The sequence below is a fragment of the Pistacia vera genome, unplaced genomic scaffold (assembly GCF_008641045.1).
Source record: "Pistacia vera cultivar Batoury unplaced genomic scaffold, PisVer_v2 Contig133, whole genome shotgun sequence".
Lineage (NCBI taxonomy): Eukaryota > Viridiplantae > Streptophyta > Magnoliopsida > Sapindales > Anacardiaceae > Pistacia > Pistacia vera.
Window position 1 is genome coordinate 29,327 of NW_022195391.1, and position 143,439 is coordinate 172,765.

The 143,439-nt window shown below is 34.4% G+C and overlaps 6 protein-coding genes, 1 non-coding gene and 2 pseudogenes across 7 annotated transcripts; 5 read left to right on the plus strand and 4 right to left on the minus strand.

Annotated features, from left to right (window-relative positions):
• Window positions 1-34,610: 34,610 nt before the first annotated feature.
• LOC116122274 (zinc finger BED domain-containing protein RICESLEEPER 2-like) lies at window positions 34,611-36,776 on the plus strand. Its single transcript, XM_031408148.1, has 3 exons — window positions 34,611-34,730; window positions 34,776-36,674; window positions 36,768-36,776. Exons 1-3 carry the CDS (start codon window positions 34,611-34,613, stop codon window positions 36,774-36,776), a joined length of 2,028 nt encoding a protein of 675 aa, XP_031264008.1.
• A 10,081-nt stretch (window positions 36,777-46,857) lies between these two features.
• LOC116122360 lies at window positions 46,858-48,361 on the minus strand. The gene is made up of 3 exons (XM_031408221.1): window positions 48,100-48,361; window positions 47,498-47,703; window positions 46,858-47,401 (listed from the first exon to the last, which is right to left on the minus strand). The coding sequence occupies exons 1-3, from the start codon at window positions 48,187-48,189 to the stop codon at window positions 47,143-47,145; spliced, it is 555 nt and encodes a 184-aa protein (XP_031264081.1). The 5' UTR covers window positions 48,190-48,361; the 3' UTR covers window positions 46,858-47,142.
• Window positions 48,362-51,021: 2,660 nt separating this feature from the next.
• Window positions 51,022-56,352, minus strand: LOC116122341 (COP1-interacting protein 7). The gene is made up of 9 exons (XM_031408205.1): window positions 55,966-56,352; window positions 55,674-55,850; window positions 55,335-55,447; window positions 55,124-55,167; window positions 54,976-55,028; window positions 54,714-54,866; window positions 54,415-54,620; window positions 52,622-54,279; window positions 51,022-52,530 (listed from the first exon to the last, which is right to left on the minus strand). Exons 1-9 carry the CDS (start codon window positions 56,022-56,024, stop codon window positions 51,493-51,495), a joined length of 3,501 nt encoding a protein of 1,166 aa, XP_031264065.1. The 5' UTR covers window positions 56,025-56,352; the 3' UTR covers window positions 51,022-51,492.
• Window positions 56,353-62,616: 6,264 nt separating this feature from the next.
• On the plus strand, window positions 62,617-63,378 carry LOC116122275 (TIR domain-containing protein-like). Its single transcript, XM_031408149.1, has 2 exons — window positions 62,617-63,113; window positions 63,261-63,378. The coding sequence occupies exons 1-2, from the start codon at window positions 62,617-62,619 to the stop codon at window positions 63,376-63,378; spliced, it is 615 nt and encodes a 204-aa protein (XP_031264009.1).
• Window positions 63,379-68,081: 4,703 nt separating this feature from the next.
• Window positions 68,082-71,907, minus strand: LOC116122332 (beta-glucosidase 18-like). The gene is made up of 12 exons (XM_031408194.1): window positions 71,441-71,907; window positions 71,289-71,355; window positions 71,152-71,210; window positions 70,992-71,067; window positions 70,830-70,904; window positions 70,635-70,722; window positions 70,130-70,382; window positions 69,879-69,994; window positions 69,403-69,655; window positions 69,149-69,251; window positions 68,894-69,002; window positions 68,082-68,569 (listed from the first exon to the last, which is right to left on the minus strand). Exons 1-12 carry the CDS (start codon window positions 71,612-71,614, stop codon window positions 68,323-68,325), a joined length of 1,620 nt encoding a protein of 539 aa, XP_031264054.1. The 5' UTR covers window positions 71,615-71,907; the 3' UTR covers window positions 68,082-68,322.
• Window positions 71,908-73,915: 2,008 nt separating this feature from the next.
• On the plus strand, window positions 73,916-98,304 carry LOC116122276 (annotated as a pseudogene).
• Window positions 98,305-110,149: 11,845 nt separating this feature from the next.
• On the minus strand, window positions 110,150-110,223 carry TRNAV-AAC. The gene has a single exon. It is a non-coding gene; the product is annotated as a tRNA-Val (tRNA).
• A 3,448-nt stretch (window positions 110,224-113,671) lies between these two features.
• Window positions 113,672-115,151, plus strand: LOC116122278 (annotated as a pseudogene).
• Window positions 115,152-131,713: 16,562 nt separating this feature from the next.
• On the plus strand, window positions 131,714-133,611 carry LOC116122327 (NAC transcription factor 56). The gene is made up of 3 exons (XM_031408184.1): window positions 131,714-132,008; window positions 132,102-132,409; window positions 132,496-133,611. The coding sequence occupies exons 1-3, from the start codon at window positions 131,825-131,827 to the stop codon at window positions 133,060-133,062; spliced, it is 1,059 nt and encodes a 352-aa protein (XP_031264044.1). The 5' UTR covers window positions 131,714-131,824; the 3' UTR covers window positions 133,063-133,611.
• Window positions 133,612-143,439: the final 9,828 nt, after the last annotated feature.

Here is a 143,439-nt window from a genome sequence, read left to right on the forward strand (position 1 = left end):
GTTTGACTGGTTATTGAAATTAATAACATTATATATATATATATATATATATATATTTGCAAGTGATTGAAAACTACAGTTTGGAATATGATTCTGGAAAAATAATTATTGTTGATTTTAGAACAAGAGTATGCAAGGAGAATGGAAAATTGAGAATGTTTATATGGAACAAAAAAAGGCCTAAATTTCCAAAGCCAATCAAAAAGTCAATCTCCAAAAAAGAAAAAAAGGTATTTAATATTAGAAGTTCATATAATTATTATCTAGAGAGTAAACAAGTTCAGTCTATATCTTTGTTATTTTAGTTATTTATCAACTATAAATTGGTGTTTTGACATATGAACTTCACAGCAAAATGATCCATAATAAACTTCCGAACAAAAATAACTAGCTTATTTGTTTTAGTATAGTCATACAATTATTTTGTATGTTACATGGTTGTCAATAATTTTTTGATAGGTATGAAATAATTGTTGAGTAAATTAATTTCTGTTTTCTTTAATGATATAATTTATTGTCTCAATCATATTATTATTATTTTGAATTCCAGGTGACACATCTGAAAAGCAAAAACAATGTGTGTCAATGACAAAGAAAGATCCAATAATTTCTTTAAATACTTCTATAAATATAAATGAGATATTTAATTACTGTTTTTGCCTTTTGGTTAAGCTTTTCTATTATATAATTTGTTGCATGGTATAGTATTAATTCTATTATTATTATTTTGAAATCTAGATGAGAGATCTAAAAAACAGAAACAATGTGTATCAAACACAGAGAAGGGTTCAACAAGTTCTTCAAATGCTTTTGTAAATGTAAATGAGATATGTGAGGAAAATAGAATAGAGAGAATGTCTAAATTCAAAGGGAAGAGAGGTAAAAAATATCAGCTTATGGTTACCTATGTTTTTTAGATTATGATAAGTTAAATTGGCTGACTAAATCTATGTTTTTCAGGTGCTTCTCCATGTGTAGATCATGATTCTAATATTCCAATTACTAATGTAGAACAATACAATCATGAGTTTTAAATCTGACAACATACATTTAAACATTCAGTTTGTTATATTTTAAAAACATAATGTTTTTTCATTGCATTGTAAAAATAAAGGTGTGGAACTTTGCCGACCATTTTTAACATAGCAAGTTTTGTTGAATATTGTGATGATCTTTTTATATTATTTTCATTTGCTGGTCAGACATTGAAAAAACAAAAGAAATCTTTATCAAAGACAAATAGAGGTAACATATGTCATATTATTAGTTAGACATATTTAAATGTTAACTCAAATATTAAAGTTACTTGGAAAAAAAAAATGTCATTGTGAGTTTCCAAATTAACATTACATATCTAAGTGTTAATTTTATTACTTTCTAAAAATATCACGTTATTTCTTTGCACATTGGAAAAAGAGTCTTGGAACTTTGATGAACCATCCTACAAGTGCATTTATTGTGGATCAGTCATGTGGTACAAAGAGCGAACTGTTAAGAACCAAGAGCCATCCATCCCTTTGTTTTCATTATGTTGTATGGATGGCAAAGTTCAGTTACCGTTATTGAAAGAATCGCCAAAACCATTAAAAGGTTTATTGGATGTGGGCAGTGGTAACAAGGGGATTAGTTTCAGAAGCAAAATAAGAATATACAATTCATTGTTCTCATTTACATCGATGGGAGGGCACGTTGACCATGAGATTAACCAAAGAGGTGTCCATACGTTTTCAAACTTTGCAGACAAAATTACCACCGAATAGGATCGTTACTTCCACCTGAAGGTAGGAAACCTTAGTTTGTGTAGCTGTATATTTATGACACAGAGTATGAAACCAGTCATAAATTAAATTCTATATGAGATAATACAACCGATGGTACTGTCGATAGGGAATTAGTGCAGGAATTGCAATTGATGTTTGATGCAAACAATGAATTGGTTAAAAGTTTTCATTTTGTCAGGAACCATATGCATTGGAATGATATTAGAAATATGCATTTGTGGTTAAAAATGAAAAGGGAAAAAGATGGAAGACAATACAATTTGCCAACTACATCTGAAATTGCGGGTTTAATTATTGGTGATATTGGAATTTCAGAAACTGGAAAAGATGTCATTTTTCATCATTAAAAAAAGGGTCTTCAAAGAATGTATGACTGGCATCCAAGCTTTATGGCATTAAGTTATCCAATATTATTCCCATATGGAGAAGATGGATACAGAATTGACATTAACCATAAAGAGTTTCTTGATAAAAAGTCTTCAAAGAGAAACAAGCTAAGCATGAGAGAATATTATGCATTTCGATTGCAGTATAGATTACATGAAGGGAATATTCTAATGAGATTAGGTAGATTATTGCAGCAATATATTGTGGATGCATATATAAGAGGAAAGATTTTGTTGGACTAGAAACAATCAGAAAAAATTGAGTTGTGATTTGTACAATGGGTTGATGGATGCCATTTCAAAAGATGATGTTAATGCACAACATCTAGGGAAATCTACGTTGCTCCCTTCATCTCACACTGGTAGTCCCCAATATCGTGTTCAGAATTATCAAGATGCAATGGCGATTTGTAGAAATTTTGGATATCCAGATTTTTTTTTTGACGTTCACCTGTAATCCCAAGTGGCCAGAGATACAATATCTACAGAATTGTATTGGACAATGCGATCAAGAAAGTAGAGTAACTGCAGTTTGTAAAGTTTTTGAGATCAAATTGCTTGAGCTAATGCGAGAGATAAAAAAAGATGAATATTTTGGTGAAACAGTGGCAAGTGAGTAATCCAATGAATAATATTTCTACTTTCTTTAAAATTGTGGTTCATTGATAATTTTTGATATGAAAGTATATTATACCAACTATTGCTAAACACGTTACAATTGTTGTTTTTTTTTTTTTTTTTTTCAGTTATCTACACCATCGAGTTCGAAAAGAGAGGCCTCCCACATGCTCATATATTGGTTTTTCTACATTTGGAAATAAGAATCCTTCTGCATCCAAAATGGATGAAATAGTTTCTATTGAAATACTAGATAAGGAAACTGCTCGTGTTGCCTTTGCAGCTATCGAGAATCACATGATCCATGGTCTGTGCGGTGATGTTAACAAATAATTCATCATGTATGGGGAGATGAAAATGTAAAAAAAAAAAAAAAAAAAAAACATTTTCCAAAGAAATTTGTCAATCAAATATGTGGATGACAATGGATACCCATTATAGAGAAGATGGAATAATGGAGCATTTGTTGAGAAAAAGGGTTTCAAACTGGATAACTGTTTTGTTGTTCCTTATAATAGGAATCTTTTGGTTAAGTTTGATGCTCACATAAATATTGAACTATGTAATCAACATAGATCAATCAAGTATCTATTCAAGTATGTCAACAAAGGGTCGGACAGAACGAGAGTTTCTATGGAGATTGAAAACAATAGTCAACAGAACAATCAATGCAAGATTTTACAGGACAAAGATGAAATAAAGGCATATATGGACTGCATGTATGTACAAAATACATCAAATATAATGTTTTTATATTGTTTGTTATAAATATAATATTAATTGATTCAATCAAAAACATTACAGATATATCTCTTCTATGGAAGCTTGATGGAGGATATTTTAGTTTGACATGTATTACAGAGAATCGGCTATTGAAAGATTGCCATTCCACTTAGAGAACAAACAAACAGTCATTTTCGATCCAAGTAAGTGTTTGGTTAAACTTTTGGAAAGCAAGGTTGTTACGCAAACGAAATTGACTGAATGGATGAAGTGTAATCAATGATACCATTCCACAAGATCATTGACTTATCCTGATTTTCCAAGCAAATGGGTTTGGAAGGATATAGAAAGACAATGGTCCCCACGAAAAAAATCAAGGTGTATTAGCAGGGTGTATTTTGCATTTCTAGGTAGTGGTGAGAAATATTATTTGCGAATGCTTTTGAACTTAGTAAGAGGAGCAACATCATTTGAAGATATTCAAACTGTCAACGGAGAAATATTCAGTACATTCAAAGATGCATGTTATGCATTAGGATTGCTGGATGATGATAAAGAGTGGAATGATTACTTGGATGAAGCATCAACGTGGGCTACTGGAAGACAGTTAAGACAACTCTTTGTAACTATTCTTGTATATAATGAAGTGGTGAGTCCAAGAGACTTGTGGAGAGCAAATGCAGAATGCCTATCTGAAGACATTCCCTACATTCTTAAACAAAAAATGTGAATGACAGAATTGAAATGCACTAAGGAGTAGATTCAAAATCATACATTGTTCGAGATTGAAGAGTTGATGAAAAAGGGAGGAAAATCCTTGGCTGATTTCCCTGGAATGCCAATTCTAAATTGTTCCATTTTTTAGAATTCACATAATAGATTAATTATTGAGGAATTAGATTATGATATCAACAACATCAAAACACTGCACAGTGATTTATACAAGGGTCTCAACAATGGCCAGAGACGCATATATGATTCAATCCTTGATTTTTCAACAATCAAAGTGGAACATCATTTTTTGTTTACGGACATGGTGGAACAGGAAACCTTCCTATGGTCAACAATCATGGCCAAATTAAGATCTAAGGATAAAATTGTACTGCCTGTAGCTACATCAGGAATTGTTGCATTGCTGCTATCCGATGGAAGATCAACACATTCACGTTTTCAAATTCCTTTAGATGTCATTGAGGAAAGTACATGTGATATAAAAAAGGGGACACAATTGGCAAAACTACTTGAGCGAACAACTTTAATCATTTGGGATGAAGCACCCATGGCAAATAGGTATTACTTTGAAGCTCTTGACAGAACTTTGAAAGATTGTCTAAAAAAGATCAATCAAATGCAGATAGAATATTTGGAGGCCTCACTGTTGCCCTGGATAGTGATTTCAAACATATTCTACCAATTATACCAAAAAGGAAAAAACATGACATAATATAGGCCTGATTATCATCATCTTCCCTTTGGAAACATGTAACAGTGTTGAGACTTACAAAGAATCTGAGGTTGAAGACAAACTTGGTAAACCCAACAGAATTGGATAACTTGAAGACTTTTGACAACTGGTTACTTGATATTGGAGAAGGAAGGGACATTGCAGAAGATGAGAGTTACATCCAAATACCTGAAGACTTGAAAATCGATCAACATACAGTCAAGAAGAAACAATTATGAATGCTGTTTTTCCAGATTTATCTACTCAAATAAATAATATTGACTATATAAGAGAGAGAGAGAGAGAGAGAGAGAGAGAGAGAGAGAGAGAGCAATATTGACACCCAAAAATGAGACAGTACATAGATGGAACGACTATATCACCTAGAGTCTGCCATCAAATGGAAAGACACATTTCAGCTCAGACAACACTTGCAAAGCAGCATGTATATGAAATGATGATGACATTCTCTATCCGACATAATTTCTTAATTCTCTGATGTGCTCTGGCATGCCCAAACATGAATTGCATATGGAAATAGGCATTCCAATTATGTTGCTGCGTAATTTGAATCAATATGATGGTCTTTGCAATGATGGAACCAGATTAATTATAACCCATTTAGGAAGGTGGTCCATACAAGCAGTGATTATTACTGAGTCAAATATTGGGGATATTGCTACAATTCCCATAATAATAATTTCGAATGCAAATATGAAGTGGCCTTTCAGGTTGAAGAGAAGACAATTACTTGTGACAGTTAGCTTCTATATGACAATAAACAAAAGCCAAGGTCAATCACTCAAAATAGTAGGATTGTATATGAAACATTAGGTGTTTACACATAGTCAATTATACATCGCACTATCAAGAGTAACTTCAAGACAAGGTATCAACATTCTGCTAACCCTACAGCAAGATGAACCGGCAGACACATTGACAAATATTGTTTACAAAGAAGTGTTTAACTGAAGGGATTGATATGTTGTATATAGTATAAATCATTGATTATAACATAAAGGATTGATACATTGTATATAATATAAGACATTGCTTATGAGAGATTAATGTGAAAAATTAAAGATATTTATATGAATATGAAAAGGTCACATAAAATGTTTAAATATATACAGAAACATAAATTCCTTGATACAAAGATATTTATACTTTTTATATTATTATTGTCAAATACAATGAATGCTACATTATATGTATTATGTGTTATAAATACAATTTTTTTACATACACAACTCAACCACAAACTATTGCGCAACAAACATCGTCAAGATATTTAACATCAATATTACAATTAAACAATTTAAATATTTATAGAAGTAACATTACATAGGTTGGAGACTTTTTTTCACATACACAGGAATTAGCATCAACTGAATACATCCATGTCCGTAATAATAACACAACTATAAACACTTGCGTGGCAAATATTGTCAAAATATTTAACAAATGGTTTAAATATTTACAGAAGTGGCATTAAGTGGACTAGAGAAAGGTACAACAACAATGCAGTCAATATAATCTCTATTAGGCGGCATCTTCTCATTTTTCAACACAATTGTCTCTAAAAAACTAGAATCTTCATTTGGGAATCTGTGCTTAAATTCTTTGACCAAGCTTTTCTGGTGGCCAAAAACATTTCTGACACTGAATCATAAGCCTTTTCTTTATCTTTCTACGCTTGTGTAATTAAAGATTTGATGTTATCATTTTCGTCAGACAATTCATTACTTCTCTTTTTAAAGACTTCCTTTTGCTGCCGCTCATTTGCAAAAGTCTGCTCAACATTTCCAAATGATTCTTGACAGTGTTTCAATTCGGTTTTGACCTTGTCAAACGTCTCCTTTGATATTTTCAACTATTCTTCCAATCTACGAACCTCAGAAATCACATCTTCATTTTGTTTTTTCAAATCTGAGATCACATATTCTAAAACAAGCCAACGTTCTCTGATTTCTAAGAAACCTTCATAAGCCTATTTCAAAAACAATGAAACCAAGTTAAAGTTGTCATGCCAAATAAAGTATATATTCACATGAAAACAATGAAACCAAGTTAAAGTCGTCATGCCAAATAAAGTATATATTCACATGATAAAGTGAAAAAACATGACCTCTTGCCCTAGGCTGAATGCTTTACTATCTAGCTCTTCTTCAGAAAGATTTTTCCATTTTCGTTCAGAATTCGTATTTGAACCCTCTTGCTAATAGGTTTTCTGACGTTTCACCAATTTACGTAATGGAATTTCTTCTGACTGATTATCTTCTTCTTCAATCAATTTAACATGGCAGGAACCAAAATCAGGTTTCATAGAATTGGAGACTGATGCAGGTAAAACAAGAGTCTGTAAAGGGGTTAACAATTCTAACTTGGAATCACTGTTTGATCCTCCTTTATACAGTACTTTAGAATCAAGTCTTCCAATAAATTTCATCAAGTTTTTGGGAGCCATTACTACAATGAAAAAAAATATCATCAAATAAAAAAAATAGAGAAAACAGACAATCAGTCAACTTAATAGAATTGTAAGACTTTGTTATTACTTGGGAGACATTTGTTCTTCGTGATACGTGATAGAGACACAATATTACAACTGGTGATTCTAATTCAAAAAAAGAATAACATGGAAGCACTATGTCAAACTGCTATTGATATACTCACCATATATGACTCCAACGGCTACAGTTCTCATTAAAAGAACATATCTCAGATGTACTACAAAGAACACCAAAACCTTGGCAAGTGTTCCGAAAAATAAATCGATAATTAAATGATAACAATGATGGAAACTTCTGAAGCATTTATACCAGTAGCATTTCATAACATCAATTCATAAAACAACGACAGTATTACAATGTACACTAAATACAACAAGATAATAAACAAAATCATAATGAGAAAAACACTAATTTCAGCAGTAGATTTACCGAGAAAATAATGCGCAACACGACTACCAGAACAACAAATAAACAACCTGAGTAGAACAAACAAAATCATAATAAGAAAGACACCAATTTCAAGAGTAAATTTACCGAGAAAATAATCTGCAACACGACTAGTAGAGAAATGAATAAAAAAACTTGAGCACAACAAATTATCAGCATAACCATCTAACAACAACTTTTTATAACAATAATAACAAATCTTAGAACTCCGTAAGAATAACATGCACTTTAATCAAAGTTAAAATCAATGACAAATTAATTAGACCAATGTAAAATAAAAAACGACATTGTCACTGTAACTAAAAAAATTTTACTTTACTTATCTCAACTTCAGTTAACGAGCAAAGAAGGATTTGGAAAACGCGACAAACAAACTGGGATAAATGGCCTTAATGCCGAAACTGATAGAAAAAACCCTAAATCCCCAAATTTACTTCAAGTAAAATACTGAACATTAAATCCGCATATTTACTTTAAATATCAACAACATTTTAAACGACAACGTTTTTCATCACTTACGAATTTTACAAAGCCAAAACAACAGTGCACTGTAAAACTTTAATATTACCATTTTAGCCGAACAATGCCACTATAACTTAACATAAAAGTATGAAAGAAGGGAAATAAAAGATTCCTTCAAAATCTCACTATCAAATACTAAACTCACAATAGAAATGAATTTGAGACTAACAATTACAAAATCAATAGAATTTCAAATTCAATAATATAAGCAATAATGATTCCATACATAAAATAACATGAATTGGAAACAGTATTTCCAATTCAAGGTGGAAAAAAATGTAAATATATAAGTATGACATATTGAAAATAGAGAAATCCTTATAACTTAATTGTAATGATGTAAATGACAGATAAAATACTCAATTGTGTATTACTTTGAAACCACTTCATTTTGAAATAACATTAATTGACATCAAAAGATCAACTTGAAGCAACAGAAAGTGAAATTTTATCATATGTACATAATCATGCAAACAGATAATACTTTTCCCTTGGGAGAAGATCATCATGCAAATATTACAATGTTAATGACCTAAAACGAAAGCATTAGGAGGATGACAACCTAAAACACAATGGACCGATTCTATATATGCTAATTCAACAACATATTATGCAGATATTATGTACAAGCAAAACAAAATGTAACAATTACAGTCTCTACATTGTTCTAATCAAAGAGCAAGAGACCTCACCTCATCCATTTTCCATAGGCCTTCTTCATACTTGTACCACCTCAGAAAGCCTTCATCACTTCGAGTACACTAGCACATGATGCACGAGTGCTCAGTACATGTTAATAACTCATGTAATAGAAAAGCTTTCTATAAGATAATTTTATCTAGCTTCTTAATAATTTTTTTGGGCAATAGTGGAGGAAGTAGTGGACCTTCTATAAGAAGGCAATGTGATATGTTGAGGGCTTCAAGGTTTGGTAGGTCATCCAATATAAGCATTAGGGCATCCTTAACTATCATTGAGCATCTCAAGCTCAAAATCTTCAAATTTGGAAGAAATTTGGCTATCTTAGAAGCAAAGAGAACGTCAAAAGGACCCATGACCTTGAGTTCACTAAAGTTCTTGCAATTTAGGGCTATTTCCTCTATAAGATAAGGCAGATTTGCTATACTAGGCATTGTCAGGGATTCGAGACATCTTCATGTATGAATGGCCTTGCAAATTACATTCTTCTTTATGTTGTTCCAAGTTGGCATAACGAGATGCCTCAGTTGGGGGCACTTGCAGACGACAATATATGGTAGGTTACTTCCCAATTCACTATACCAAAAAGAAAATTAAAGATGATGATCACTGGTACCAAAGACAATGCCAAAGACTCAATCAATAAATAGCGAGAATAAAAAAAATTACCTTTCAGCAATATAAGTAAATTGTTCATCCCTTACATACAAATTGAAGTGAAAAATCAAGGTTCTTATGTATTCTCGGCTAAGACTCAACAAAATCTTGAACAAACGAGTCAATTTCTTATCAGAGGACTTATCCACGTAAACATATGGCTGTAATGGGATTTTGATGACATTTGATCTCAACATTGACAAATCAAGAGTTTTCCAAAGCAGAGGATCATAGCAAGCTGAACGCCATGAATTACAAACATGAGTAATCCCTAAAGTCAACTGGAAGACATCAAAAGACAGTAAGATTTTTACCAATATGTCAGTGTCCAGGTCCTCCCATCTTCTTACAGTAGAGACACCTTCTTTCATTTGACCAGTTGCCCAATTATCTCATGGAAGTTTCACAGCATCAGCACACCTGCATAAGATATCCACATAATCCATGTACAATGCATAAAATACCATTCAATACATTAATTTATATGAATTTAAAAAGAGTCGTACTAATCGAATGTATCAAATACTTAATATACCTACGTAGAGATATACATGAATTCAAACCGTTTACATTTAAGATAAATTAATACTTAACATTAAATGATTAAGACTAAAAAAGTTTATATTCGTTGAATAGAATAATCAATTTTTCTTGGTAGAAACAACAATGAAACAACGATATCTAATATATATAACAAAATCAAAACAAAATAAAAATACCATCATTAATTTACAAAAATACTAAAAACGAGATTCAAATAACAACACTGACTCTCATTAATAATTAACACGATATTATCTACTAAATCCAAACACACATAAAACTGTTCACTATCTAGTATCCACACAAAAATTATATATACCACTAAGACCGTAATAACATTATAATTTCCATATACTTACACACACATACAAAAAAAAAAAAAAAAAAAAGCCACCAAAACATCATGGTTCCTTACAAAAGAACGAAAACACAACCCACGAATCTATTATAATTACCATAACAAATTGTGCAACAAATCATTGCAAAAGCAACTCAGAATAACAACACCACTCTTCAAGCAATATGGTTGACGTAAGTTTTAGTAATATCATCATATTTTGTTAACCTGTTGATTTCATTATTTTGTTAATCATACAAAAAACCGCATTTCGACTCCCAACAATTGAAACGGATTATGCCGAATCACTTGTGTCTTTAGCTCTTAACAGTTTTCTAATACATAAAAACCAAAATACGTGTTAGAATCGATATTTAACTTAACCATGTTTTTCACACTTTTTTATTGTTAATTTCTTGATCATACAAGTAATGATATTATAATTACCAACTATTGAAACCATTATTTACACTTTTTTTTGTTGTTGTGGACCTTGTGTTTGGAAAATACTTTTTATTATTATTATTATTATTATTATTGTGGATCTTGTGTTTGAAAACCATTATTTACCTTACAATTTACTAGTGCAAATCTCTAAAAGAACAAACAAACGTAAAGGAAGTCTTACATAGAAGAAACATCTTCAAACAATGACACAAACTACCAACAATAACAACGACAGGGCTTTCGATTATGAAGATCCTTGCAGAAGCGAAAAATAAGTATGCTTCACTACTGCGTGGAACACATTTGTTCTTCATGGAACATGATAGAAATAGAGGATTACAACTACTCATTGCAGCTTGCAAACAAAATGACCAACAAGCAATGTATCAAACCATCGTTGCTCTAATTACTATGCACGACAGTAGAGGTATAAAAATTCTAATGAAATTAGTGAAACTAATCAATCAATTCCACAAACTGAAAAATTGCAAGGAAGTATGCAAGTCCATGACTCCAACTGCGACAATTCTCATTAAAAGGAGAATAGTTCGGATTTGCGACAAAGAGAATCAAAATCGTATACATTGGGACAGATCAACGTCGCCAGAAAATATCACATGTCCAAGATCTAATGTAGATTACCAAATAGTATGTATGAAATATAATTTTTAGTAAGTTTCTTATATGATTTATTACACATGTAAAAATTTAAATGCTTTTTAATTTATTCTAAAAATAGAAGTTAAAACTCATTGGATTGTCTACACATGTTTGACAAACATCAATCTAAATATATTATAATATAAATTAACAAAATCTATAAATAAATATTCCTATTGTACATAAAAAAAAAAAACTTCCATTCTATTACCAACCAAATTAAATTACACGCCAAACAATAACATTCATTTGGAGCACGGTTGCCAAACCATTATTCACTATCCAACCAATATATTATAATATCATCATGATGTTTCTAACTTGAATATTTAACAAAATATTTATTACGTTTGCTACTGTTTCGTATCCTCTTATCCAAAAAGTTATTAACATTTTTTTCAATCAACGTGTTTACTTATTACTAGACATTTATTCGTTTTCCCAAAGCACCTTTTGTATTCTCAAAAAACAAACAAATAATTTTAAATTTTAAATAAATAATTTACATTATATTAAAGTGATACCAAGAAAAATTCAGAGAAGTCATTAACCAGATGTTAAGATAAATCATTCACGTTGAACGATAACATTCATTTGGAGCACGGTTGCCAAACCATTATTCACTATCCAACCAATATATTATAATATCATCATGACGTTTCTGACTTGAATATTTAACAAAATATTTATTACGTTTGCTACCGTTTCGTATTTAACATTTTTTTCAATCAACGTGTTTACTTATTACTAGATATTTATTTGTTTTCCCAAAGCACCTTTTGTATTCTCAAAAGACAAATAAATAATTTTAAATTTTAAATAAACAATTTGCATAATATTAAAGTGATACCAAGACAAATTTAGAGAAGTCATTGATCAGATGTTAAGATAAAATTAATAATTATACCTCTATAATTATTAATATCGATTGTAGACGATGTTATTAAATCACTCATGCAAGTTGAGAAGACTACCTGAATATTATATAGTCTAATTGTACAGTCGATATTGTGTTTGCAGACATGTCTTTGATATTCGATGACATTTTTTCATGCATATACATTTTTACCGCCTTTTCCAATTTATTCTTATTATCCTTCCTATTAAACTCGTGCCAATTATATTTTATTCTTCTTAAACAACCATGTTTATTTATTATAACATCTTTATTCGTATTCCATCTGTTTTTTTTTTTTTTTTTTTTTGTATTCATAATTAAACAAAACAAATCAAAATAAGTTCTTATGTGAATCAACAAAATCTTAATTAACAAAGTAAGATACTCAATAAAACATAAACAATTAAACAAGACCAATGCCGAACCGTATAGATATTTTATATTAATTAATATATTATCACATCATCACAACATCTCTGACTTGAATATTTAACAAAATATTTATTACTGTTTTCTTTAAAACTATGCCAATAAGATATCATTATTATTAGATCACCATATTTATTTATTGTTGATCGGTGCATTGTACTATTATGTGTTATTTTTAATGTGACATTACTATCAAAAATAAGGATATTAGAATTTGGTTTTAATTATGGGTTAATGTATTTACTTTTTTATTGATGTGATAGATATTTTGATGATATCTAGTATTGTAATATTTAATGTCGTTCTTAATTTACTTCTTTTGTTAAAGTGTTGATCAAATAAATGATATTGTTTATGTAGATATTTATACGATATTAATGGAATTCATAAAAGAAGACATTTACTTTGATGAAACACAATCCGTTTCCCATTGGTTTAAAAAAATTTGTACTAATCAAATGTCTCAAATGCTTAATATACCTATATAGAAATTTAGATGAATGCAGGCCGTTTACATTTAAATTTAAGTAATACTTAACATTAAATGATTAATACAACCATCATTAATTTACAAGACTATTAAAAACCAGATTCAGATAACAATATTGACTCTCATTAATAATTAATGGAACATTATCTAAGTAGTTGAAATACAAAAAAAAAAAAAAAAAAAAAAAAAAAAAAAAAACACTTTTCACTACCTATACGCGAACTATATGAACCACAGATACCATATCGACAACATAATTTCCATATACTTGCACCTAAAAAACAGCACCAAAACATCATGATTCCTTACAAAAGAACAAAAAAACAATTCACACGCTTGTTACAATTATCATAAAAAATTCTACAACGAATCATTGTAAAAGTAACTGACAAAGATGACATCGCTTTACAAGCAATACGGTTAACGTAAGTTTTACTAAAACCATCGTATTTCATTAATCTATTGATTTCATTATGTCATACATAAAATGATATTATACAAAATGGTTAAACATACAACTAATAACAATAGGATAGTGGTTTATTCCGCAATAGTCTTATAACAATAATGGTTAACCATACAATTGACTGTGCCAAACCATGTGCATCTTTAGTTGTTAATAGTTTTCTAATACACAAAAAACAAAATACGTTTTAGGATCCATATTTAACTGAGTCATATTTGACACACTTATTTATTCTTAATTGCTTAATCATAAGGTAATGGTATTGTGATTCCCAGCTATGGATTTTTTTTTTTAATTATTACGAATCTTGTGCTTCAAAACCATTATTTACCGTACAATTTACAAATGCAAATCTCTCAACAAACAAGAAAACATAAAACAAATATTACAAAGAAGGGACATTTCGAAACAACAACACAAACTGCCAACAATAACAACATCGGGACTTTCAATTTTGAAGACACTTGCAGAAGTAGAAAATAAACAAGCTTTGCTACTGCTAGGAACATATTTGTTCTTCATTGAACATGATACACATATGGGATTACAACTACTGATTGCAGTTTGCCAAAAATATAACATGCAAGCAATATATCACACTGTCGTTGCTTTGCTTACTGTATACGACAATAGAGGTATACAAATTCTAATGAAATTAGTAAAACTACCTAATCATTTCTACAAACTGAAATATTGGAGGGAAGAATTCAAGTCCCTGACTCCAACTGCCACAATTCTCATTAAAAGACGAATATTTGGGACTTGCAAGAAGGGGAATCAAAATTGTATACACTGGGACAAATCAACATCACCAGAAAATACCACATGTCATAGATGTAATGTGTATTACCAAATAGTCTCTATGAAATTTAATTTTTAGTAAGTTTCTTACATAATTTCTTGCACATATAAAAATTTAAATGTTTTTTTAGTTTAATTCGAAAATAGAAGTTAAAACTCACTCAATTATCTTCAATTGATCCAAATATTTAATCACTTATAAAGAAAAATTAATCACAAAATTACAATGATCAATAAAATGTAAACAATGTTTAATAAAAATATTAAACACCAATGATTATGAGAATTTCAAATAATTAAACACGTTTGACAAACAACAATCTAAATATTATTCCTGTAACATATCAAAATAAATTTCCATTCCATTATTCATTAGATTAAATTCCACGCCGAACCACAACATATTTTGAAAATCAGCCTGTCGAACCATTGTTAACGATTTATTACACTTTCCTTTAATGCTCTACAAATAGTTTTGCTACTGTTTCGTATCTCATCGCCCAATAAATTGTCAACACTTTTTCAATCAAAGTGTCTACTTGTTACTAAATGTCTGTTAATTTTCTCAGAGCAACTTTTATACTGTGTGATATAGTACCCCATAAATTGATTGGGTTGTCATGTTCTCAACTGCATCCCAAAAACTTTGAATAAACTGTATAGATAGACATGTGTTTTCAAAATCAATATGAGGATTATGGATGTGAAGGAACCTTCGAAATTTTATACAATGACAAAAATTCTCGCATAAAAGATGAGTTCAAATTTATTCCGTCTGCATGTTTCCTATTTCTATTTAGATAAAACAAGTCAAGATATATTCTAATGTGAAGTAACAAAATTTTAATTACAGGACTAAAATACTGGATAAAACATAAACAATATTTAATATTTTAATAGATATTTAATAACAATATTAGACAAAACTGTTTATAAAAATGTTAAAAAATTAAACATATTCAACAAACATCAATCTAAATATATTATAATCTTAAAAAAAAAAACTATAAATAACCATTTCTATTACAAATTTTAAAAACATTTGTAGCATTATTGATCAAACAAAATCGAAGCCGAACTATATGCATGTTTCATAACCATATTGCCAAGCCACAATTAAAAAATTAATAAATATATTATGACATCATCATATCATCTCTGACTTGGATACTTAACAAAATATTTATTGCCATTCCTTTAAAAATGTATCAATAAGATTTTATTATTAGTAAATCACAGTGTTTATTTATTATAATATCTTAACATCTTGTCGAACCATCGTTAACTACCTAACTAATATGTTGCACACTTAACAAAATATTTATTACGGTTTTCTTTAATATTGTATAGATAGTCTACTAACGTTTCGTATTACCTTATCCAAACAATTATTAACACTTTTTCGATCGACATGTTTATTTATTACCAGTTGTCTATTCAGATTCCACCTCTTCGTATCCTATTCTCCTATAAATATTGCTCTGACATCAATGACCCATTTAACTGTCTTCAGATACTATACACTTTAATTGTTCATTTATTCTTCACAACTTAATTCAAAAATGGCTGACAAAACATCACAACCAAAAGAATCTGCAACGAATATTAGCAACGACCTCAATAACAATAATTCTCCATCGAGGCAACCAGAAGGTATGAATATTCCACATCTTTTGTATCCTAAATTACAAAATGTCAAACAAAATGATGATACATATTTGCGGGAATATAAAAACTATTAAAAAAATTGTTGATATGTCAAGAGTTCACTCATAATTATATTTCCACATTCATGTTACCGTTTCCATATATTCATAAAATTTGATTGTATATTGTTTCTGCAATTGGTTTAGACATTTTTCAGGGAATGTCAGAATTGAGGGAGATTTTCAAAAAAGTTGACACCAATCTGGATGATCTACATTCTACTAGAGACAAATTCAGAGAAGTCATTGACCACATGTTAGAAATCATGCAATTTGCGATGGATATTATCTATAACATAAACAAAACAGAGTATGCATATTAGGGGTGTTCGGTTCCGGGTACCCTACACTTTTGGAAGGAACCGGAACCGATGGTTCCTTGACTTTTGGAACCGGAACCGGAACCCTGTAAAACTAATTATCCCCCCCCCCCCAAAGTTTTTAAAATGACAAAAAAACTCTTAAAAACTTACAAATACCCCCCACTTGGCACTTATTAACAAAATTAAAATTGTAAACTTCATATTTCAAACTCCAAAATTAAAATAATCTATTGAAAATCACAAATTCAAAATTAAAATATTACAATAATCCATTGAAAATCACAAATTCAAAATTATAGAACTCCAAACCTAAAACGATGAAATTACATAACATATAAAATAGTAACATAACAATTAACAACATCCAAATTAGAAAAACTAAAAATATCTCATGCTCCATGCTCTGAATTGCTCGCCTCAGTGCATTAATTTCTACAAAACAAGTACAAGAAATTAATTAGTAAGTTCAAAATATTGAACAAAATATTTGGGAATATAACTAAATATGAATATAAAAGATTGATATTATTTTGTTACCTGAGTTATAACTTTCTGCATCCATCAAGTAATCCTCAAAAGTATTTGGGGTATATGCATATCTCACCATCTTGTGCACAACCTAATGCTTCCACAATAGGTGTACTTAAAGAACTCCGAAGTGATCAAGTCCACGACCCGATGTACTGAAAGCTGACTCAAACAACTTAGATACCGGAATAGCAAACACATCTCTTGCCATATACGGAAACCTTATACGTTGCCCATTTGCTTTCCACCAATCTAGTATTTCAAGTTGGACTTCACGGGTAGACATTTCTCCTAGAGGTAAATGTCTAACTCTGATTGGTCATATCATGATCTCTACCCCTCTCTCCTCCATACTCATCTAAGGAGCGGTCATACGCAATCTCATCACAACTCACACCAGTAACTGAAGGCTGGCCAATTCCGATAATTTGGGAAGAACAAGAAGTTTGGCTTTCTTGGAAACCTGATACACCCCCACATAGAAATCATACAACCACTGTAACAAATCTCTCAACTTTCTCATCAACCCAACCTTTTGCAAATCATTGTCATAAACTTTTTTGTACCCCCACTCCACTATTTTATTTTAAACCGAGGATCTAAAACCGCTGCAATCAATACCATCATGTTCGATCTATCAACACTTCCATAATACTTATCAAACTTCTCTTTCATTTTCTTGGTTGTATGGATTTGTGTCTTTCTCCCAGTCATTCAAACAAAGCACAATACCAATTGTCCTTGAAAGTAAGTGTTAAAGTCACATAGTTCGACCCTGACATTTTTTTTTTGTGAGCTTCATAAATTTTTTTGAGGAATTTAGCAAATACATTTGCTTTTTCCCAATCTTCGTTAGAAGGTGTATCATGTGACAAATCCGTAATGGTTGGATCCTCATCTTCCAACCTCTGAAAAGTTTCTTGATTTTACCTGCAACATCTACATCAAATAGGTGGAATTCCATCTAGTACAACATCAAGACACACACACCTTTATAACATCATTCTTCTTTCACACATCTCTGAAACGTTTCGGCTCTAGCAGGGGAACTCCTCACATACTTAACCGAATTACGAATTCGGCTAATACAATCCCTTGTCTCACTAAGACCATCCTTCACGATCAATTCATAATATGAGCAGTACACTCATATGAAGACTCACCATCCAGAGTAGTGCTAATTTGCCCCTCAAGTAAGCGTTTGCCACATATTAGACTAGCATTATCCACGGTTATAGTAGACACTTTATCTTCAATCCCCCCATCAAAAATGCACTTCTCAACCACTTGTCCTATCCTTCCCTTGTGACTACTAATAGGCACAAAACTGAGAATTCTTTTATGTAAAACCCTTCTCATCAATGTAGTGACCAGTGAGACATAAGTAGCTAATATTCTGAATCGAAGTCCTATATCGTAGTCAAAGCATCCTAGACTTTAGAGAGTACAACTTACTTTTCAATAAAACCTTCTCATAATCAAAACGTTTCACAACATCCCTAGCCAATGTGATGCGAGAAATATTTGACCACAAAGTTTGCAATGAATTTAGAATCTCCTAAACGGTGGCTGCTCCACCATTCAAAAAGGTTCTTCCATAATAATAATCATTTCAGCAAGCAACTGTCTAGACACCTCTTGATTGAATGTCCATGGTTAATCGTACTACTGTCCTCTCCTTCTTCGTTTATGGTCTTGAAAGATGATAAAAGTGTTTGGCTTCTATCTACATTGCTTGGACATTTCTTACAATTGGATAAATGCTACCGCTAGGAAGTTCCATTCGTCGAATTATACACCATATCTTTCCACAATACGAACACTTCGTTCTTGTCGGCTATGCCGGTTTTCTCATTGAAAATTTTCTCAAAGTGTTGCCACAGGCATTGCTTATGTTGAGCACGCACACATTGAGATAGACTCTCTGACAATATTAGGCATATCCTCCCTAATGTCAATATTCTCTCTATTTATTGACATTGTTCCTACAAAATTTGCCAGTTCAACTTCAAAAGATTTAAAATACATATAATGTTTATAACATAGTGTTTATGTATATTATGCCAATAATAAAAATCTGATTCATTGTTTAGCATCTCATTTTCTTCGACTTCATTGAATTTTAAACCTATAGTCAATCTTTTATGGTGAGTTCCTTTCACAACTAATGTTAATGAGAGAAAGAAAGTGTTAATCCTGTGTGGAATTGCTTTTAATTTTGGTTCAGTAACAATGTTTGAAAATGTCCAAAACCCATTTCACTTTCAAATAATGTTGCTACTACTACTACTACTACACCCTTTTCTTTAATTTTGGCCTTTTTTTTCTTTTCTCTTCTGTCTGTTAGGTGGATACTAATATGCACTTGACATTCATTTTGGGTCTTGTCATTGTTAGTATAACTAATAAGCTTACTTGGGAGCTAGTTTAACTAGATCTGTAGTTACTCTACAGCGAAAATGAAGATTTAAAAATAAGATAAAAAGAAAGAAATGGAATTACCTTAAGAAATTGGAGTGCTTTAGTGTCTTCTTCTAGATTCCAAGGATCATGATTTCACAAAGCCAAGCAAATTAAAGGAAACAAATGCTGAAGTTTTTGCCTTAATCTGAAGTGAGTGGACAAGAGCAAGAGTATACAATTATGATCTAAATTTATGATTCTAGCAAAAAAAATAAAAGTACTCAAAGACAGCTCTCTGTCACATCTGATAAAAAAAACCCTCCATAAGGTTCCTAGCAAGAGAACTGACTTCCCTTAGACCCTCAAGCACAACACATTAACAATGTTTATGACATCACATGAGCAAACTAGGGCAAAAATAACCTTGACCTCCGGCAAATAACAGATCTGCTGAGTATCTCTCCTCAATGGACCATTCTCTTCATCAATACTCAAGATTTTCATATATCCAAACATCAGAAAAAGGCTCAACGTTTCTAAATTTATGATTCTAGCACAAAAAAAAAATAAGTGCTCAAAGACGACTCTCTGTCAGCATCTGATAAAAAACCCCCTACATAAAGGTTCCTAGCAAGAGAACTGACTTCCCTTACACCCTCAAGCACAACACATTAATCAATGTTTTAGCCATCACCTTGACAATTAATTTCAAACAGATTGAATCACCCTTCATCAATTGGGAAAAAAACTTCTATTTCCAGTCAATCCTTGGTTCTTAAGCAATTATGCATCAAAATCAATTTCAACAGACCCCAAAGGGCAGTTCTGAATGGTTACTTGATCTTTAAATATCACAGAAACATTTGATGGGAGGGACTTCAGGGGAATACTTCACTGAAATAAGAGGGATCTCTTCAAAATTAATAGGTTTTGAAGTAAAACTAAAAGGCAAACGTTTGCCACCACCAACGGCCAAAGTCAGTGACCTCCAATAATAGGTTGTAGAGTCCAGGGCTCAAATCATATCCTCCAAGCCAAAAACCCCTTACCACAATGTGCACGACACTCCCAATTAAGGAAGAACTGATTTACTATCTTTCTAGTCTTTTTCCATATTAAGCAATCAGAAGAGGCAGATAGACCTTTTCTCATGTAAATTATAACTGGTCCCCTTACAACTCCTATCAAGACAAGACTTAGAGGCACCATCTACCATATCACTTTGGTGGGGTGAAAACCAATCAAATGATCAGAACAGAAGAATGGTTAGCCTAGAAGATCCTACCATGGTCAAATATTTAAAACTTATATATCCCAACATAAAAATAGAGAGCTAAACATTGTGAAAAGAAGAAGAGGAATGGCTCTTCTATTTTCAATAATGGAAATAGTGAAGAAACTTAACAAATCTCTTAAAATCAAACACTAAGAGGCAAATGGAAATCCTATCTACAACAACTATTAAAGGTGAAATTTATTTTTTCAGACATCATATAATCGTGGGCACAAGAATCCAAATACAACAGGTTAATATTATAATTTACATGAAAAAAAAAAGCTGAAATTTTACCTTAATCTGTATTGAATCGACAGAAGCAGGAGGAGATGAAGAGCGTGAGAAGGAAGAAAGAAGATATTTGTTTTTTGCCCTAATCTAAAGTATTTATATGTGGCAGGTAATTACAAAACCCCCCACTCTTTAATAACATTTCATTTCAGTCCCGTTCTCGGTTTTGGTTCTGGTTCTTGATTCTAGGAACCGGAACTGGAACCGTACGTGCGGTTCCAGATTTTTGGAACTGGAACCTACCCGTTGACGATCTGTTCTGGGTAGGAACCAGAACCAAACACCGGTACCCAACGTTCTGGTTCCGAACGGTTCTTTTGACACCCCTAATGCATATCATTAAGGAACTAACAACTATAAGAAATAGAAAATAAACACTGTCACATCATCCAAACCCACTTCATAGTATGAAAAACCGATGTACTTATTTCTTTATAATAAAAGTATATTCTCTATATTCAACTTTATCTTGATTTTGATGTTACTAAATTGTCCCTTTAATTGATGCATCGCATTTACTATTTATAATCTACTAAAATTCTTCATCTTAACACGTTGGTTTTGATTTAATCTTCCATCTCACACATTGGATGAGTATTAAAATAATTATATAAGTACATTACTAGGCATTCAAAAAATCTAACCATTTTAAATAAAAACGTATAAAGATGGAAGTTAGTCTCTTCATATTTTGTTTTGTATTTCTACATATTAACACATAAATAATTGAGTTATCATGTTCTCAATTGTAAAACAAACAAAGCCTTTGATCGAACTATGTAAATAGAAGTTTGTTTTCAAACCTTGGCTGGAGAGAATCCTATATTGTGAGTAAAAAATTTACCAATCAATGTCAAACCTGAAAATGAACTTAATATAATTTTAAGTTTAAATAATTGATCTTGATAATATTAATTGATATTAATAATTATAAAAGTACAATTATTAATTTTATCTTAACACAACTCTATACTATATGAATTTATATTACCTAAAACTTGATAATTTAACAATTGTAATCTCTTAATCTAATTACTTTATTCTATTAGAATAAATTTGTTTAACACCTAATTCAAAACAAAATAAACATACTCGCACAACACGTAGGCCTTATGTCTAGTTTAACTATAGTACAAATTGATTCATTTGTTATAATTAATATGGAAGAGTAGTATAAAATGCTTATAAATATTGCTTTTAAATTAAGCAATGGCTTATTTAATTAAATAATTATTCTTATATTGTACAAAATATAATTATATGTTCACATTCTTATCACACAGAGTAATTAAAATGGAAGAGTAAAAGTCAAGAATAAACCATATACATGAAGAATATTGTTAAGAGATAATGCTTCAGATTTCATCTCTTTTTTGCTCCCTATTCATCTCTAACATTCTAGTAATTTGTTATTTGTCTACTCTAATAAAAGGTATGATTTGTTTTTACCTTGTATAGTTTTTTTTTTTTTTTTCCTCTCTCTATAAATACTTGACATTACTTGTACAAATCATTTTTCAATAGTATAAAATAATTTGGTATGATTAAGTTATCTATATGTATGAGTAGTTTGTATATCATTTGTTATATACAAACTACTACATATATATAACATTAATCATACCAAATTTTGGATGAAATTGTTGAATATTGGTGAAAAGATTTGTTTGGATGAAAAGAAAATGAAAATAAATTAAAAAATTTTGGGTGAATATGAAAAATAGTTGGGTTAAAATATATTTTTTATAAATTTTGTTTCATTTCTATAAAGTTAAATAGTTTAGGGTAATTCATTATATTTTGTTTAAGGTAAAAATCGTAATGATTACTGGTTTTCATAACAATTATTTAGGGTGTTCAAAGAACCTTCGGAACCGGAACCATTGGATACCCGATGTTTGGTTCTGGTTCCTACCCAGAACCGATAGTCAACAGGGTAGGTTTCGGTTCCAAAATCTGGAACCAACACTATACAGTTTGGTTCCTACAGTCAGAACCGGAACCAAACCGAACCGGGACTGAAATAAATGTTTATTAAGAGTGTTTGGGGGGGGGGGGGGGGGGGGGCGGGGGGCTCGTTATTATAATTAACCTGTCACATATAAAAACTCATATTAGGGCAAAAAAATTCATTTTCTTTCTCCTTCTCACGATCTTCATCTCTCTTGCTGCTCTCTGTCCACTCCTTCATATTAAGGTAAAACTTCAGTTTTTTTTTTCTTTCAAAAAATTTCATTTTCTTTCTTCCCTTCCACGATCTCGTATACTCCCTTACTCTCTTTCCACTCACTTCAGATTAAGGCAAAAACTTCAGCTTTTTTTTCCTTTAATTTGCTTGGTTTTGTGAAACGTGATCCTTGGAATCTAGAAGAAGACACTAAAGCACTCCAATTTCTTAAGGTAATTTCCATTTCTTTCTTTTAATTTTATTTTTGAATTTTAACTTGATCTACAGATCTAGAGTAACTTCATTTCTGCTGTAGAGTAACTACAGATCTAGGTTTGTTCTTTTGATGGAATATATGGTATGAAAACATTTAACAGTAATTAACTAACTTTATGGAATCTATCAACCAAAGAGATGAGTTCTTACAAAACGGTAGAGCTGTCCTCCTACACTAATATAAAATTTATTCTACTTATTTTGGATTTGGAATAGAAACAGAGAAATTTGTCTTATGAACTTTCACATGTTGCAGTGTATAACTTACGCACTAACTTTTATAGAGATTTTGAATGCTTATTTGGATTTTTTTGGTGTGTCTGCTAGCACATATTTGGATGGAGTTTGTTAATGGCTATGCAATTTGCGAGATGATAGTATTGGAATAAAGTAGTTTTTAAACATATATGATACAATAGGATTGTATACTCCGCTTGGATTTTGGAAGAAAGGTGCTTTTTTTTTTTTTTTTAAACATTCAGGCATTGAACAATACTAGGTAAACGTGTTTTTGAGACTTTGTAATTCCTCTTGAGAATAAACTTCTTCGTAAATTTTAGGTTCGTTGCTAGAAATTGGTTAAAGAGATGGGAACTTTTCAAGTCTATGAGAATAATATCAATGTCCATATGTATATAGTCGCGAAGAAAAGAAAGGAACAAACGAAAATGAGAACAGGGAAAGTTCCCTTGATGAATTTCTGATCTATATTATAGCTTTTATGTCATTACGTGTTACCTTCTAATTGCAAATTGTAATTTATTTTGCCATCTAACCAAAAATTCCTTATAATATAGACAAGTAGTTGGTTGTCTATCTCTTTTTGGTTGTTGTATATGTGTGTCCTGTACACTTTTTCTTTTAAGTGATTGTGATGATCTAGCATTTCATATGAAGGTTGCTAAGAATTTTCACTCTAACCTTTCAATCACTTCTGAGCATAGACATAGTTATCTGAGTAATTCATCTTTACCTTTCTAAATGTCTCTTTTGCCTCTTCAGAATCCACTATAATTAAGGTTTCATTTTTACAAGTTCAGGTTTTTGTATCTTGCTTTAATTTAACAACTTGAAAGTTTTTTATTTTAATTCAGTATTTTAAAACGTTGTTCAATTGATAATATTAAATGTTTGGTGCGTGCTTGGAAATCTGAAACTTCAAATTCAAATAACCAGACCTTGTCAAAGTTTTTCATGAGCTTTCTGCATTTTCTTAGTCTAATTTAAAGGCAACTAGTCATATTTTATAATGGTTTTGTGAAAAAAAATACTCGTATTTTGGTTTGTCAGGGATCTGGAGGTGTAACCATAAAGAAGACAGCTCAAGCTCTGGTTTTTGGGATCTATGAAGAACCTATGACTCCAGGGCAGTGCAACATGATTGTGGAAAGGTTGGGGGATTGCCTCATTGATCAGGGCCTGTAGACCTAGGTCTATCAATTATTCTAGCATTTCTTTTCAGATTACAATTTTTTTTTTCCATTTTGTGGACTTTGTGGTTCCAAGTTTGCATCTTCTCCTTGAATTGAGTGAGGATGATGCAGATAATAACCATGTGAGGACTAAATGGTTGATTGTTGTTTGGTTGTTGTATATGTGTGTCCTGTACACTTTTTCTTTTAAGTGATTGTGATGATCTAGCATTTCATATGATCGTGAGGGATGGTCTTAGTGAGACAAAAGATTGTATTAGCCGAATTCGTAATTCGGTTAAGTATGTGAGGAGTTTCCCTGCTAAAGCCGAAACGTTTCAGAGATGTGTGAAAGAAGAAATGATTGCTTATAAAGGTGGTGTGTGTCTTGATGTTGCTACTAGATGGAATTCCCCAACCACTTTTGAGGATTACTTGATGGATGCAGAAAGTTATGACTCAGGTAACAAAATAATATCAATCTTTTATATTCATATTTAGTTAATTTATTCCAAATTATTTTGTTTAATATTTTGAACTTACTAATGACACGACCTGACTGCGAAATGCGTGAATAGTTCCCTTTTATATTGTTGACTTCTGATTGAACTGGAGCCGTCGGATCATGTTTAATTGAATGGCTGAGATTAACTGGAGTTTAATGAACAAAACAACAGCGTTTTTGCTTGGCTCTAAACAACGTCGCAGACTTTGCCATTTTAACAATCTCCACCTTGAAGTCTGTGGCTGTCTCTTCTGGCAGTATATTCTTTATGCAGCAAGCAGTTTCCATATTCCTTCACAATTCAAATAGGTTATCCCACATGCAGTAAGTTCAAGCAGTGCTTGAACTTTGCAAGTGTTACAACCTTGGTTCCCATGTCTGCTGGGTTGTTTTCAGTTGGGATCTTCAGCAGGTTCACTTCTCTTTTGGAAATCATATCCCTCACAAAATGATACCTCACATGAACATGTTTGGTTCTCTCATGGTACACAGGGTTCTCTCCCAGATGAATGGCACTCTGACTATCTGAATAGACAGTCACAGTTCCATCCAGCAGCTTGGCCTCTTTCAGGAATCCTTGAAGCCATATGGCTTCTTTGAATGCATCGGTTACAGCCACATATTCAGCTTTAGTTATGGACAGTGCTACCAGTGGCTGCAATTGGGACTTCCAACTGATGCAATTACCTCCCAAAGTAAATTGGTATGCTGTGGTGGATTTCCGGGAGTCTCTATCACCTGCAAAATCATAATCTACATACCCAACCAGATCAAGTGAGGAGTTTCTTTTACAAAAATTTAGGCCAATATTTTCAGTACTTCTGATATACCTAATAAGCCATTTCAAAGCATTCCAATGATCACATCCAGGATTTGACATGAATCTACTTAGGAGTAATATTGCATATGATAAATCAGGTCTTGTACTGATCATAGAATACATAACAGAACTGATAGCATTTGCATATGGTATGGATTCCATTTTTAATCTTTCAGGTTCTGTTTTAAGACTTTGGGCGTTACTCAGGATGAAGTGACTAGCTAGGGGCATTATGGTAGATTTAGAGTCACTCATTCCAAACTTTAACACAAGTTTTTGCAGATAAGGCGTCTGGTGCAGTTTTAGACTGTAATTCTTCCTGTTTCTTTCTATTAGCATACCTAAAATTTTCTTAGCACAGCCCAAATCCTTCATGTCAAATTCAGCATGCAATTTTCCTTTCAACTCCTCAATTTGGACCTTAGAATTACTAATTAATAGCATGTCATCAACGTATAATAACAAATACACAGGATTTGTATCCACATGTGCAAAATAGAAACAATTATCATGCTCACTTCTAGTAAATCCTATGCCTACTATGAAGGAGTCAAATCTCTTGTACCACTGCCTAGGTGATTGTTTAAGTTCATACAAAGATTTATGTAGCAAACATACATGATCAGGGAACTGTTTATCCCTAAACCCCATGGGTTGACTCATATAAATATGTTCTTCTAATTCCTCATGCAAAAATGCAGTTTTTACATCTAACTGCTCTAACTCTAAGTCATAATGTGCTACTATAGATAACATCAATCTTATAGTTTTGAATTTAACAAGAGGTGAAAAAATCTCAGTAAAGTCTATACCTGCTCGCTGGGTGTAGCCTTTGTGGCTACTAGCCTAGCCTTATACCTTGGTGGATCAATTTTGTTTATGCCCTCCTTTAGCTTGTACAGCCACTTACAGTCCACTAGTTTGACATCTTTGGGTTTTGGGACCAGAATCCAGGTTTTGTTCTACCTTAGGGAGTCCATCTCCTCATTCATGGCAGTGAGCCAATTTTTTTGTCTTTTGAGTTGATGGCCTGTTCATAAGAGTCAGGTTCTGTCCTCTGGATATCTACACTAGCCAGCAGGGCTGTGTAGATGAGGTCTGCATAACTGAACCTTGCTGGTGGTCTTATTTCCCTCCTTGTTCTGTCTTTGGCCAGTTGGTACTGAGCCAGATCATCTTGTTGGACATTGTCAATGTTTTCCTCATTCTCATCTTCACCATCAAGTTCAGTATTAGTTGTAGTGTGCTCAGTTTCATATGCTGGTTCATCAGTGTTGGTCTCAGGCTCCTATTGCTTTGTTGACTCCACCTCAAACTGAGTACTGTCAATTTGCTGTAGAGTCTCCACATGGTGGCTTGAGGTACCTGCATTGATGTTAGTAACCCTGCAAGGGAACACACATTTGTTAAAAACAACATCTCTATTGATGATAACCTTAACCCCTGGAGTTTCTCTCTCTCACAGCCTATATCCCTTAGTTCCTTCTTGATACCCCAAAAACACACATCTTAGGGACCTTGGTTCTAATTTTCCATCTACTGTATGTGCATAGGCTGCACAGCCAAATACTCTTAGGTGGCTAAGTGAGGGTTTTCTTCCTGTCCATTTTTCTTCAGGGCATATAAAACCAGTTGCACTAGAGGGAGTTCTATTTACTAAATAGGCAGCTGTGGTTAAAGCCTCCCCCTAAAAAGACTTAGGTAGTCCAACTGTGAAAAGGAGACACCTGATCTTCTCTAACAGTGTCCTGTTCATCCTCTCAGCAACTCCGTTTTGCTGGGGTGTTCTCCTAACTGTCCTATGTCTCATAATCCCCTGGTCTCTACAGTATGCATCAAACTCAGCATTACAAAACTCCAGACCATTGTAAGTTCTGAGTGCTTTCACCTTTTTCTCCAGTTGGTTTTCTACTAAAGTCTTCCAACTCTTAAACTTACTTAGTGCCTCATCTTTGGTCCTAAGAAGGTAAACCCACACCTTCCTACTAAAATCATCCACTATGGCTAAAAAATAACTATTCCCCCCATGTGTTTTGACTCTTTCAGGACCCCATAAGTCAGCATGAAGGTATTCCAAACAATTCACAGACAGGTGAGTTCCTTTTGGGAAGCTCAGCCTGTGCTGTTTACCCATGACACAGGTTTCATAGAATCCTAAATCTAACACATTTTCATTACCAAAATAACCCTACTGTTTAAGGTAGCGCATACCAGTTTGACCCATATGGCCCATCCTTAGGTGCCATTTCTCTGCAATTGAAATGTTAGTAGATATAAAAGCAGAATTAACATTCAACTGATGATATTGACCACTCAATATGTATAGACCATGCCTTTTAACACCTTCAAATAGAATTTGATCATTCTTGTAAATAGTAATGCAACCATTTTCAACTCTATAGCTACAGCCAGCTTCATCCAGTGTGTCTAATGAGATCAGATTGCGCTTAAGCTCTGGTATATACCTAACTTTGGTTAACATTATTAGTCTGCCATTTTTAAGTCTAAGAGTGATGTTACCAATCCCTTGAACCCTACCTGAGTTATTATTTCCCATAAACACTATTTCAGGTTCACCAGTTATAAGGTTTTGAAACCAAGTTGTATTAGGGCTCATATGAAAAGAACATCCTGAGTCTAGCACCCATTCATTAGCAATTTCAGTACTGGACATAGTAAGGGCTTCAGTGATTTCAATGCTATTACTAGAGGATGCTAAGTTACTTTCTGTACTGTTCTGCTTTTGCTTCCTAATCCAATCATAACAATTCTTTTTGATGTGACCAGGTTTGTTACAATGGAAGCACTTTCTAGTCTCTAATTTAGACTTATTATTATTATAGGCTTTCCCTTTCTTCTTATTCTTTGGCCCTAAGTTTTGTTGGACAACCTTTCCAGTATCTTTACCAAAATGACCAGTTTCTTGTTGTCCTTTTACAAAGAGATTATTCCCATTTCTCTTTTGTATTTTCAACTCAAGTTCTCTGGATTTTAAGCCAGCCGTTATTAGATCTACACTAGGGACTGTTCTAGTGTACTGCAATGCATTCTTTACTACTAAATATTCATCAGGAAGAGAATTTAACAAAATCATTGCAAACTAGAATCTCCTAATTCCTGATCAGTTCCTTTTAACACTAATGTCATTTTTAGAAATTCATCTAAATTTTCTTCTAATGACTTAAAGGCATCCATTTTATAAGAAAACAGAGCACATTTCAAGAATGCTAAATTAGGAGCAGATTTCAATACATACAAAGTTTCGAGTTTACCCCAGACCTCTATTGGTGTGTCAAGACCATCCACTTTTCGCAGAACATTATCTGATAAATTCATGATTATCAGATTGTATGCTTCCTCATCTATCTCTGCTTTCCTTTTCGTCTTTTCTTCTGGCCACTTGGTTTCATCTTTTTCCAGTGCTATTCCCACCTTGTTGTGGGATAGAAGCGCCTTCATCTTCTTCTTCCAGGTATTGAAATCCATCTTCCCATCATACTGGGATATCTCTACATGCGTGGTAGTTTCATCATACTTATAATGACAGGACAGAACAGTCTAAAGAGTACATGGCTTTGTTACACCAGAGGTTGCCAAGTATTGTCAAGCAGTTTTTAAGGCAGTTACTGGTTTTCCAGCTTAGATACCATTAAATAGATTCAGGACGATTTGAAACCTAATTTGAAAGAAAACCCCCAAATCCTAATCAAAACCCTAATTTTGATTTTGCCCTCTTTTCGTCTATCCCTTGTGTTTGTGACCTAATCTCATGAATTAATCCTAAGACTCGGCAAGATTTGAAGTCCTAGTGATCTAGGAACCTTTAAGTCGAAAAACCCCCAAAACTGACAAACCCTAGTTTTCGAATTCGTCAAGAGTTGAACGATTTCTAAACCTAGACTCACTTTAGAACTTTAGGCTCTGATACCACTGTTGTAAACTAACCCTAATCTTGCAAACCTAAACACCAATTCAAGATCAAACCAAACACAAACAAATAATCAATACACAACCAATTTTACCGTGGTTCGCTTGTTCAATATAGAATAAGTTACATCCACGTTGAACTCCAGAATATGGAGCTCGCTGCACTAGTATTAATCATTTCAAAGATTACAGTTACAGTCGAATCTCCTTCACTGTCAACTACAAATTCACACACTCATTCACTTCTCTTTATCCCGCAAACCCCAACAACCACTAGAGCACTCTATACCCTTTAAGGAACACCCTGCCCTCAAAATAAGACTCTAGAAAGATTCACACAGAGAAGAACCAGAATGAATATGAAACCCAAACCCAGGTAACAAACGAATTTACAGAGAAAAAGAGAGAAACCCTAATACACGACCTGATTGCGAAATGCGTGAATAGTTCCCGTTTATATTGTGGACTTCTGATTGAACTGGAGCCGTTGGGTCATGTTTAATTGAATGGATGAGATTAACTGGAGTATAATGAACAAAACGACAGCGTTTTTGCTTGGCTCTAAACGACGTCGCAGACTTCACCATTTTAACATTATACATCTTCATTTTCATTAATTTCTAAATTCTTAAAATCTTCAAATATATCTTCAACAACACTATTTTGAAGCTTGAAATCTACTGCCACTCAATCTTTCATACACATAAGGGTTTCAACAGGACTTGGATGTAAACTTGATCTTCTCTCGTCCAATAATACATGTCCACCGACACTAAAAGCTGATTTTGATGCTACAGTAGAAACTAGAGGCGTTAGTAAATCACGCACGAGGTAGAAAGTACAGGATAAGTATTTTGATGTGCTTTCCACCATCAAAGACTATCAAATCGATCATTTTGAATAATAATTTCAACGAAATGATCCATGGTTAAATAATTTGTAATTTCACTATATGAAGAGCTTGCACCTACTGGTTGTTTACCTTTAGTGATGATAGACCAATACGCTCTTTACCTCTAGAGGAAATTGACCTTGATGGTGGTTGTATATTTGTTGTGTTTCCGCATTTAACTTCATAATTTGAATACATTTGAAGTAATAAAGGTCTAACATTTTCTAATGAAATTTTAAGGGCTATTTTAATTTTTCATTTTTAATTTTTTTTTGTGTCATGTCGTGCCGGCCTACGTGCATTTTTTAAGGCCTATGGCACGACCCACATAATCGTGGGTCGTGTCGTGTCGTGCTTTTTTCATGTTGTGTCATAGGTCGGCACGGTCCACCGCTAGCTCTAATAGTATGGGAAGGGCTGACTCAAATACGAATTACGAGAATTATGCATATAATCCACCCCCTATAAAAGGGAAGCATCACCTTTGTTTTGGGGACCGATCATTCACACAAGAACATCGCTATTACGTGTTTTCATCCTATAATCACTCTTTGTGTAAAGTAAATACAAAGTAATTAGATAACGGTGGATGTAAGTTTGGTTCTAACCCGTTAAACCACTTTAAAAATACTCTTTGTTCTTTTGTCATCTCTTTATTACTCTCTTCCTAACTGATTATCCTTAATTACGCAAACACCCTATCCGGTCCCACATCAACTCTGGTTGTTACAAAAGTAATGAACTTCTTTGAACAAAACCCTTTCGTTGAAAATGAAGGGTTAAAATAGATAGTTTTGAAATAAATTATGATAATATTTAAATTTATTTTTTATTTTTTTTAATTTCAAATGGGGTTTACTCAGTTTCTGAAAAGCTTAAACAACACTTCCCAAAACAAAAAATATAGAATAGTCCTTTTTAATAGTTTTTTCACACTAAACTTGTCAAAAATAAAAATGTATTTAGAAGTGGGCTAGGCTTTAATACAAAGCTGAGGCACAAAGGTGGAGTAGAGAATTGGAGGGTTGATTGTAGATGTGGAGCTGAGGACGATGGCTTGTGAATTGTTATAGTTGCCAGGTAGTGCAGTACAACAAGATTGGTGATGATGAGGCTGTCACTCTTTGTGTTTGCTTGCTGTTTATGTGTCGATTTGAAAATGTTATATAAAATTATAAATAATTGGAGCATTTGGAAGTAAATGTGGTGATGATGAAGACTGACGAGTGACGAAGGAGGGGACGGGGGAGGGATTAATTATTTTTTTAGTTAATTTAAAATTAATCTGTGATTAATGATGAATTTTTTGTTAATTGGATATTAGTAAAGTCATGAATACAAATATGTTCTCCAGTAACAATAGCTAAACTTATAATTATGAGATTTTATTACTAATTAGGGCAATACTACACTGATGATACAACTCACAACTAATTCTGTCTACCCAATTTACAATGAGCCCATCTACCCCAATTTACAATGAGTCTGCCTAACCAATTATAAGTCCCATTTGCCAAATTTTGTGAGATGACAAATTGAGTTGTGAAAGAAAGATTACAAGATGGACTGTGAGCCTATCTTGACGCATTTGGATAGCTCGCAAATGAGTTCCTTGCAAACAACAGATATTTTCTGCCCAAATACAAACTAGCCAATTACGAGCTACCAGATTTGTAAGAGAAAAATGAGAAAATTAGTGAAAAGGGTTTGTTAGCTATCTTTATTAGGATTGTCAGACGAGTCGAGCGGCTCACGAGCCGGTTCGACTCGATTTGTCTGGAGCTCGACTCACTGTTAGTCGAGTCGAGTTGACTCAAACTTGATGGGGTGATCGAGTCGAGTTCGAACAGGAGGAAGCTTGACTCGTGAGCTCGCAAGCTTGGTGTGGCTCGAACTTGTAGGGAACTTTGGGTTAGTTTTATAAACCATATGGGGTAGATCTGTAAAATTGGACTTTCAAAAAACTTCAAAAAATGACATTTACCCCCTGACTTAAAAATAGTAAAACACGACAATTTCCCACCCAAATTAGTTTCCCCCAAATCGCAAAAGAACCCTAAACATCTCCACCGCGAATCAGGCAAATTCATCCCGCCATGTTGTCGTCACCGACTGTAAAACAAGTAGGAGAAACGACGACTCCATCTCGCAAACATTGAAACCATTTCTTCACCCCCAAATCGACGCAAACCGTAAACCCACAAATCCACTTCAACCCTCAAATCTTTAGTCCACCGTGAAAGCAACATCCTTAATCACGTCTTCTTGCCATCGTCGTCGGTAAAAAATAGAATGAAGAATTTGGTGAGTTAGCCATTTTTGTTACAAATATTTCATTTCAATATGTATTAGTGAGCTTTGGTGCCATTTTCGTTTTCTTGTTTGGCTAGAAAATTTGTAACACATTGATGAATTGGGTCTGTCCATGAACATGCAAATATCAATTCTAGTGACTCAATTTGTTCTTTCTTTGGTAGAAAAATCAACGCACTCCAACACATTGAGCTTGAGCAACAACCAACATGTAACTTAACAATTAGGGCAATTTCACAAAAATTCCATTTCCAGATTAGATTATTTCACAATTAAGTAATGTAAAATTACACATTGAACTTCACACATCCTAGTAATTTTCAAATTCAGATTCCCAATAACCAAAATTTTATTTGCATTTCTTATTAAATGTAAAATTAAACATCTTTCTCCTATGATACTCTAAAACTATTCAAAAACAACATGTATATGGCCAAGCATTCTTTACCTGGGAGCATCATTTACAATCAGATACTAAAACCAGCCAGCCAGCCAACAGTCTAATGACCTCGAGATCTATATGCAACGATTGGATACTAAAACCAGCCATATTACATGTACATGGCCAAACATTCTTTACATGTATATGACCTGCTATAACAAGTATCATTTACAATCGGATACTAAAACCAGCCAGCCAAGCATTCTTTACTTTAAACATTCTCCTATGATCTATATTATTATAACGGGTCTTAATGTATGGTTTAGGCTTAAAGTTGTGTAAAATATCCCTGCAAAGTGGTAGTAAACAGCATATTTTTGCTTTATTTGTTTTGTTATAAAACTTTTGGTTATGTAATGAAATCCAGCAAGAACCTTCTCTCCAATTTGACTATTTCTTTTCTTAGTGATGTAATTTGACTATTACTTTTATTTTCTTGAGTGTTGATTTGGTTTTTCAATTGTAGGAATGGCCTCGGATGATACTTCCTCAAGCACCCCTACATTGGATGACGTCGACGATTGTGTGACAATCAGAGCAGTTGATCGGTGTAACGTTTATGCAAGCACATGTGGTACGGAAGCAAGTGTGAGTAGCCCCGAAAATGTTGTGGATAATGACAATCCACTATAGAGGAAGAAGAGAGCCAAGACATCAGCGGTGTGGTCAGAATTTAGGGAGGTGGTTCTCTCTAGGGGTACAAAGAAGGCAGAGTGCATTCACTATAAAACCAAGCTGAAAATGACTGCCATTGGAAGCACTACCCAATTCAATAGACATTTAAAGAGGTGTGCGAAGAGAAAAGATTTCTTGAGGCAACAACAAATAAATTTTCCTGCCAGTTCTCAAGGTACCAATACTATCCTTCTTGCTCTACGAGGCCAGTTCAGTATGCTTAAGATAAGGGAGCTTATTGCACATTGGTTGATGATGCATGAGCATCCGTTTTCTGTTGTGAATGAAAAGGGGTTGAACAATATGTTAAAGTACGGGATTCCTGAATGGAGTCTGATTTCCCATAATACATGCAAGAATGATTGTTTTAAAGTGTTTGATAATGAGAAGCAAAAGTTGAAGACCATATTGAAAGGTGTTAGGAAAATAAGTCTAACCACATATCTATGGAGTTTAGACAATCAGAGGATAGAATACATGGTGTTGACTGGGCATTGGATTGATGAAAATTGGAAGTTGAATAGACGGGTCTTGAATTTTGTTCATTTCCCTCCTCCCCGTACTGGTGTTGCCATTTCTGATGTCATTTTCAAGTGTTTGATGGAGTGGGGAATTGAAGCAAAGGTCCACACAATCTCAGTGGACAATGTTGCAATCGATGATGTGGTAGTCAAGGTCTTAAGGGAAAATTTCCAAGCTACGGGGAAGCTCATGTGTGGGGGTAAGTTGTTTCATGTTAGATGTTGTGCACACATCTTGAATCTGGTTGTTCAAGATGATCTGTATCAGATTAGACATATTACAAAGGACATCCGTGACAGCGTGGTATATATAAATTCGTCAGAGAGTAGGCTAAAGGTGTTTTCAGAGATTGTTTTGCAGCGGAGATTGCCATTTCGCAAGCTTATTTTTTATTGCAAAACACGGTGGAATTCAACATATGATATGTTGGCAACGACAATCAAATTTAAACGTTTTTTCCGTAGCTTTGAGGAGAGGGATATCAGTTATCAGTATTGTCCCAAGGAGGAGGATTGGGACAAAGTAGAGAAAATTTGTGAAATTTTAAAGGTGTTCAGTGGTGCGACCAATCTCATATCGGGGAGTGATTATCCAACATCAAACCTGTTTCTAAAACAAGTTTGTTCAATCAAGATTATGTTGGATAGTAAGAGTGAACACGAAGATGAATTTATAAGGACATTGGTTTGGAAAATGAAGCAAAAGTTTGACATATATTGGGGGGAGTGTAATTTGCTGATGATTGTGGCTACTGTATTGGACACTATACTCAAGATGAGGGTGATTCAGTGGGTGTTCCCTAAGATGTATCCTGAGGCTGAAGCGCAGGCAAATATTGTTATTGTTTGGGATGCCTTATATGAGGTCTATGGGGAGTATGTCGATGCCAGTAGAGCATTGACTGCTACCTGCGCTTCTACATCTGAAGGGGATGGACTTCAGGTAGTTGGTGAGGGGTCGGGGCCAGCGGTAGATAGGCCAGAGGTTTGGGATGGATTCAGTGAGTTTTTGGATGTGGTCAAGACGGTTGAGCCAACTAAATTAGAGTTAGATTGTTATTTGGGAGAGGAGTGTCATAAATGTGTGGGGGATCCTATGGCTTTTGATGCTTTAACATGGTGGAAGACAAATGCAACGAAGTTCCCTATTTTGTCTACCATGGCTCGTGACATATTAATTATTCCTATCACTATGGTTACTTCTGAGTTTGCTTTCAACGCTGGGAGTAGGGTTATTGACACTTATCAATCGTCATTGGCTCCTGACACTGTGGAAATGTTTTTATGTAGATGCGATTGGTGTCAAACTTTAAATGGGGTCAAGAAATGGTGCAAAGTAAGTTTTATTGAATATTCTTTTGATTAAATTCATTAATTACATTATATTTATACTAATTAAATTCAATTACTCCTTCTATGTCATTTTCAGGAAGAGTAGCAATCGTTGAAGATCACGCTTCCTATCCCGTAAGTTCCTGGGATTCAGTATATGGGAGATCACACTTCTATNTGTAGGAAAGATATATATGAAACCTTAGCTTTGCATTGATCGGCAATCGATAAGAAATCAGGTGTCAGAGCGAAAGAGTTTTTGTAGGAAAGATACCAAAGGTTTAAATGGTGGTGACGAAGATAATTTTTGTCACTAAAATCGGTCGAAGTTGGCTTTGGGTGGAAACAGAATATTAACTTTGGGTGAGAAAGTAGTAGTTTGAAACCTTTTGAGCGTGAAAGTGTCATTAATGCAAACCTTGGTGGGAAAAAGTCGTTTACTGTAATAAAATTTCCCCCATTATTGTTATTCATATAAGCATGGATTTATATAAAAATCAAACCCCCATGTAGCAGATTTAATTATGATTATAATAAAATTGATGAATACAGACACACCACGTGGCTTTATTCCCAACAGCCTGTTTAAGCTTGTAAAAGGATTCCTAGTTTAATAAAACAGAGAAAAAAGGAAGAAATTTCAAGTTGTAACAGTGATATAACATGCTTTGGATTTAAAAAAAAAAAAGGCTTAGTCAAGTTCTCTCCATTATCTGATAATGGTGATTGATGAGTGAGATCAATAATAGTAATGCTGGAAATACAGATTGTCCTTTTTTTTAAGTACCGGTTGGTGGTGATGAGAAGAAAGAACCTCCCTGTACACTCTGTGTTTTAATCAAGCAAAATGAAAAATTATACGAATCACAATGGGAATGTCTGTTGGCCTAAAAGAAACCAATTACACATTTGCTCAACTTATTTTGGTCTAATAGAACTTGACATTTTGCTTATATACCATTATCATATTTTGTTTTTATCACATCTTAGATTGTTAACGAATGAGTTTGAGATTTAGCTTTTAAGGTTTACATCTGCCTTATTAAGTAGATGTGTTTTGCGTGGAGGATGCTTGTGTGAATTTAAAATACAAACCCGTATGGACCTGAGCCTAAAGTAGATGAAAAATCAAGCTTATTCTTGATTGCAAAACATAGTGGAATTCAACATATGATATATTGACACGACGGTCAGGTTTAGACGTGTTTTCCCTAGTTTGGAGGAGAGGGATATCAGTTATCAATATTGTCCCAAGGAGGAGGATTGTGACAAAGTAGAGAAAGTTTGTGAAATTTTAAAGGTGTTCAGTGATGCGACCAATCTCATATCGGGCAGTGATTATTCGACATCAAACTTGTTTCTAAAACAAGTTTGTTCAATCAAGATTATGTTGGATACTAAGAGTGAACATGAAGATGAATTTATAAGGACCATGGTTAGGAAAATGAAGCAAAAGTTTCACAAATATTAGGGGGAATGTAATTTACTGATGGATGTGGGTGCTGTATTGGACCCTAGACTGAAGATGAGAGTGATTCAATGGGCGTTCCCTAAGATGTATCCTGAGGCTGAAGCGCAGGCAAATATTGTTAGTGTTCAGGATGTCTTGTATGAGGTCTATGGGGAGTATGCCGATGCCAGTAGAGCATTGACTACTGCCCGCGCTTATACATCTGCAGGGGATGGACTTCAAGTAGTTGGTGAGGGGTCGGGGGCAACGATTGACGGGCCAGAGGTTTGGGATGATTTTAGTGAGTTTCTAGACATGGTCAAGATAGTTGAGCCAACTAAATCAGAGTTAGATTGTTATTTGGGAGAGGGGTGTCATAAATGTGTGGGAGATCCTGCGACGTTTGATGCTTTGACATGGTGGAAGGCAAATACAATGAAGTTCCTTATTATGTCTGCCATGACTCGTGACATATTAGTCACCCCTATCACTATGACTGCTTCTGAGTCTGCTTTCAGCACCGAGAGTAGGGTTATTGACACTTATCGATTGTCGTTGGCTCCCGACACTGTGAAGATGCTTTTACCTAGATGCGATTGGTGTCAAACATTGAATGGGGTGAAGAAAGGGTGCAAAGTAAGTTATATTGAATATTCTTTTGATTAAATTCAATAATTACATTATATTTATACTAACTAAATTCAATTACTTCTCTTATGTCATTTTCAGGAAGAGGAGCAACCGTTGGAGATCACGCTTCCTATCTCGTAAGTTCCTAGGATTTAGTACATGATTTGGCTGTGGTAGGAGGCATACGTAGGTAAAAGTTTGATTCATTTCGGTTTTGTTGCATGATTATTCATTTTAGTTACCTAAAAAGATACTTAATAAATTTAACATTTTTTGCAGCCAGGGGAAAATTGTGGTTTCAGTATAGGACAACCCGTCTACATACGATAGCCACCTATTATTTTGATTGTTGGACAATTGTTTTTTTCATTTCCTGGACTGTATTTTTTTCATTTTCTAGACTGTTATCATGGTTGATATGATGCAAGCTATGCAATAGGTATTAATTGATGCAAATTTGTGGCTTTAAACTAGTTTTGGAGGGAAAAATAGACTGTAGGGTTGGAATTTACCTTAATCAAACCAAGCCTTGACGAGTTGGGCTCGAGTATAGGCTTGCGAGCGAGCTCGAGCTCGATCTCGCAGCACACGAGTCGAGCTCGTAAAACCGAAAACTTGACTCGGCTTGACTCGTTTACACCCCTAAGTTGGACCTTGAAAACCCATATGAACTTAAAATAAACGAAAAAACCAAAGCGAACAATATTTGCTTGATTGGATCCGAGATTTGACAAGTTTTGATAAAAAAGAACCTAAACTTGCAGGCTTTGGCTTAATGAAGCAAAATTTTTAAGGAAATAAGAAACAATCTGTGAGTAAAATTTTGGTTTGCATTCAATACTTAAGGCTTGGGCAAGGCAACCGCCATTGGGTGGTTTCATGGTAACAAAGAAGTTCCTGAGTTCAAATCTTCTAGCTAATAGGTGTGACCATTAAGGAGATTTATTCGATCGTTTATTTTAGGGTCCTGAAAGATTAGTTGAAGTGCGTATAAACTGACTGGATAACTAAAAAAAAAAAAGCTTGGGCAAGAATAGTAATTTATGGAATGAATTATTGTCCTTTGTTGTGGCTACTTTTCTTATTCCAGCTTAATAATCTTATTCTTTTTGCACCCAATTACATAATTATAGTATTATACAGCAAAACACAAAATTATCAAGTGGGTTAATCTTGGAGTGTTTTCATTTGAGGCCTTTTAATGACACTGCAGCTAGCCTACAGGACGCCATTGAAGAGGCCTTCCCATCTGTAGCTCTAGCTTCATGAATCGAGCAATAAAGACAGGTCAATTCTGACAAAAGAAAAGCAAGCTGAGAGCATGTGGGAGCTATAATCAAACTGATCGAGATGAAGTGACATTTCAACAAAAATATTTCACAGCTTGTTTAAAGCTTCCATGTGCACTGTGCTGTGTCAGTTAATTGCAAAAGTCTAATAGAGGAGGAAACAATGGATTCATATTTCAGAGTTTGGCCTTCTGACATTTTTAGATGTGTTCCCATTAGCACATTTAAAGTGTAACTAAAATGGTACTTATAATGTTCATCGTTCATCTCATCTATAAAGTTTTCTGAGTTTAACCCGCGCGTAAGTTTTTAGGTACAATGATCATTTAAAGAAAATGATAAACTCATATCATTCCGTCTCAACGAATGTGATGATGGAAGACTCAAATTTTTCTTTATTATAAAAAGGGTACGAAGAAAGAAAACTTATAGTTCTTGATACGTGTAATACGACGAATCTACAATATGACACTACGTACAAATTGTATCCTCCAAATAAGTCAAAAATATCAACTAGGGAGATATTTTACATCATTTTTTTTTAACAAGGTAGGGTCATTTCTGGGTTCAATATAGTTTTGTGTTATAAGTTGGGGAGATTCTGCTTAACTTTGACAAGCTAAATCCAGATAACTTGTAACACCAGCACAATTATGAACCCTATTATTATGGAATAGTCAGCTCAAAGGGGGAAATATCAAGGCAATCATGAATTGAGTATACAAACAAATATCCATCACATGAAGTGTTTTATTCATATGGTGTAGTTGAATCCTTGATATGTCCGTAGTGAAGTTTGATACAATAGAAAGTGAACTGTTGGCTTCATGATAGGAATAAATTCTTTTGCACTTCTGGCTAAAATGAATTGCTTAGAAATTCCTTGATTGGTGCCAAAGAAATTGAAGTGGTTCAGTTTATATCCCAAGCAATGATTTTTCTCTGATATAATGGAGCTTTTACACATAACAGGGTCAAGAAGGAAAATGAAAATCCATTGATGGAATCTGAAGTTGCACATGTTGTGAAGAAGTACAAGCAAAGCAAAGAACTCAAATTTAGCTGCTCTTCACTCTTGAAAATAATAATGGTGTTGAATGGAAAAGATGCATTTGGTTAAAAGTTTCAGTGCATTTAAGAGTTACCCAAAATCTCCCTAACATGGGTTATTTAAAGAAATGAAGATGGATTTCAGATTGGTGCAAGAACTTTTATGAACTCATGGATTTCTTAAGTGCAGCTTTATAGAGTTTACATGAGATTGGCAAAAAGGAAACATTGACAAACTAAAGCCGTCTGTAATGAATATGCTAAATGCATACTATGAATTGAACAGCCAAGCAAAGTGGGTGGTGGCCGGTGGTTGCATTTTTATAAAAGCTGCTCATTGTATTGAAGTTATGGCTCTCACAAAGTCACAACTTTAATGGTCGGCATAGAAGTGGGAAATGTCTAGGGGTGTGCAAAAGAACCGGTCACAATCGGAACCGGCGGGTACTTGGGGTTCCGATTCCTACCCGAAACCGACCCTCATGGGGTAGGTTTCGGTTCTAAAAATCAAGAATCGATCGGTTTCGATTCCGACTCCAATTCCACCCCTGCTGGAACCAAGAACGGGAACTGAAACTGAGATTCGAGTACCCAAGTAGGAACCAGATTGAATTATAATTTTTATAAACTATTAGGGGTGTATTTGTAAGTTTTATAGGGTTTATGTGTCATTTTTTAAAAATTCAGGGGTAATTAAATTAGCATGGGTACTCGGAACTAGAACCATAATTTATGTTTCCCGTTCGGGTTCTAGTTTCAAATCCAAAGAACTAGCTAGTTCTGGTTCCAATTCCGGTTCGTTTGAATTTAGGTAGGTACCCAGACCACCCACCCCTAGAGATGTCAATGTGGTTAATGTGGAACTGTTATGAACCAAGCAATTGCAAAATTACAAAAAGTTGTTAGTCGTACAATTTCCTATCCGATTCGATCTATTTAACACCTCTAGAATTACAAAAAGTTGCAGCTTTGATAAAAGCGAATTGCAAAGAGTTTTCCTGAAGCTGAAATAACATTAACGTGAAAAGTCATGGGCGGACCCGGACCAGAGTTGATCTGGGCTGGGATGTTGTTTGACCGGGCCGGGGTATGATGGTCACAGACCGAGACTAACCCTATAACGAGACCTATGGCCCAAGTAAAATTTTTTGGTGCTCCATTTCAATGTTTGGGCTTGAATGGATACGATGAACGGATGAAGGCCTTTTTTACAAGAACATGTTGTGGTCTATTACGGGCAATGTTATATATACAAACGTTTATACAAACTATTCCTTACAAAATGGTGTGACAACTAGGAGTGTTTAAGATCGGTTAACCAATTTTGTAAATCGAACCGGTTTTTCGGTTTAAGAATTATCCTGAACCAAAGCCAAACCGGTTAATGGGAAAATCAATTAGTAAAAACCGATTAACTAGTTTTGAACCGGTTTTAATTTAATATTTAATATTTTAATAATAAACCAGATTTTTATTTATTTAATATTTTTATAATAAATTGATTAGTAAAATCAACTTCGTTTAACCGGTTTCCATATTCTCCTAAACTGGTAACCGAACCGAAAATTTGGTTTTTTATTTTCTTTGAATTGAAACCGAATCAGTTTTTTAGATAACCGAAAATTCAGTTCGGTTTTTACATTTTTTTAATACCCCTAGTGGCAACCCTGCATGTTTGTTATGTAATCTTTTTTAATTATTTAATTTATTTTTAAATTTAAAGTTATCCAATCATCTTAAAACATATCCGTTTGTATGATAAAGTTTGTATATAAAGTACCATAAAAGAAAAGAAAGGGAAATAATTTTTAGTGCCCTTACTTTATCTTCTTTTTATCCCGTCTCTAAGGTATAATAGTATTTAAAAAAATTATTAACAATAAATTCTTATTCGTATTCAAAATTTTTAGGAAGAATTTATAAACATTATCATTATTTTGTTCAATAATAAAAAATCTTTTAATATCTTATGTTCTCATAATGTTGTCAGTTTTCAAAACACTTAAAAACTAATCTAAACACTTTGTTTGGTTAAGTTTTAGTTTTTTCTTGGTTATATGATTAGTTTTTCGTATAGACATGTAATTAGCAATAGTTATAAAACTAAGAAAATAAAACAAAAAAAGAAGGAAGAAACTAATAAATAACTCTTAAAAAAAAGATCAAGCTGTAGTTGTATTTGTTTATCTCAACAACCGACTCCCCTCGCAAACTCTTGATGGCAAAACTCCTTACGAGCTCCTGTTTGGTAAACAACCTGACTACTCTATGCTTCGCACCTTTGGATGTTTATGTTTTCCTTATTTGCGAGATTATGCTCCTAACAAATTATCTCCTAAATCATCTCCTTGTGTCTTTTTAGGTTATAGCCCCTTTCACAAGGCTTTTTGCTGTTTTGACAGCAAGACACAACGTCTACATGTCTCTCGACATGTCTAGTTTTATGAAACTATTTTTCCTTATGCGGGTGACGATACACAATAACTTCTCAACTCAACACCTTATATTACTTTCTCTGATTTTTTGAAGTCTAGTAATAATGTGTCTTCGGCTTCTCTGGATTTGTTGTTATCTTCTCCTCTGTTAGATTCTGTTTGTTTGCCATGTAGTGATGGTCTTGGTGAATCTTTCCCTCGAACATCTCTTGAAGTGTCTCCCGTCCCTTCTCCAAGTCAGCCCACACCGCCTGTTTCCATATTGACAACCACTATGAACACTCACTCAATGGTTACTAGACGAAAAGCTGGTATATTTAAACCTAAGGCTTATCATGCATTAGAGATCTCACCTTCCTCTCAGTTTTTTCAAGCTCTGCTTGCCCTAAAAGAGCCTCGGGGTTTCAAGTCTGCTACCAAACACCCTGAATGGCTCTCGGCTATGGATGATGAAATACAAGCTTTGAAGAAAAATGATACTTGGGATCTTGTACCTCGCCCTCGAAACCATAATGTGGTTGGTTGTCATTGGATCTTTAAGACCAAACTTCATGCTGATGGTTCCATTGAATGCCATAAGGCTCGCCTTGTGGCCAAGGGCTACTCTCAGATTCATGGACTTGATTTTGAAGATACGTTCAGTCCTGTGGTATGCCCTGCTACTGTTCGGATTATTCTATCCATTGTTGGATGGCCCTTACATCAATTAGATGTTATGCCTTTCTTCATGGTCACATTTCTGAAGAAGTATACATGGATCAACCACTTGGCTACACGATCCACAATTTCCTCAACATGTGTGCCGTTTGAAGCGTGCTCTTTATGAACTAAAACAAGCCCCTCGTGCTTGATTCCAACGCTTCGGCTCTTTTTTGCAGAAACTTGGTTTTCGTCTCAGTTAGGTTGACTCTTTTCTATTTGTTCATCACACCACGATAGGCACAGTTTATCTCTTACTCTATGTTGATGACATGGTGCTTATTGGCAACAATCCTACTTTGATCAAGACTCTTATTTCACGGTTGTCCACCGAATTTGCTATGAAAGATTTGGGTTCTCTACACTATTTCCTTGGTTTCGAAGTTCAACCTAATTTTCAAGGCTTATTTCTTAGCCAAACCAAGTATGCTCTTGATCTACTACAGTGTTTTGACATGGTTGATGCCAAACCCATTACCACTCCCTTTGTAGTTGGACACCATCTCTCTACCGAAGGGAAGCTCTTCTCGAATCCCACCCTTTTCCGGTCTCTTGCTGGAGCTCTACAATATTTGACAATTACTCGGCCTGATCTCTCATTTAGTGTCAATTCCATTTGCTAGTACATGTATGCTCCAACTGAAGATCACTTTCGCGCACTCAAACACATATTGCGTTATGTTAAAGGCACGGTCCATCATGGTCTACAACTCCACTGCACCTCCTCCCGTGAGTTGCTTGCTTATTCTGATGCTGATTGGGTGGGTTGTCCTGATACACGTCGGTCTACCATCGGCTATGTTATCTTCATAGGTGCCAATCTTGTTTCTTGGTGCTCCAAGAAATAATCCACTGTTTCTCACTCCAGTGCCGAAGCTGAGTATAGATCCTTAGCCTTTGCTACCGGACCGCTGAAGTTGCTTGGATTACTCAGCTACTCCGTGATCTACATCTTCAAATGCCTTCTCCTCCAAAAATATTATGCGATAACAAGAGTGCTATTTTTATGGCAGTTGATCTTGTCACTTGACCTCGCTCTAAACATATTGCAATTGACTACCATTTTGTTCTTGAATTAATTGCCAATGGTTCTCTAAAAGTCGCAGTTGTTCCCTCACATCTTCAGCTTGCTGATTCATTAACCAAGGGAGTCACCAAGCCTCAGTTTCTACTTTTTCGTAACAAACTTTACGTGATTCCTTCTTCCACGCTCAGCTTGAAGGGGGGTGATAAGGAAGAATCCTCTTCGGATTCTTTCTTTGATCTTAGATGATTTTATCTTGTACTTATCTTTTCTTACTTAGTTTATAGGATAATCTCAACTGCATATATTATGTTAATATGTTTCCTTTTATATAGGACTTTCCTATTCCTATTGTAGACACATTCTATATAATGAAACCAATAACCTCAATATTCTTTAGGATTTCAGCCACACTACACACGGGGTCTTTGAACATTTATAATATGATAAAGGGCAATATTAAATAATTTTAATTAAATTTTTTTGTTTTTTTAGGTAACTACAAATATAAAACTCTGAAATAAAATATACAATTTTTTATTATAATTTCCCTATGAGAGACCAGGCCAATAAATTATCGTAGACTTGTTATAACCTTCAGGTGAAATTAATTGCAGCCATCACTACTCCGTGCCTTTTTACCAAAAATTTGTACTCACCATCTTGACCTGATGATGACCCTTCCTAAAATTTTGACTGGAGACAGATTTGGAGCCACTTTTATAGCTATAATCCATCATGAATATTAATTATTAGATATCATGGCGCTTTCAATGCTATATTAGCTTCCTTGACCATAAATTTTACTTCGTCAAGAGTAATTCAACAGTCATGTTGTCTTCTTTCGGTGAGAATATAAACTCCAGAATCTATGGGCATTTTTGTTTCACCCTTTCCATTGATTTTTATGTTATCCGGATTAAAAAACAGAATATATGCTTTTTTAATTATTAGGTTATTTCATTTAAAAAATTAATCCAATTTAAATAAGGTTCAAATATGATTTTTTTGTCTAAAGTTGGAAAAATGGGTAAGACTTGTATTATATTATCTTATTTTATTTAATCCAAAACATTTGATCAAAACATTTTACGATAAAATTTATAAATTAATAAAAATACCCTCACTCACCCAAGCTCTTACCGATTGCCAACAAACATCGTTGGTCACTGCTGTTGTCACTGGAATGACGTACGATCGACTGGATCTAACTGGTCGTGCACCAATTTGATCATTAATGATGACCAGATTCTGACAATAGATTTGGTCGTTTTCGGCCAGACCCAATTGATCGTGCACCATCATGGCGATTGCCAGCCATTCTACAGTATCCCATTTGATTTAATCCTATCTTATCCTATCCTATTCAGATAATATTTTAAAACAACATTTTTCAAAAAACCTACAAAATAGGCCCAACTGTTTGTGACCCTTTTTCTTTTCAGGTTCCAGTGTGCTCTTCTTGTATAAAAATGGAGCTTCCAATTGGAGAGAATAGAAAAAGGGAACTTGGTTTTGACAGAAACTGGAAGAAAATTCAGATTAATTGATAAACTTGTGTTGAAATGCAGAGCAGAACACCAAAACTAGTACAAGAACTGATGGACATATTGACAAAATGAGAATATGTAAGTTGTTCAATACATTTATCAAGAATATTACATGTAGTAGTATATTTAACACAAACAACATCGTTCTATAATTTTACCTATATGACACTCAAAAATTTAACAGTAGCATCAATGAAGTTAAAGAACAAAAAAGAAAAAATAATCATGAATACAATGGAGAATATGATCTATCAATGACTAAACTGAACACATAATACACAAAATGCAACTGAAAAACCATCAAAGAGTGTGCAAGTCAATGCATCAAATCGCCCTGGAAAAGGCTCATTTGTAGGCTCCCATGCCGACACCGGTTTCGCCTCCATATGACTGGAAGCTCTCCCTGGCCCTGGAATAGCAAACATAGTAGAATTCGGAGACTATGGCAGTGAAGAAAACGAAGGCGGCGCCTGCCCCGAAAACTCCTTTTCTCAAGGTCTGGCAAGAGGGAGGGTTCTCACTGAAAATGGTTCTGTACTTGGTGTGATAAGCATTCCTCACTGAACCCGCCAACAAGCATATCTCAGCTATCAGGAAAAACACCCTGTAAAAGATTATTGCAAACAAACAATCAATCAACAATCAAATGTATTTGGATCAATTGCATAATCAAATCTTCTGAATTTCTGATGTAATATACCAGCATATTATGAAAAGGATGATTGCCCAAGCCCTTGAACCGCTCGGGCTTAAAGCTTTTCCGCAGCAGAAGCATCGACTGGCCACCATTATAAGGACTTGGCTGACCATGAGGAAAAAAAATGCACCAACACCTAACCCAGTTGAAATGTCTGAGTCATAGACACAGTAGTTATAATTCACTTCATTATCCTGCCTGATTGTTGCCTGTAATTAAACATATCATAATTTTGTTACATCCTTTGCAGATAATCACTTATGCAGCTGATATTAATCAAAATTATTAGGCTCAAATTAATTGCATCTTTCACAAAAGGATCTGAATTAAGGAAATAATTTCCTCCGCACACAAATAACTAAAAGCCCTATATTAAATGAGAGAGTAATGAAAACAGAGAGATCTGATAGATTTCCTTGAACAAATGAGCCAACAATATTACTTTTTCCCAGTAGATCTGACAATTTTTATCCCAAATATAACCAACAAAATAATTTACTCAAAAAAAAAAAAAAAAAAAAAACAAACAAACAAATGAAGCAGACCCCATAATTCAGTCTTTTATAAGGAAACACAAAATATAAAGCTTTGGTTAAGAAACTCACAGTGCTTCTCCTTCGCTCAGCGGCAACAGCCAAACCAAAAGCAATGAGATCAAACACAAAGACTGTGATCAAGATGAGCTTTGAAGCCATTGCTATGGATGAAATGTAGCACTGCAAAAATGCTAAACAAGATCTACCTCTTCTTCACACTTTGTTTCTCAAGTCTCTCTCTTTCTAAATATACAACAACGCTTACAGTGTTGAAGAAGAAATCACAAACCAGAAAAATATGCAGAAATAATAAATAATAAAATAAGAATGGTATGTATTCACCTAAAGATAAAGACAATATACCAGCTCATTGACATGAGTATTTCAACTGCTATAAGAAAATCCTTAAATGCCCTTCTTCTTCACATAATATTCTTTGCTTTTTCATGGCTGTTACACTGTTACAGGTAAATTTAGATATATAAATTTTATACAAAAATATCACTTGAATCAAATTATTTCATAAATATATATTTTAGATAAAAAAAAAAAAGTATTTTGTGTAATTTCTATAATTTTTTAACCAAAAAAATTGATTTTCTAAAATAAGAAATATATATAGTTTTGTAAAATTATCTTTAAGAGTAAAAAAAATAAAATACACTCTCCTAGATTTCATATAATAACAAAAAAAATTGTTGAGATTTTTGAAATAACAAAAATTTCCACATTCTTAGTAAATTGTTAGTAAAACATTAGAATTTATATTACTAGAAGTTAATAAATATTTATAAAATTGTTCTTTTACCTTTTATTTTAACACCTAAAATTTAATAGCAAGGGGATTTTTGTTATTATAGAAACTATTTGGGTCTTTAATCAAATTAAACTTCAGGAGGAAAATTTATTAACTCTATCTTATGACAATAAGTTCCAAAAAAATAGTTTTTTAAAAAACGTTAAAATAATCGGAAAAAATGAAAGTACAAACTGTCAGAATTAGAAGCTTCGAAAAATAGCACAGGGTACAATCACTCAGAGCACAAGGCACAATCACTCAGAGCACAAGGCACAAGTATGTTTAGCACTGTTGTTTGCTGAAAATAGAAGTTAGTTAGAAGGGTAAAATCGAGATTTTGCCTTTTTCTTGATGTGATTGATGGATTGTCGGTGACGGTGAGGAGAATTGGATGCTTACATTTTACAAAAAGGGGGCCAGCTTTTTCACGTTGAGAGGTAACTGGTAGATCCAACGGCTGATGTTACGTTTTACTCTGATGCGTGAAACGGACGATTCAGAAGCGTGGAGCACAGCATGTGGGACCTTGCTTTCGGTGGTAGTTGTCTGTCCTTGTCTTTGGGCTTCTGATATGATTTGGCGTTGCAGTACAGACTGTGTACAGTTCATCGTGTGCCACAGATTCTTGCCACGTGTGTTTAGTACATGGATGTGGGGTCCGGAACATTGATCGTTGACTAGCTTTCCCTTCTGGTCAAAATCTTGTAAGGAATGGCGATTAGCATTAGATACCGAATATCTGGCCACCAAAATGCTTCAAAATCATTCGATTTTTTTTTTTTTTTTTTTTTTGAAATTTAAAAACCATCCAATTCCGAAATTATAAAAAATTGTAATCCTCGGTATCTTAATAGATGATTTCTGCGAAAATAAATCTTCAGTAAAATGGATCCATCTACAACCATTCATCAAGGGTTTCGTCATGTCATCGCACGTGTTTGGCACATCCTCCCTCATTGGATAGTTGCAAATACATTTGTTGCATCGAATATTAGTTCTTTCTATAAGTGCAATGTTGATTGCCACCGACACTAATTAGGAAACCAACCCGACCTAATTAGTTTAACTGGTTAGATCTAGACTTGGGGCCTTCACCGGTTTAACCGGCAAAGGTAGAAAACCGACCCTCAAAATTACAAACATCCCCACTCCTTCCGCTCAACCCCTCTCACATTCTAGGACTTTCTCCCTCATTCCGGTGGAATCCGGTGCCTAAAATCACACTTGAACCCTCTATTGGCCTCACTGGCTTCTCCCCACTAAAAACCCCAACACCGACCTTGATTGCTCACCGATCGTCGTCAGGCATCAGCCACCCTTAGGGTTTCGCGATTTTACTTTTTTCGGGTTGTTCCTAGTGCCAAAAATCACCCCAATCCCTCCATTTGCCTCACCGATATCTCCCCACAAAAACCCCCAACATCCCAAGTCCGATTGGCCACTGATCGTCAGCTGTCTATAAGGGTGTTTTTGTTGGATTTCAAACCTGAAGAGACTGATGTGTATTTATCAAGGGTGTGTTTGTTATATTTTAAACCTACTGGATTGATAGTTTAATCATCGGTCAAACTGGTTAGACCGGTCAAATTGTGACCCGATCCCCTGGTCGGGTTGTTACATGGGCTGGGTTCCTAATAATTGGCCACCAACATTTTTGATATTGGCTGGGAGAGGTACAGAGAAATTGTGCTATATTTTCTTTAATCCAATTCAAAGAATGTTAAGGTAGTGCATTTTCGTCTTGCTCAATTTTCTTTACAGGAAACTTTTCAGCAGTCTGATAAATATGTGAATGAGTTTGATATCAGATGATGCGAAGCTGAATTCGATGGATGAAATAGCTGAAGAACACAGCCTTCGGATCTTGAACAAAATTTAAGCCCCAAGTGAAGTGCAAAACAAACATTGGTTCAAACTGTTTCAATATCAAATGGTACTAATGGTTCCAGCATTTGTAACAGTGGTAATTTGTCATTCGAAAATCGTCCCTTTCGATTGTGCGATAGGTAAGCTTGGTCACCGAAAACTTCTGGAATATGAAGATGTATAGGCTACCGTAGCTGCTTAAGCTTCTCTTATTTCATTACGGTTCAGTAGAAATTGATATTTTCATATTGAGATATTTGATATATGGTAAGATCCTAAGATGTTTAAGTTACCAAATCACTATATTGTCAACCAAAACAAAGTACAAGTTGAATTCCCCTGCCATAGAAATTAGCTAAAAATGCATTCACAGCAAAAAGTCATTACCAGCTTTCCGGAAAACAATCAGAAGTAAAAATGAAGATTACAAGTGATCTAAAAAGGACTCGGCACATATCAATGCAGATTCAAAAGGAATAACAAATAAAGTGATTACCTGTTTACACTCTCAGACTAGATACTCAAATTCCCATAAATTACATTACGATTCTCATGGCAGAAACACTCGAGGCCTTATTGTGTATGAAAGCCGTCTACATTGTTCTTGATAGTCACATGGTGGCAAAGGTTGGCAACGTATCCAATAGTTCGACTGGTTGCTCCACCTTCAGCTCTTGAGCAACCCACATTCCAAGGCAGAGGCACCATGACATGAAATGCACACACATAAGGGGCAAGCACAAAAAAAAAAAAAAAAAAAAAAAAAAAAAAGAAAGAAAACCTAGAAGTCTATGAGATCAAGCAACATAATAGTTTTTGCTTTTCCTTCCAAATAAAAGTAGTTTTCTAAACCCTTTGGCAGCTTTTGGAGAGTTGTCTTCATTGTTCCATTTCTTTCTGGAGTGATTTGGTTCTGCTATAATTTCACTAGGTGGGGGAGTTGAGATTTTTATCTCCGAAATTTCAGCAGAGCGGAAATTTTCATTTGTTCCATCACTTTCTTCAATATTTACCCTAGAAGAGTTCAAACCTTTGTCAAGTGATGCTGGTGCAGGATGCACGGTCGTTTCAGAAACGTATGCAACCTTATCTTCAGAAACTTTTGTATCTTCAGAAAGACCTGTAGGTGCCTTGGATAATTCTTCATCACTTTTTGAGCGATCCAATTGTGCAGAGGGCTTATTAATCATATTCTCATTACAATTTCTGTCATCCAAGGTACTTCTTTGTGAATTGATATCCCCTTCAATCTTCTCAGTTGAAGAAATATTGTGTAACCCCTTAATGTCTTTGCAATCGTCAATGGCACTGGTATGGTGAGTTGATTGTGTAGCTGTTGTCTCAATTGGTAATGCTGACTTGGCGTCCATGCTATCCTGCTTTTCTTGAACATCAGAGTTACGACGAGAAAGAACCTCATTTACCATTTCTTGACCATTTTTCTTATCTGAAGGTTTCACTTTCTTTGCACTTGATTTCTTATTTTCAGCTTCGGCAGTCTTCTGTGACATGGTAGTTGTAGTACCATTTGACTTCGAAATTGGCTTTTTGGGTTGATCTGGTTTTGTTGGCGTTGGTGACACCATCTGAGTTGTCCGCGCAGTTGCTAGGCGATCTATGGTGGAACTCCTGAAGACTGATTTGTGTAATTTGGCAGACTCTTTGGTTGGGGACTGAATTTCACTTTTTCCTTTCTTCTTTGAGGCTATGGAAGATTTATTTTCTGTCGGAGTTCTTTTTACTGTTGCTGAACCACCATTAGCAGCACTCCTTTCAGCAATTCTCTTCTGTCGCTGAATCAGTAACTCTTCCATTCTCTTCCTGTTCTCTTCTTCCTATTTGTAAGGAGAGGAAAACAAAGTTTATAGAAACAATTGAACATAAAGAATGAATAGAAAGAAAAGCAGGCTGGCTTTAGTTTAGTACCTTATCAAATTTACTTCTCTGAACTGCGGGTCTGTTTCCGGGAGATGGTTTCTTGCTCCTTGATATGATGTCAGTTTTGCTCTTGCCAAGAGAAGCACTTGGAAGTTTAGACCTTGCATCTTTAGTCAAAACTTTTCCTCCAGGAATTCCTCTTTTGCCAGCACCCTTACCATTAGTTTGTTTATCCCCAGCACCGGTTTCAGCATTAGAGTTATTTTCATTGGCTTTGGTTGATACAATACTATTTTCAAAATCCATTTCTGGTGTCCAAGAGGCTGCAGCCTGCTCTGCAGCTGAATCACGCCCAAGAACCATGTAAAGATCATCTGGCTCATGGTTGCCAAAAGCTTCCGACTTATCATGAGATATTTCTGGTGTCTCATTTTCATATAGAGTAGCCTCAATAATGTCTGTAACCATGCTTATATCTGACCTTACATGAGAATCAGATTGATCATTTACTAGCGGCCGAGCTTGGATCATAAAAGAGTCATCAGCTAGAACATCTTTCTTACTTTTCTCGCGGTGGAAACTGTCGCCAGCCATTGATGAAGCAAAATCCCCTTCAAAACTTGTTTGCCAGTGATTTGCTGATCTATCTGGTTGGTTGCCAGTGATCCAGTCTCCTTCCTTTTGAGTTTTGATCATAGTAGAAGCATTGGCATAATCAGATAGTGCAGCTTGTGAATAGTTCCCTGAACCCCCATTTCTATGTGAAAATAAGAACTCCTCATGTGTGCTATCTCTTCCCTTAACAACCGGACGGCCATATTCACTTGCTTCTAAGTTTCCAAAGCGAGTCTCCCCTTCACTACCTGTATTTGTCTTTGTTGCAACAAAGGAATCACTTGCAACTGCTCTTTCTTTTCTCAGCTGCTCAGATTCCATGTTGAATTCAAATGACCTTCCCGGTCTTGAGCTCTTATGTGTGGAATATTCACCCTGTATATATACAGGGTGTGGATCCATTCCATAAGAATTTGTATCATCATCTTTCATGAGAAGACTCTGAAAAGTATCCCAGTTATCATTTCTTTTAACTGCATCATTAGACCTCTTGACCCCATCTTTCTTGCGGTGGTGTGAGGATGATTTATGTTGTTTCTCCAATGAGCCAACGGCTTCCTCTACCTGCTGCTTTAGGGAATTCCCATCAATAAGTTCATCATCGTCCGAAGTTTCCTCAGCGGTGTTGCTCCTCTCTCCATCTCTATTAGAAGTGATGTAATTAATATTGCGGATAACAACCTTTCTTGAGGATTGTTTCCCATGTTTTTTCCTCAAAGAATGCTTATTTCCATTCTGGATATCTTCATTTGATTCATTCTCAGAGCTGGAATCGCTAGGCTCAGTGGATTCATCTTGTTTTGAAGTTTCCCGACTTTTACGTGAAGATTTCTTCCTATTCCTGGAAGATTTATGATTTCTTCGATCATCTACCTCCCAATCATGCGCCAGATTAGAATCTTCCGCATTTGGAGGCCACCTCATGTTCCCTGGATAATATGGTGGAGGTACCTGCATACCTGGAAAATGGTAACCTTGATACGGCGTCACTTGGTGAACCATGGGGCCTTGAAAGTTGTGCATGTACTGAGGAATATGGTTTGCCCATGACATTGGCACTTGAGCTTTTCCATCCGTGGGCAAATTATTATCTGCACAAAATATTTTATCAACTTCAAAGATAAGAAGAAGAAGAAGGTGCTTAAACCAGTTTGAACGCGTACCATTGATCGCGAATTGAAAGATCATTTGAAGACAAAATAAAAATAAACATTCATATTTCATACCATGATTTGTGTCAGACACTGATCCATCAGCTGAGCCGATCTGCTTCCCTGTAGGATCATTATCTTCACCCGCAAGAATGATTCCAGATGTTGCAATGTAAGGCAACTCTGGCTGAGAGAAGGCCTGCATCGCGGCGATTTCATCCATCCAGAGTCCATCTTCATTCTTTTTCTTGCACAAATCCATGAAATTTATGCATGCTTGCCTAGACAAAACAGGGCACACTCTTTAAAACCTCCTTGAATATGTTACAGTAGAACACTTAATTGACCAGAATAATTAGGCTTTTCTTTCAAACCTTAAACGGGAAGCTCCAAAGGCATCAGAAAAGTAAATAAGATCCTCTATACAGCCTGGTTCATATCCGGCAACCAAGGCACGGGCGTATGCCATTGCTTGCTCTTTGCAAAGTACTGCCTTCCGAGTCTCCAGAGCACGTTGAAGACGGATCCTGTTCATCGTCCACAGCTGAATAATTAATACTGTTGAGAATATAAATCCAGAAAATGAAGCATGTATTGTCACCAGATACAGCAAACTGAAAAACTAAGATATTTTACTTGGAATTTTCTTCCTGCACAGCATCGTCGGCTCCATTGAATTCGCCTTTCCACTAAAATGCAGCATCATAACAAGGGCGTCCAAAACTTCAATAGAGCTTTCAAAGAAGCATTAAAAAAACAATTTCTTTTTATATTAATGACTAACCTTAGATGAAGCAACTGTCTTTTGGAAATTTCCACCTTCATTTCCTGTCAAATATAAGTTCGTATACAGAATCACTTAGTAGGCAATGCAACAGTTTACATTTTAATTGTGTTGGAAATTCTGCATTAAGTTTCAGAGTTATTGTGCTTTAGAACTTATTAAGTTATGGCATAACAGTACATTGAAGGATGTAAAATAGCTGCAAGCATACCATCTTCATCTCCTACTGCTGCATTAGCCAATTCATTCTCAATCTGTACTATCTCTCGCTCCACCGAAACAAATCTCTCAAGAACTTCTGGTGAGCTCACAAATCTCACAAATCTGTTTAAAATACATATTATTTGTCATAATGATTATGACCCAGAATCAGAAATGCTTTTAAGTATCAATCTCACAGTGATAAATCTAGATAAGATCGAAAAATCAAGAACTTCTTTTTTTTTTTTTTTTTCCTACTATTTGCATATATCCCTTTTATGACAAGGCAACTCAAATCCAGAAACTCAATGACTTTTGTCTCGGCAAACCCACTCAACAGGATTTTTACCTTTGCACAGTGGCTTTTGTGAACCAAGAGGCATCTGAACCCACTGGACGAAGAGTGATGGAATACCCTCCTTTGGATATCTGATCTTTAGCAGATTTTAAATGTGAAAGAAACGGCTCTAGAAGTCCGGAAGCCAATTTCTCATTTGAACCACCGGCAAATATCACCAGATCACACCTTCATCGTTCCACAAATGTCCCAACAAAAAACACATCAATAAACCATTAACAGAGCAACACTCAACTATATATACTAACACCATTATTTTCTACATAATAAATGCAAGCTATACCTGGTTCTGGTGGGTGTGAGTTGGAAGAGAGCATAATCAAGACGAGTTCTTGAGTCCATTTTAGAGAGAGTTGAATGTTGAAGAAAGAGTTGGATGTAATTTTGGAAGTTCAAAGTCTCAGGTTATGCATAGTGTTTTAGTTCCAATATTCCTGCAAAAAAGTGTAAACTCTTTCTGATATTACACAGAGAGAGCGAGAGAGAGAGAATGAATGTGGCGGCAGGTGGTGATGAATCTGAGCACATGCCACATGGGAGTTTCAGAAAAATGGATTTTCATGATATTTTTCTTTTACTCATTTCTTTTACTGATGAAGGGTTCCATTTGAATGAATCTAAGGTACTTGATTTTGATGTGTGTGCTTTGAGTGAGAGATCAGATACAGAATGATTGCCTGATTGGTAATGATGTAATGTTACTTTACATTACTACTTACTGGTTATTTTATTTTATAGTTCTGTATGAAGTTAGTTGAGAGGTCAGTTCTTTTTCTGCTTTCAGTAACCTTATCATTCAAGAGAACAAACAAAGAAAGCTTTACTCTCTCTCTCTCTCTCTCAAATTTCTTGCTTTTCTCCTGGTCATTTACAGCAACGGTGGAGTGAGTAAGTGGGCAAAGAATAAATCTCAGTTTCTAATGTTGACACTCAGAACCATGTCCCATCCTACATCATCGAGATTTCAATTTATCCAATCCCAAGTGTGGGGTTAAACTTGGATTCAAATATTGGGATTACTTATCACAATAATCTTATAATTTACTTAGTTCTTTGGGTTTATAAGATGTTTAATAGATCCCGAGAATTAGTAGAGATGTGTTGACCCAGATACCTCGGTTACAAAAAAGAAAAAAGAGATCAAGTTTATAATGAGTTATGTTTAGTAGATGCATTGGCCCGGATATCTCGTTTGAACGAAAAATGTTTGTGTGAAGTTTAAAAACAAATTTATATTGGTCTAGGTCCAAAAGAGAGAAATTTTTTAGTTAATTGAACCAGAGATTTGATATCATCAAACCAGTTTTGTCATGAATATAAGATATTCTTCTATGTTAAGAGAATTAATCAAGGTCCCAATATAAATCACTACAATATTATAATATATATGATAAATAATGTTATTGATTCCTTAAAAAGTTGGAATGGAAGTGAGTTGATATGACAATTGTCAATAGGCAAGACTTACTTAGAGCTTAATTGTTGGTTTAAAAAGAGCTTTCTTCCAACAAATAAAGAGCTGGCTTGACTCGACTCTTGAGAGGCCATAGTGAATTTCCTTATAATGTACTTAGGTAGTTTCAATCTAACCACAGGTGAGGCAATTATTAGTTACACTTCAATTATTGTTTGTGGTTGTTGAATATATAGTAATGTTCATAATGTAAAAATGATACTCAACAAATCTCAAGGGATTGGTCTGACGGTTAAAAAAGTTTGCTCTTTTAATTAATTTCTTGGATTCAAACCACCTTACGGCCACCTATTACATTTGTGGCTTACCTAGAACATTAGACTTGTAGGATGTTCAATAGGTCCTGTGGATTAATTGAGATGCGCACAAGTTAGTCTATACACTCTAGTCATAACAAAAAAAAAAAAAAAAATGATACCCAATTAACTAATCTCCGAGGTCTATTGAAAATCTTACAAGCCCAAATACCTAGATAAGTCACAATGTGATAGGTGGTCCCAATATTTGAACCCAAAAAATCAAAATGAAGTAAACCTCCTTGGCCACCAAGTCAACCCCTTGATGTTAATTTTATGTAAAAATCGTTCTTCACCTCACCTCGCCTCCTCTTAATCATCAAAATCAAAATCCAGTTCTCTAACTTCAAATTTCTGTCACTTTACAATTTATATCCTTCTGGTTGAAGCAAAGCTGCATAAAAATGGATTTGTCTAGGTTACAAGGAAATCAACTTTAGCATTTTTCTTTTTCTAAATAAGAAATTGGAGTTTAGAAATTAGTGAAGGAAAGAAAGGTCTTTGTAAAATTTTACTTGCAAGTAAGATAAATAAGAATGGGGATATTTTGTGATTCTACCCTTAGGTTTAGTTAATATTCAAACTCATTGCCCTTTTCCAGGAAACCATAAAAAGCTACCCTCAAACCTTAACTTCATCAAAAGAAAGTTAATGCCCAAAGATAATTTAGTCATTTGATCCGGCATATCTTATAAAAATGAAGATAAATTAGTAAGTTTATATATATTTTAATGGACTTACTTAATGTTTAGGTGCCAGAGAAGTTTTCGGTAATTTCTTGTATTAACTAAATCTTAGGGGTACTTTTTTTTTTTTTTTTTTAAATCACTGAGGATGTCCAGACTAGCTTACATGCATTTCAACTAATTTTTCGGGGTTCTAGAACTGCCAACCGGGTAAGAGCTCTAGTTGTCAATGGTTACCCCTATTATTGCTGAGGAAACTCGAACACATGGCTCCGTTTGGTTCACATTTTTATGTTTTTGGGAAAAGTTTTTTGAAAAAAATTAAAAAAAATTAAATTGGGCGGGTATTACGATGTAGGATTTACAAATTAATAAAAAATGCCCCCTATGTTTGTTTTTTTTACAAAACACCCCTATAATAAAACATTAAAAGTTAACAAAAACACCCCCAACCCACCCATCAAATATGGACAGCTAACCACCACCGCCGGAGGGTGGCCGGAGTCGTCGTATCGGTGCATGACCGGCTGGATCTTGCCGGTCGTGGGCTGATATGGCATTTTTCGGCCAGATCCACAGTGGATCTGGTCGGCAAAGACCAGATTTACGGCTAGATCTGGCCATTGACAGTCAGATCTGGCCGCATTTGCTCGTCAACAACAGCCAAAGATACGACCATCGTTGATGGTCAACGACGACCATATGTTGGCTATCGTTGACGTCTGGTTACGGTCAAAGATCTAGCCTTTTCCGACCAGATCCACGGTGGATCTGGTCAGAAAAGGCTAGATCAGGTGCACTACCGGTAAGATCAAGCCGGTAGTGTGCCATCCTACCAGATTTTGGCCAACTTTCGGCAGTGGTGGCCGGAATCTGGTATAATGTGGGTTTATGGGTGTTTTTGCAATTTCGAAAAAAAATATTTAGAGTTATTTAATTAAATTAACAAATTTAAGGGGTTTAAAAAAAAATTGAATAATATTGGATAACATTGTGAGTTTTTGGGCATTTAACTGTTTAACTTTTTTGAGAATACTAATAATAGTATTCCCAAAAACTAACCAAACGGAGCTATATACTCTTTTACCATCATGTCATGGTGGTTTTTTAGAAAGAGGGAACCGTTGGGGTATTTTATGAAAATCTTTCAATAAAAATGTGTCGGCATGTATATATAAATATGTTCTGAATGGATAAGAAGTGTATGATGATGGTGCTGAAGAAGAATTATGAAGATTGTTATAAGCTACCTGGAATTGGTAAAGACATTTTGTCTGTAATAATGATGACCACAAACCCATAGCTGACCAGAAATTTTTCTGGGTCTGGGTCCATGTCTCTATAATCTTCTTAATTTATGAATTTGATTTGAAGTTGCAACCACTGCTATCAATTTACCTCATTGATAAGCATTCTTTTTGGTGTATCTATTGGTGCACTGCACTTTGCTATAGTTTGAAGAAAGTTTTAAATTTTAATCAGGGTGCGTTTGTTTAACATTGGGAATACTACTTTTAGTATTCCCAAAAAAGTTAAACAGTAAAATACCCAAAAATTCAGATTTTTGGGAATAATACTCCCAAAATTATTCAACTTTTTTTTAACCCCTTAAATTTGATAATTAATTAAATACCCCTAAATATTTTTTTAAATTACAAAAACACCCACTAATCCACATTACCAGATTCCGGCCACCACCACCGGAAAATGGCCGGAATCTGGTAGAATGGCGCACTAACGGCTGAATCTGGCCGGCAGTGCGCCGATCTAGCCTTTTCCGGCCAGATCCACGGTGGATCTGGCCGGAAGGCCAGATCTAAGGCCAAAGATCTGGCGGGACGACAGATCTTTGGCCGTAACACTCGGTCACGACGGCCAACAAACGGTGTCGTTGACCATCAACGACGACGTTTGTCGGCAGATCTGACGTAGATCTGGCCTTTTCCGGCCAGATCCACCGTGGATCTGGCCGGAAAAGGCCATAGCGACGCATGACCGGCAAGATCCAACCGGTCATGCGCCCATACGGCTGCTCCAACCACCTCCGATGGTGGTCGCCGGCTGGGGGTGTTTGAGGGTGGGTCAGGGGTATTTTGTTAATTTTAATGTTTATTATAGGGGGTATTTTATAAAAAAACAAACATAAGAGATTTTACTAATTTAAAATTTTACCTCGTAATACCCGCCCAATTCAACTTTTTTTAACTTTTTTTCAAAAAACTTTTCCCAAAACCCCCAAATTTTGAACCAAACGCAGCCCGATTTTTTTTTTTTTTTTTTTTTTGGTATAGTTCGAGTCCAGCCAGAGGATTAATTTTTTTTAATCATTTATCAACCAATTAATGATAATATTCTTGGTAGGTGCCATAATTATGAAAACGAGACTTATTGTGAAGTGTCACGATCTACAATAGTTAAAAATGAGTTTAATATTCAAGCTTTATATAATAAATAAATAAAACAATACTTAACTCATAACGATTGATATTTTTTTTTTTTTTTTGGGTGATCAACGCATCTTATTATAAAATTAATATGTGGTTGAGTGTGACACCCCACCTCATGAAATTAATAAAGTCTCGGACGTTGCCATTGAGGTGTCTGGTGATATCACTGTACAATGGGCCAGTCCAGCTGGCATCTTTTCATAGAGGTCCAATAGTACATGAGGTCTAGACAGGATCAAATCCAAGCTTATTTTGGACACTGCTAGTCAGCTCGCAAATAGGTCTTATCTAGACGCTGTGATCTTGTTTGTCCAATTGTAAGCTAACCAATTACTAACTACCACGTTGGGGTTATGAGAGAAAGTTTATAAGATAGGTTGTGAGCAATTTTTATTGCTAGTTAAAACTAGAGAACCTCTTTTAGGCTTTTACTGGATTTTCTTTTTCTTCTAATACAAAATTATGCAATAAATGGGTGGTTAAGTTTGGGGAGAACGACATGTCCCACCCAATGTTTGGCAAAATGACACTTTCCCACCTTTCGTAAGGTTCTATGAGTGTTTTTTGTTAATATTTAACTGAAAATACGAAAATACCTTAAATAATTTATTTCTTAATTAGTTTATTATAAATTAAAATTTAATTAAGTCAAAATCTTTGCTTGATTATTTATTAGTTTAAGTGTAAATATATCTTTTTTCCTTTATTTATTTAATTAATTAGGAATATTGTTTTTCTATATTAATTAGTAAAAATAAAAAAACATTATATTATGAAAAAAAATTATAAATTTATTAGATTATTGAATAATAGTGATGAGATATTGTTGATATTATAAATAAATAAATAAATATTAAGGTTATTTAACTTTAAACAATTCCATAGCATTATTCATAACTTGTTAGGTGGGACTAATTAATTTTTTTTTTGAATTTTTGATATTTGACTTTTTGGCTAATTAAAAAATTATAAAGTAAAAAATTTAAGAATATTTTTGTCTTTTTAATAAAATATTAACGGAAAACATAACAGAACCTAACGAAGAGTGGGAAAGTGTAATTTTGAAACTTGAAGGGTGGGAAATTGTCGTTTCACCAAACCTTGGGTGGGAAAATGTGATTCGCCCTTAAGTTTGACAGAGTACTAGAGATTCTGATGAATTTATGATGAAGATAATATTCCAATCACCATCAGAGATGCTAGAAATATCATTCAACAATCAAAATTACTTGATAGATAATATTTTTTTTTATCAAGTAATGTTGAATGATATTTCTGTTGAAAATATAATTTTCAACCAAACTGACTCGACTTTCTACCACGTAGCACACTCATCAAAATTAGCTTGCTAATAGGATTAATAAACTAAGTCTTGTCTCTTATTAATTTAGGAATGTGTGTAACGTTCCTGTAAAATGCATACCAATACATTTCACACTTACAGGAAAATTACTCAGAAATTATGAACTTGAACCAATTCAAATAAGTTGACAGAATAGGCAAGGTGTCTGAAGCTGTGTCTGCTGCATTAACGATTACTCATAGCCAAAGCTTTGAAAATTTGGAATTTGTGTCGTCAAAAGGCTAGGCGTTTGTACGTATGTGGTTTTAGAAGTAATAAAAAAGGAAACGTTTTATATTAGTCAGAGAGGAAAGTCCATGAAACGTATTTGAAGGTCCAGAATTTTCCAAGTATTGACACAGAGGTAGTCAAGAATCAAGATATAGTCTATTAATTCCTGTCGGCTCCTGTCAAAATCAATAAACACACGGTTAAATTCTTAATGTTCAATCTTCTTCCTTGTACTTTCTCGTTCAAAATCAACCCTAAAAAAAGGCATCAAATGGGAAATGTTTTTAACTGAAAACACGAATGTTTGAAACCTTCTCTGTGTATGTATATATATATATATATATATATATCCAATCCACACAACAACATAAACAAAAACAAAAAAGAAACTTGTCAGAAAAGATTTCACAAAAACTTACTTCTTCAAGAAAAAAAACAAACACACCCGCCGACCAACCATGCAATTTCGTCCTTCTCCCGCCATGAACAACTTGAACCGCTTCTTGTTCCGCCAAAACCCTCAAACCCGCTTAGCTAATCGTGTCATTAAACCCTGCGACGTGTTCATCAATCACAGAGGGATTGACACGAAGCGAACAGTCGCCACTTTGCTTTACGATCATTTGTCGCGGGTTAATCTACATCCGTTCTTGGACAACAAGAACATGAAGCCGGGCGACAAGTTATTTGACAAGATTAATAGTGCCATCAAGGGCTGCAAAGTTGGCGTTACTGTGTTTTCACCTCATTATTGCGAATCGTATTTTTGTCTTCACGAATTGGCTCTGATCATGGAGTCAAAGAAGAAGGTTATCCCGATATTTTGTGACATCAAACCTTCGGAACTTCGCGTTCCGGACAATGGGAAATGCCCGGCGAATGAAGTTCAGAGATTTAACTGGGCTCTTGAAGAGGCGAAGTACACCGTCGGGCTCACGTTCGATTCCTTGAAAGGGTATGATTTTCTTCCTTTTAATAGAGTTTGTTAATTATTTCTCACACAATATTTACTGCTAAAGTTAAATAGTAATTGCTTATTATTTCAGAAACTAATTAATTTACTAGGGTTTTACTTAACCTATGCTTAATTAATGGTTTATAGGAACTGGTCAGAAGTTGTGACGAATGCATCAGATATAGTGATCAACAGTTTAATGGAGATTGAGTCTGAAGAACGGAGGTTGGTCAAGCGCAGGAACAATACCCCAATGACCATCTAATGAAGAAGAGCTGCATTTAAAAATAATAATAATAATAAATTTAATGTTCAATAATAATAATATTTAACACCATTTCTTTATTCCTTTGTTAATTTCAATTGTAATACTTTAATTTTTTCGGTGGAGTTGAGTTGTATTTTAACCCGGATGGTTAATTTGGTGTACATTCTAATAATAAATGTGCCTTAATGTCCCACGATTCCATAAGTATGTATCATGTGTAATTTGAGGTTCAATTTCATCATTAATCTTGTTGAATAGTTCTGTCCAATTTCTTATTAATTGTTATGCTTAAATATAATTTAATTGATTTGTCATGAGTTGTATTTAAGTCGAAAGATTGTTAACTAAAAGACAAAAATATGCTTTTGAAAAGTTTTTTTTTTTTTTTTTCAAATGATGGGGGTGCCTTTATCTCAATTAATTCTCCGAGACCCTAAAACTATTGATCGGATAAGAATTCCAATAGTTATCTTTATTAGCAATCGAGGAGAGACTCGAATTCAGTATTTCTTGAATAATACACCTAAAAATCTCTATTGAACTACTCTACCACTTAAAAGTAATTAAATCATTTTTAGTTCATAGTATAAAAATGATATACAAAAGTTTTCATAAACCTATTTGTTTGAGAATTCACTGAGTTACCTTGCAAGAACTCATTCGAATTTTCTAATTAACTTTGAGTCAATCATTCGGGTGGGTGGGGCTAATATTTGGATAAGGAACGATGCCGAGCCAAACAATACAACTAGAGAGAGCTATGGCATTCACGTTGGTGAAAGAAATCGGATAAGAATGCATTAAATAAAACGAAAAATGGAGGTAGTTTGTTGTTATGTGAAGACGGACACAAGCTAAATAATTGGTATCGATTATTCGAGAATCGATCAATGAACACAGAAAATAATAACTGGTTTATAAGCTTTGGCGAAGAATAAACAAGATTGAAATTTATAGCTTAATTAGAATCATATCGCCCAGTTATGCCACTAATGATCAATTCGATGTCGATAGAATGAAGAAGAAATGGAAATTCGTATACTTTACCAGGATAGAATGAAGAAGAAATGGAAATTTGTGAAGAAAAGTACTGACAAATATATTGATTGAATCAACAGAAATATTTCTCTAAAACAATGAAATGCTTATTTTTTTATTATCATTCATGAAATTCAGTCAACATACCTTGTTGTTAGTACAATCCAGCAGCTACAGGAAGATAAATAGAGAAAGAAAAAGAAGGCATGGCTCTGAAAAATCTGATAATGGCATTGCGCAAAACTTGCAGCATTTCTATAGCATATCTCATCAGGGATGGCCTCAAATATACTCCCCATAATCCCACCACAGCCATCACTATTTCCCCTCCCAAGCTCATTTCCTCTTCCTCTTTCATGCATCTCAAATATTCCTTCATTTAATTATTCAGTCCTTAACTCTCATCGATCACTTGTCTTTGCACCTCTTTCAGTTCACTGGAGAATTACATTTTGATGAGATCGAGTTTGGTGAATTGTTCAGTATATATGAGTTAGATGTCAGCTGCCTTTATGTAATTGTCCACTTTAAAACCTAGAGTTAATTAACCACCATTCTCTTCAACTACCAGTCTTCAACCTCTGGGTCTGCATCATTTAGAATTTTCTTCATTTATCAAGCAAGCATGGCTCACGTTTTCAAGTATTAAAATAGGGAACGCACTTACACATACTTAAAGTTTGCTATAAAGACAAAGTGATACCCAAAAGGTTTAGAAATGACAAACACTCACTTTTCGTCATGTTCTATTAGGAATTTCCATCTGTTAAATGACAAAAATGTTGAAAAGACTGGAATACTCACCAATCTCCATTCCCAACGCGCGCCAGCAAGGGTCAGTGCCATTGTTTATCACCGAACTTCGCAAAAAAATGTTAAATTCGATCAAAAAATCGATCGATGATGTAAGAGGACTGTGCAAACGGGCTTGGGATGAGAATTGAATTACTATATTATCTTTTAGCAGACATAAATTCCTAACAGAATATGACAGAAAATATTTGTTTGTCATTTTCAAACCTTTTGGGTATCAATCTGTCTTTATGCCAAACTTTGGGTAGGTGAAAGTCGTTCAGCCTATTAAAATATCAATATTCTAGGACCACATGTGGTTTTGTCACATGCAGATCACTATTAAATTAATTGCTTAATTATCTTCTCAAATACGTATACGCATGATTAACTAAAAATATTTAAATAGGACAGTTTCATCGAATTATCATTAATTGCAAATTCATTTCCTATTTCCAGGTTACATCAGATCAGTGAGAAGTAACAAAGTATAAGTGATTTAAATTTCTTTCGTCCTTGAAGTTAGAATATTCAATGCTAATTTGTTTAATTAGGTGGAAGGTTATATTTGTAGACAAATTTGGGAATTGACCACTACATTTAATTCTAATTTATTCTAAATGAATTCTAGTAAGCTTGAAGAGCATTTTTTTACTCAATTTGTCACCGAATATTCAACCTTCCTTGATTCTACCGTTTTATAAACAACTACTCTTGCAAGTACTATTTTTACTATGAGCCTTTACATCAAATGCAATGTTTTAATAATTAACCTGGGGTGAAACCCGACAAAGTTATTGGGTCTTGGGTGGATCGATCTAATGGGTTTGACGGGTCGATCAAACCGGATGTTCAAAAGTTTAAAATTCAACAAATACACCCCTAAAAATTACGTTAAGTCTCTATATGTCTGAAATGTAGCAAACACACCCCAAATACAAATCAGCAGTCGACTGGTTGGTGGTGGCAACACACGAAATGCAATCTCAATCATCCCTTGAGCTCATTTCCCATAAAATCTATCCAAAATCTAGTGGAAATTGGTTCAATTTCTGCCAAATGTCGTCATCGTCGACGTTGAGAACCCTCTCCATCACTCTGAAAATACTCCTCTTAGCCTCTTGGCCAAAACCCATCTCAACCCACCTTTGTTCGCCTCGCCAATCACCGGCAAATTCAGGCTGTTGCCGTTGTCCTTTTTTTCGATTTTCGATCGATTTACTCATCAGAAATCACCTTTGTCACCACCATTGTACTCACTGGCCCTTCCTCTTTAAAAAACCCAACATTCCGATCTTCAATTGTTCGCTGATCATTGTCTTAATGTCTAGGGTTTTTGGTGAATAGAGAAATTAGTAACCTAGTTTAGTGAATGCCCTAAGTCCCGATTGAACCGACCGGGCCAGGCCAAGTTTTAAAACACTCATCATATGTATAAATTTCTTAATAATAGAAAAAGAATAATTTGCTAGAAAAGATACTTTGAACGTTTCATAAGGTATGGTTAAAACTTAAAACGATAATTGAAAAAATTTATAAGACAACTTCAACTTAAAAAAAACCGAGAACTTGTTGGAGACGATAACCTTTCAATTTTTTGGTCTATTCAAGGCTGTTCGGCAAATTGGAAAATGAAGAAAAAATTTCCATGATTGTTACGCATCTATTTTGATAATGGATAAATGTTAATTAAATTGTACTTTAGGAGTTTTTTTAGGGATTTATTTGTTAATTAAGATTGGGTTTATCTCAATAATTTAAATAAATTATATTAAAATATAGATGAGATTTATTTAAGTTGAATAAATTAGCCACTTATTTCGGATTTTTTAGTTGGGTTTGAACATGTAGTTTGGTTTGTTTAAATTGTGAACTGTGTTTTGTTTTTTAGTAGGGAACTATGGTTGTAAGCTTATATATATTTTCTAGATTTCTATTGCAAGGAATATAATAATTATTTGCATAAAATGTTTTATTTGAATTTTGGAGGTTTCTAACTCCCTCAATTGAGCAATAATTGTTTTTTTCTCTATTTAATATCAAAATAGATTTTAAGAAAGAAAACTTCTTCAAGCACGTCTGTGTATAAAGTGAAAATGGGTATGTAACAATTACTGACTCTCATACCAAGTTCAATAAATAGTGAAAGAACAAATACAAAATCTGGAAACTTTCCAACTTCATTAATCCATTTGATTTTCAGAAACACAGCTTTTATATAGTTTATTAATACAGCTTAATTAACACTTAAAGTTAGTAACTAACTGCTAACTAACAGGCTAACCACTTGCTGACTTGTCACGCTACTGAAAGTTGACTTAGCCACTCAAGTCAACTTGGAGGACTTAATGAAACATAACCTACAATGGAAAGCCCTTTTCGAGCTCAATGAAGCGAATCACTGGTTAATTTCGTAATACAAAAAGATGTTCTTTACCCACACTTGACTGTGATCGGGACTATATATTCACTGTTCTTCTTCACTTACCAAATAAAGAATAGTTTCACTGAATATGAGAAACTGGTTCATACAGAAGCTATGATTGCTTAACTTGGTTAAACTAAGTGCAATAACAGCATTGTGGGAAGCCTATATGGGGATTTTCATGGGAGAATGAAAAACTTGACGATGTGGGACAAATTCAGCTTCAATATATAAGAGAAGAGATGTTGATAAACTGTAGTATGTTGTTTATGGATGAACCCACATCAAGTCTAGTCTCAACTGCTAAACAAATTGTTTTTAGACCTGGTGTGGGCTCATCAAAAACAGTAGGCTAAGGTTTATCAACATCTCTTGCCCTATTACATCCACAAACATAAAGAATATGAAGTTAGTGTAAGAGGAACTACTGAGTGGGTTTTAGCAGTAAACACAGAATTTAAACTACCAATTGATATCATGACTTCAGAATAAACATTTATAGGTCTGGTTTGGTCTAGGAAATGTGTGTGTGGGTTAGTGTGCAGATACAAAATGAATGTAGTGTTAGTTGGTTAGTGTGCGTGGGTTAACATGTCATATTCTTTCATAAAATAACAAAGTCTACAACTACAACAAATGGCACATACCACTTCATTTTTCAGCCATATCATACGGCAACATAATAATCAATATATTTGTACTCTTCTATTTTGTGATCTGGTGACAAAGAACTTCTTTTTGGATGAACTTATATCATTGGGAGTGGTAATATTGGTGAGGAAATTCTTATACCATCTAGCAGAAAGCTTTGGAGTCCGATCAAGAGTCTGGCGATCGACATAGTAGAGTCCAAACATCGTGCCAAAACCATCTATCCATTCTAGGTTGTCCATCAAGCTCCAAACAAAATATCCTCGAACATCAGCTCCAGTCCTGTCAATTAAATCAGAATAAAAATTTATAAATAGACTAATTCTAAAAGTAAAATGACACCAAACTGGGCACTTTGATTTGGATTAGGTGATTTGATTCAATTGAGGTGGCTTTGTGTTTGAGATGATCAAATTACAACCCATATTGCAATGAATGAACAATAATTAATTTCATGAATCTGGTCAATACAGTGTGGCCAATTCCAGAACTTATAAAATAAGCATTGATCAATATCGCGTTTTTTCAATGCCCTGAATTTTTGTTTTTTCAAGGTATATGTAAAGAGCATACACATTTAGGAGAATAATTTGATCAGATACCCACTTTATTGCTCTAGCCAAAGCAGCAAGGTAGCTTTTATGGTACTCAATTCTCTTGACATCCTGAAGCAAATCTTCAACTTGTTTACTCTGTTCCCTTGGTGGTGCATACCCTACACCAGAGATGGAAAAGTAAGAAAACAGAATGAGAAATCGGGAATAAGGTTTTAATTTTTGTCTTTTTATTTCCTCGTCTTTTTTGTGATGCATATAGGTTAAAAGAAAAGCATATAGGCACATGCATACTTGTAGCACATACCGTTTTCTGTCACATAGATGGGCATGTTTTTATATCTTTCCTTAACATAGTTAATGAGTTTCTCCATGCCTTCTGGAACAACAAAGAATTCTGGATTTCCACTCTGCCAGAAACCAAATGTAACCTTGTTAGATGATAATAAAAGAAAATGTTATAAATATTACGAAATTCTTTTGCTAAAAAACTTGCGGCCTGAATGGGAAGTATGTAGCCAAAAAATTCATATTACTAATAATAAAATCATGTTAGCTCACTGGTTCTCCGATTGGAATTCCATCTCGTTCTCCGGTGGTGTACACAAAGCCTTTGATTGCATGATTGCTGCCTGAACTGCAAGCAGAATGGATGCAGTCCTTGGCATATAGAGTTGAGTAATGGTTGATGCCAATGAAATCTGTACTACCTTTGATCAACTTAGTTTCTTCACGGGAGAAACTAGGCAATTCAGTTCCAAGATATTGACGCATTTCTGGTGGATAATCTCCATATACTAAGGGATCAAACATCCTGCAAGACAGAAACCCAAACTTCCTTTGTAAACATATCCTTCAACATTTTGTACACAGGAGTATTTGATGAGATTTGAAAAAAGATAGAAAATACTTTCAGTTTCTATAAAACTGAAGATAAGTTACAAAACGGCTCAATTGAGCAAAGTGCTTCGTCAAAAAATAAGCATTGTCAAGCACAGTCTTCGGTAATTTGATTCACACAAGCACTTGCGACTTACCAGCCTAGGACGAAAGCCAGAACCCTACTCACAGCTTTTCGATCTGATTCTTCATCTCTCAGGGGTTCGAACATGTGTGAACTCGCAATTATTCCTATGGAACCACCTTGTGTTTGCTGCATTAACATCACAATTTTATAAAGATAATTATAACTATAAGCTCAACCCAATTTTCTCCCAGAAGCATTTGATGTCCCTGCTTCATGCCATATAAGCACTTAACAATTTAGTATTCAAGCTCGTTCTATTACCTGAAACTGCTCACGGTATAGCTTAACAGCCTTGGCATGTGACAATAACATGTTGTGCATAACAATGAGGGGCTCTACATCAGAGTTGCCAGCAGAACAATTTCCAAATGGTGCTGAACAGTGACCTGGAGGGTACCATCCCCTAACATATCCCATTTCACTTAACAGGTTCGGCTCGTTGATGGTTGCCCAGTACTTAACTCGATCACCGAAATTCTCAAAGCATATTTTGGAAAAATGTACGAAATCTTCCCTGCAAGAACACTTAAAATCACATACTGTACCAACAAAACTGATTCATCAGAACTTAATGAACAAGAAAGGGATTAACGGATCATAGAGCAACCAGGTATTGCAATCTTAAAAGCAAAAGTATTGAAGAAACCCCTTTACAGAATGATAGAACTTAGTTACTAGGCATATATTTCAGAACCTATTTAAAATAGAGTCGAGCATTCTTTTTCGGGGAAACAGAAAAGCTTATAGAGTGTGAACAGAAGTTTACTGAATTAGAGGGCTGAGCCAAGACCCATATCTATCTTCTAGTTCTTGTGGTAAGTCAAAATGGAATATGGTCACAAACGGCTCAATTCCTGCATTAACCAGTTCATATTCGTCATCTTCGAGAAAATTGTACCAAAAAAAAAAAAAAAAAAAAACCACTAGTGCTTTAAGTCAGATTCATTGAGAAGGATATTACCTCTGAGCAAGAGATGGTCTATAATGTTATTATAAAACATGATTCCACTTGGATTAACTTCACCAAATCTGCCTTCTGTTACAGCTCAAGAACATTATCATCAAGTAGTTGAATATTAATCTCACTACAGTAACATTCAATTAATTGCTACTAAGAACATACTTGGTAAAATTCTAACCCATGAAATTGAGAATCGGTATGCATTTACTCCAAGTGAATGCATAATCTCAATATCTTCCTGTGAAAATAAATAAGGAATTCATATATGTTGAACAGAAGTTGCAGGTAAGTAAAAAATGAGTAAATTTAACGAATCATTTACCAAGAATCGGTGGTAATGGTCATCAGCAACATCTCCATTATCATTATTTTCTATGTTTCCTGTAAAAATCAATTAATCAAAATTTGAACATGATTCAGATAATAACTTGGTTTATTTGTATCAAGATTTAAATTTACCTTGAAGGTGAGAGAAAACATCCCAGTTGCTGAGGCCCTTGCCATCTTGAAGATACCCTCCTTCAACCTGCAACAAAGAGAGATAACATAACAAAAGGAAGTAATAAAAATTAAAAGTAGAAGCAAAGGAAGAAAGAGAGAAGAAGAGTTGCCTGATAAGATGAAGTGGAAGTGCCAAAGAGGAACCCATCTGGGAACTGAGACCTTTTGACATCTTCATCATTTTGATTGGAAATTTCACGAAAAGAAAGAGAAGAAGAGAGGTGGAGCAGAAGGAGGAGTCCGAGGAGAAGCAAGAAATACAAGTGAAGTCCAGTGAGCACCATTTTTTTCCGACAAAAAACACTCCAACCAAGTTGGGTATTTCTGTTTCATGGGACCATTCTTATGTTCAGAAAAAAATTTGTCGGCTTACTAAAAACTTATTGAATGTATGGTACAGTTACATATTCAACATTCTCGCGCTATCGACCCTTATTCTATCTAATCTTCAAACGATTCACCGGCTTGTCAAAAATATACAGGCGAGGGAAATTCTGTTGTCTCTTGTAAATGAAATATGAAAGAAATAATCACTGAAAAATCAGAATATCATTCTTGTTTGGCTGAAAGATTGAAAATGAATGTGGGTAATTTTCTAATATCTGGCGTGTTGGGATGTGTTTTTATATTTAACATGTGTTGAATTTTCTTTCAACATGATTCCGGTTCAACACCACTGGCGCTGGATAAAATATAAAATATATTTTTATCTTACAATATATCCATTTTTCTTCGTTATTATATCAATTTATGATTATTTATTTAGCAATTATTTGATTTGTTTAATATGAATAGAATTTTTTTTATATTACAATGTTTAGATGATATCAAATGCGCGTCCATCGGTCCATGTGTTGTTTAGACTACATGAAATTTGGATGGTAGAGAAAGTAGATATGTAATATTTTATTATGTAAATGTGATTTTACATCAAAGTCCAATTGATTTTACAGGAATCAAATTGTTCAAAGATTTCAAGCCTGTCTATTTTGGCTTGATGTGGGTAACGTGTTAATACTGGAATAAAAATAAATATTATCATATGACTTAATCAAGCTAAAGCTACAAACGAATGGGCTTGTCATTAAGCAATTGTCTTATACATAAGATTCCAAGTTTATAAAACATATGTATTATTTTTATAATAAAAAATTAAAATTAATTAATTATATAAGTTCTTATCATATGTATATGTTATTTTTTACATATACTTAAAGATGGATTCCTTTATTATATTATTTGCTTAGAATAAACAACTTTTTCCCCACCCAAATAATGGTTTGATGACACTTTTCCATCCATAGACTTTTAAAATACTACTTTATTACTTAAATTTATATTTCGACAACGAATAGAGAGTAAACTCAATCTAGGCTGTTCTGACTTTTGAAGAGAGGAGACCGATAGGTCATTTGGTGGTTGAGATTGACAGGAATTTGACTTGGAAGGGGCGGCTATGTAAACCCTAATCGCTCGATTGCCTGCAATTGGTGGGGTTGGAGAGAATAGGGTTAGAGGGGTTTTGGTAAGTGATGATTAGGGAAGAGAATGGTGGTGGTGTAGGGTCGCAACAATGCCGAAATCGAAAACCAAATATAAATTTGGGTAATAAAATGATCTAACTGAACCAATCCATTTATCATGGATCACTTGGACTGCGAGATAAAACCCAGAACTTTGCTGCGTTGATAAAACAAAGCCAATTAAATTGGGCCTTCAGCATGCATTTGGTTTGTAAAATATTATAGTGGAATTATATTATAATTTTATTTGTTTTAAAAAAAATTTGAAACGTGTCTAAGTACAAGTGATATTTTTGGTATAAAAAATATTTAAAAAGACATAAATTTGAGTTCCTTAAGCAGCTAAAATGACGCTAAAAAAAGAAAAAAAATGATAAGAATGGGATTGCTTAATAGATAGATAGAGACATTCAGTCTGTTCTAAACCCACAATGCTACAAGAAGCGCCACTGTATAGGCAGGGTTGGGCATTTGTATTAGACTTTGCTTAGTTTTCACCAAACACATCTAGTTCTTCTGTTTGATTGCTTTATGAAACTTATTGTCATGTTTGATATGAAGCTTATCAATATCTAGTATAGAAGGTGAAAGTTACAGGATTGATTAGGAGCATGTGCATGAATATAATTAGCGACTACATTCGTCTATTGTGAATTCAACCTGAATTTAAAGAGACATAAAAATAAAAAGAGAAAGCGATTACTATTGGTTTGTGGCCACGATAGCTAGGTCCAATTAATATTACCAGAATTTCAAGTGATTACTATATATATTATGTATAAGCAATGTACATCCCATATCAAGAACATTTAATTTTTTTTTTTTTTTTTGGATAATCAGGGTGTTTGGGTCAGCTTTTGCGCATCTCAGGATTCATTGAACACTCTACAAGCTCAATGTTACAGATAAGCCACAAATGTAGTAAATAGTCTCAAGGTGGTTTGAACCCATGAAGTCAATAAAGAGAACAAATCTTTTTGACCACTAGGCAAATCCCTTGGGGTTAAGAACATTTAATTGATATTAGTGTTTTGGTAGGGGTGGTGATTGGAATAGCTAGCCATGGAGGAATTGGTTATGGACATGGAAGCTATAAGGAAGAAAGAAGATCAAGTAGAAGTAGAGGCCACCTTCATGATATACAAAAAAATTCTCTATGTTATGTTTTAATTGTTGATCTACATATACAGTTTGAGGATGTGATATACAAGATCAAAATGAACAAATCAAAGGCAAGCCAAAAGAACATAAAGTTAGAAGAAAAGGTGATCCTAAATGGAATAACTGGAATGGTCAAACCAGGTGAAATGTTAGCCATATGTTAGGTCCCTCAGGCAACGACAAAACTACTCTATTAACTGCATTAGGAGGTCCACTAGGACGACATTATGGAAGCATAACCTACAATGGGAAGCCCTTTTCAAACTTGATGAAGCGAATCACCGGTTTTGTTACACAAGATGATGTAGTTTACCCTCATTTGTGTTGGATATGGTTCATAATTTGCATGTAGACGCATTTGGGGGTTAGATTCGGGTAAGCCCAAATGGGGTAGGGTTTTCTATTATATATATAATGTAATAGTGAAAAACTTGAAGTAATCAAAATAGGGAGTGAGAGTGAGCTGCCATCATTATTCATTGTAATTGCTACAGAGTTCTAAAACTTAGTAAAAATTCTCTATTTGAATGCTGGACGTAGTTCCTTAATCGAAATGAACTAGGGTAAATCAAGTGTCCTATTTACTTTTTTGTTTTCTTTTATTATGTGTGTTTAGCTGCGGTTTCAATAATTTGGCAGTGATAGAAACGTTGATATACACCGCGCTTCTTCAATTACCCAATACTCTCACTCAAGAAGAGAAAATTGCTCATGCAAAAGCTGTAACAACTGAACTTGGTTTAACTAAGTGCAAGGATAGTATTATAGAAGGCCCATTATTGAGGGGAATTTCAGGGGGAGAAAGAAAAAGGGTTAGCATTGGGCAAGAAATTTTGATAAATCCTAGTTTGTTGTTTCTGGACGAACCCATTTCAGGTCTTGACTCGACATCGGCTCAACAGACTGTGCCTACATCGCGAAGGTTAGTGAATGAAGGAAGAAAAATTTTGATGACTATACATCAGCCTTCAACTAGGCCATTTTATATGTTTCATAAGGTGATGTTACTATCAGAAGGCAACATTTTGTATTTTGGAGAAGCATCAAGTGCTATGGATTATTTCGTGAGCGTCGGATAATATTTTCCATCGGTTATGATTAATTATTCAGATTATCTTTTAGATCTTGCAAACGGTATATTATTTGGTAATGAATCACAAGAAGAGAAAGCCATGGTGAAGGAAACTCTGGTTTCTTCATATAACAATGTTATCGCTAACAAATAGAAAATGAGAATGACTCTCAAGATAGATCAGAAGATGAGTAGTACTGACGCAGCGAGTAGTGTGATAAAACAAGGCTAGCACTCGATTACGCCTTTAGAACTGATAACACAAGTCTCAATCCAAAAACTTAAAGCTTAAAATCAAAAGGTCAAATCTGAATAATTTATTGAAATAAGCTTTCCAATGGTATCTTACAGGCTCCGTAACTCTTCCCAAATCAAAAGTTATGGCCATTTGAATGGGGCATGCTAATTTAGGCCCTTTGGGCTTTACGCACAGACTTCTGACGTTCAGCCCGTTCTATGAATTCATCCGTCAGACGTTCTACGTCAGTCATACAAGGGTTTCTTAGAGGAGTGAAATGGGTAAATATCTGCCATGTTAAACCTTTTGGAAATTCCCATTGTGTCTAGCAGATCCACAACATAGGCATTGTCATTGATCTTCTGCAAAATCTGGTAAGGCCTATACTTCTTAGGCTGCAGCTTATTATACGCCCCTACTGGGAACCTTTCCTTTCGAAGAAACACCATAATCTGATCGCCAACTTCAAAGATCTGTTTTCTGCGATGTTGGTTTGCAGCTTTCTTGTATTTGGCATTAGCTTGCTCTAACTTCTGCTTCACCTCTGCTTGAACATCTTGCCACTGAGTAGCCATACTTTCTGCCTCTACACTAACACTAGGAACTTTTGGCAGCTTGATCAAGTCGAGGGCATCTTGCTGGGGCTTGGTGTACACAATAGAAAAATGAGACTTTCCAGTGGCACTATGTATCACGCCCCCTCCCGAGTATCCTTATCCCACCAGATCCGGGCACTCCAGGAGACTTAGGATCCCGAAAGGAAGGTGAATACTCTCTATAAAAAAATATTCATAAAAACAATTCCGTTTATAGACGAAAGTGAAAAGTAGTGCATTTGCATGTTTAAGGTTTAGAAGGTGGAAATACACAAATAATTATTCTAAAAGAGGGAACTGAAATCTAGTTACAAAAGAAACGTAGTATCAGAGTCCACTAAAGTTTGTAAAAGATGCAGATCATCATGCGTCAAGGCCAACCTAAAGCGTAAGGTATGCTCCACACGAACCCAATCTACGATCCTGGGGAGAAAACATAAAACGGTGAGCTAGGAAGCCCAGTGAGCGGATAATATATTTGATACGAAAATAACTTTAACTTTGAAAACATGCATGAATAATCCAGTTGTATGCCACACAACACTAATGCACTTACATGATAAGGCAACAAACAATATATATTATTCTCGAATGCCATGAAATCACATACCACTATCATATAAAATAAATCAATTATCACCACCCTACTAGCACTTAGGGGCCTAGTTCATAACTATCTGAACCAGTCCCTAACTCAGACATGAAGCTACACCACCCGCAATCTACCTCGAGGTGGCACCATCTGTAGTCTACCCTCGGGATGGTACGAACATCACTGGATAACCATGCTCGACCCACAGTCTACCCTTGGGGTGTCATGATATGATATCAAATATAATCTCGCCCACGACCTACCCTCGGGGTGTCCAAAATCCCACATCGGCCAATAACCACCTGGTGTAATCCCGCCCGAAGCTCGTCAAGCGTCCGTCTTGTCCTAGTAGGATATCCCAATCGTTCAGAGGACAGACCATCTCAATGCGCCCATGAGGATAAATATCAAATTCTAGCTGATGTCTGGAGGGGGATGGGTACTATTTCTATTTACACCCTATATTTATCATCAATTGCCGAAGGTCCCAAAAATTCTAAACATGACAATTAACCCACAACCTTCCAATTCATTCTACACCATTTGTTTCAAAACAAATAAAATACTCCCAATTGTAAACAAATGAAAGAGCCCAATAGCCAATCAAATTAACCAACCATAGCATGCATTTCCGTATAAGCCAGAGGAAAGATTAAAATTTACATAAACACAATTTTATAACCATTCCTATTAATGAAAATTCATTTGCCCAATATTAACACCTTCTTAATATAATTTTTTTTTTTTTACTTCCACCTCTACTCCAGTGCATAATTAAACCATTTCATTAATAAAAAAAGAAATATTCAGCAACCTTTAATTCCATGTGAACACCGTATACATACACATGCAACAAGCAACATAAGAAAAAAAATCAAATTTTCAAAACCCCAATCTACTGCAAAATCATCCGAACTAACCAACCACCAACACATTTCAATTTATCTCAACAAGACAAAGATTCAAAATAAACAAGTATCACACCCAAAAACCAGTAATTGGCAATAACTCAACTCGACACTTACCAAGCACACCGCCAACTAATATAAATATACTAGCAGGGCATTATATATAGTTCCAGTTTCCAGCAGCCATATTCAAAATTAATCATGCATTTCAATTTAAAAAAAAAAACTAATTACACGCAAATTCCCATTCCACAAACAGTTAATTAGCTGACTTCCCACACATGCAATTGCATCTTACAATGCAATTAAACAAAATTATACCATTAATACACCTTTCCAGCAACCGAAATGCACATGCAATATACCATTCACAATTTTAATTTAATCATTAATTTGTATACATGCACAAACGCAGGAAAATAAGGAATGAAATACGTTTGAAAATCATTTTTATATATATTCCACTCACACTTTCTCCTTTGCTTTTAACTCAAGTGCTCGGTCCTCCTATCTTCTTCACCTATTTGATTCAAAATTGTTATAGGAATTAAGATCTAATCAAAGAGAAAATGAAAGATCGATTAAAAACGATAAAGGATTGAAAATGCATGAGTAGCACTAATTCCTTTACCCCAAAATTCTCTGAAAATTCTTCTCCTACAAAGCACCTCTCGGCCCTCCTCTATTTTAACTCAAATATTATTTTTCTCTCTTTCAATTTACATAGGAGAATGAATGTGAAATGAGAAAGAGAAAAAGAGTAAAAACAAGCTTCTCCTCTCTCACTTTTTTTTTCCCTTTTATTCTCTCGGCTATTTCTTTCTCCACTCCCCCATTCCTCATCTCAATTTAATAAAAATTCACAACCATCATTTGCAAAACAATGTGCCAAAACCGAGGGCTAATTCTCCAAAATAAATTCCTTTAATCCATCTTGCAATGGCCAATTATGCATGCATCCCTTAGTCTTTGATTCTTACATCTTGCACCCCAAAATCCTTTAAATAAAATTATGTTTTATCACGGTCTCACCCCTGGAAAATTACGCATGTGCCCTTGCATGACACAATATTGATAAGACCCCTCATCTTTAATCAATTTCATAATGTTGTTGAAGGATTTTCACACAAGTGCTCTTGCAAAACTATTTAATAAACCCACCATGCTTATTTCTTACTAAAACGTCTCCAAAAAGTTTTAATTCTTACATATTACCCCCTAGATTCACATAAATAAAATTAAATAAAACCCACAAAGAGAATACGGAGTATTACACTATGAGTAGCATTGTTGTGGGCAAATTCCGCTTGTGATAAGGCTACATCCCACTGTTTTGGTTTATCGCCACAAATACTTCGAATCAAATTGCCAAGAGTTCTGTTCACAACTTTAGTTTGGCCATCGGTTTGTGGATGAGTTGTATTGTTATAATTCAGAGACAAATCGAACTTTCTCCACAATGTTCTCCAAAAATGGCCAAGGAATTTACTGTCTCGATTAGAAGTAATTGATTTTGGCACCCCATGCAGACGGACAACCTCCTTGAAAAACAATTTGGCTATTCCGTTTGCGTCTAATGTCTTCTTACAAGGACTAAAGTGCGCCATCTTGGAAAACCTATCAACCACAATTAAAACAGAATCTACGCCCCTTTGTGTCCAAGGCAATCCAAGCACAAAATCCATAGATAGATCCTCCCAAATATTTTCTGGAACAGGTAAAGGCATATACAAACCAGTGTTTTGGGACTGCCCTTTGGCAGTTTGGCATATGTAACATCACTGCACAAATTTTGTCACATGTCTCATCAAGTGTGGCCAATAATATTGATCACCAACTGTAGCAAGCGTTTTCTCATGCCGGAGGTGACCAGCAAGACCTCCACCATGTAAATCTCGAATAAGCTTCTCTCTCAAGGAAACTTTAGGGATGCAAAGCTAGTTGCCTCACATGAGAAACCCATCATGAATGTGAAAATCTCCAGCAGATTGGTTTGTAATACACTATTCCCATATGTTCTGAAAATCTTCATCTGTTTCATATAATTCCTTCACTGTCTCAAACCCCACAACTTCATGTCTCATGGTCACCAATAAATGAACGCGTCTACTCAATGCATCTGTTACTTTATTCTATATTCTTGCTTCGTGCCTTAGCTTAAAAGGAAATTTTTGCAGAACTGAGTCTACCTGGCATACATGTCTCTACTAATTCGCTTCTGACTATTTAAATACTTCAATGCTTCATGGTCAGAGTACAAAACAAACTCACACCCCACTAAATAGTGCTCCCAAGTCTTCAAAGCATGCACAACAGAATAAAACTGCTTATCATATGTAGACCATTTACGCCTCGCATCGCTGAGTTTCTCACTGAAGTAAGCTATCGGCCTCTTATTTTGTGAAAGGATAGCTCCTATTCTCATACCATTAGCCTCATACTCAACTTCAAACAAGGCCTCAAAATTGGGCAAAGCTAAAACAGGAGCAGTGCACAGTTTCTCCTTTAACATAGCAAAGCTAGTTTCAGCCTCCTCACTCCATTGGAACTTCCTTTTCTTCAGACATTCTATAAGAGGTGCTGCAATACTACTGAAATTTCTGATAAAACGCCCGTAGAAGGTCGCCAACCCGTGGAAACTTTGTATATCCTTTACTGTTTTTGGGGCAGGCCACTCCCTAATTGCTTAAATCTTCTCTTCATCTACTCGAATACCATCTACCCCAACAATATAGCCTAGGAACAACAACCTCTTTGTCATAAAACTGCACTTCTTTAGGTTCATGTACAGCTTGTTTTTCTGTAAAACTGTTAGTACCTCGCGCAAGTGTTGAATGTGTTCCTTCATCTGCTTGACTATAAATCAGAATATCGTTAAAATAAACAACTACAAATTTCCCAATAAATGATTTTAATACTCGATTCATTACTCTCATAAAAGTACTTGGTGCTTTCGATAACCCAAATGACATCACAAGCCACTCATACAAGCCCTCATTTGTCTTAAAAGTTGTTTTCCACTCGTCCCCAGGTCTAATTCAAACCTGCTGGTATCCACTTCTCAAATCAATCTTCGTAAACACTTGTACCCTATGCAACCTGTCAAGCATGTCATCCAGCCTAGGAATCGGAAACTTTTACCCTATAGTAATTTTATTTATAGCCCTGCTATCCACACACATCCTCCAACTCCCATCTTTCTTTGGCATTAGTAAGGCAGGAACTGCACATGGACTCATGCTCTCTTGGATGTGCCCTTTTGCCAGTAATTCCTCCACCTTTTCTTTCAGAATTTCGCTTTCCTTTGGACTCATCCTATAATGAGGTAGGTTTGGCAAGCTAGCTCCAGAAATTAGATCAATATGGTGCTGAATATCCCTCATAGGTGGTAACCCATTAGGTAATTCCTCCGACATCACTTCACTAAATTCTTCTAACAATGGGTTGATTGTTTCTGGGTACTCTTTTGTCTTCAACTCCTCTTCAGTCATCAATATTTGCTTCACAATCAGTGTATGCATCACCCTTGATGCCTTGAAAGCAGCTTCTAACTCTGACCCCCGAATGCCTAACAGTAAAGAAGGTCTGCCTCTCCACTTTAGAAGCTTTGGTTTTGTAACTCTTTTTCATTGGCAGCAAGGTGAATTTGACGCCATCTTTCTCCAACTTATAGGTATTTTCTCTCCCATCATGTTGTTCTGCCACATCAAATTGCCATGACTTGCCAAATAATAAATTACAAACATCCATATCTACAACATCAAAATATACCTCATCTTTGTATTGTCTAATGGAAAAAGGAACCTTGCACCGCTCTGTTACTTGAAGTTTCTCTGTTGCCTTAATCTACCTGATAGTGTATGTGTTGGGGTGCTTCTCAATTTTCAGACCCAATTCTCAACGACATCTCTGCTAATAATGTTTTCACAACTACCATTGTCAATAATCACATCAAATAAAAGGTTAGTGATAGTGCACCTGGTTCAGAATAATTGAGGTCATTGGGTGTTGTCCTCTTGTTTTGGTGTCAGCATTAGTCTTCTCATCACATAGTTCTGGCCATCATCTTCATCATCCTCATACTCGTCATCATCCCTATCTGGACCACAATAAACTTCATCATCCTCTTCTCCTCGTTCCACAACATGGACTGCTTTTCTGAGGGGACAGACGTTGGATCTATGACTAGGTTGGTTACATTTAAAACACTTCCCAGGGGTCGGTTTTGCATAGGGATTAGTAGTTTTTTGCCCTTTTTTTGTATCTATAATCTTCTGTTTTCTAACCGCCTTTTCCTCTTTAAACTGATCATTGCGTGTAGGAACATCCTGACTTGCCTTATTCTTTTCACTGTCTGTTCTATAATTCTCCCCATTGTAATTCTTATGCGAATAGTCTGATCTACCCTTCTCTTGCAACAACAGTTCAGCCTTTTATGCAAAGTTTTGTGCTTCTGCTAAATTCCGCATTACTTGCACCCCTATTTTGTCTTTGATAACTGCTTTCAAACCTTCCAAATATCTTGCAACTTGCTGGCCTTCAGTCTCTCTCAAGTCATTCCTTTCTGCCAACTTCATAAACTTTGCGGTATATTCATGCACAGATTTTTGTCCTTAATGACATCTTTGGTACTGCTGGAACAAGATCTGTTCATAATCAAGAGGAACAAAATCCCTTTGTAACAATTGTTTCATTCTATACCATGTTCTAACTGGTGATCTTCCCTCACAAAATCTTCTGGCCTGTAATTTTTCCCACCAAGCAGAAGCTCATCCCTTCAATCTACATGCGACCAGTTTCACCCATCTCCCCTCTAGAATCTCCATATATTCAAAAAACCTATCTACTTTTGCCATCAAATCCAAAAAATCTTCAATATTTAAATTACCATTAAAGCAAGGAATATCTACCTTTAATTTGAACCCGTTAGATTCTCTGTCACCATACTAATTTCTGCCATACCCAACGTTCCGTTCAGGCTCTCCATAATAATCTTCTTCTTCGTCTGACTCTTTCATGTAAACTAGCTATTTGCAAAAACAGGTCTGCCAATAGGCTGTTCGTGAGCGACATCATCTCCGGTACGTTGCCTTTCGTCATTCCTATTTCTTTGGAATCTATGCTCAAAGCATCAAGTCGATCTGCAATTTCTTCAAACCCTCATTCCAAATGCTGGAATATGAGATCGATTCGTTGCTCCAAAGCACTCAATGCCACCCCTTGCGAGGTCTCAGCTGCCTGATCTTTGTCATGAGAACCATCGCCACCTACAACTTCATCACCAGCCATTAGATCAGACGAACTTTGCCTGCTCTGATGCCAATTGACGCCGCAAGTAGCATGATAAAACAAGGCTAGCACTCGATTATGCCTTTAGAACTGATAACACAAGTCTCAATCCAGAAACTTAAAGCTCAAAATAAAAAAGTCAAATCTGAATAATTTATTGAATTCTCTCCAAAACAAAAAATAGGTTTATATAGGGTGACAACCAACCCTAATAAGACTCCTAATAACAACAGGAAACAAAAACTAAATCAATTAAAACAAGAAAATCTGAAATAAAATAGGAAAAAACGCACAATTAACTAAAATAGCCCCGAAACATGCAAAAATAGTGGATTTTGACCTTGAAAATGACCTCCAACTAGCTAAAGCAATTTCTATTTTGACGGGCTCGAAATACGGTATCATACAGGCTCCTTTACTTTTCCTGGATCAAAAGTTATGGTCATTTGAATGGGGCATGCTCATTTCGGCCCTTTGGGCTTTACGCATGGACTTCTGACGTTCAACCCGCTCCATGAATTCATTCGCCAGACGTTCTATGTCAAGTACCGTGGTGAGTGGCCAACAATATGGTGGCAACAGTACCGTGTGTTGCTTAGTAGAGAAGTCAAGGAAAGAATGGACAATTCATTCTGCGGTCATCCAAGTGATCATTGCATCTTTCCTCACGGGTGTGCTATGGTGGAAGTCTAATGTTTCTCACCTACAGGATCAGGATAAATACATTACCATGGAAATGGAAGTTGATAAATTAATTAAAAATAGTTGGTATATGATTAATTTTGATTGGCGAAAAATGCAAACGGGGCTTCTTTATTTTTACTTTGAATATTAGGGTTTCTAAACTCTATTTCAAGCTTTGCCGCCTTCCCTCCGAAGCGGGTGATGCTAAAAAAGGAATGATCTTCAGGCATGTGCAGGCTGTCAGCATACTTCATGTTGAAAATCCCTGGTGACCTTCCTATACAACTAGAGGTGGGCATTTGGGACTGGGTCCAAAAACCCAGCCCAAAAACCCGGTCCTAGGAGGCCTGGTCCCAAAACGAGATCATTTTGAGACCAGGCCTAAGGAGGAGGGCTCAGTCCCTCCATTGGGCCGTCAAATTTTTTTATATATTTTTGTTTTAGTCCCTTGTACAATTATATAAAACCCCTATAAATTTTGAAAGAAACATAAATTATAGGGGTTAAAAAAAAAAAATTTTACAAAATTTATAAAAAAACAAATTTTCCAGGCCCTGAAAAATTTATAAATTTTACCCTTGAAAAATACTAAAAACCCCCTATAAAATTTTGTTTCACCCCTAAAATATAAAAAAAGATCAGGGGGGAAAAAGAAAATTTTCAGGCCCATAGGACTGGTCCAGGTCCTAAAATTGCTCATGGGCCTGGGATCGATCTCAAGCCCATGAGCGACTAGTCCCATTTGGGACTAGTCCTTGACCAGCTCTACATAAAACTTTTCCTTCCCACCATTTTTGTCGCCATAACGTATCGGATGGTAGGTCTCAAACCCACGATCGAGAATTTCTGACACACTTTGTTTGCCTTTTTGTATAGCGTTCTACTATCACAAGGCCTAGGGTTTGCTGTTAGTGCTGTGATAATGGATCAGCAATCCGCTCTCGTACTCAGATCGTCCATCATGCTATTGTTCATTTTAGTGAGCGAATACAATAAAATTTCTACGATAACTATATATAAGTGAAAAGATAGTCTTATATTTTATTTAAACGATCAGTCTACCACATATCGTCCAATAGTGATGATGATAAAGGGCAGCATCATTCATGATACAACTTTAGTAATTAGTGAAGGAACTCTATTTTCGTATAACTGTATATTTTGTTAAATCATGTGAGCTGTAACTTGTCAAGCAAAGCTTAATTTCTGTTAATTTCGTTATTGACAAGTGATCAGGTAATTAGTATTAGTCTGTGTTATTTTACAAGCTTAAGCTTACCTGAGTTTATCAGTACAAATTCAATGTAATCTCTTATAGGGGCATTATAAGTCTTATGAAATAACAAGATAATAAACTCCCAGAATTTTCTTTTCTAATTTTCTCATTCACATATGTCGTGCGGTAAATTACTGTAGCATAAATTCACGTCACTTGTCATTGTTTTAGGTTAACTTTATTTACAAGTTTGTAATTGTAATAATATATGAGTATACTTTTTACTCAAATTAGGGATCAAATTTCATTCATATTTTGTAAGCCGTATTTGTGCACAACAACGTAGGATTTGCATTGAACATCCAAACCACTTTAATTTTTTTTTCCTTGTGTTATTGTTTGATTTATTATTCATCCACTTTAAAATTTTAGCATCAAAATCATGAGTTTTTACAAACTCCAACATAGGCTCCACCAAGGATCCTACATATTTCTCATTGGTGCAAATCACAACATCAACAACATATATTATGTGGTCATTGATAGACTCAATTAATTTTACCTGACAGGGCACTTCAAATATATACCTACCTTGCAAATATGATTACAAAGATATATATATAACACCTAACTATTGTGTTTTGTGAGGCTCAATTCTCTTGATGGAGTAATTTTATCTTCCAGCCACATATAGATAATGTGGTGCTTGTTCTTCCTAATTTTTTTTTTTTCCTAAAAGGAATTATATATATGTTAATTAAAGATGTCTATTTCAAGTGATTGATGCAAATAGTATTACAAGGGAGTTTGCCATCAACAGCCTCTTGTAGTATTCAGAAAAGTAAAAAATTAAATGGGAGTTAGGATTAGGAAGATTTGCATATAAAATACCTAAACAACCCCAAGGGGTTGGCCTGACGGCAAAGCCGGCTCAAGGGGTAGGTAGGTGAGGCACCTACCTAGGGCCTCCCAAAAATAGGGTAAAAAATGGCCCAATTTTTTTGTAAATTTTTTTTAGAATATATTACAAAAATGAAAATAGTGTATAATTTCTTATCCAGGTCGGCCCAAGGGGCCCAAAAAAAAAAAAATCCAAAAAGACTCAAATTTATTTTAAATTTTTTACATATATTCCCACCTAAAGTTTGATGAAATAGCAAGTTTGTACCTCTAGTTTCATATATTCCAATTTACACTCCTAAATTAACACATTAAATTTCTAATAACAATGAAAGGCTAAAATGGTCATCTACATGTCTCAATTGCTCGCCCCCAATTCAATCTCAAAATTCGACATTCACATAAATCATTGCCACCCCTCTTTCGCTACTGACCGTTTAGAGCTGATTTCGGTCGATTTTCTCACCAAAATCGATCGAAATCATTACTTTATCATTTCCCAAGTGTTTTCCTAGCCTTGACAGCCCTCAATTTGGCCTATTTTTTACGAATCTCGCAACCCAACTCCATCGCGCGCGACAACCATTTATGGCCTTTTCGACAAGTACCTGACATTGTTAGCCTTCCTCGACACCACTATTTTCCTCCCCTCAGCCCTCTCACTAAAACCCCTATCATACCTCATCCGTTTACTCTACCAATTGTCGGCTATCGATACCTTTTGGGCTGCAATTTTTCAAGTCTTTTCCGATCAATCCTGGCATTAGAAATCATTCATTTCTAGCCCATTGGTCGTCGTCCACCTTTCCTAGTGATTTTGCATCTCAAAAAGCAAGAAAAATAATGTTGAAATAATTTTTTTTAATATATGTTTATATTATTAGAAGACCCCCAAAGTAACTCTTGCCTACGGTCACACATGTTCTTGAGTTGGCCCTGCTTGACGGTTAAGAAGGTTTGCTCTTACTTCCTAGGTTCAAACCACCTTGGGGTCACTTGCCACATTTGTGGCTTACCTTAGAATATTGGGCTTGTAAGGTGTTCAATGGGCCCAGGAGATTAGTTGAGATGTGTGTAAACTGGCCTGAAAGACCCCAGTCATTAAAAAAAAAAAAAAAAAAAAACAATAACTCTTCCAAATGAAAGAGAAGGAAAACAAAATAGAAATATTAGAAAGAAAAGGCTCCAATTCATTTGTGGTAATGGGGACAAAATTAATAGTCTTGTATCGTATGTTAAATTCAAGATAATTTGTATTATAGTGGAATATAATTTGGACGATATCTCGAATATTTCAATTAATTAACTTCAAGAGTGAGCTAGATGTGAGATTATATAGCCTTAATTAAATGATAACACAAAGAGGGATATATATATGTTAGATCGTACAGACGCATTCATTAAATAAACTGAATTTGGAAAGCAAAACTTCTGCAGAATGAAAAATGGCTAAACAGTACGTATAGACAATTCATGACCTAATTAAAACTCCCAAAAGCCTTCATTGAGTCTTACTTTTTTATCTTTTGTTTTTGAAACTATCAGGAGAACATGAAAAATTGTAAATGCGGCAAGAAAACCATCAAAGTAACCCATCAATCTTCCCAAGAAGCTGGAAAAGCAATACCTATTTTGGTGAAAACATGTTCTCACGGTCCTTCGTCTAGCATTGTCGATCACGACAGTAACAAATTGCGTTTGTCTCCACAAACTCCAGGTACAAGCAACCTGAAGAACATTCAGGGATATGTTAAATGTGCAGGTGCATTGTTGTAACTTCTTTATATTCTCTTATTTTAGTTTATATTATGAATCATTAAGTAATTTTAACAGGTTATTCATCTAGCATTGTCAATCATGATAGTTACTAATTGTCTTTGGCTTCACAAATCACATATACAAGCAACCTGAACAACATTCAAGGATATACTAAATCTGCGGGTGCTATAATTGTTCTAGCTTCTTTTGTGTTCTCAAATGTAACTTAGGAATACAATTCAACTTTTTATTTGGTAATTGCTTTGATTTCATCATTGAATTTCGTGTACATGTCTTAATTTTAGATGTATTCATTAATTTTAGTATTAAATTATGTCGTGCACATTTGGTGCATATGTCTTGTTAATATTATATTGTTATAAGAAACTAAAAACTACATTATTTAATACATATTTTATTAAGCTATATAATTTCTCATTATGTTAGTCAAAGTAATTAATATTTTAAATAAAAGCTAAACCAAATCTTGAACCTTAGTGGTGTTTTTTATTTTCACTTAGTTATGTTTAATATATTCACTATAACAAAAATGGCCTACGGTAACATGCAAAAAATGTTACCATAAATAAACGGTAGCATTTATAACCATGTTGTGTTACTAAAGATTGACAATGATGACACTTTTTGAATGTTATTACTAATTATTTCGTCGTACTTATATACCACTTGATGTAGCGGAAGAGTTGTAGGGCAATTAGATCTTCAACAATTAGGGCTTAGAATAGGGTGATTGTGGTTGGAATGATAGAAATAACTAGGTTTAAAGAAAACCTTTGAATTAAAATTCTGAATTAAAGAAAAGATACAATAAACTGACTATATTGTCCTATTTATACTAGTTAGAACAAATCCTAATTCTAGACTGAAAACTATTCTCAATTTCTTATTAAATAAGAATCATAAATAAAAAAGAAAACTAAGAAAATAACTGAAATCCTTTCCTAGTTTAACTAAAACTGAAACCCTTTCCTAATTTAACTTGGATGCTCCTACATCATCCTCTTCGGGTTGAACGAAATAGAGAAGCAACAGGAACAAAATAATAATAGTAAAACAAAACAAACAGTAAACAAAGAAATTATACGCGCGATTTACCCTGGTTCACCCAATGTGGGCTACGTCCAGTTGAGTCAATATTATTGAAATATGCCTCACCTCTCTCGTCCAGCGAGACCCCCGAGTGCGTCTCCGTTACCCATTAATGCTGAAGTAGTCGACAACTCCAACACGGGTTAGAAAAGAACTCAGTTCCAACGAGTAAGCCTTGACTTATTCCTCAAATACAGCTAGATCAACTCGTTTTGGCTCTTCATCAAAAATCCATGTGCTTTCACTTGTTGGTTTACCAAGCCACTTTACCAAGAATCGTTTATATGGGTTTTCTCGTCTAGATCGAATTTCCTTGACATCTAACACTTCGTCAATAACATCAGCCTTTGTAATTGGCAGCTGCTGAATTTAAGCTTCAATGGAAGACAGAACACCATCAAATCCATAAATGAACTTTCAATAAGTGTAATAAAATGATATTGTTAAGTATATTATAGCACTTATTCGTAGTCACGAATGATTTTAGGTTACACTGCATATAACTAAGTTTTTTTGTGACATTCTTAACTTGTTATAATTTAGTTTTTTGTAACATTCTTAAGATGTTATAGATAACAAATATATAACATTTTTACAATGTTGTAGATTGGTTAAAATGCTATAAAAGTGTTCTTAATAACATATTAAAAGTGCTACAAAAGTTTTTAAAAAGTGTTGTAGATAGGTATTTATTGCATTTTGTAAATGTTACAAAATTATTTTCCATAACATTTTGAAAGTACTATTAATGTATCTATTATAACATATCTAAAAATTGTTTCAGTTGTTACTTTAAGAATACAAATTATATACAATGATACACAAATTTTTCAAAGAACATTTCATTGATGAGCTACATTGACCCCATCTGAAATAAAGACAACCGAATTCTGATAAACCAATTATAGATAATAAAGAAACAATCCCACCACAAACACTCGAGTAAGGTGGGAGAGACACAGACAAGTTGACACTCTTATTTAAAGCACTACATTCACTAACAGACAGGAAAACTATATAGGCACAACAACAGACGTAATTGCCCAATGTAATAGTCTCGTGGCAAGTAAATGTCCTTCAGATGACCAAACTACCCAAATGGTCCACGTAGATCTTCAGTCTTGCAAATTATATAAGCTTCCCAGTTTGATGGACAAAAGATAATATATTAAACTTACATTTGTCAATTAACAATTGTATGTGTTTGACTTATATAAGCAGTAAAAAACAAATTTGGCTTTACACACAAAAAGACACATGATATGAGAAAGAAACCATACAGCCAAGCTACCCAGTTCAGCTACCAACTTTTAGATTTGAATGAACCAAGCAAAAGAAATACAACTAAAAAATCCTTATATACGGAATCACAGATACACCAAAAGGCAATATCTACATCCCAAGATTGGCAAGTACCAAGACAAATCACAGATACAAACCTGCAGTCATGTCTTAGGTTCCGAACAAAAAGACTGATAGGCATGTCCCTACCACGACCTCCATATTGACCCCTAGCGCTAGGGTTGTGATGCCTCCTACTGTAATGCCTTGGTGGTGAAGGACTGTAACTATAGCTTCGACCCCTCATTTGCCCTCAATATCACAACCTTTAACTAGCAAAAGAAAACAATTAAAACAACTTATAAATGTTTAGTAAAATGCAGAGTTATTTTGTTTTTAATAAAATTGAAATTCATTCAACATTACACCCATTAAAAATACTGACTATAAAATCTGCTTAACATGCTAAACAAAACACAATTGGCTTTATTTCTATTTTTCAGTACGCATAAATTCCTCACATCACACCTGATGAAATAACTAATTCTTAATGCTCTATAAAATTCAATGATAAATCCAACGCAATAAACTGATAATACCTATCAAAACTATATTAAATTTAACAATTTGTCCATGCACCAGCCTTACAACTCCTCTCTAGGGTTTCAAATGATCTCAAAAGTCAATAAATTTAATTAGAGCTGGGCAAGGGACCGGTCCCTTGCGGGCCCAGGCTGGGCCCGTTTGGGACTGGTCCCAAAGGGACCAGTCACTCATGGCCTGGGACCGGTCCCAGGCCCATGAGAAAACAGGACTCGGACCAGTGTAGGCCTGGTCGGGACTGGTCCCATGGCCCCAGACCGGTCCCATGGGCCTTGGACAATTTCATTTTTCCCCCTTAATTTTTTATATTTGGGAGCAAAACGAAATTTTATAGGGGTTTTTAGTATTTTTTAGGGGTAAAATTTATAAATTTTATAAAAATTTTAGACCTGGACGTTTTTTTAAAATTATAAAATTTCATTTTAGCCCTCGTAATTTATATCTATTTAAATTAACAGGGGGTTTTAATAATTTGACAGGGGACTACATAAAAAAATACAAATTTTTTGGGCCCAGGCCCGGGCCTTGGAGGAGGGTCCAGTGGAGGCGCCGGGCCCTCCTCCTGAGCCTGGTCCCGTTTGGGACCAGGCCTCCTAGGTCGGTCCTCTCAAGGACCGGGTTTGAGCTGGGTCAAATGCCCAGCTCTAATTAATCAAAGAAATTTCCATCCATAAAACTCAATTAATTTCAATAAAAGAAACTTGTCCATAAAATAACTCAATTAATTTCAATAAAAGAAACTTCCATTTACAAAACTCAATCAGTTCAATCAAAGAAACTTCCATTCACAAAAAAATCAATCGTTTCAATCAAAAGAAACTTCCACTCACAAAACTCATTATAACAAAAGAAAAATAAATTGTTATCAAATATCAAAATAAGGATAACAAATTAAGCTGCAAACGAATCGATTTCCATTCCTTCATTCAATCTTGCAATCAATTCAAATAAAATCAAACAAAATTCTCCAATGAAAAAACAAAACACAAAACCAAAAAACTGCTTTACATTTTCTAGTTCTTTCTTCCAGTATCTTGTCTAAATTCCTAACACAAAACCAACCAAGAAGCAAAGTGAAAAAAAATCCACTGATCTTTAAGGAATTGGAAGAGTGCTTCACTGATTTACCTCTAAAGGCTGGGGGCTTTGATTTAGGGTTCAATACGTTATGAGTATTGGAGATTTTAAGCTAAAGATTGGTGAAGCCAACGATTTCAATCATTTTTCCGAGAATGAGAATTTTAGTGAAGCGATTAGGGTATTTTGTCTGAGAGAGTAGGCTAGAAGAGTTGAAAATGAGAGAATAAGAGTATTAGGAAATTTTGTGAAATTTTGGATTGGTGGGTATTAGGTGTTATTTCCCAGTTAATAATTGGGTAAACATAAACTTATTATTTGGTCCCTACATGAATGAAAAGTGACAAAGTAAACCCCAAATAATATAATGGGACCCCTAAACAATACAAATGAGACAAAATAAACCTCATATCAACATTGGTAGGAATTATATTTTCTTTCCCGGTAAATTTTAGTTTTATGGTAATACTTTAAATTGTTATTGTATTTTGATTATACGGTAACATTATAAAAATACTACTATTTATTAGGTTATTATAACACTTTAAGAATGCTACTATAGATATATATTATAACATTTAAAAAAAAAAAAGTTATCAAATATAAAATTTATTATAAAAAGTTAAAGTGTTACTATATAAAAATTGTTATTATAACACTTAAATAAGTGTTACTATAGATAGTCTACAGTATCAACTTAAGGAAAAGTATAGTCCAATGTTACCGTAGACCATTTTGTATAGTGATTCTACACTCAAATTCAACAAAAATCCCCTCAGTTGTCGCAAAATTTTGCATGGTTATTTAACCTTCAATTCAACTCCATGGACCCACCTTTATGCGATGTTATTCACCCTACCATATTCCTTTGAAAAAATAGCTAACTTATTAATAATAAACTATATATTAAAAATATACAGATGTTTAAAAAGAAAAACTCAAATCATGATTATATAAACCACACACATATTATTTTTAAATATGAAATTTGCTATATTACAATATTTAAAATTTAAATATATATCCTCTTCGGTTATGAGTCAAAACTTTGTTTAATAGAGTTACAGACAAAAACTATTATGCTTCTGTAGCTTCTCTCTCATTTCTCTCATTTTAACACCCTCTTTAAACTTTCCTTTCTCTAAAACTTTATACTCTGTTTTTCAACTATAGTCTCAATTCGTTTTATCTTTAAAACTTTTGTTATGGCGCTTTTAGGTAGACGCCAACCATAGCTTTTATTGCTTTTCGATCAACTGAATTTCTTTTGAAGAAGCTATGAATTTGGTGTACAGATTCATTAGTTATTCATTATTTTAGTATTAAATTATGTCATACATATTTTGGCATATGTCGTGTTAATATCATAGTTATAAAAAGAGTAATGCTAGGCATACATTACTCCTTTACACACTCACATCTGGCATGGCAAAGAATATATTCTTCCTCTATGTGTAATACCCCGTGTTTTATAGGATTTTATTAACGTTATTTTGTTGGATTTTGGGGGCTAAAATGTAAGTTGTTAAATTTTTATTGGTGGTGAAAACGAAATAAATGATAGCGGTTGGGTTTGCATGTAACAAAGGGAAGAAAAAGGGGCTCTTTAAAGAAAAGCTGACGTGGTGGGGTCATGGTAAGAATAAGAGAACTTCATAGCAACTTCATAATTTCAGAAAATTGCTTGATATAAAATTGGCTGTTCGTCCCCAACGCAGAAGAAGAGAAAGACCGAGAAAGAAGAGAGGAGAGAGGAGAGAGGAGAAAAAGGGAAGGAAGAGAGGAGGAAGTGTCGCCCAAGAGCTTTTAAAGGAGAAATAGTTCAATTTCTCACCATGGGGAAGACATGCATGTGGATTTAGTTTAGTTCACTTGTCATTTCTTCAATTTTAGGAAATGGGAGGTGAGTGGAATAGTATTGCATAAATTGCATGTTTTTCAAAGCTTCACATTCTGTTTGGATGAATTCGGATGTTGATGCATACTGCCTTCCTTTAATAAAACGATGTGTTTGGTTTACGAGCATTTTAATTATGTATAGACATGCAAGTGTTCTTGGCGTTAGTACGTTGGGAGTATTTTATTTACCTTTTTCTTGATTGATATGTGAATTATAAGTTGCGGGTTTAATGGAGTTTGGGTTGTATATTCGGCTTACTTATGGCAGTGCACCATCATAGAAATTTTTGAAAACCGAGTGGCATGATTTGTGTTATAAGATGTTTAAATGATTTCTTTTTTATGCATGTGGTGTTGGTGACAAAGATATTAAGGGTATTGTGTAATGAGTTTGATTGATGTATGGATTGGTTAATTTCATTGGTTTATAACTAAATGGTGTAGATTGAATTGGAAGGTTGTGGCTAGTTAATAAGTGGACTTGATTAGCAGCTTAAAATGGGTTACATCTGGCTAAATGCTGAATGAAATTTGAATGTTTTGTTAAGCCTTGTGAGGTGTTGTCGGCTGAAAATTTTGGCTAATAATGGGCATGGTTTGCCGGTGAGTGAGTGGAGTACTTTTATCTTGCAAAAAAAAAAAAAAAATTCAAATTCATGCATCATAAATTCATGTTGAATGGGATTACTTTGATTAGAAGCTTAAAAATGGGTTTATGATGCATGCAATTTGGCTTGGATTCATGTGTTTATGAATTTATGTCAGCCGAAATATACATGTAATGGTAGCTAGTTTTATTTGCATTTTTGGTGATTAAAATGTTATAAAATAATCAATTATTATATTAGTAACCGCAAATAATAAATCTATTGAATATAAAAATAATAGAATTAAATGTCAATTAATAAAATGACAATACAATAAAATTTAATACCAACAAGTGTCACGTGTAAGAAATCCTTCAGAATGACAAAAAAAAATCCGAAGACTATATCTTAGGATAAATGTCGAGGCCTGTGTAATACACAGTTTCCTTAAAACAGATTCGCCTCCTTCACTCAGGTGCACAAGGATTTGAGCAGCGCTTATTTCCCTGAATACAAAAACATAGAGATAGCAAGAGAAGCACCAACTCTTTTATAACGAACTGAATTAAGTTTTAACTCTAACAAATGAAAACCTTAAAACTAGAGAGAAAATAAGAGATTGAAATTTCTTTTGGTGTGTCTGAAATGAGAAGAATAACGGTTTTTTATACTACTCAAGGTGAGACAAACATTGAATTCCACCATTATTTTCCACCTTTTCACTTTCCAATTCTCAAAACCTCCTCCATAATCCACTAACCTTTCATTTTTCAAATTCTCAACTTTCATCACCACTTTAATTCCACTTATTTCATTTAATTTATTAAAATATTTCAACATAAAACACGAATTGGAGGCTGGAATTACATGGTTCTGGAACTGTATTTTTGCCAAATTATGCAAGTAAAGGTGGCTGGGATTTTATACGTAATTTATAAGCTTTTGGGCTTGACTTGAAATTAAACTGGAAACTTGCAGATCCGATTATTTGGATGGTGTATTGAGTTATGCAAGTGAGGTTTTATTAATATATAGGATGTTGGAATTGGGTGGTGTGAAGCTACATGTTTGCAAGCTTTCGGCTGTATTGTTTTGAAAGAATTGTAGTTGGGTTATAGTATTAGGTATGGATGAATATTGTATTTGGGTCTTGAAGTTTTATTGGGTTTTATTAAGGGATTGAGTGGAGATGTTGCATGCTGTGTAGGCATAGGTTTAAAGCCCATATGTAACTAGTGTGGTTGGTATGATGAAATTGAAGTATAGAAGACCTTATAAAAAGAGATGGATTCGGCCCAAATACAAGAAGTTGTGAGTAATGGTAAATGGGGTTGGCTTTTATTTTGTGGAAGATATATTAAATTGGTTTGGGATTTAATTGTTGTAGTGGGCCGGCTTATTATTGTTCTTAAGGCTCAGTATTGTTTGGGCTGTTGGCCTTTATTAATTGGTGGGCTGGCTCATTAAGGAGTTGAAGATATTGCCTAGTCATGTCATGTGTTTGGAGTATTGGATTTTTATAAGTAATTGGTGGGCTTGATTTGCTTTGCTGGGCATGAGGCCCAGATTAAATTGTTTGGTGGGTTGGCATATTAAGTAATTGGGTTTTATATTACCTGGAATTTTTTATTTTCAGTGGACTGGGTTGTTAATATTGATGAGGCCCTTGTTACCTTGTTTTGGGTACTGTGTTTGATTGATATTGGTGGGGAGAATAATAGGAGAAGGTGTGGATTGCAGGGGCAGATTGTCATTTCTGCAAGTACTGAAGCACAGGCAGGGGGTTTTTGTAAGGATTTAGATTATGCAGGGGTTTAGCTTGGAACATTTAAAAGTATAGGGGTTTCAAAGAGTCCAAAGGTTCAGGGGTTGACTGTAATAATTTAAAAGTTGGGACTATATTAAAATGGATGAATAATATAGGGGTAAATGGTGATTCTACATAATTATTGGTTATGATGTTTCAAGGCACGCATGTTTTTGCATGCGGCTTCAAATGAGAGCAAGTATTTTATGATATTATTACTTATATATATCTGCATACAAAAATGCATAATTCATGATGTGTTGGGCGTTCGGATGCATTTTGTGATGATGTGTTTTATTCATGGGATTGGAGACCGCCTTTATAGTACCCATTCCCCTCCAAACATCAACTGGCCTTTTCTATTTATCCTCATGCGTGCATTAAGATTGTCTATCCTACCAAACGATTGTGATATCCTAGTGGGACAGAACGGACGCATGATGAGCTCCAAGCAGGATTACACCAGGCAATTATTGGCCGATGTGGGATTTTGACACCCTAAGAATAGACTATGGGTGGGATTATATTTGATACCATATCATAACGCCCCAAGCGTAGATTGTAAGTCAAGCATGGTTATCTAGTGATGATTATACCATCCCGAGGGTAGACTATGGATGATACCACCCCGAGGGTAAACTGTGGGTGGTGTAGCTACTTGTCTGTATTTTGGACCAACACGTGAGTATGACTTAGGTCCCTGAGTACTGGTATGGTGGTGGTGATTGTTTTGGGTTTATATAACCTTGGTATGTGGTTCCATAACATCCGAAAATATCATATGGTGATTATTGCTTGTCTTGTGAGTGGTTATGGTGTTATATGACATGCAAACAGATGTTTAATTGCGTGTTTTCAAAGTGAAAAACTATTTTCATATAAAATGTATTATCCACTCATGGGCTTCCAAGCACACTGTTTTATGTTTTTCTTTCCCACCCCCCAGATTGTAGACCGAGTTCATGCAGAGCATACTCTACGCTCTATGTTGGCCATTTACACATGATCATCAACATATTTGTAAAATTGTAGTGCACTCTGATACTATGTTTTTTGTATTCGGATTTTGTAACCCCTGTTTTCAGAACATTAATTTTATGTACTTCCGCTATCAGAACTTTCACTTGATTCATTCAGCTGTTCTACTTTTCATTTATGTCTATAAACGGATTTGTTTTTATGAAATGTTTTCAAAATATTCACCCTCCTCTTAGAATCCTAAGTCTCCTCCGATGGGATGGGGATACCTGGGAGGGTGCGTGACACCACGGGCTGTTTGCAACAAAGGTTGCCTTGCATTAAAAAGAAAACAATGAAAGGTTGAACAAATTGTTTGTAAAGTGATGAAAAATGTTGAAGATAAAAAATTAATAATTATCAATTTTGTTGACTATTTTCTTATTTTTATTCTATTTAATGATAAATAACACGACTTTTGTTATATAATTGCAACCCAATCATGTGGGATTTCGGGTTGTAGTTTTTGCCGTTTATGGGAGAGTGCTGCTTTTTTTTGTTTGCAAGTTATGCAGATTTCATGTTTCTGCAGTGCTCTAGTTTTGTAGTTTGATCTTGTTTGCGACTTCTTTGCAACTTGTACAGCAGTGTGCTGTTTTTTTTTTCATCTACAGTTTGGGTCAGGTGCTAGAAGCTGAATTTTTGAGATGTTCCCAAGAGCGTTTTTTGCTGGATGTGTAGAGCTGCTGTTTTATGGACAATTTCCTAGGGTCTGGAGTATAGCAGTTCTTTACGTTGTTATATTGTTGTGTATAAAGGTTGTATATTCTTTTTTGCTCTTGATTCTTTTTGTGTAGCTTTGTCCCTTGGGCCTGTCCAAGGGTCTTGGTTCTTGGTTCTTTTACATTGTTTTGGATTGGACATTGTAGCTTGGTTTGGTTATACCTTTTAAACTTGTTATGGATTGTGAAAGAGCATTTTGTTATAATTTTTGTCAAATTGCTAGTTTTCCGTTGCTAGAAGGTTCTGGGAGTGTGCTGCATTTTTTGCAGTTTATGCATATCTGTTTGTTTTTTTTTTTTTCTGTAGTCGTTGACTCGTTGTGTTGTTTCTGCAGTGTTGTGTTTGTTGGGAGTGATGTTGGGGCTTGTTGGAGTTTCAGCAGCTGAATCCTGCATTTTTGTGTGCTTGTAGGGAAGTCTGGTTCTGGAGATTGTGGGAAGAATGCATATTTTTCTGGAGCTGCACTTTTTAGGCAGATGTCAGGAGATTTTTGCCCAACAGAAAAATGCTCTTTTTTGGAACGGCAGCAGCAGGAGTTTGCTGGAGTGTTGCCAGAGGAACGAAAAATGCTTGAAAAGGAACAATCTTCAGGCATGTACTCATCATACTTCATGTCAAGAATTTACCTAATTGTTTTTTCCATACCTTGATTGTCCTCCTAATTGCTTTTTGAAACGTCCCTTCTTTTGTTGCGTGGTTTAAATACCTCTATTGGTAACTATACATACAAATTTTTGTTGGGGTCTCAATTCAAGCCAAGTGACACATACCATGTGGAAATTCCGATGAATTTTCCCCCATTGGTGAGCAACCAACCATAAAGAAAGTCGGACATTATGGCCAAGTAATCTCGCTGGTTGCTTCATAATGCTCCTGGTTTACCCACTCATAGCTTGCATTGCCCTTGCGAGGATCGGCATTACCCAAAAAAAAAAAAAAAGGATGTAACAATTATTAATTAATTACACCTTAGTTTTTGCAAATGCATATTAATTATATATAATTTTACGTAAACAAATTATATCTCAACCTTTTCAGCTCAGGTGACTTTCTAGTTTTCTAATTATGTCGGAATCTGGTGTCAAAGGGGGTACTTATAGGCTTTTTCAGCTTGATCGAATCGTTCTATGTTGAATAGCGAAGTGCTACTTAGTAGTAGAAACGTAGTAGAAACTCGGAGAGACAGATAGAGGGGGACTCTATAATACCTGCTAACTCCTAGGATATAAGTAGGTCCCTTGTTTTTGGCAGAATAGTTCCAGCCTTTCCTTGTTGCCCCTCGGTAGAGTGAGTTCTACTTGCGAACTGGCAGACGCGGAGATCGATTGATTATGAATCTCGAGAGTGGATGTTTGACCGCGCCCCCTTGTCCTGGAGGCTCTTCGGCCGGGAGAGCTTGCTATCGAAACCTTTTCTCCCGGTGTATGTGAAAAAGAGAAGAGTGACGAACCCATTTTGTTCGGTCATAGGTTGGTCCAAGAAACAGGTCATACATTTAATTAGCTTAGAAAGTAATCTTGGGCAATAAATTAAACTTTTATTAGATTAAAGAGAAAAAGAACATTATATATGTGTTTTTTTTTTTTTTTTTTTTTTTTTTCGCTCAAATTCTTAATAAAAAATATCTTTTTTAGTAATATAAACGGACTAACAATATTTAAAAAACACTTTATAATTGGCACATTATTTCAAAGTATTTTCATCTGAATACGCCTTGTACAAAAGTTTTCTCATATATATCAATTCACTTACGGAAGTACAGAACAACATATTCAATTTCAATGAGCTTATCCATATTGGTCAGTTAATTAAGCAAGCACTTTTTACTATTGTTGTTATACTACATAATATCTTGTCTACTGGACTGCACCTAAGTTTGGCTGAAAGGAGATTACAGACACCACAAACACAATGGCAATGCTAAATGTTTTCGATGATGCTCGGCATTAGGACTTGTCATTTCGATTAAACTTGATTATGTAACTCATCACCGAAAGTTATTTGATGAAGCACTTTTTGTTGTAAATCCTAGTTGAGAAATCACAGCTTATGGATATACGACTTTCTCTTATTCATCCAGACTATTTGGTTATCGAAGAAGAGCAGTGATAGGTCAGCAATCAAGCAAAATTCTCCTGAATTTCCATACTGAGTATTTGTAACTTGGCCTGAATGACCAATTGAGAGGTAATTGATCCGGGCAATGAAAGAAGGGACATTTTGAAGATAGAATCCAATTGGTGGAACGAATAATACAATTCCACAGCACTATTTGATGTAATTATTCGTTCTAGCAAGTGGATTTTATATTCAAAATGACCCTCGTTTTATTATCCAGATCAAATACCTCTCAATTGGTAACCAAACATAGGGGTCTCAATTCAGGCTAGGTAACAAATACCCCCATACGAAATTTGGGAGACTTTTGCTAGATTGATGACCTACCAACTATAAAGAAAGCAAGAGGCTTGATGTGCAAATTATCTCAATGGATACTTAGTTCTTACTGGTCGGCGTGGCAAGAAAATAAGATTTGGTAGGAGAAGCTCGTGTCCAAGTGATAGTGTGAATACCGAAAGGACAAACCTCAGTGGTCAGGTGGAAATGACGTAGAGGGGGATCGGGAATGTGAATATATATATAGTAAAACCTCTCTATAGTCATAATAATAGGACTAACTAATTTTATTACTATAATGAGGTTATAACTTAATGGATGTGTAGTTACAAAATTATAGTTTTGATTTCTTATTTTTTAATTCATGTTTTATTATTACAGTATTAGGATTTCAATTCAGCGTTTCAATTGCCTACTTTTGAAATGGATGGAAGACCGTGTCTTGAAACCATCAAAGATAAGTGTCATTGATCGAACTATAAATGCAGTTGATGCATGGTCAATTGATGTGAAGCCACAGACAATTGTCAATGGTTTTAAGCATTGCAAAATAGGAACCCCGGATTTCGATGAATTGCAAGTTACAAATAAAGTGGACGAGAAAAATAAAAGAGTCATTGCAAAATTGAGTGATCAAATTCGACAAGAAAATAAAAGAGTCATTGCAAAATTGAGTGATCAGATTCGACAAGAAAATAAAAGAGTCATTGCAAAATTGAGTGATCAGATTCGACAATTTCATTAGACCAATCAAATGAATATTAATATCTTCCTCGATCATCCAAATAAGCAATAAATCGTGTATGCTTTAACCGAAGAGGAAATCATTGCTACAATTAGACAACAAGATAAAAGAAATAATCCTAAGTATTGAACAAGAACAAAGAGAAGAAAAAGGAGAAGAAGATTACTTCATTGATTAATCGAAGAAGTTACAAAGGAGGTAAAACTGCTGATATAAATAGCAGGGAAGAAATAGACTCAACCAAAAATACAATCTGTCTACAATTGTACAACCAATGAACAAATGACACTTGTACAAGTCTAACAAACTCCTATATACAGTATTTACACAAGCTTTGTTACTCCCCCTCAAGATGGATGGTGAATGTCAAGAACCTCCATCTTGGATAGCAATTGGAAATGCTGAGCAGCAGGTAAAGCTTTTGTAAAAACATCAGCTAGCTGATGTTGTGTCTGAATTGGAAGTAACTTGAGAAAACCTTTAGTAAGCTTATCACGAACGAAATGGCAATCCATTTCAATGTGTTTGGTGCGTTCGTGAAAGATAGGATTAGTGATGATATGGACAGCAGCTTGATTATCACAAAAAATCAATGCTGGTTCTTTGGTTGAGACTTGAAGATCCTTCAGCAGTTGTTGAATCTAGACAATCTCACTAGCTGTAGTAGCCAACGCACGATACTCCACCTCAGCAGAGGATGTAGACACTATGCTTTGTTTCTTAGCTTTCCAAGACACTAAAGAATTACCAAGAAACACACAGAAACCTGTTACTGATTTCCTGTTATCAAGACACGAACCCCAGTCAACATCAGGACACGCTCTAAGCTGGAAAAAAGATGCAGCAGGGAAAAGCAAACCTTGGCCAGGAGTACCCTTTAAGTACTTTAGGAGATGATGAGCAGCATCCATACGAGGCTGACGAGGTTGAGAAACAAATTGGCTCAATTTATGGACTACAAAAGTGATATCAAGCTGGGAAATTGTCAAGTATAGAAGATGACCAACTAGTCTTCGATAAGGAGATGGATCATCAAGTAAATTGCCTTCAAAAGAACTTAACTTGACTTTAGGATCCATCAGCAATGAAGCTGGTTTACAAGCAAGGAAACCAGTATCCTCAAGAAGCTGTAATGTGTAATGTCTTTGAGAAAGAAACAGACCTTTAACAGAACGAGCAATTTCTAAACCAAGAAAGCATTTTAAATGGCCAAGATCTTTGAGTTTAAACTAGTTGTGGAGAAAAACTTTCAAGGAATTAATCGCAGCCATATCAGAACCAGTGATGATAATATCATCAACATAAACCAGCAAAGCAACAAAAGATGAACCAAAACTCTTTGTGAACAGAGAGTAATACGATTTTGATTGAACAAAACCATGAAGAATAAGAGCATGAGAGAATTTGGAAAACCATTGTCTTGAAGCTTTGTTTAATCCATAAATGGATTTATGCAATTTGCATACTAATTGCTCCCCCTGAACTCCATTATTAGGCAGCTTAGAATAGTCCAAAGGCAAATCCATATAAACTTCCTCAAACAAATCACCATGGAGGAAAGCATTACTAACATCTAATTGGATTAAAGGCCATTTGTTACTAGCAGCAACAACAAGAAGGATTTTGATAGTGACTGTAATAACTCTTTCTAACTAGTATACTTTTGGAAATATAATATGAAATCACTAGAAATATCATAAAAAACAATATATGTCTTTAAGAACAAAATAGTGGGCCCAAAAATTTCTTTACTTTTATATACCAAATTCTTTATAACAACAAAAGTATCGTATACATAATCTCAAAATACAGTGGACAGTAGTGCCATTCCCCTCCGCTTCTCGATGTTCCATCCGACCGCTACTCACCTATTTCTTGCAAAAACATTAAAAACAACGGGGTAAGCACTAGTTGCTCAGTAAGTAAATCCGCTACGCTAATCTTATATCTCTGTTGTTCATATTCCGAATTCTTTCCTTACATCCCACTTTTCTCTTCTTCTCGGTTCTTTCTTTGTTCTTTCTCCATTTCTAGTTCTCTTTGCTCTTTCTTTCTAATTCTCTCTGTTCTTTCTTTCTTTCTATTCTTTTCTTTCTTTTCTTCTTCTTTCTTTCTATTCTTTTCTTTTCTTTTCTTGCTCTCTTCTTTTCTTCCTTATTCTTTCTTTCTTATTTTTTGCCAATTGGACTTGGTTGAGGCATGGATTCAGAACCCTGGCCGTGTGAGTGAGTACAGTCCTCATCTACATGCACTCTTACGGACTGTACAAATTCTTCTTTTTATTCTTAGGCCGCTCACTGAAGGCGGCGCGCATGTAGGTATATTCTTCTAAGTACAACCCTCATTTATATGCACTCTTACGGACTGTACAAATTCTTCTTCTTATTCTTAGGCCGCTCACTGAAGGCGGCATGCATGTGGGGATGTTCTTCTTCTTGTCACTCACGGGTTCCCTATCGCAACAACATTCTTTTCTCTTATCTTTCTTTTAGAAATTAGTATTAAATTTCTTTTCTTTTCTTTCTCTCTTTATTCTTTAGTGTGCTTATATGCATGTATGCATGTAGATGGACTTTCTTATTGTTCTTTCTCAAGTCAAATATTAAAATGTAAGAATGCAATATGGCATGTATACATGTCATTCTCTACTTTTTCTACCATCTACAAACTCATATCCATAAAATAAATCAATATATTCATAGATGCACTTCTCTATGAAATTTCATCAAACAATATGTATGCACAAATAAAGCACTAAGGTGATTACACTTCCATAACAATCTCTAACCACCAAAATTTTGGAGCAAAGCTCCCTAAATACAACTCCAAACCTAGCTAGGAAAATACACTCCATATCTCTACTCAAATTCTTTCTTAACTCATCCAAACTTCCATCAGTTTCTATAAACACAATCATCACTCCTCATGGTGGAATTCTAATCATGAATCATCATCAATTCCATCATCAATTCTCAATCTCAAGTAGATAAATACATATAAGAAAATTCTCTACTCAAGTATTGCTCAAATCAAGGGCTAGGGTTGGATTTAATTACCTTGATCTTGGGTAGTTCCACACTAGAACCTCTCTCTTTGATAGACTTCCTTTTCTTCTTAAACCCTAAGCATATAAACTATAAGAATTCAACACTTTAAAAATTAATCTCACATCTTATTGCAAGAATTCTTACCTTTGGATGCTTAAGATTGAATATCTACCAAAATCCAATCAAAAATCCTCTAAATTGGCTTGGAAATTTGATGAAGAAATTGAGAGAATTTGGGAATGAAAGTGGCGTGTGAGGGAGTAGAGAATGGTAGGGTTTTCATTTTTGAACCCTTAATATCTCATTTATTACTTATACTTTCCCATTTTGCTCTTGTACTTTTCATGAAATTTCATCTTTGCCCTTTAGTCAATTACAAGAATACCCTCATTTCCATTGCATTCTCCATGAAATTCGACTACTTTTTACTCCCCACATTTTCAACTAATTCTGAGTGGAATGACCTTTTTGCCCTTAAGCAAGTTTTCCCAAAATTCAGCAAAATTTCCAGAGAGTTCTTCGCCCCCCCGAAGCTACATTTTTCTGCCATGAATTTGGGCAGAACGTACATCGCCGCGGCGAAGTCTGCAACACTTGTCTCAAGCTAATTTTCATGCATACATCTTGGAATAAAGGCATAAAGGCATTAAGACATAAATAAAATTATATACCTCAATGTGGGTGTTACAGTAACCAATTTAGCCACTGGTGAAAAAGTCTCTAGAAAATCCAAACCTTCTTGTTGTGTGTACCCTTTTGCCACCAAACGAGCTTTATACCTCTCTAAACTTCCATCGGATTTATAGTTGACCTTGTAAATCCATTTACACCCTATGGAATGTCTGCCAGCAGGAAGAGCTGTAAATGTCCAGGTATTGTTGGTCTCCATAGCCTCTAATTCCTTTGACATGACCTCTCTCCAATGAACAAACTTAATTACTTCATGGTAAAATTGAGGCTCATATGTAGAAGATACAGTAAGTAGGTAATTAGAGTGAGAATGGGAAAAATTGGCATAGCAAATGTAATTTTCAATTGGATAGGCTGAATTTGAGGAATGAGAAGGGTTATTAGATAAAAGATTACAATAAAAATCCCTTAAGTAGGAAGGTGGTTTAATAACCCCGAGAGGTTCTTCTAATTGGAGGGGAAGATTGTAAGATAGGTTGAGCAAGAGTATTATGAGAAATATGCTCACTAGGTAAAGGAGAAATTGATGGTGCAGAATGTCGAACCAGTCGTCACAGTCACAAAATTAAACCTAAATACCATAGTTAGCTGTAAGCAGGGTCGAATCCACAAAGAGCAAGACTAACGACCTAATGTATATTTGAGTAGCGGAAATGAAATTGGCAATTTTGATTAATTAAACTAAACAAACTAAATGCAAATAATAAAAGCTTGAAATTAAAACTAATGAAGACTTTATAATAAAAACATTGCCGCTACGGTTTTGGTTCGACACGGGACCAACTCACACAATTCTCCTCCACCCTCTATGATCCACTAAACCTATAAGGCAAGGTAAATCAATGAAATGGCTTTCCGACACTCTAAGTATAATATATCCTGTCTCACCCGATCACTCAAGTTTGATTGGTTAAAGACTATCATTGAATGCCGATAAACGCTACAAGACAATACCACTAATTGCTACGCGATTAACAAATACAATTTGTCAACACGTATCTTCCAATCAACCAACTTCACAATAAATGCAACAACAGTAGAAATGAAATTAAATCCGAACACAACTCAATTACAATCGATGTGAAGTAATGAAAAGCAATATTCATCATTTAATTATCTAAAACCAACGTTTATCATTCAGCAAGTTCTATGAAAACATTAAATCACAAAGGACAACTATATTCATCACAAATTATGGTCAAACCATATTAAAGTATCGAAATCAAACATGAAAGGAAAAAAAATATAATTCGAATCACAATACTACCAAATGTCCTATAATCGGGCTCATCCAACTAGTTGAGAGCTGGTGAAGAGAGCAGTGGAGTCAATCTCAATCTTGCCTACACCGTAACAGACAACCGGAAACTCAGCCGCTCATGATGGTGTCGATAGAGACTGAAACGGTGGAAACGAAGCTGATCATGGTGGAGAGGAAGTAACCGACAACGATATGATGCGAAGAATGAACGAAAAAGACCAACGGATAGCCCGGAATATGAACAATTGCACTCACAGGAAAACGTTAGTTTTTCGGCGGGTCTTTCAGCAAATGGTGGTGGAAATGAGATCCGAAGGTACCAATGAAAAGCTCTGGTGATGGGGAGTTCAGATCAAGTCCTGGAGAGATGAAAGGTCACCAGAAATGAGAGAGATCGGGACTGGAAGGTGAAGAGGTGCAACGACAGTGATGGCAGATTCCGGCAGTTTCGACGACAGATAAAGCTTGGAATGGATAGATCCGGCTGCAGGGAAGCTAGATCAACCACTAGGGAGCCCAACCGTCACTGGAGTTTGCCAAAAAATGATGAAAGCACAGCTAGAATGCGAAAGGTCGTGGTGGCACAACGCGTCTCACGGTGGTGATTTGCGGTGGTGTTGACGAGATGATGATGATCAGTGGACGAGGAAGATGAAGCGTCGCTAGCGATCGTCGAAAAAGAAGATGAATAGTCATCAGAAAACTGGATGAACAGCGCCCCTGTAACGCAACCCTTCGCATTTTTTTATACACAAAGTGGAAAATATCACTTTGGTCCCTACATGATTAAAAAGTGACAAAATTAACCCTTATAAATATGACAGTTTACCCCCCAAACAGCATAAATGAGACCAAAGCACCCCTAATCCATAAACCACAACCTAATATCAACTCATACCTTTTCCAAAACCATTCCAAACATGTTAAATTCCTAAGAAAAATATTAGGAAGCAATTTTCGTGAATAAATTCATAAATTCTTTAATTATCTCAATATGATTTCATTTTAATCACACATAAGGTCTTTTTATCACCAAAATAGAGTCACTTTCATGACTCTAACACATAATTAGCAAAAGGTATTGGTACAAGATGTATTTCAAGGATGGGTTTTGGTAAAACCAAATCTGGGAAAGGGTAAATTAGATCATTGGAATGAGGTATGGAATGAAAGGGAAACAAATTATCATGAAAAACTACACCTCGAGAATGAAAGAAGGATTTTGTGACAATGTCATAAAGTTTGTACCCTTTAATACTTGGTGTGTATCCAACAAAAACATAATTTGTGGCTTGGGGATGAAATTTGTGACGATGAGAAAGGAGAGTTGATGCATAACACAAGCTTCCAAAGACTCGAAGAAAACCATAATCAATAGGAGAATTATACAGCAATTGAAAAGGAGCCTTGTTCTGCAACAATGTTGAAAGAGTTCTATTTATCAAATAAGTCGCTGTGAGCACACATTCCCCCCAGAATTTTATAGGAACTCTATACTAAAAAAATAAGGCTCCAGCCACATTGAGAAGGTGCTGATGTTTGTGTTCCACGACAGAGTTCTGTTCAGGTCTTTCTACATAAGAAAATTGATGAAGAACACCTTTGAACTGAAGAAATCTGTGAAATGTAACTCAGGAGCATTGTCTAAACGAAATTGCTTAATGGCCGTGTTAAACTAAGTTTCAATCATGGTAGAAAAATTTAGGAATAATAAAGCTCACATCAAAATTTTGTTTCATGAGAAAGATCCAGGTGAAACAAGTACAATCATCAACTAAAGTCAAGAAATATCTGTAACCAGCATGTGTTGGAACCTGATATGGACTAATGTATCACAATGAACTAAATCAAAATGAGACTTGGAAAGATTGTTATGAGAAAAAAAAAAAAAAGCCTTTGTTGCTTAGCCAAAGGGCAAATGGTACAATGATTAGTCTTATTTTCGGAAAATTGTAATCTATCTTTTAACATTTCTAGCTTCTTAAAAGATAGATGTCCAAGCCGGTGACGCCGAGTGTGAGAATTCACCTTATTAGCAACAGATAAACTAGAATTGCAAGAATTAGTAGCAATGAAACAACTATGATTATTTGATATGGAAAAATCATCATCAAGAACATAGAGATCTGCCATTCTTTTACACTTGCCAATCATCTTTAGGCTGTGCAGATCCTAGATGATACAAGAATCAGTGAGAAATCTAATATCCAGATGAGCACCCTTCATTAATGAACTCATGATATCAGATTAAATCTGAAATGAGGAATATAATGAACATCTTGTAGCAACAAAAAAGAATTGAGCTTCACAGTTCCAGAAAAATGAAAAGGAATACGATTGTGATTAGGCAAAGTGACAAAAGAATTCTTGAGAGGTTTCATTGTGTGGAAGGCAGATTGATTGAAACAAATATGGCTGGTGGCACCTGAATCTATAATCCAATATTTATGAGAATTAAAAATTGGATTAATAGCAGCAGAAAAACAAGTACCTGATACCTAAGCAGAAATAGCATCAGCTTCTGCGCCTATCTTTGCATCAGAAAGATGAGTATTCAACATAGTCATCAAATGTTGATACTGAGATGGATTAAGCATTTGAACAAAGCTTCCAAAATTTCCAGAGTTCTCAACATTCCTACGAGACAAATCATTAACTGAATTGGAGACTTGATTTGCAACAGCAGGGGTCTGACTGGAAGAAGCTTGATGAGAAGTATTAGACTTAGACTTGGGCTTATATCCAGGAGAATAACCATATAGCTTGTAACATTTATCAAGTGTATAGCCAACATAGCCACAATGAGTACAGACAGGCTTGTTAGAGTTGAGATTATCTTTCCTTTGCCCTCTAGGAAAATTCTAACCTTTGTTAGATCGAGCAACATCGTTTTTCACAGCAAAAGCCGTAGATTCAGCACCTCCAGAACCAACAAAAGTCACATTAACATTCCTCTGATGTGCTTATTGAGAAACAAGGGAGAAAACCTTGTTGATGGAAGGAATTGGATCCATTAACAGCAACTGACCACGCACTTGAGCAAAAGAATCATGCAAGCCCATTAAGAAACTCATAACATACTCCATTTGATAATGATCTGCAAGTGCTTTAGTTCCTCCACAAACACACTTTCCACAAGAACAGAAAGACCTATAATAACTAAGTTCTTCCCAAATTGTTTTCAATTTGGTGAAATAAGCACTAACAGAAGATGAACCTTGAGTGTGATTCATCAGATCATGCCCCAATTGAAAAATACGAGGTCCATTTTTTTGCTGAAAATGTTCTTTAAGATCTAACCACATTTTAGAAGCAGAATCGGAGTATATAATACAAGCAGAAATCTCCTTACAAACAGAGTTAAGAATCCAAGAAATAACCATGTTATTGTTCCGGATCAATGAATTGAGAAAAGAATCATTTCCATCAAGACAAGGAATGGATCCATCAATAAACCCTAACTTGTTCTTCACTGACAGAGCAATCACCATAGCTCGACTCCACGAAGCGTAATTGTCTTCAGTCAGTGGTTGCGACACAAGAATTAGCCCTGGATTATCTGAATGATGAAGATAATAAGGATTGGAACCATCTTCAATGGCAGAATTGATCCTCGATGAAGACGAAGGATCAGATTGAGAAGAAGAATCGTTCGCCATGAAAACCAAAAAAGACCGAACGAATCACACAGAACACAGATCGAAAATCAAGAACACGAAGGAACAAGAAATTTCCAGAACGAGGACGCACAAGAAGCACTTTATTGCTCTGATACCATATTGAACAAAAACAGAGAGAAGAAAAAGGAGAAGAAGATTACTTCGTTGATTAAGCGAAGAAGTTACAGAGGAGGTAAAACTGCTGATATAAATAGCAGGGAAGAAATAGACTCAACCAAAAATATAATATGTCCACAACTGTACAACCAATGAACAATTGACACATGTACAGGTCTAACAAACTCCTATATACAGTATTTACACGTGCTCTGTTACTAAGGATGATAGTGCGAAAATATAAAAAGTTTCGTGCCATGAAGCTCTAAACATGCTTGAGAAACTAAAAATATTTTGGCTTCCACAAAAAAGTGTCCATGCTAGCAAATTATTAAATGCTAGCAAGTTATTACATACTAGCAAGGTAAAAAATGTAGTAGCAACTCTAAAATATAAATAATTGTCTCAAACAACTTTAGATAAATATTTTATTTCATCTTAAACATTTAATGTAACATAACATATATTTTTTTGGTAATATACAGATAATTATTACTATGTGGAGGCAACTTTCCTTAAGACGGGAATTAAAAAAATTATAACTTATTACAATGTGAAGTTTATTTTTATTTATAACTATTCCAAATTAGGATTATAATTTTTTATGACTATATAGAGTTTATTCCTATATATAGTATCACTATAGAGAGATTTTAATGTATATATATACACCAGCATTAACCATATTACTTTCTCTTTGGGACGAAAAATGTTCACCTTTTTTTTATTATTACATAATACATTGTAATCAAAACTAAAAGTTTTTCAAACGCTTCCTCTATAAACATTAGGATCTTTGTTTTACATCCAAACAATGTGCTATTCCGGCTTGTAAAAATGAAAAAATAATGACTAAGAGCATTGGCGTCGCCCGGACTCGAACCGGAGACCTTCAGTGTGTTAGACTGACGTGATAACCAACTACACCACGACACCAGATGGTAATAATTTTTTCCTTTAATTTATATGAATGATAACTTAAGGTTTGCAACCAACTGACTACGTTCAAATCATACCTAGAATATAGTCTGTATATATATATATTTTTTTTTTTTTTTTTAACTAACCTCTAACCTTATGATGGAGACCAAAAGGTGACAGAATTCATTCTATTCTTTTTTTACTCCAATGATTCCAATCCTGAGAGATCTAATTTATTAGATTTCGAGCCACTGCCGAGAAGAATTAATTGTCAGTCAGGCTCAACTTTCCTAACATTTGAGCAAGAAAAGAAGTTCTTAGCAAATGTACAATCACTATACAAGCTATGTTGAAGTCTCAAATTTTGATTATGGTCACAAATTCTGCCGACCAAAGAATTGGGTCGGTTCAGTCACTAACATGTGGGCCGTATGATCTTTCAACTCCCAACCCAATGAAAACCCTCTTAATCTTATCTAGTTGAATTGGACGAAATTTGACAAAATTAAATAAATTAAATGTAGAGAGGATAATGGAATGTTAAAAGCTAGTTACTATTTGGGGTCATATTTAGGATAATTGAGTTGAATTTTACTTTTCCAATTGGTCTAATTAGTGAGGCTAAGACTGCATTGTTTTCATATAGTTAATGCATATGCTCAACCCATAAATTGATGATAAATAAGAAGCATTAGACTTCGAAAGAATAATTTTGTATTTTTATTTCTACTGAGAATGAAACTGTTTGAGCTAAACATCATTGAGTAGTCTGATAGTAAAAGAGTAAAAGGAGATTTTATGAGTTCTTGAGTTCTAGTCTCTCTAAACACTAATAGGGGTGGTTATTGAGATTCTTACTCGTTTGATAGTTTCAAAACCTCGAGAGATTAATTGAGGTACATGCAAACTGCTCGGACAACCTCGATTATTAAAAAAAAAAAAAAATGTTTGAACTGAAATTTATTATTTAATGTTTATTTGATAGTGCTATTGTCATCATTAAAATGTTACTTTTAATATATAGTTCAAATAAATAAATAAATAGTTTTAACCTTCATTTAAAAAAAATAAAAATTAAACAAAAACACTTTTCTTATGTGAACACAACTTTTGAAGCAATTAATGTTTATTGGTCCTGCCAAACCTTCCCCACCAACCACAAAGTGTTGTTTTCGAAAGCCGAAATGATGAAAACATGGAACACGAGAAAAACACAGACCGCCATTGCCGAACCATTGAACCAATCTCTCTGCCATCCCATGTCAAGCTTCAAGTCTTCAGTCATAAGCGGCTAAGTTGAATTGCTGCTCTCAATTTGCTTTAAAACGTGCTCAAAATATTGCACTGGTTTCAACTTCAACCCAGTGGCTGAAAATAATGTCTGCTGTGAAATTAATTAATTGTCAGGATGAACGTTCAAACTACTGTATAACGGAAACCCGGGAATGTCGGAGCCAAACTTTAAACAATTAAAATATACAAATTGGAATCTATTGTTTTAATATTTTGAATTGACTTTTAGTATTCGAAATTGGATTTGAAGACATAATAGTCAAATTTATTTTCAGAATAAAATTTTTGCATGTGGTTTTTATTTTACGAAAGACAACAATCTCAGCCTGTTAAACGATTAATGCAGCAGCCGTTGGCGATATAATAAACCCTTTAATTCTATGTTGGAAATTGAAGTCAAAAGCGAAAAAAAGAAAATGCTCGAAACAATTAAACTGTTTGAAATTTGAAACAAAATGAAGTAAGTCGATGATGAGTTTCTTGTATTTGACTTTCTTTACAGTAAAACTGAAGTAAGATTGTTTTAAATAATATTTGTTTATTTCAGAAAATATTAGGCTTTCTTTTTCAATTAATATATTTAGTTGATGCTTATAAACTTTGGCAACATGTCTCGATCACAAAAAAAAAAGAACTTATTGAAACAGTGATTTAAAGGGAGCATCTAAAAAAGCTTGAGGCCAAGAAAAATATGGTGCACTCACCCATATTATTCTTGGAAATTTGTTTGGCATGAAAAGGCCACTCTGAATTATTGCCCACCTCCAAAAAGATAGAAATAAATAATGCAAATAATGATATTATCCATGATGTAAATCCAATCATAATATAAAATGAATGTTATCAAAATAGAAAGTATAAGATCGTATAACTTAATAGTAATATATCCCAATAAAGTATATAGCCTTCTTCTTTTAGTAATAATATAAATATTCTAAAACCCTAACATACATGTCCATGCGTCACTGATTTGAGCATGCTGATCGACTAAAATTCAAGTTATTTATAATATTCTAATCGGATAACATGATCCATGTGTTCTTTTTCAATTGGGTATCCATCATTTCTCCAAACGGCTTCATCTCATTGGCTAGCAATCTTTGTCACTGCAACAAAGGCAGAGTTTTTTGACAAATTAGGATTTCTACGTGTAAGAGTTTGAAGTGAGATGAGAATTCAAATGCCAGCTGCACAAAAGGTGGGTGTAAGAATCTCCAAACTATGACAGGTTGTGAATTTTTTACAAAAATTCAAGTGGCTGCCGTACTGCCATCTCAATTTCACTTTTATATGCACGTGTCATAAAACAAATCTCGCGCCCTTGTATACTTCAAATAGACTAGTGACAATTTATACGTATTTATACGTTATACATTACACGCCGCCCCAATATTTTCCTATATATGTACATGAAATTTGAGGCTGTTACTTTGACAATGGACTTGTATAAAAGATATAATTAATATCGTCAAACCTAATCTTTAGAATTTAGGAAAAGGCCAGATGTCACTAATACATGAGACAAATACACATCTACGTGTCCTTTTGACCTACCAAACATTCAACCATCCTCCCTTTACAGCAAGCTCCACGTTCACTAAATTCTAAAAAAAAAAAAAAAAAAAAAAAATATCAGTTTATCGATTTATCTTCTCTTCCTTTGACTAACCCTATCAGTTTTACCACCATTAAGGTACTATATAAATAAGTTAGTATAAATATCAATAATTATTTACTAATCATAGAATTTCTGGACTCTCATAGAAGTAACTTGTCAGGTAGCTCGTTCATAGAGAGGTTTTTGAGTGGAAGAAACCTATATCCAGATCATCCGAAAAAGAAAAATAAGATTAAAAAAAAAAAGAAGGAAGAAGAAAGCATATGCTAGCGTGTTAGTAAAATACGCCACGTTACATGACTTTTTCTTTATTTCCTTATCACCCGCTGTCTTGACAAAATTCCAGCCTAACTCCAGGACACGTGTTCACGTGACAGCACGTGTCAGACATTTGTTGCCGACGTGGGTAACCCACGCGTGAAAAACGCTAATCATTTCTTTTTTAATTTTCTCAATTGTTAAACCTTTTCTTAAGATTCTAGAAAACTTTGTTATGAAACGACACGTGTCCGATCCACCGAGGTGACTCATTTTTGTCTTTCTTGATGGTTCATGCACCAAAGTGAGTATTCACTTGGATAAGGTCGGCCGCTCGATGTGACCACGTGTCTTATTTAAACGGTGATAAACTAAGATGGGGTCCATCATGTAACAGTAAGACAGGACGACCGTACTTATCTCGGTTATAAATTTTCCTCTATATATAAGACCATAACTCGGAATTATAAAAAAAAAAAAGAGAAAAAGAAAAGAAATTAAATTCATTTCATTTCATTTCGTCTCTTCTCTCTCTGTCTTAGCTTCTTCCTGTATTTTCCACAACTCTGTAGCCGAAAAAGAATGGGTTGTACCAGAGACAGACCCGCTTCTCAATTGAATTACCGCCGGGTTTTAGGTTTTACCCGACTGATGAGAGAGTCTTGTTCAGTATCTCTGTCGCAAAGTTGCGGGGCATAATTTTTCTCTGCAAATTATTGGTGAAATTGATTTGTACAAGTTTGATCCAGGGTTTACCAAGTAAGAAATCGAACTCAGAGCTTAATTTTGGAAATTTTAGCCATTTTGAAAGAAACAGTTTCTTTATTTTTGTTGTTATTTCAGGTAAGGCAATATTTGGTGAAAAAGAATGTATTTTTCAGGTCCTAGAGACCGGAAATACCAAACGGGTCAGACCCAACAGAGTTGCCGGTTCCGGGTACTGGAAAGCCACAGGAACTGATAAAATTATCACAACTGAAGGTCGTAAAGTGGTATCAAGAAAGCTCTAGTTTTTACGTTGGCAAAGCTCCAAAAGGCACCAAAACGAATGGATCATGCATGAGTATGCGCTCAACGAATCTTCTCGTAAAAATGGAAGCACAAAGGTACAAATATACATCTGCTTTTCTACACAGGAAACTAGCTTATTAATTAAGCTGTTAAAAGCAATTAGTGGTGACATAATATGTTCTTTGTTGCAGCTCGATGATTGGGTTCTCTGCAGATATATAAGAGAATTCGATGCTCAGAAGCCACTTTCAAACAAGTGTTTCAAGCAAAGAACACAGTAATGGTCATGTTCGTCTTCATCGTCACACCTCGATGACGTGTTGGAATCTTTACCGGAGATGATGATAGGTTTTTTGCTTTACCACGGATGAATTCATTGAAATGTTACAGCCTGATGAGAAGATAAACTTGAACAATCTGGGTTCAGGGAATTTCGCTGGGCGAGTCTTGCGGGCTCAACCGGGGCTGAACTCGTGTCGAGTGGGCAAACTCAGAGTCAGGGGATGGTGAATTATGCAAATAATGACGTGTTTGTCCTTCAATGCCCCAGCTTGCCATGTGGAGTCTGGAAGAACGGTAACGTGATGGATGACGAGGTTCAAAGGGACAAAGAAATCATGAGTTGATAACTCAGGGTTTATCCGCAAAACTCGGGCGTTTTGACCAAAACTTCTCTAACTCGGTTGACCCATATGGATTCAGATACCCGATTCAGCAAGGGGCATTCGGCTTTAGACAGTGAAAATACGAAGAAAAATAAAAACTCAGTGAGTGTTGGAATGTTTACCGTTACAAGTTAAAAACACTCGAAATTATTTAATACGATAATTGTGGATGGTGATGGTAATAACGTATTTGATTGTATGATAAAGAGCGGTCGGGTTTGAAATATGGGAGGGTAAATATGTATATATGGGATTCTTGGGCTAATGTATTTTGGCTATAGATATTCCAGGGAATTAAGGTGAAGTTTGAGGGGGAATGGGGTTGCGTTGCAGCACCAAATCGGCAATATTGAGTTGCCCCCTTTTTTGCTGGTTAGGTCAGTAGATCAACATAGACAAGCACAAAATCATTGTACAATTAATTATTTCAATCTCAGTTTATTAGCAGTAACTTTCAAATTATGTGGTTGTGGATTCCGCACATTTCAGTATGAAAATTAATCCAATATTTTTCGATTATTCTCGACATGTTGAACATGTGTTTATGTTTGTTCAACTTTTTAGTATTGAAGTTAATGGTGGGCATGGTTCAAATGGTTGTTCCTGCATGAATGTTGATCATGTGACAATTCTCAAATCAAACCTTTTTTTTTTTTTCAATTTATTATGAGGTGGAACTATTAACTAGTGTCATAAAAGATATTAGAGAATGACACTTAGATTTTTTACTCCTAATATAATTCAAAGATGATAACTTTATGATAAATAATCAAGCAATGATTATAATTTAAGTGAAGTCATAGCTAGAGTTTTAAGGTATTTATAATTAAAAGTGGGTTTTAAACTAACCGAGTGGTATTTATAATTAAAAGTAGGGTCTATGTAATATAATATGACAAATTTAGAACATAAAATATGTATAATAAATGATAATAGTATGACAAAATTATAATATATAGTTTAATTAAACCTAAATTAATACACATTGATTATCATACATACAATAGCTATCATACCACTATAATTTATGGATATTGGTACAAAATATATATGTAAACAGTTATATATTATAATTTATGATACCTATAATTTTTGTAGTTTAAAAGGCCCAATCGATGAATTACTGGCCAGTTTCGATCGGTAATTCACCATTGTGGCAGATTCCAGCTACCACGCCGGTGGTTGTCGGAATCTGGCAAGTAGGGTCACGAAAGTGTTTTTTAATTTTTAAATTTTTTTAAGGGGTATTATGAATTAAAACCTTAGGGGTTTAAAAAATAAAAAAATAGGATAATATTTCTAAAATAATATGTCAAACCTTATTTGGAGAATGAGATATGAGATATGGACAGAATAATAAGCCAAAGATGAAAGAATATATCTTACCGATATGAAAATAAGAAGATGACCTGATATATGTGCACGTAATTCTAAATAATTTGACAAAAAGCTATGATGCAATATCATCATATCATTATCAATCGTTATAATAAATGTTGTGGTCCGGTCATTGATGATAATCAAACTGATTGTTGATGAGACTACAGGACCATTAAAGCCGAGACTCTGCTATTATAAAAACCTGTAAAGTAATGAATTCGAGAGAAAGCAAATGGGGTGAAGGCGAAAGAGGATCCCATCATTTGATCACCTAAAAAATCAACGGTGGAAAAGCTCGTAATGTGTCAAATAGAGATTGGTGTGAAACTAGAAGATAAGTACTAAATTTCAGATTGTACTTTGCGATAATTCCAGATGCCAAAAAAATCAGTGAAGAAGGGAAAGTATTCAAACTTGAAGATATGCATTGACCGCTGATCAAATAATTAATTTTAGTTTTAGTTTTAGTTGAGTTGTTTGTACCTTGAAAATTCTTTCTTGCACGTGTGGTCAACCTGGCTGCAATGCTAATCTTTATTAAATTGACTTTCTTTTCTTTCTCGTGGACCCTATTCCTATTCACAACGGTGTACCGTACAAGTTATCCAATGCCACGTTTACTTGTATGCGAAGTAATTCTTTTTACAATAATTACAAAAAAATAAAGTATTATTCATAGAGTGGGAGAATATATACTAAAAAACGATTTTTTTTTTTATTATTTTTTTTTTTGAGTTCAATGAAACTTATTAGTATCATATTTAACATGTGAATCCCATCATTTCTCACCTTTATGTTGGGAAGATATTTTATAAATGTTTATTAAATTTTAGGTGATATACACTATAATTTTTCTAAAAATTTGATAATCTTCCAGGTTTTACAAAATTTCTTTTCATATATATATTTTTTTTTTTTATAACGGAGTGTCTAGGTCAGTTATGCGTATCTCAACTATTTTGAGACCTTAAAACTATCGATCGGTAAAAGCTTTTGTGACTCTATTAACAATCGAGAGGAATTTGAAACTTAGGATTTTTAATAATATACCTAAGAGTCTCTATCGAACCATTCGATCATTCAGATGTAGTTTTTTCGTATTATTTCAAATTAAATAAATGTATTATAATTAAGTTAATGTATAGAAGTGAAACGTAAAAAAATATCTGTTATTATTTTGAAGAAATGATTTTTCTATATATATATGGAAGGTATCTATAAAACAAAAGTATGCGAGTTGGATTCAAAAGGGACAAGAACAATTTGGCTTCAAGTAGTAATAATAATCCAAAAACACATAAAAATATGATTGAGATCGATTGGCAATGAAGTCAATCATTGCACAACGTAGAAACAATAAAGGCATTAAGAAAGGACATATTCTTGTTTGTTTATCCACCAAGAAAGATATTTTTTTTTTACATATTAGAGAAAAAAGATAAAAAAAAAAGTTAGAAGCCGAATCTTTTATTAAAAGAATTAAACAAGGAGCTTCAGAAAAAAAAAAAAGTAAAAAAAAAAAACTTCATTGAACGTGTTCTGTTTCTTTTGGAATAAAGGCATTGTAAAAGATGCCCAGGAAAAGCAAAATTTTGAGCTAGTGCACATTGAAATTGCTTTTCATTTCTCTCCTTATACCAAGAATCGGGTGCACATAATTAATTACTATGTTTAATTTGGTTTATTAGGCCTTAATAAGAGTTTATTAACGTTGAAAATATGCTACTAATTTTTCATTCTATAGCACTTAGTAGTTAGCGGCGGGGGCAAGGACAAGGACAAGGACAATGAATGGGGTTAGATAATGGTGATAGGGACGGAGAATGGGCAAGCCCGCCCCGCCCTGTCCCGTTGCCATTACAGACTATTAGCCATTAGGCACTCACTATAAGAAAAAATATCTTCAAGGTCTTAATATAAATATTTTTTATTTTGAGAAAATATTATGTCTAAGACATCATATAATAAGATTAAGTTTTTATCGTCTTTGTAATATAAAAAATATGTTATAAATCTCACTTGATGGGATTAAGAATGTCAAAGATTAATATTATTTTTTAAATCCTTACGAATTAATTTAAAGTTTCAAAGTTAAGTAGTGATTATCTTCAAATATAATAACGAATGGGTATGTTGATGAGCTTATATTTTGGTGCTTTAATATTGTCATTGACTGTGGACTCAATATCTTAAACTAAGATTAAGTATTTACTTAATAAATATGATTATTAATGTCATCTTTTAGTGTTTATTTATTAATTTAAGAGGTTACTTATAAAAGAAGGATGATTTCATTTTAGATGAAAGAGTGTACACTTTTGTTTGATAAATAAGATTAGTAAATTCGATGGTGAGTTTTACTATTAAATATTAGCCCACAGATATGTTCAATCACTTTCATTCCGGTTAATTAAAGAAGATAATTATTTTACATGTGGTGTGACACTTTGTATGTTAAAAATATTTAGACAATACTTTTAACCCATCCTTTCACAGTACATTCTCCTTAGCCGTCACAAATTAGTCCGTTAGTAATATTAGTCCTAATACAGTCAAAGTGTCGAACTACTCGATAACCGTAATATTATAACTAATTAAATTTATTACTATAAAAGATTATAATTTAATAGAGACGTAGTTATAAGAATTATTATTTTGATTTCTTAGTTTATAATTCATATTTTAATAATATTAAGATTTCAATTCATTGTTTTAGTAGCATTAAGATAGTACGAAAGTGGATATCAAAGAGTTATTATAAAATTGAATAATCAGATTCAACAACTTCACTACACTAATCAAATACATATTAATGTCTTCCTCAATAATTTAAATGAGCAACTAGTCGTGTATAGTTTAACTGAAAAAAAAATCATTGCTGGAATTAGACAAAAAAAATGAAGGAGATAATCTTGAGGATGATAGTACGGAAATACCAAAAATTTCATACCAAGAAGCTCTAAATATAATTGAGAGATAAAAATATTTTAGCTTCAATAAGAAGATATCCATACTGATGGCTTATTATGTACCCGCAAGATAAAATATGTGGTAATAACTCTAAAGCATAAATCATTGTCTCAAATAATTTTAAATAAATATTTTATTTAATCTGAAACTTTTAATGTAACATAACATATATTTTTTACAATATGCATATAATTATTATAATATTGAGACAAGTTCCTTAAGACGGGATCTTGAAAAATTATAACTTATTACAAAGTGAAATTTATTTTTATTTATAACTGGTCCAAGTTGAGATTAAAAGTTTTTATGACTATATGAAAGTTATTTATATGCAGAGTATCACTATCAAAAGATTCTACCGTATTTCTAATTAATTCAATTTCAAAAACTTACTGTATATGTTTAGATTATTATGATTAACTTCCAATTATTTATTAGAGATAATGTTGCCTTTCTATATAATATTGTAATATTATCCAATTTTTTTGAAAAAAAATCATTTTAAATTACGTATGTGATGGGAGTAGTTATTTTAGCTCCACCAAATGTCTACCCACTTTACATGAAAACACTTATTTATTATACCTTTGATGTATAAAGTCTCTAATGCCGGAAGTATGTGAATCTTTTTTCAACAATAGTTTAGATAAAATAAAAAAATATAGTCAACAATGAATCTAAAGTAATAGATTAGTTAAATCATTATTATTATTTTTCATAATCAGGACATCTAAACTAATTTACGTGATTTGAACTCTAGAAATCAATAAAACTCTAGAAATCAATGAAACGAATAAACTTTTTTTTTATCGTCAAACCAATACCTTAAAATGTTGTTTTTTGTGTCATAATAAATGTTTTATGATACCACTAACACCTATTTTGAGGCAAATTAATTTACCATAATACTCATAATGATATTTAATTAGTTATAAGTATTTGAAAAACACATAATTTAAGAGCTCAATGGAATATAAATTTCCTGCCTTTTTGACTAAAATTTTGGTGCCGTCTTGCAGTCTTTGTGGACATAGAATTTACTTTTACGTTTCGATTCATTGGCCTTGGATTGGCACGAATGCACTTCCGTGAGTTGCGTCACATGAGTAGTTGAGAAGGAGTAATTTATTTTATTTTATTTTAATTCTTAAAGTTAATTTAGTGTGTGTATTATAACTAAATAAAATAATCTCACGGTTCATAAAAATAAGAATTAGGGCCATTTTGAAACCAATGAGTATTTATATAAAAATGCCAAACACATGACTTTTACAATTTCAAGCCATCAATTGACTTTTACTCCAAGCTATGTTGATTCATTCAATAGTGTTGAGGGTCGAAAAAAATATATTACAAATGTAAAATAAAATAAAATATATTCATATATAAAAACCTTTTAGAAAACGGAACTGGTTGATAAATTTAACACAAATTGCATTGAATCTTTTGAGTTTTTTGTTTGTTAGAATCTCTAAAATTTAAATAATAATCAAAATTATGCCTTCAATCATATATCTTTCTTTTTTAACTCACGATATTAACTACCAGTTTCTTTACGTTGATTAATTAATTATGATTCTACAATATTTTCTCTATTCATAGTGATTTTTTATTCTCATTTTGGACAATGTTTTGTTAACTATGAGATTCATTATTATTTAGAATAAATTAAAGCTAAGAATTATAAGTTAGATAGGGAGAAGACAAGGTCTCTTTGTAATATAATATAATATAATAATTTTTATTTGATATAGGGCTCAAATAACACTACTCTTGTTTAGAAAGGCCCAACAGATTGTAGCCCGAGGAATGGCCCATACATCATGAACATTCTTTACCTTACATTAATTCAATTCTACCTTGCATGATTTTAGATGAAAGAGTGTACACTTTTGTTTGATAAATAATATTAGTAAATTCGATAGTGAGTTTTACTATTAAATATTACCCCAAAGATATGTTCAATCACTTTCATTCGGGTTAATTAAAGAATATAATTATTTTAGCAACAAATTAAATTAAATACATGTTAAAAATATTTTAGATAATACTTTTTTATCGTTAAACCAACTCTTCGGTGTTAGTTACGTTATTTTTTGTGTCATAATAAATGTTTTACGATGTCATTAACACCTATTTTGACGCAAATATAACCTAATACATAATAATGATATTTAATTAGTTATAAGTATTTGAAAAACACATTTTTAAGATTTCAAAAAGCGCAAGGAATAAATTTCCGGCCTTTTTGACTAAAATTTTGGTACAGTCTTGCGGTCTTTGTGGACATAGAATTTACTTTTACGTTTTAATTTATTGGATCTTGGATTAGCACGAATGCACTTGCGTCACATAAGTGGTTGAGAAGGAATGATTTATTTTAATTCTTAAAGTTAATTTAGAATTAAAATACTTTGATTAAATATTTTGATCAGTATGAACGCTAATTGTGGTAATTGTTAGGGCCAAAAATCGTCCTTGGCCCAAATAGGAAAATGGGCGCGACACTGAAGAAGAAGCCAAGCCCAATCCTGATATGACCCTACCGGGTTAGGCCCATTCGGTACAATGTGTAGCAGGCCCAAACCACGTGGGTACGAGCCTCCTAATCCCAGCCCATTTCCCAAGTCCATGGGTGAGTATAGAGCCCACGATCTCCTTAGAATACTTCCCATTCCTGATCACTTTCCTGCTCGAAGTTACTCTTCTAATCAGAATCACCTTCCTATTCGGACACTGGTAAGACAGCTTACCACAGCCCTAATTCTTCTAGGGTTTGCATTAGAGTCATACTAGGACTCCTATTTCTACCAGAATTGGGAGACCAGACAGTCACTATATAAGCAGAGGCCAGCCCTCTCACAAAGGACATTCAACCTTCACACCGAAAGCTCTGACTTGAGAGCTTCACATCACCGCCGTAATCACAGTCCCCGACTAGACTTTCGGTAACCTTTTATTCCCTAGCCCTCACTATATTAGCCTTTCAGCCTTGCTGACTTGAGCGTCGGAGTGCCTAAGGCAAACATCACACCGGTGTTTCCCGTTCGCTTCACGCGTGTGTTTCCTACATGTGCAGGTACAGCAGATCGCTAGTGGCCTCAACCTCGCGAGATCAGACCCCCTTTTCCGTACAGGTAGATTTTTACTTATACAGTAATCACAATTAATGAGTTTCCTAGGGTGCTTGGGAGTTTTTTTTTTTTCACTGGTTTTGAGGGATTTTTAATTAGACTGGTTTTGAAGAGTTCTAAAACCATTACTTGTCAGATTTTTTATGCATAGTTTTGACTGGCTCAAAAACCCTCCAAAACCAGTGTAGTGTATTTTTTAAGGGTTTATAAAACAACCAAATTGGGGTGTAATTTGGTTGTTTTGGTTGATTTTAAATTTTTATTTCACAAATACTCTATCCACTACAAAATTATCCAAATTATATCCCATATATATATATATATATAACCATATTATGCACGTCTCCAACTATATTAAATATAAAATAATTTTAAGCAATCATAAAATTTTTTTTTATTAAAATCTCATTTCTAAATGTTTTATTGGAGAAGTGGAGCTACAATTTTTCAATCATTTGAGGTGATGCAAAGAATGGTGAAGAATGATAAGGAGACATTATCAAATTTGAAGTTATAAAATACTAATTAGTAGAAAACAAATAAAGAATTCTTACTTTGTAATTGAAAAAACAAAACTCTCAAGTATTGGTTGAAGTTGAGGTATTTTTATGGGCATATATGTAACTTTATTATTTTAAAAAACTGTCAGAATCACTGGAAAATAAACTCTCAAGCACATGTTGGTTGTTTTAAAAATCACTACTAAAAACCCCTTAAAACCACTACGGTAGTTTATCCTCAAAATCGTTACGGTGGTTTACCTTTATAGACACTACCATGAAACTCCCAAACAGATCCTTAGTGTTGTGAATTGACCACACCATTAGATTCTTCTCTAAAATAAGCTTAAACTCTTAATCTCTAACTCCATTTCATCAATTTAATCCCTAAAAAATATATTAACTTCTTAACATTATTGAGAGATTTTGAATTTTAGATTGATTAAATTTGAATGATTAGTAAAAACGATATTTCTTTACAAACTTAAACAAAATAATCTCACGGTCCATAAAAATGAGAATTAAGGTCATTTCTGAAACCACGGAATACTTATATAAAAAGGTCAAAATAAACGGAGTTTACTATAAAATAAATAAATAAAAACCCTTAATCAGTATTTTACCAACCAATATGACTTTTACAATTTCAAATTTTCACGCCGTCAATTGACTTTTCCTCCTATCTATGTTGATTAATTCGATAGTGCTGAGGATGGGGAAAAAATATTACAAATGTAAAATAAAATATTCATATATAAAAACCTTTTAGAAACTAGAATTGGTTGATAAATCTAATACAAAATCTATTTTCATATTTTCCTTTTTTAAAATTTAATTTTTTCCGAATAACAATTGAAAGGACCTCAAGTGTTTCACATAATTACTGTTGAAATCTAAGTCATAGCTTCACTTAACTCGGTGCTTGATTTACACGAAAAAGCCGAATCACATTTACACTATAAACAGGAAAACGTAACCTGAAAAATAAAATTATTATATTTGACTTTACATTGCTTTTCAAACAGGCTCACTAAGCTCCATATTAAATTAAATTAAATATACTCTATTTCAATATCAGCCTTATCTTTCTTTGTTAATTAGCTTAACCTGTAATTCTAAATAACATCATATGACCCAAAAAAAAAAAAAAAATGAAGACATAATTATAAATGAACCCTATCCCAAACCAAACAAATTCAATTGAATCTTTTTAGTTTTTTGTTGGCCAGATCTTATAAAATTTAAATAATAATCAAATTATGCCTTCAATTTCATAACTTTTTTTTTTTAACTCACGGTATAAACAACCAATTTCTTTAAATCGATTTATTAATTATGATTCTACAATATTTTCTCTATCCATAGTGATTTTTTTATTCTCATTTTGAACAAGGTTTTGTTAATAATGAGATTCAGTATTATTTAAAGTAAATTAAAGCTTATAATCAAGAGTTTTTTAAAACTCCATTAAAAGTTAAATGCAGAGAAGATAAGGGTCTTTTTAGAATATAATATAATTTAATAATTTTTTATTCGGAGTACAAAATGGGTTGACTATAGTTGAGATTTGGGCTGGTTATAGCTTGTAGAACGGGCCTAGAAAGGCCCAACAGATTGTAGCCCGAGGAACCATACATCATTAAAATTCTTTACCTTACATTAATTAAATCTACCTTAATAATAGTAATAATAATAATGATATACTCATTAATTAGTAAAGACATGGTATATGAATTTATTGGATTAAGGGTTGAATATAGTTATTAATTGATTTAAGAGAAGATTAATTTCTTTTTGAGAATAATACATGTATCATCTCAGTTCATAAAATGAAAATTAGGTTATTCTAATTTAATATTTTAAATTTGTTCTTATTCCCAATTTTAGATCTTAGTATGATAATTAAAATGACCCTTATTAATTTTTCTCAAGTGGGGTTGAATATATATCTATAAATGGAAGTTTCAATTATCTTTGCCGATAGCTTTAATTAAGATAATGACCAATTATTTGTCGTTAACTACAAAGATAGCATATTGTGTCCATCTTTGCTAAAATAAGCTAACGCTCCATTAAAATGAAAGAAGATCCTAAGTTAATCACACATTGATCTTGATAATTATTCCCCATCAGGAAATGAATCAATGACTGGTAATTTTATACCACCATTAATAAGTTTGGTTCATGCATCTGTTGCTTTCATGAAAGTGAAACTTCATTAATTTCTTTGAGCTAACAGCTATGACTACGCTGGCTTTTTTGGTTTAGTCATTTTTCCGATAATTAAAGCAATAGCTGGAAGTCTTTAACTGCAAATTAGCATACTTCTACTTGTAATAATCACCCGTGGTTAGGGCCACATCTTTTTTAATTTGCTTCTATCGAAGATCTTTTATATATATATGCCGACAAACTTTCTCTTAAAAACTCAACGTAGCAACTGATAATTGGTTTTTGATAAATTTTTTCGTTAAATGAATTCATTAAAAACTAATTATTAATTCTTACGTTGGATTTATGAGAAAAAGTTTATAAAATTTGCTTACCAAACTATCTTTATCGATATATGTATTTATGTATATATATGTATAATTAAATATCATTTCAAAAACAATTTTCAGCTCACCCTAAAATAAACTTTTAGTTCTCCTCGATGCCTCCGCAAACTCAAGGTAAATGTGCCATGGCAGATCACAAAACTATACATGACATTGTGAAGAAAAAAATCGATCAGTGATGTTAAGAAATGGCGTCTTTCTTGATAAGTGGGATTGATTGATTTAAAGAAGAGTTAATATTACTCGAGCTACTGACCACAAATCTTCAAATTGCATATCCAAAATGCTTGGACTTATGTTGATGATTGATTTTAATACTAACGACTCACACATGTAAAGTGTTAAATGGACTTAAAAATTACACGTGATATGAAAATATGTAACGAGATAATAAATAATAAGCAATTTTTAAAATGATTCAGACGCTTATAAGCGAATCCTACGTCCACTGTGGTTGTATTAATAGGAGGTTACAGTCAGGTCGCGTACAACGAACTTAATTACAATATAAAGAGAATTTAAATAAATAGAGAGAGAGAAAGAGAGAGTATAGTTTTGAAGACTAAAGATGAGTCAATCCCGAAATGAGAGAAGAGCTCTCTAGTTATAGTTGGAGGATTCAAGGTAACAATCATGATTCTGTAGTCGAGCAGGCATGGTACAATTCATAACCCGCTTCCCATTCGTTGTCTGAACGGGAGACATCCTTAAATTGCGTAGGGCTTGGGCAGGTGAACAATTCCTAGCCACTCACAAGCCTGTCATTCACCTGCCGCACTGACGATAACCTTACCTCTTTCGTCTTTGCGTAACGTGGCACTGTCTAGACGATTCAAAACCTTCATGAACTCTGATTGGCCTTTGCTAGCGTGAGCTCATGTCAAATCCGGTTTTTTAGGCATAACAACTTATATAATATCTTTAATGTAAATGAAGCGTGCAAGTATCATCTATTTGTAGCTTTAAGCCTTATGAATAACGTGCGTAAAATCCAATCCATGCTTTTCAAAGCAATAAAATAATCAGGATGAAGAATCAATGATCAATCCTTCTGCACTGAGAGAGTTTTGCTATCACTGACATCAGCCACTTAGCCATTTAACTTATTTAATATAAGTTATTAAAGCTCGTGAAAGTTATATTATATGCAGATGAATGTATAAAATCTTGCTATTGGATACTTTTTTTCTGTTTTCTATATCTTATTAGAAACGCAACCCTAATGTTTAAATGATCTTAAATTATATATATTATGATAATGAAAGGAATAAAAAGCAAAATTAAAGATGAAAATAAGGAGGAATTAAAATTATAAGGCTAGGGTTTCCACACGTGGTTTGGAATTGTAACACCTATAAGACTTTGTAATTTGGTTGCAGATCACTGTACCAAACTGATGGATGGTTACGTAAAACTCATGGAGCAAAATGATGGGTGCCAACTACCAAGACAAGTCTCGATCACATGTGAAAGACTCATGCAATTGCGACTTGCCCAAATCTGTTGGAGGAGGAAGGCAATTAGGCCTTCATTGTGGCGTGAAGCCGGGGGAAAGAAGGAAGATAGATGAAAAATAAGGCAATCCCCCCAAAAAAAATTGAACAAAATATCTAATTCAAATGTGGAAATAAAACATGTTCAATTAAACAAAATTTGTCAAAGTTGTATATTTTTCTTTAGAGAAAGATATCGTGAGAGATTAGCACAAGATAACCACATCCCAGAAACTCGAAAAAGACAAATGTCAAATTATTTTGGTTCCATTCTTCAATATGGAAACCTCCATTTGAACTCAAATTTTTGCATATTAATAAACGGAGAATAATTTGAATAGCATAAAAAATGGTTTCACCTTTGATAAATCTAAGAAGAGCAAAAGGGTTGGTTTGCTTTTTTTTAATCTTTTTAAGGAGAACCGATAATGGTGAAAAATGGCATATCATGTTAAGGGCAGCTAGAAGAAGATCATGAAGGGACCGAAACAAGTAAAACGAGCACATGCGTTTATAATATCTATCCTAACAAAGGAAGGCTAAAGGACAAGTTAGGTTTGCCATGAGTATGACAGTAAAATTAGAAGTTGACTGATAACATAATTTGTTAACTTCCTATTCATTTCCAGCCATTAACGCACATGAACTCATGGACACTTAACAAGAACGACGTCGACAACCCCATGTTCCATTCAAAAGCTCCAATAAAAATGAAATTACATTAAGAAAGCATGTACGTATTCTCCAAGTAAAATTGCTTTTGAGATTGACAAGTGCTTGGTTACGACTAATTATAAAATAAATGAGACGGCGATTTATCATTTTGCAAAGGAAAAGGAAAGGGAAGAAGAACAAGACATAATAATTTAACTACTTTATATGATTAGGGTTCTAATTCAAATGGTATATTGTGAAGTGGGATCCACAAAATCACATAAACAGATAAGATTTAGAGATGGAGGCTGGAGATCTTGTCTGGGGCCTTCAATGGATGAAAATTTTGATTTTTTGGGTATTAATTTTCAGGAAACGACATGCATATTTTTATTTTAATGAAGCTTTTTTGGATAACATGGATATGGATATGGTGGCTGTGGGGAAAAATTCTACCTATTGCAACCCATGCTTCAATATAAAAACAAATTGGTTGGTCCATTCCATGCATTAATGCAACATCTTTGCAAGCAACAGCTATGGATTTTAGTTATAAATAAGTCTCTAGAACATGTGACGATCGTCTTAATTTTATACTTGTTTATTTTTCTTCTTTCTTTTGACCAGAGAGCAATGGGGGTCTCCAGAAATTATATAATGTTGGAAAGAAAATGACTAGAACATTAATGAATGCTAATACTTTGGATTAATTCAGCTCAAGCAATGGCAGGAATAGAGATGAAAATTGCACTCTTATGCTGCTTAACATTATATATCATCACATTAATATTTCGCTTTTTTTTTTTTTTTTCACCAGGAGTATCTTATCTAGTTTGTGTGTACTTCAACTAATCCCTCGAGACTTTGGAACTGTCGGCCAGGTAAAAGCTTTAGTGGCCCCCCTATTAGTGTCTGGAGGGATTCAAATTCAAGAGCTCATAGACCCTCTTTCTACTATTTTACCATCAGGTCATCCAGTAATGATGAATATTGTACTTCTTCAATATGAAAGAATATTATTAGAAATGTCAACATACATATCATATATACAATTGACGCATTGTGCATAGAACCTCTCCCGCTGAAAGACATTTGAACGTGTGAGATTTGATTTCTTTTATCATCATAAGTGTACCATGATATTGAACATAGTTAACTTTCTAAGTCTTCAAATGAATGATGGCTATGCATTAATCCTACAAGATTTTGAAATCTGTAGTTATTGATATGAACTCAGGAGACATTTGAAAGATGTTGTTATACGCATCGAATATTACTTTTAATAATGTATGCTAATTGAAAGACAATTTTTATGTGGGATTTGCGTGTCTCATATTTTTTCTTCTTAGTGTAACTTAAATTGGTGACAAATTGAACTCATTATAATATCATGTTCTTAAAAAGAACAAGTTAAAATCGTGGTTATCTTTTTTAAATTCATTTATCAAAATTTTTGGTATAAAGATATATATTTTTTTAAGTAATACTCCAACTCTTACAAAGAATCTATACAAAATTATTCATACAAAATGACATAGCAGTAATCTTGCATTGTAATATCATTCACTACCATTTAATGTGCATTTATTAAATTGATTTTTTATATATTAATTCATTCAAGTTATATTCTAAAACATCCCTTTGTATGAATGACTTTTATATAGAGTTTTTGTAAGTGCAATAATATTTAAAAAAAAAAGAGAAGAAATTTATAGACAATCAGAACCCATATTTTAATGCTTTGTTAGAATAAAAATTACAAAGAAAGTTAGTGAAAAACATTTGTTAATCTATTTTTATTGTTATTTTAATGCCCATGTCGTAATTTATTAACCTGAAATTTTTCTGAGGGACAAAGAAGAAAAGATTAAAAAATAAAAGAAGAAGTTAATGATATATGTGTGCCAAAAGGACACACAAAAAAGAAGTTGAATGTGCACCATAAGGGCCCATGTCGATTTCAGTTTAATTTTGACAACAATGTCTAATCTGGAAGTTGTGGTTAACCAAAGTTTAAGATGAAGTAGCTAGACTACAACTAGAATATAATTATAATTAAATTAAATTAATTATGTGGTGTTAAATTGATGATTAATTAATCCATGATCAGAATTAAGCATATGAGAATGTAGGGGTATATTGTTGATGAGGATAAGGTAATGTTAGTAACTGAAAAGTGACAAATAAATGGGACCCTATGGTCGATCGTGGAACCAGCATCTGGACCCCACATCTCCATACTTATTTCTTTATCAACAAAATTTTGGTCACATCCAACGGTTCTGCTTCTGGGGCCATTCATTTGATCTTCTTTGTATAAAATGCCCATCCATCAATGTCCCCACACACCACTCACACTTGCAAGTCAAAGGCCCTCCTTCACCTCACCCACACCCATCAACCCTACAACATTTTTTTCACTAGCCACTTTTCATTAATTCCCCTTTCAAACATCACTTTTTATACTATTTACTTTAATTACCTTTTAGTTTCTAATTTCTTATTTTTAATTCTCGAAATTATAGTCGGTCAAACCCTACAATATTTGAGAGCAGAATATAATGACCTTCCACCACCAATATACAATCTTTGGTAATTGAGTGAGAACATACCCATATAGGATCAAGTGGAGGCCGGTGAACCCACTTAAAAAAATATATATATTCGAAATTGGACACTCTATAAAAATGTAAAAAATAATCACCTTCTATCACTTACACTCTTTGGAATTCAAACTGTAAATCTTGTGGGAGGTTTTACCGTTAGGCTAAACTTTTGACCATGAAGATACTTATGAGAGGATTCGGTTGCTGAAAAAATTTGAATCGTAAATCTTATAGAAAACCCTGTTCGGCTAAACCTCTTTAACTCCACTTTAGTAAATATAATAAAATATGTTTGATATATCATCGCACTTAAAGGGTGAAAATCAAGCCGAGTCGCTTGCCTCGGTTTTGGTTCGGGCTCAACTCGACAATAGTCGAGTTGAGCTCGAGTTCGAGTAGCTCTGATACTTATTTGAGTCGAGTTTGATTACGGTACAACTCAACTCGAAAAATGTTGATTAAGCTTGATTAAGTTCGACTAAACTCGATTAAGCTCGAAAAGCTTGATAAATTCGATTAAAACTCAATTATAATTATACTTTCAGGTATCAAGTTCAAGTTCGAGTTTGAACTCGATTCCTCAAGCTCCGTCAAACTCGAATACGGTATTGTAGTAATCGAGTTGAGTTTCAGTAGCCAAATACTCGACTCGACTCGATTTCACTCCTCATTGCATTGGTGTCTCAATGAATCTTTTGTCATAGTCATGAATTATTGATACAATCTTAGATTCCAACCATATTATTTTTAGATATACGGAATATTAGCTTTTATATGTGAAATTCGGATGGATGTAATTTAGTGTAAAGTTAAAAGTTGAATTAATGAAGAATAGGAACAAATGTATGTTAAAACAGAAGTGAGATTCTATTTGAGAGAGTGCCAAAGAGAAAAAGCACCGAGTTAAAATTTGTCTAAGTCATGTTTCAAAATGTCTTTTGGGATTGGTGGGATTTGCATAACAAAAGCATGACATCTCAAAGCGTAAAGCAGCTGGTTCCCACCCCACACTTATCCCTCCAGTATTATCTTTTTTGTGTCCTTGTGTGCTCTGTGGCTCCCACCGCAGTCCCACCCACGTGTCGACACCTCCTTCGTTTTAGTTCCCCACGTGTCGATCTATGAACGGCCCTATTCCCTACTTGCGTCATCACCTGGTTCCCATCTTCTCCATCTCACTCGTATTGTTTTTCTAAACACTGCATTGGATTCGTCGGCCTTTGCATGCTCTTACCCCATAATTTCACTACGTGTCGACTAACTATTGGTTCATATAGAATTTTAAGATTAGCTGATTGTATTTAATTCCTCCCCAACTATCGCAGTCGATTATTCTTCGCTCATATAAAAGAATGGCCATGGCTGCTCTATGCAAACCTTTCAAGATTCTTTTACGAAATTCTCTGATAAACCCTACAATTTCCATAAACAAAAAGATCTCAAATTTCATTTCTTTCAATAAGGGTGCGCCCAACCATGGAGAGCACCGACTCATCGACTGGCTCGCCGCAGCCTAATCTTCCACCGGGCTTCAGGTTCCACCCGACTGATGAAGAGCTCGTCGTTCACTACCTCAAAAAGAAGGCATCTTCAGCTCCTCTCCCTGTCGCAATTATTGCAGAAGTTGATTTGTACAAGTTTGATCCATGGGAGCTTCCAGGTTTGTGAATTGTGATGAATATTATGAAGAAATATATGTTATATGTTAATAGAGATATTTTTAATTTCTGTGTTTATGGTGTGTTTTTTTTAGCTAAGGCAACGTTTGGGGAGCAAGAATGGTACTTTTTTAGTCCGAGGGACAGGAAGTATCCGAACGGGGCGAGGCCAAACAGGGCGGCGACTTCGGGATATTGGAAGGCGACAGGGACGGATAAGCCTGTGTTATCCTCTGCTGGGAATCAGAAAGTTGGTGTAAAAAAAGCGCTTGTGTTCTATGGAGGTAAGCCGCCAAAAGGGCTGAAAACAAATTGGATTATGCATGAGTATCGGCTTGCCGATAACAAAGTTAACAACAAGCCTCCTGGATGTGATTTGGGCAACAAGAAAAACTCTTTAAGGGTAATTATTGTTCAATTAATTACTTAATTGTTCTAATTTAACAATTGTGTTTATTCTAATAATGGGTTGTTGATTTTGGTTGATAGCTTGATGATTGGGTCCTATGTCGAATATACAAGAAGAACAACACAACTAGACCTATTGACATTCATGATAAGGATGACTCCATGGATGAGATTCTTGGTCACATACCGCCTTCGTTGATGATCGGTAGCCACCAGAACTCAAGGCTGCATCTTCCAACAAAGGCCGCAAGCTATGGAACATTCATGGGAAATGAACCAAATTTTTTTGAAGGTATGATAAGCCATGATGGTGGTATTCATAACAATGTCTCAAGTATTTCACACTTGGCTACTTCTTCAAGCTCAAAGCCACAGCTGCTAATGGATCATTCTTTCAAAAGAACTCTCCCGTCGATGAATTGGACCGAAGATGACGATAACACAAAGGCAGGGCTTTCATTGAACAAGAAGTTTCATTTAGAAAGTAACGATGGAAGCATTGAGAGAACAGATGGAAATGGTTCAATTGCAAGTCTACTTAGCCATCTGCCACAGACAACTCCATTGCACCAACAATCAATGTTGGGGTCAGTGGGAGAAGGTATTTTTCGGCCTCAATATCAGCTTCCGGGAATGAACTGGTACTAGCACAATTAGTTTAATGATCTATATAAATATAATTTATATTTTTATGCTTGAGTGAACAGAAAAATAACAAAAGAAAAAAAAAAAGATTTTTCAGATAAATATAAATATAATTATAAATATATTTATAGATTGAAAGAAGATTAATTTGCCGTGAAACCTTGCGAGTGTATGGAGATTTTGGTCCTTAGGGAAGACAGACTAGAGACTCGTTAGATGGATGATACTAATGGCCTCGGGTTTCTTTTAAGTGTTAACAAGGTAGCAGCCAGAATATGATTGGGGGAGGCCATGTATATATTTTGATATATGAAAAACTATATATTATCTATGATTAAGTATTAAATACACAGATTTGCTGGTTATGTTTGTAACGATGAAAAAAAAAGCGAATTGTTGAAGGTGGTTGGTCTTGTTGTAGAAAATAAATCTGATTAATGTTGTTATTTTGGTTGGTTAGGATTATACAAACTCTAAATTAAACTCTTATAGATATTGATCTCTGTTGTAGAGCTTTGTTACTGCTTTCATTAATTGTATCTTAAATACCTTGCATAACCCTTGATCGATTTGTAGTTAGGTTGGTCAGATTTCCTTGGAATTACCTCAAAAAAACCTAACTTTAATTACAAGTGAGAGATTTGATACTCCAGAATTTTGACATATGCATACTTGGATTTTTGATATTTAAACAGATGGTGTAGCACTAGCTTCGATAGAAACGAACTTTGAAAAACAATGGGTTGAATTAAATGAGGGTTATTCATGATATGACAATTTGTGGGCATTACGAATTTACTATTTATGATGACATTCTCATATTTTGTCAATACGTATTACTTATAACAAAAATATATTTGTAACAATGGGGTGAAAAAGTCCACCCAAGCCATCATTTTCTAGTACACGAGAGGAGAGCTCATTTTCAAACCTTAATTCATCATATATATGATTTAGTTTCGTGCATAATCAAGCTATAATATTGTAATAGGGATAGACAAAGTGGAATATAGGACAAAACACTTTGGTTAATCCTCTTTTAATCAATTACTTGACAAATAAGTGAAAAGGGAAGGGATATGACTTAGAAACCAAGAAAATTAAAAGTAGGTATAGAGAAGCAATATTTTGGTGTTAGGTGATTCAATGGAGACTTTGGGTATATATTAAAGAGATCTTGACTTTGAATTCCCCTCATTGATAGTAGGGATATCATCAAAGTTTTATCGCGTTGATATTTTCAGAATCCCAAAAGATTAGCTAACGGGGAAAAGAGAGGAAATTAGAGGGTTTGGGAGTCATTATGTTGATTGATTGAAAAGAACAATAACGTCACATAAATAAAATAAAATAAAATAGCTGACTATGCCTATCATCTGTAAAGGAATCATTATCTTAAACCACAGAAATTAAACAACTCTTTAATCACATTCCTTTTTGGCAAAATGTACAAACCACTTTACGATATTTCCTTGCGTTGCTGCATAATTTTGGAATACTGTTTGTTATTCAATCACAAAAATGCGATGTTATCCTAATCCCTTTTTCTGGACGATGCTTTTCACATGCCCCATTCCTTCCATATCATCTCTCCATTCACATGCTTTCTTTAGTTTCTGTACCTCCATACCTCTTTCAATAATAACAAAAATCACTTCACCCCATTAAGAGAAAGAATATTGATTTGTGACATCAAAATAGTTTTAAAAAAATTAAATATGATTCAAAATTTTGAGTTAGAATATGCCTATATTATATATTAAAAAACTATTAAAAAGGGTATCTTTTATATCATTTTATATATATATATATATATATATATATATATATATATATATATACCTTTTTTGTTTTTTGAAATAGAGATACAACAAATCTTTGGAATGCGTTTGATAGAAATGAGTCAACTGTTTTTCAAAAAAAAAAAAACCCAAAAAAAAAAAAACCAGTTTTCGGATACAATCTTGAAAACTAGTGTAAAATAAAAAACCAATTAAAAGTCGTCTTCACAATTTCTTATAGTTTTTAATTTGAAAATAGCTTTTGAATATTATATCAAATGCATTTCTAAAATATTAAAAACAGTAAGATACAACTAAAAAAGTTTGCATTGTATTTTAGTTTTGAAAATTATTTTTGAATTACATACCAAACGAACCCACAATAGTTTTTAAGATTGTATCAAAAAATTGTTTTTAAAAACATTTCTGATGAAATATGGAATGTTGAGGATATCTATGCTGGAATCAAGCAGTCATTGATTCTCAAATCATTTGATTGATCATTGTAGTATTTTGTAATTAAGAGTTTATTGTATTTCCTTTCCTTTATTGTATTCAAAGCCACTGTATAAATTGGCTGATGTATACATTACAAAATACATAGTACAAATACAATTCTCTCTTTCTCTACTTGATATTCTTTGGTCTTCATTTCTGCCCTTTTATCAAGTCTTCTTATAGGCATTCTTCGGCAGTCTTCTGCCTCTTTTGCCACCTTCAATCTCCAACTCTGACATGGTATCAGAACAATCCTTTGCTTCCGCTACAAAGCCATTGTTTCTCTAAACCTGCAAAGCAAGGCAACATAATTAGTTCTTCCAAACATCACAAATGGACCCAACCAAAATACCAATTGAACCAGAATCAGCATCCACAGCCACAAGTGAAGGCCCACACAGCCAAACTCCACCAGGCCCAAACACACACACTGGTCAAAATTCTCTGCTAGAGCCCAACCAACAACCTTTTGAACCCGGCCCATACCCATTCAGGTTTATGGGTCAAAACCCTAACCTGACGAGTCAAAATCAATCAGGATCCACTTTTCAACCCGGCTCATTCCCCTTCGGGTTTATGGGTCAAAACCCTAACCCGACGGGTCAAAATCCCTACCTGATTTTCCAAATTCTTCTAGCCTCCACCGGTCGACCGGAATCAGGGCATGCCTTTTTCTTTGCTCGTCAAACAGCTGTTGGCCGGATCTCAAAATTATGCCACTTGGGCCAGAGATTTCCGGCGTGCTCTGGTAACCAAAAACAAGGAAGGGTTCATCGATGGAACCCTTCCCCAACCCACTGAACCGCATCTGATCTAGCACTGGATTCGATGCAACACCCTCATTCGTGCTTGGATCAGCAACTCCCTGACTCAGGAGATTGCTACCGGTTGCCTCAGACAGAAAACACTCATGAAATGTGGACGAACATCCGAGAGATGTAAAGGTAACTCGATCTCGCAAAGTTTTTTACTTTGCGTAAAAACCTTCTTGAAATCAAACAACACAATCTGCCAATCACAGTTTATTTCAATCACCTTTAGGCGATTTGGAACGAACTCGATGCTGTTGAAGAACCGATTGAAGGGCCATCGGCGATTCTTCACCAGATCAAACACTTGAAAGATCAAAACAGGTTAATACAATTTTTAATTGGTTTAAATGACAATTTTTTGGCTTTTCGAATGCAGATGTTGGCTACGTCCTCGGCGCCATCTCTCCGGTGCACCTGCCAATTGGCCGTCCAAGACGAAAGCCAGAGATCGGCTTCGTTTGAAACCTAATCCAGTACTGAAGCGGCCGCGTTCGCTGTCAATTCCCAACGGCGGCAGAGTGGACACTCTGAAACGAAAACTGGAAATGACAAGAGGAGGCTAGGGCAAACTGATGGTGAAAGTCACAATTTATATGGAGGATTTAATGGCCCAGATTTGACCTCCTCATCCTACGGCTCACACTCAACTGGGCTTAATAATAATCGTTTGGGCTCAAACTTGGTTACTAGCCCAAATTCCAGAAATAGCCAAATTTTTGCAGCTGGCCCAAACTCAGGCAATAACCCAGTCCACTCCACAAATTTTAATTCCTCCCATGGGCCTTTCAAGTCCAACAAAAATCGTTATTGCGATTTTTGCAAGAAGAGAAACCACACAAGAGACACTTGTTGGAAACGACATGGCTGTAACCAAACTCAACGGCCTGGATCTGCCATTGCCAATCAAGTAAGTCACCCTGTTAATTTTGAGAGTACCGCTACGGTCCTTATGTTTAGTCAAGAACAATATCGTCAGATCCTGCAACTGCTAAATCAAAGTCCGCAGCCCAATACCACATCCTATGCATGTACCTCCTTTTGTTCCAATATTACAAAAGAAAATTTTTGGATAATTGATTCAGGGGCCAGTGACCACATTGTTTGTGATCCCAAACATTTTTCCAACACATTTCCCCTACCCTACACATCAGTCCGCATGCCAAATGGTACACATGCACCAACCATCAAATTAGGAACCGTTCATTTAAATAAACATTTAATTCTTCATAATGTCTTGTTTGTTCCTGCTTTCCGTTTCAATCTCATCTCTGTTTCGAAACTTTGTCAAGATAATGTCTGTATCTTAAAATTTTTTCCTAACAGATATGAATTTTAGGACCGTTTGACTGGGAAATTGATGGACTCGGGTAAAGTTCACCAAGACCTTTATTATTGGATAGGTGCTTCTGATTCAATGTCTTGTATTTCTGAAAATAAAAGTACTTTTAGTACAACCATTAATAAAACATCTTTTAGTTTGGATCAACGTCTGGGTCATAGTGCATCTATTCCACAACCCTACTGTCCTATTTGTCCCCTTGCAAAACAATCTCACACAAAATTCCCAAACACACGCCTTCCACCAACCGTAAATTTTCCTTAGTCCATATGGACATATGGGGTCCATATCACACATCCAATCACGATGGCTTAAGATATTTTCTTATCATCGTAGATGATTACTCTCGAGGAACCTGGGTCTCCCTAATGCACTCTAAAACCCAGACACTCACTCATATCAAACATTTTTTGTCCATGGTCAAAACCCAATTTGATGTTTTGGTACAATGAGTTTGGACAGTTAATGCTAGGGATTTTTTCAACACCCAATGTTCGGAAATTTTTTCCTCTCTTGGTATTATCCATGAAAGCTCTTGTGTCTATACCCCTCAACAGAATGACATAGTTGAATGGAAACATCGTCATCTTTTAGAGGTCGCTCGTGCCCTTAAACATCAAGCCAACATCCCTACTACCCTTTGGGGCGAATGTGTGGTCATGGCCCCCTACTTGATCAATGTGTGAGGAAAAGAATGTTCATGAAAAACCACATCCCTAGAAACCAGGAATTTCTTTGCAGTGACATCATATAGGCAGGAATTTCTTTTTCATGGCCATCGTCATCTTTTTAGACAGGTCCCTTTCTGATGACTCCCTACAGTCTCCCATTTTTTTAGAAGATCCTTCAGCAGCGGACTTATCTAGATCCTATTATACCATGCATCCCATTCCCGACATAGGACCCTCCAAGTCATCCTCCGAACCAGTTTCTGTAGAGACGCAGCTTCCTGGTCCTTCTCCTGATTCATCTCCAGAGAACCAGCTTCCTAATTCCCCTCCACTGGAAAATACTACAGTTGTTCCTGTTCCTCCTCAGAGATGTTCCACACGGGTCACTCGCCCGCCCGTTTGGAAAAAAGATTATGTCTGTTCTACCATCCAGACTACCGCAAGTACTACTTACCCTACTTCCAACTATGTTACTTATGATTGTCTGTCCCCTACCCACAGGATTTGTATCAGTCAGATTTCTGCACACCAGGAACCTTCTTGCTACTCTGAAGCTGTTTCCCATTCACATTGGCGTCAGGCCATGGTCGATGAACTAAGTGCCCTCTATCAGAATCATACATGGGATCTTGTTCCTCGTCCTTCTCATAGGAAACCCATTGATTGCAAATGGGTTTACAAGATCAAGCATCATGCTGATGGATCCATTGAGCGTTACAATGCTTGTCTCGTTGCTAAAGGTTTCACCAGAGAGAAGGTTTTCATTATCAAGACACCTTTTCTCTAGTAGCTAAGCATGTCACTGTTCGGACCTTCTTGGCCGTTGCTGCCATCCGTAATTTGTCCCTTCATCAAATGGATGTCCATAATGCATTTCTCCATGGAGATCTTCATGAAGAAATTTATATGGACTTTCCTCCTGGACTTCGTAGACAGGGGGAGAATATGGTATGTCATCTACGCAAGTCCTTATGTGGTCTAAAGTAAGCATCACGTCAATGGAATGCAAAATTCACAGAGGCTCTAACTAACATGGGATTCATTCAATCCAAGCATGACTACTATCTCTTCACATGGCACAAAGGTACTACTGTCATTGCTCTTATTATTTATGTTGATGATATTTTGATCAGTGGGAACAATGAGAGTGGCATTCGCACCCTAAAAGAGCATGTCAACAAACATTTCCATATAAAAGATCTGGGGGAACCAAAATATTTCTTGGGCATTGAGATTGCACAATCTCTGGCAGGTATTTCTTTAAGTTAATGGAAATATGTTTTAGAACTTGTATCCGATTCTAGTCTATCAGCTTGAAAACCCAGCATCATTCTTGTGGATCAAAACATCAAACATCAAACTCACATCACATCAATATGATCATGAGACAGCCTCTCCAGAAAATGATCCTCTGTTACAAGACCCATCTCCTTACCAAAGACTCGTAGGAAGACTTATCTATCTCACCATGACAAGGCTTGACATAAGCTATGCAATCTATATACTAAGTCAGTTCATGCATCAACCCAAACAATATCATATGGACGCAGCAGTCAAGGTGCTTAAATATTTAAAAGGATGTCTTGGATTAGGACTTCTCTTACCTCGAGATGGGAATTTCGACATCACAGCATACTGGGATTCAGATTGGGGTACTTGTCCTATGACTAGAAAGTCTCTTACAGGATTTTACATTAAAATTGGAGGATCTCTTATATCATGGAAAACAAAAAGGCAATCAACAATATCACTTTCTTCAGTTGAAGCAGAATATAGAGCAATGGCAAAAAAACTTGTGAGATTGTCTGGATTCTTGGATTAGTCAAAGACTTGGGAGTCAAAACAGAAAACCAGTCACTTTATACTGCGATAACAAAGCTGCCAATGATATCGCGGCAAACCCAGTTTTCCACGAAAGAACCAAACATATAGAAATTGACTGTCATTTCGTCAGGGAGAAAATTCAGGAAGGGATTATCAGGACTAGGCACATACGAACATCAGAACAACCAGTATACATATTCACGAAGCCTTTATGTAGTCGACTGCATTCTCATTTATTACACAAGTTTGGGGTTTTCAATATCTACAAACCACCAACTTGAGGGGGAGTGATGAAATATGGAATGCTGAGGATATCTATGCTGGAATCAAGCAGTCATTGATTCTCAAATCATTTGATTGATCATTATAGTATTTTGTAATTAAGAGTTTATTGTATTTCCTTACAGTATTATTTCCTTTCCTTTATTGTATTTAAAGCCACTGTATAAATTGGCTGATGTACACATTACAAAATACATAATACAAATACAATTCTCTTTTTCTCTACTTGATATTCTCTGGTCTTCATTTCTGCCCTTTTATCAAGTCTTCTTGTAGGCATTCTTCGGCAGTCTTTTGCCTCTTTTACCATCTTCAATCTCAAACTCTGACAATTTCGACTCATTTATACCATACGTATCTTCAAACAATTGGTCATAACGCTTGTTTTCAAAAACAAAAACTGTATTTAAATTCTATATCAAAAAAACTCTTAAATTGGTGAAAATAATTTTCAAAAAATTAGGTAAAATCCAAAAAAGAAAAAAAAAAAAAAGGAGAATTTTATTCAAATTATAGATATGAAAATGAAATAATTTAGAAATTGAAGTATGAGGGTCGTGAGAAGAGATTAATTAAAGTTTTTTTCTTTTCTTTTGGTGACGAGGGGTGTCCGGACTAGCTTACACACATCTCGACTAATCTCTTGTGGCCTTGAAGTTAATGATTGGATAAACCTTTTAGTAACCACCCTTATTAGCAACTGAGGAAGTAACTACCTATATTAGCAACTGAGAGGAATCAAATTCATGATTTTTTGAGTAATATATCCAAGAGTTTCTATTGTCTCACTCGGCCACCCATGGGCAAGGGCGGATTCAACCCCTTTGAGGGTAGGCCTGGGCCTACACTCAGATTTGAAAAAAAATTTATTAATATACAGGACATAAAAAATTGTTAATTAACATATATATCCAGACGCACCTTCAAATTTTTAAAAAATAAGAATTATTATGCATACTGTATATCTAGGTCTACAAAAAAACTTGTTATATATATATATTCCAAGTCCATATCATATTAAAAGTTTAAAACTCTCTCCAGTGTTTTTCTACACAACTTTACCTGTTTTTTTATAATTTTATCCGCAAATTCTTTACTCTCTCTTTCTCTTTCTCATGTTATTCTCTTTTAAAATTTTTGAAGACTGAAATTGTTAAATTTTCACTACTCAAGGTGTCATAATTAGCTCCGTTTTCTGTTTTATAGATTTTAGGTATGTGTATTATTCATTTCAATTTAGTTTATTTAAGGATTGAATCATTTTTTTTCTTTTTGAGGTTTTTTATTCTAATTTAAGAGAAAAAGATATTAATTTTGTGAGTTTATTTTGTATTTTCTATCTAAGAATGAACATGCTTTCTCAAATTAAAACTTTAACTATATTTTAAAGGACGTTATTCTTTATCCTTCACCCACCACTTTCCTATATTTTAAACGTTACCGTTCAGTTGTTTGAAATTATTAAAGAAATTTGAGTTACTATCTATGTTTATACTAAAAAAATTTCCCCTCTTTTACTAATTCATATTAAAAGTCAACGTAACGTTGACTTGATTTAAGTTTTGGTTGACTTTAGCTTAATTAGGCTAGGTTTGATCAACGCTATGAAAATTTATATTATTATATTTGAAAGCCAAAAATAAAAATATTAAAAGAAGGTTTTGTTCAAGGTTTACTCAAAATTTTGCTTTTCATAGATTTATTCAAGTAAGAAAATATTGTGTTAATGTATATTCTTTTTTCTCAGGTTCTTAATATTATATTATTATTTTTATTAAAGTTTGGTGATTTTTTAAAGTTTTCACTAATTATTTGACAAATAATGGACGAGCCGCGGAGGCCCTCCCTCGACAAAAATCCTAGATCCGCCACTGCCCATGGGTGGTTAAGATTAATTAAAGTTGTTCAAAATAAATACGTGGGACACTTTTGTGATGAATGAATTAACATTGTACATGTTTGTATCAAGTAAAAGATGATTACGTTGTGAAGGAATGAATGAGAGTCTGTGTCAACCCAACTAAAATTCTTGGCAAAACTGAAGGCCCATTATCGATCTGGAAAGCAGTCAAGAATACCTAATCTTAATGAATGACCCACAACAGATGATTCCTTAGCTGTTCCATATATATATAAGTAGTCTGGAGTCTGGACCATTGGTGATGGAGATGGTGATGGTGATGGTGATGGTGATGAATTAATATTAATGAAGCCCAGATTGTTATTAAAGCCCATGTTCATTAATGCCATTAAAATTAGTAGTATTTATTAGTCAATTATTTAGCTTCAAGATTAAGCACACACTATCAGGAATTTGTGGTCAAGATTTGATTAATTTACAGCTGCAAGAGAGTTGGCAATGAGTTGGATTTTGAAGCTGGAAACAAGAGTAAACAACTTTTTCCCACCCAAATAATGATTGAATGACTGTTCTTACCCACAACTTTTAAAATATCACTTTATTAACCAAATTTATACTTCGTTTCCCATTTTGGAATCATTACGACTCCAAACCATCACTATTCTCTTCCCCGACCGTCACTCATCAAAACCTCTCAAACCCTACTCTTGTTGACCTCCAAATTGCCGAAAATTGAGCGATTAAGGTTTACGCAGTTGTCCCTCTCAAATCAAATTCTGGTCAATCCCAATCATCAAAATTTAATCTTCTACCACCAAAAGACTTATTGGTTTCCCATATTCAAAAACTTTAACAGTTTGGATTGATTTTGCTTTTTGTTCGCTGCTGGAATAACAATTTTGGTAATAAAATGGTATTTTAAAAGTCTATGGGTGAAAAAATATCATTAAGCTATTATTTGGGTGGGAAAAAAATCGTTAACTCCTGAAAACAATCTATTTGCCCACTGTTTGATTGTATAAAAGATTTAAAAGTAATATAATGGGAGACTTGTTTTACAAACTATGTTAATTAAACTACTAAAATAAGCTTAATTACATCTTAAATTAACCTAATTCCTGCCTTAGTGATTGATAAGATCAAGACAAATCCATAATCCTCTTGTTGAAATTGTGGTAATTTTGAGTATTAAACATGTTGAACACAAGTTAATCGTTAAAAGAATTTAATTATGAAGGTGGATCCAATATTATGGCTTTGGTACTAATCCACCACCACCAACTAAATTACTTTGTTTTTAGGGTATGTTACA

Coding starts and splice junctions, on each gene's coding strand:
- LOC116122360 (XM_031408221.1), bottom strand. CDS start 48,189: ATGGCTTCAAAGCTCATCTTGATCACAGTCTTTGTGTTTGATCTCATT. Junction 47,704..48,099: donor CTGAGCGAAGGAGAAGCACT/GTGAGTTTCTTA, acceptor GTTTAATTACAG/GCAACAATCAGGCAGGATAA. Junction 47,402..47,497: donor ATCCTTTTCATAATATGCTG/GTATATTACATC, acceptor AATCTTTTACAG/GGTGTTTTTCCTGATAGCTG.
- LOC116122275 (XM_031408149.1), top strand. CDS start 62,617: ATGCAATTTCGTCCTTCTCCCGCCATGAACAACTTGAACCGCTTCTTG. Junction 63,114..63,260: donor ACGTTCGATTCCTTGAAAGG/GTATGATTTTCT, acceptor AATGGTTTATAG/GAACTGGTCAGAAGTTGTGA.
- LOC116122332 (XM_031408194.1), bottom strand. CDS start 71,614: ATGGTGCTCACTGGACTTCACTTGTATTTCTTGCTTCTCCTCGGACTC. Junction 69,995..70,129: donor TATACCGTGAGCAGTTTCAG/GTAATAGAACGA, acceptor ATGTTAATGCAG/CAAACACAAGGTGGTTCCAT. Junction 69,003..69,148: donor CATCTATGTGACAGAAAACG/GTATGTGCTACA, acceptor TCTCTGGTGTAG/GGTATGCACCACCAAGGGAA.
- LOC116122274 (XM_031408148.1), top strand. CDS start 34,611: ATGGCCTCGGATGATACTTCCTCAAGCACCCCTACATTGGATGACGTC. Junction 34,731..34,775: donor CATGTGGTACGGAAGCAAGT/GTGAGTAGCCCC, acceptor AATCCACTATAG/AGGAAGAAGAGAGCCAAGAC.
- LOC116122341 (XM_031408205.1), bottom strand. CDS start 56,024: ATGGACTCAAGAACTCGTCTTGATTATGCTCTCTTCCAACTCACACCC. Junction 55,029..55,123: donor AGACAGTTGCTTCATCTAAG/GTTAGTCATTAA, acceptor GCTGCATTTTAG/TGGAAAGGCGAATTCAATGG. Junction 54,621..54,713: donor TTTGGAGCTTCCCGTTTAAG/GTTTGAAAGAAA, acceptor TGTTTTGTCTAG/GCAAGCATGCATAAATTTCA.
- LOC116122327 (XM_031408184.1), top strand. CDS start 131,825: ATGGAGAGCACCGACTCATCGACTGGCTCGCCGCAGCCTAATCTTCCA. Junction 132,009..132,101: donor TGATCCATGGGAGCTTCCAG/GTTTGTGAATTG, acceptor TGTTTTTTTTAG/CTAAGGCAACGTTTGGGGAG. Junction 132,410..132,495: donor ACAAGAAAAACTCTTTAAGG/GTAATTATTGTT, acceptor TTTGGTTGATAG/CTTGATGATTGGGTCCTATG.